Here is a 108,419-nt window from a genome sequence, read left to right as displayed (position 1 = left end):
CTGAAATGAAGGAGTTATGAGTATGTGTGTGTGACAAACCTGTAGCTCCTCGGTTGCTAAGCAACATGCCTATGTTTTGTTCCTATTATGCCTGTTTCCATAGTAACCACAAAGGGAGCTCTGTGGATGGGCCCTCTGCCAGGGGATTCCCCTTCCCCTCCCTTCTTGCCACAGTCCCTTTTTCTGAAATCAGTACATTAAAGAAAAAAAAGCCAACAGCTTTTCAAGTGTGGTCCCAGAAAGGAAGCAAAAGTATGCTGTCGGTTTGCAGTCTCTTTAGAAACATAACACACACACACACACACACACACACACACACACACACACACACACTGAAGGTCCCTTTGGATGGCACACTTAGACACAGAAAAACAACGGCCAACTCTTCTGAGGGCCATGGGGTTCTCCCAGAGCCTACCTCCACCCACCCAGCCCAGGACTGGTGGACCCTGTTAAACAGGCCCTTCTCCATTCACTCTGAGCTCTTCCTAATCTATCGTCTCTTCCAGCCAACCAATTGGGTAGTTCTGGAAACTAAACATTTCCTAAGCAATTCTCAAACTCTGAACTCTTCCCTCTTAACCAAATTAAGATCGCTCTTCCCCCGTTCAGTGCAAATCTCAGCCTGTAACTAACCTCAAACTTCAAGTAAGGACTTCCTGAATTGCTCAAATGTAGGGAAACCTTCCATGGCACTGGGTCCTAATGAAATCTTTAGGCCCAAGTGGAGTCCAAGTTAAAGTTGGTTAAGGATGATGGGGCTGACTCAGAGACAGAAGCCTGGAAGGAAGTGTTAGAAAGACTATCCCAGAGAAAGGAAAAGAGCTGAACAGAGGGAAGGGTGAGTACCCACACCAGCAACAGGCAAACTTCAGGCATGGGGATGCTGTGGGAGATCAGGGAAGAGAAAATCAAGGCAAAGCATGATTGCTCGGGAGAGGGGAGGGAAGGCGGGAGGCAGAACAGGCAGGTAGAGCTGTAAACAGGAGCAGAGGCAGGGGGTTGGAGTGATCAGAACTGTCCCAGCCTGCTGTCCTCCCCAAAGGGACAGGGAGGAACAGAGAGATTGGGGAACACCAGCCCTGACTCTTCCCCGGAACCCAGCTTTCCAACTTCCTCTGCCTTCCTGGGGAAAGGAATGCCAGCCCGGGTTTCCTCCCTCTTCTGTTCACACTTCCCCAAGCCCAGCTTAAGGAGATCAGGCCGAGGAGAGAAGGAAGGGCCTAGGCTGCCCAGAGCCTGAGTCACCGCATAGTTGAGGTTCCTGTCACTCAGTCTTGCCTCTGCTACACCCTGTGCCCTCTGCCCACTCCAGACTTATTGCTGTAGCTGACCCTGCCCTGGGACTTGCTTCACTTCTAGGCTTCTTAGCACAGAGCATGGAGCTGCTGGAACCTTTGGAAGCCACCCCCTCTCTGTCCTCCAAAAGTTACATTCTGTGTCCACTGTAATTACCATCAGCTTCAGTGAAGTGTTCTCCTACTTAGGAGTAAAGGTGACTCAGATTCGGCTCTGAGAACTGAGACTGGGAAGTATGTGTGATAAGTCACTTCCCCTCTCTGGGCTCCAGTTCATTCACATGTGAAATAGAGGATGACTTGAGATGGTTTTTCTGACAGTCCCTGAGTGAGGTACATTCTGTAAGGCTGAGTCAAAGAAATGGATAGTTACTATTTGAAGAGAGTGGGATGAAAGGGGTGTGTTTACTAACCCCTGTCCTAACAGCAGAAATGAATGGGAATGGGTGGGACAGGGCGGGGCCAGGCAGAGGCTCTGCCACCATAAGGCAGCCAACACCCTAGGTAACCGGGTGACTCAAGCACCACATGGTAAAGGACTATAGCTCTGCAGTGAGTCAGGGGAAATGAGGATCTCCCTGACTGGCTAGGGTCCCGCTAGAAAACTCTCCCTTGCATCTACAAAGCTGTCCTCCCATCTCAATGCCCCACTTCCTATGCCGGAAGCCTTTCTGTCTCCCTTTCCTGCTCAGCTGCTCTCTGCTCCTCCCACTTGACCAGGACAACCCTTCCTCAGCCCTCAGAGCCGGTTCTCCTTAGCTCCACCAGCTCCCTCCTGCCCTGCCATGCTCCCAACTACCATGAGCTCTGCCCATCCTCACTGTCCACCCCCAGTCCTGGCAGAACCAGCCAGATAATTGCAAAAGGGCTGAGCCAGCTCCACGCTTTCACATGACAGCTGCTGCTTCTGCACGGGGATGGGACAGCTGGAAATAGAGGCACATTCCATGGGAGATCCTATCAGAAAATAGTGCCACAGTCTGGCCACCCAGCTCCTGATCTGTACAGTCAGGGGTGGGGATGTAGCTCAATTGGTAGAGAACTTTCTGAACATGCACAAAGCCATGGGTTCCCCAGCATTATATAATCCAGTCACAGTATCACACACCTGGGATCCTAGCACTAAGGTGAAGGGAGAATAGAACAAGGTCATTCCCTGCTGTATGAGTTCAAGGCTAGCCCAAGTTACCTAAGACCCTCTTTCAAAAAAAAAAAAAAAATCTACAGGCTTCCTGTGGAAATCAGGGAAATAAAGGGGGGTTTGGACTACTGGAGGGGGACGCAGAAAATGAGATATCCAAATGAACCACTACTACAATACCCAAAGTATTTTTCCTCTTATAATTAAAGTGAACAGTAATACTCTACAGCCATCCCCTGGAGAAGGGTCTCTACCCAAGCCCCAGGCACTGGAGCACAGGACATCCCAGAATTTCACTGGAGTAAGAAACGGTCTACTCTGGGAGCCATGCCAGCCTGATTAGAGCACACAGACAGGAGCAGGTGGCAGCATCTCTAACTTTCAGGAGCATCAATATTTCAGCTGCACAGCATTAGGGAAGCAAACAGGGTGGGTACCCTTAATTATATCTAAACACAGAGGACCAGAACAAATGACGACGTTACACTATACTGTTAGTCTCCCACTGCAAGAGTCTGGGCAAGCTATAGCCACCTACCACAATCCATCTGATATGTACGGAGGGACATTCTGAGTTCTGAGAAGTGCTGGTTGCCATGGAAACTTAATTTCAGAAATGCCTGGGTGGGGCACTCAAGGCACTTCATTCCTCTTCAACACTCGAGTATGCACCCCCCTCATCTTTCAAAGGGGGAAGTGGCACATTTGGGGCATGTGGGCAGCTGGTGGGATGGGTCCAACCCAGTGAGAAGCAGCTGTCCAGATCTGGCTCAGAGCAAGATATGAATTTAAAAAAAAAAAGACAATCTAGGTCCATCTTGGAAGAACTTTAAAAAATTTTAATTGTAATAAGTGACTTATGCAGAATTGCCAGCAAAGCTAAAATAGCTGCTTATGACCAGTATCTACTGGCTTATCTACAAACTAAGCCAAGGCTCTGCCTTCCCATTCACACTCCAGGCTCTGCAAAGATTGTATCTGAGTCAACTGCAACTTTAGGCCTTGACCCCTCTTTTTTTCAACCTCCCTCCGAGCTCTGAGTCTGCCCATTAAGTGGGGATACAATGGCCTCCTTCCCTCATTCCACTAGTTTTCCAAGATCCTATTGTGTTCTCAGGTGACCCATTCCCAACACCCCGTCCCCTTCTGCCCTTGACCCCCAACTCTGCCAGCTTGTGTGCATAGTGCTGCCAACTCTAGACAGTGGCTGGTGGCATGGAGCCCCTGGCACACAGGGAAAACTACCTAGCACCCAGAAACATTCACAGGCTCACACTTGTATTGGTGGCTGATGGCAGAGGCAGACTAGGCTCTAACACAATACCTCCAGCCCAAGCTGAGATGGGGGAAGGCCAGGCTGGCACTGTGGTGACTCAGGCCTCCCCAGGGCAGGGCGGGACAGAACTAAGCCCAGATGTGCTCCCCGGCTGCACCCCCCCACACACACACTAGAAACTCCTGTTAACCCTTCCCAGGGGCCCATCCCAGCAGCCTTCCTTATCCTCTCCTCGGCTGTGTGTACTGGTCTCCAGGTACAGGCTTTACCTAACAACCTGGCCACACTGCACCCTGCACCAAACCACCAGTATCAGAAGCATGAAGCAGGACATGCAGATGAGTCACCCTTCCTGCAGAGAGGGAGCCTCAGAGAGGGAGGATGAAGGTGAGGGTCCCTGCACACCTCCAGTCCAGACCAAGAAGGCTACCAGGCAGCCTGCTGCCCAAACCCTGGCCCACCCCAAGGAAGCCCACCCTTCTACAGCCAGGCCTTCCTCCTAGGAAGAGGCCACCCCTGAAGAGGCACACAGGTGGCCTTCTTGCCTCAGCTGTTGGGAAGTTGAAGCGGACACAGAGTGAAGGCTGCACAAGCAGAGGGGTGGGGTGGGAAATGGAATTTAGGAGTCTGACAGGTTCAGTGAGGCCCCAGCAACAAAGACACAGACACACCCCACACCAGCATCCAGTACTGTGAGAATATCCAGGAGGCCAAACTGCACAGGAGACAAGTTTGGATCCAACTCAAGATGTGCTGCCTGGGAGCAGCGTTGGAGCAAGAACCAACCCATCCTCAGCCATGCAGATTCCAAACTAGAGTTCTCACTAGCCACCCACTCCTTTACAAAACCCCAGCTGCAGGCCCAAACACCCAGATCCGAAATAGTCCTGTCCCTGGTAAGGTTATCCTCATCCCTCCAAGATCCTTCTCCTATGCCTGGACTAAGGATGGGATAAGAGAACCCAAACACAAAATCCTGTACCAGAGATGATCGAAGGCAACTTTCTGCACTTACTAGTCTCTGATCCCTTTGCTTTTTGACATAGGTTGTCAGGTAGTCCAGGCTGGCCTCTTCTTCCAGAAGGGTGGGTGACACCAAACCTGCCCTTCTGCCCTCTAATTACAAACAGTTTCACTATGTAGCACTGAGTGATCTGGCAATACTTAAAATGGCCTCAAACTTGCAACAGTTTTGCCTCTGCCCTCTGGATGCTGAGATTACAGGCATATGGCACCACATCCAATGTATGCAGTACAGGACTGACCACAGGGCATCATAGATACTAGACGAGCACTCTCATACCACACTGAGGTATGGACCCAGCCTAGTTTCTGGGTTTTTTTTTCCAAATTTATCGCGACAGGGTTTCTGTGTAGCTTTGCGCCTTTCCTGGAACTCACTCTGTAGCCCAGGCTGGCCTCGAACTCACAGAAATCCGCCTGCCTCTGCCTCACAAGTGCTGGGATTAAAGGCATGCACCGCCGCCACCACCACCACCCCAGCTGTTTCTAATTTCTAATGTGAGCTATTAAACTTAGGGAAACATCTGGATATGGTAGCTCATTCCTGTAACTCCAGCACTTGGAAAGCCGAAAGGATCACTGCTAGTCCAGGCTACAGTGAGACCCTATCTTTAAAAAAAAAAAAAAAAAAATTAAAAAAAAATCCTTAAAATGTATTAAAATCAAGTTCCAAGTGGGGGTTAATAGTAGCTATTGGCCTCAGTAGAATATGAGGTAAAAATGACAATGACTTGGTATTCCAGGCTTCAGAGTGACACCTACTGGATGTGACACCTCAGTGTTTATCTGGAGTTCCTGTGAACCACCCCTGAACTTCCCTTATTAGAAAGCAGACACCAATCCCTGGGTGGTAGCACCCACCGACACCTTTAATTCTAAACTTGGGAGGCTGAGGCAGGGTTTTAAGTTTGAAGCCAGCCTGGACTACATAGCAAGAACTGTTTCAGAGACAAACCGGAAGCTAAAAGATGGCTCAGCAGTTAAGAGCGCTTTCTCTTCCAGATGACCTGAGTTTAGTTCCCAGAACCTACATTGGGCAAATCACAATTACCTATAACTCCAGCTCTGGGGGCTCAAACGCCCTCTTCTGGCCTCCTGGGGTAGCTTCATATTCATGCATTGTGTACACACACACACACACCATTAAAACAAAGAATATGGGGCTGGAGAAATAGCTCAGCGATTAAGAGTACTGACTGCTCTTCCAAAGGTCCTGAGTTCAATACCCAGCAACCACATGGTGGCTCACAACCATCTGTAATGAGATCTGGTGCCCTCTTCTGGCCTGCAGGCATATATGCAGACAGAATACTGTATACATAATGAATAAATTAAAAAAAAAAATTTAAAAAAAAAAAAAAAAGGATATGACCAGAGCTGATCCACAGCCAAGAAACAAGTGTCTATCCCAAATAGCTAGTCTTCTAGTATATTTGTAGCATTTAAACAGCAGGCTTGGATAGTGCCACCCACCCACTCACCCCACCCCGTGAGGAAATAAGCCTTTCCAACACTTGGGAACTGGGGAGCTAGTATGCTTAAGGCCCTGGGTTTGACCACAGTGCATGTGCACACCCACATCCAACAAAACTACCTACACCCTGAGCAGGTCTTTTCTCACCATTATTTTCTGTAGAGCACTTAACTGCACTGGATATGTGTAGGTCCTATGAAAGCATCTGCACCATTTACATAAAGTGTCTGAGCATGAGGACAAGGACGTGAGGTGACTCCAGGAACCCAATCCCTACAGATGCAGAAGACAACAGCTATGACAAAAACCTCCTCTGCATACCGTGAGCCACTCCATGGCTCAGCGTCCTCAGCAGACACTCTCTCCAACACAATTCCTAAGAATCTGGTGTAACCGAGCCCCATGTCATCACCCAGGCTGTTCCCCATCTTCCCAGCTACAAGAGCATCAGTGTGGGGAAGCAGGGCAGGAAAGGCAAAACCGAGGCCAGGCCTCTACTCCTTCTCTTCTGAAAACTTCTGACTGCCAGTGATGCCTCAGGCACAGGCTACAACTTTGAAGAAGCCACCACTCACAAAGGAGGCAGGACAGGACAGGGTTCAATGTTCAGTTTCCTTTAATGACCCCCATCTCCCTTGAAGGGTAGGTGCAGGCAGCTAGGTGACGGCAAGGCATGTTCACTTGAAGATCTTGCCTTGATTGACGGCTTTGCCCACATGCTGGAAGGCCCCCTCCCAGGCAAAGTACTCTCGAACCAGGGTCTTGGTCTCCTCACTACCAGGATCCAGTTTCCGCCATGTATATGACTCGTAGTCCACCTGCCAATCTGGACTCAGCTGGAGATTTAAAAAAAACAAAAAACAGTACAAAGGTATGTGGTTAGACACTGGACATGGCTCCACATCCCTGCAATTTCCAGCTCAGACATCAGATGCTAGGACTCACACAGATATGAACATACTTCCTATGTACAATCCAGAAGATTTCCCCATACCCACTGGCGAAGGCCCAAGACCCCCAGTTTTCTTTTTTTTTTTTTTTTTTTTTTTTGGTTTTTCGAGACAGGGTTTCTCTTGTGTAGCTTTGCGCCTTTCCTGGAACTCACTTGGTAGCCCAGGCTGGCCTCGAACTCACAGAGATCCGCCTGCCTCTGCCTCCCGAGTCTTGGGATTAAAGGCGTGCGCCACCACCGCCCGGCCTCTCCCAGTTTTCTATACTCTTGCTCATTTGAAGAGACTACCCCCCCAGCACCTTCCTCACCGGAAAAGCAAGCTCTTGGCCTCGGAAGACCCAAACGCCAGAAATGGAGCTGCTGTTGTTGGTTCCAAAGAGGATGACACTAGCAAAGGCATTCTTCCTCAGTTTGTCCAATCGCTGGAACATTCCTGGAGGGAAAAAGGGAGACTATTCAGCCTCTGGAATCATGTCCCCACTACCTTGATCTCCCTACTCCCAAACCCACTCCTCTTCTCACCAGTGATGAGGTTGCAACTCATAAAGGTCTGGGTGAGCTCTTCAGGGAAGCGGTACTCGGCATACCAGAGGGACCAGCCATCCTTATCAAAGTGCTCCCAAAAATATGGCAGTGCCACAGAGAGGGTGTCCTCATTGGAGTACTTCCGCTTAAACTCATCCAACACAAAGGTACTAGAGAGAAGAGAAAACACAAGGAGGCCAATAAGGAGAAAGTCCTGCTGCGACTACAAAGTATCTCTGGGCCACTGGCGTTTTCACTTGGTATTTACTGCTTTGAAGGGAGTGGTCCCTGTAATGTAGTGAAAGACACTAATAGCATTATAAGCGAAGAAAGCTAGAGGGGCAAGAACAAGAGCTAAGACATTTCTGGACCTGAGAGTGCTAGACATGCATGAGGAAGCCAGGACCCAGAGCATCTGCTGGGTCCAGCAAGGACAACACAGCTGGCTGCTGCCCCCAGGTGGTGACTAAAAGCAAGGTAGTATGTGTTTCCCTCTCTAGCCCCTCCTGGACATTCCCCAGAACCTACATTGGGCTACAATGTAGGTAGTCCCCAGGAACTACAAGTCAGTGCTCAAGTCAAACTCACCTAAGTCTCCCTCCCTACCACAGACCTTCTCAGGTTACAGGCTGGAACCAGAATACAAGCAGAGGATAGCTACCTCAATCTTTATGCCCATTTCCTCTAGTCCCTGGTGGCACACGCCTTTAATCCCAGCACTTGGGAGGCAGAGGCAGGTGGATTTCTGTGAGTTCAAGGCCAGCCTGGTCTACAGAGTGAGTTCCAGGACAAGCTCCAAAGCTACACAGAGAAACCCTGTCTCAAAAAAAAAAAAAAACCAAAAGAAAAAGTTACCAAAGTAACCTGATACTCAAGAGTCAGATATCCAGATGCCAAGAAAGCTAGCACAGGCACAGGAGGTATTATTTCCCCCATGGCTCAGGTTCCTTTTTTTCTTTTCCTTTCCAATTATAAATGTTTCTCAACCATCTTTAACTCCAGTTCCAGGGGATCTGATACCCTCTTCTGACCGCCTCAGGCCTTACGCGAGCACATGGTGCAGACAAACATGCAGGCAAACACTCCTACACATAAAATAACTTCTATAGAAACTTTGAAAAATAATAAATGGCCAGGCAGTGGTGGCCCACGCCTGTAATCTCAGCACTTAGAAGGCAGAGGCAGGAGGATCTGAGTTCAAGGCCAGCCTGGTCTCAGAATAAATTCCAGGACTGCCAGGGCTACAAAGAGAAACCCTGTCTCAAATACACACTCAAACACACACACCAGCAAGGCATAAATATTACTTCAAGTACTTTCAGTGCTTGAGGTAGAGGCAGGAGGATCAGTAGTCCAAGGTCATCCTCAGACATAACAAGCTCCAAGGCCAGCCTGAGCTCCACAAGACCCTGTCAAAAGCTACAGTCTAAGTATCACATTATTTCTGCTCAATCCTTACAATACCTAAATTACACTGCTACCTTTCTTTCATTTTACAGATGAGGTTAAATGATGAGTCTGATCCAAGGTTATACTGTAGCAAAGCCAGAAATCGGCCCTTTAACCACAGGTCCAGATTGGTCTCCAAATGTCCACCAGACAACCCTTATGAGGGGCCTGAAAACCTCAAAACTTCCTCTTCCAGCCAAAAGGTAGGACTGAAGACTTTTTCACACTCCATCTGTTTTTTGCCCAAATAATAAACATCAGCTTTGGTCTGCATCTGTAATCTCAGCATAGGAATATAACAAGATCCTGCCTCAAAAAACTAGGACTGGCGGTCCAGCTAGGTGGTACAGCAAATGCCTAAGCATGGGTGAAGCCCCAAATTCAATACCCAGTACCCTCAAATGTATGTGGGTATATATGTACATACAAAACAATAAACATACGCTCCTGAAACTCATCCAGCTGGAGATCTTAAAGGGACCAGAAGGAAACCTTGAACAAATGAAAGTTAAGCCACTGACTTCAATTTTATGATATCAAAAAGCCTAAGGGGCCTTAATCCCAGCATTTAGGGAGCTGGCAGATCTGAGTTTGAGGCCAGTCTGGTCTACAGAGTCAAGGCTACAAAGAAACCATCTCAAAAAACCAAAAAAGGCTGAGGGATGTGGGACATGGTGAGACACTCCTTTAATCCCAGCACTCAGGAGGCAGAAAGCAAGTCGATCTCTCTGTGAGTTCCAGGACAGCCAGAGCTGCCCTAAGAGAAGCGAGATGTGGTGGCTCGTGTCAGCAATCCAGCATTTGGGACTGAGACAAGGGAGGACCAGGAGTAAAGGTCACGCTTAGCTACACAGTCTGAGAATCTGTCTAAAAAACAGAACCAGCCACCAACCAACAGCAAATAATACAGTCCCGAGGGAAAATACTTTTGGCATCCCAGAAGGGCATCAATGGTAACACAACAAATAGGCATTAAATTAACATTCTCAAAGGTACATAAGGGCCAGCAGGAAGGCTCAGCGGGTAAAGGCGCTTGCTCCCTTGCTCCGTGAGCCGGTGAGCTGACTTGATTCCCAAGACCCACATAGTAGAAAAAGAACTGACTATCCACATCAGTGCACTCTCTATGGCTGGCAAGAGCAGGCCCAACTCACACAAAATAAATTAATTTTAAAAATACTTTTAAAGAGAAAAGGCAGAAGAAGCAAAGCTTTTCAAGTACTTTGTTTGTTACTTGATTTATTTTCTGTCCATAATACAGACCTACCACATTTAAGTGTCTATAGTACAACAGAATATATAATAGGTTTTAAATCAAAATCTTGCTCGTTAGATCTATACTAGTGCAAGGCTGGAGTCAATCCCTTGATTCAGACTTGATGCGTTGTTCTGTGAGCAGGGTTGTCTTAAATGAACCTAATCCAGCCCTAGCACCTTCCAATCCTACACACACACACACACACACACACACACACACACACACACACACACACACACACACACACAACTTAAGCAGCTAATGCTGAAGTTTTCTTGGTCTCATACAAAAACAAAAAAACAAACCTAGAAATTAAGGCTCTTAGCTAGAAATCCCTGCCCGTTAGTGTCCATGCCCGCCATGTACAACTCTCCAGCCACCACCCACAGCTGTCCCCAGAGTGCTTCCACATGCTGGTTCACAGGGTAATCACGTTAAAACATCACAAAATGCAGGCAGGTCAAAACTGAACCTGGATGGCTCTTCTCAGTCAACTTGACTGGGTTTATCACCTGGGAGACCACTTCTGGACACGCCTAGGGATGTTTCCAAGGAAATCTAACAGACTGGATGACACAGTCTCACTGAGCAATACTACCCTAAGGACTGGGGTCACAGGCTGAATAAAAAGGGACAGTGAGTCACAACGTTTATCTGTCTCTGTTCCCTGACTACCAGTAAAATGACATTCCTGGTTGCCATCAAACCATGAAACAAAACAATTCTCCCTCCTTTTAACTGCTTTTCCCCAGTGGTCCCGGCAAGGAGAAAACTAGTATGAAGCCTCAGCAGACCAGCAAAGTGCAAAGAAAATGGTTTGGGGAAGGGCAGAAAATGTGGTGAGAAAAGTAAAGATGCTAGACTTTGGGGACACTCCCATAATGGGAGTACTTGGAGCACAAGGGGAGGAGGTCCTGTTAATTCAGGCAGCTTTGTCTGCACAGAATGGCCCTGCTTCAAAACAATACAAACCCAAAGAAGACAGGCATGGTGGCATACACCATACTTGGGAGGCACAGGCGAGCCCATCAGACTGCCTTTGAGACAGTGAGACCCTATCTCAAAAAAAAAAAAAAAAAAACAAAAAAAAAAAAGGCAAACCTCTGCTTTTGTCCATCTATTAGAGAATTCTAGCAGACTGAGGACACGGCTCAGCAGGGAGACCGCCTGCTATGCAAGCATGAGCAACTTAATTCAGATCCCCAGCATTTGTACTTTTAAAAGCTGCACATGGTGGCTAGCATTTGTACCCCGGGGCGAGGGTAGAGGGCTAGAGGTATCTTCAGGGTGAGAAGCTAGGCGAGCAAAAACGTCAAGCTTCAGGTTTAGTGGGAGATTTCAAAAGGGAAAAAAAAAAAAAAAAAAAAAGGTGGGGAGCCAAACAGGAAGACATCTGTTGACCTCTAGCCTCTAGCCTTTACACATGCACACCCAGGGGCACAAAGTCATACATCACAAATAAAAGGGATTTCAGGCATGGTAGTGCACCCCAGAATTTAGGAGGCAGAGGCAGGTGACCTCTGTGATTTTGAGACCAGTTTGGTCTATGCAAAGAGTTCCAGGTCAACCAGGGCTACATATCGATACTCTGTCTTAGAAAAAGAAAAGCAGAAGGAAGCCAGGCAGTGGTGGTGTATACCATTAATCCCAGCACTGGGAAGGCAGAGGCAGGCAGATCTCTGTGTTCAAGACCAGCCTAGTCTACAGAGTGAGTTCCAGGACAGCCAGAGCTGCAGAGAAATCCTGTCTCGAAAAACCATAAACAACAAAAACAAACAAACAAAACACAGGACTTCCATATTGGTGACATCCCAGGTGGAGGCAGGAAGATCAGTCAGAAATTCAAGGGCATCCTCTGCCACACAGCCTCCTCATAAGCCAGCCTGAACTACAATGAGACCTGACTACACTTACATCCATCAGTATTTACACAAACAACCTAAAATTGCAGCCCCAGATATGTCAGAGGAACAAAGGTTAAGAACGCCTCCCAACATGCTTACCTCTTGGGCAGATGAGCGAAGGGGTCCTTGGCCTTGGGCTCAGCAGCCAGTGCCTGCTCACACTCATCCATCTCCTCTTCAGGAGCTGGGGCAGCAGCCTTTTTTTCCTCTTTCCGCTCAGCCTGGGGGGGCTTCTGTTTCTCTTCTCGTGAGCCCTTTTCTTTCCTTGGAGTATCTTTTTTAGGCTGGCTCTCTGCAAACTTCTTAGCTGGTAAAGGAAAGAAGAAAGTAAATATTCTGCCTCTTTCCATTTTCTTCCAAACCAGGCAGCAAGCAGGGAAAAATGCTGGTGAGGCATTTGGTTGTCCAAACAAGCCTCAAGGAACAAACACACATTATCACACACACTGCATTCCAATATGTCAGTTACTATTTGATACCCTATGTTCTATAGGTCACCAAAAGTCAAAGGCTATACAAATCAAGGGCTTGACAGGAACAAACTGGACCCTGACCCTGATCACATGCTATCTCTTCAGACTTACCATCAAACCCTGACCCTGATCACATGCTGTCTCTTCAGACTTACCATCAAACTGGGCCATCTTCTCACACAGCTTCACTTCCCCCAAGACTGCCCTGAACTGGGGCTGGTTAATGCAGGTGAGGAACCATCGGTTGGTATTGGGGAAGGCCTGGCGAAAAGAAGGCTCTAAGACCTGCCAGGATGAAAGGACAGAAACAGTCAACACTGGAAAGGCTGTGAACAGATTTCAGACCAGAACATAAGACCCTTACCTCTGTCTCCACTTTCCTCCCCATCCCTACACAGCAGAACCTTAAATTACTACATCTCCTCAAGGACTTCTTTTTTAAAGGGTGCATTTTTTTAAATGTATATGAATATTTTGCCTACATGTATCTGTGAACCACCTATGTGCAGTGTTCCTTGAGGCCAGAAAACAGCATCAGATTCCCTGAACTGGAGTTACAGTTGATTGTGAGCCACCATATGGGTGCTGGGAACTAAACCCCAGTCCTCCGGCAGAGTAGCCAGTGCCCTTAACTATTGAGCTATCTCTCCAGTCTCCTTTTTTTGTTTTTTAGTCAGTTTTATTGCATAACCCAAGTGGGCTTCCACAACATGATCCTCCTGCCTCAGTGCTGGAATGCTGGGATTATAAGTGCTTCTTTCTCTTCTGCTTTTACAGTTCAATCTAGAAGGATGATTGTTGCTATTCCTTCATATGCTATTACTCTATATAATACTGATTGTTTTGCTCTTTTACACAAGCATTTCATGTCTACTCTTAATCTTTTAAATTCCATGTCAATGAAATTTTCTTAAGTTAGATCAACAAAAGTCTGTAACAGAGCCTATCTAAGAGTACAAGGCGAGTGACGTAGTGACGGAGCTCAGTGGTACATGTAACCCAGTATGCACAGGTACTGAGTTCCAACCTAGCATCCAAGGGGGTGAACGGGGGTGGTTACTGACCCCAAAATAAAGACCCTTCATGTGTGAAGCTGGGAATGGGACCTAGAGCATCCCAGGTACACATGTCACCACCCCACTCCAGCTCCACACGCCAACCACAACCTACACTGACGACACAACCAAACCCAAGAGACCAGAGTGTACACAGCACAACCCCAGCACGGGACAGACAGTCCTGACTCCTCAAGAGAAAAATTCATATCCTCTTTAAAAAGTTAAGACTGATTTCATTTTTATGTGTATGAGTGTTTTCCTTCCGTTTATATCTGTGCACCATGTGCATGCCTGATGCCCACTGAAACCAGAAGGTATTGGATTCTTCTTGAGCTGGAGTCAGTTATAAGCTGCTATGTGTACTGGGATTGAACCTGAATCCTCAGCAGAGAGCTCTTAACTTCTGAGCCATCTCTTCAGCCCTTTAGGTTATTGGTTTTATTTTTTAAACAATGTTGTACTCCAGACCCATTCTGGTCCAGAATTGCAGTACAGTGGGAACCAAAGCTCCTACTGTGTTCCAGACCATCTGCCTCACAGGCGTTTGTAATGCTTCCATGTCCACAGCACACAGCTAGTAAGTGCTCAAGTATTACTTGAACCCAAGCACTTCAGAACTGGCAGTTCTTGACTTCTGTGATCTGTCTCCATGACAAGATTCAGCTCTCCCCCCCTCCTATTTTGGCAAACTTGAAAATGACAGGGGCTGGAGAGAGGGGTCAACAGTTAAGAACACTTGCTCCAGAGGACTCCCAGCACCAATATAGTGCCTTACATCTGTAACTCCACTTCTAGGAGATGTGATCCCTCTTCTGGCTTCTGTGAGCACTAGCAATGCATGTGGTGCACAGATATGCCTGCAGGCACCCATAGACATAAAAATAAAAATTAAGAATTTCTTTTTTTTAATAATTTATTTACGGCCGGGCGGTGGTGGCGCACGCCTTTAATCCCAGCACTCGGGAGGCAGAGCCAGGTGGATCTCTGTGAGTTCGAGGCCAGCCTGGACTACCAAGTGAGTCCCAGGAAAGGCGCAAAGCTACACAGAGAAACCCTGTCTCGAAAAACCAAAAAAAAAAAAAAATAATTTATTTACTTGTATTTTGTGTACATTGGTGTTTTGCCCACGTGAATATCTATGTGAGGGTGCCAGATCCCCTGGAATAAGAGTTACAGACAGTTATGAGCTGCCATGTGGGTGCTGGGAACTGAACCCAGGTCCTCTGGAAGAGCAGCCAGTGCTCTTAACCGCTGAGCCATCCCTCTAGCCCCAAAACTAAGAATTTCTTAAGACAGTAGTATGGGGCTGCTCTCCCAGGGAACCCAGGTTCGATTGCCAGCACCCACATGGCATCTCACAACTGTAACTCCAGTTCCCGAGGATCTGGTACCCTCACAGACATACATGCAGATAAAGCACCAATGCACATAAATAATAAATCAAAATAAATTAATTAAATTAAAAAATGGTTGTTCTAGATTATCCTGGTTTGATTCCCAGCACCCACATGGTAGCTCACAACTCCTTGGGATCTGCACAAATACATACATACATACATACATACATACATACATACATACATACATACATGCAAATACACAAATGAAAAAATTTTCTGAATGTTTTAAGAAACATAGTAACCCAAATAGTGATTACTATCACCTTGAATTTATCACAGATAAATAAAGTAAAATAAAATAAAGAACCGTGAGAATTCTTAGACCCCTCTATCTGTACCAGTGAATAATGAAGCCAAGATGGGGACTTGGATCTGCCTCCAAAAGCCCTTGATGCTGCAGTAACCATCCTTGCCTCTTACTCATCTTTAATTTTTGCTTTTTATTTTTGATGTCACTATATAGCCCAGGTTGGCCTCATACCAGAGTGATCTTCCTGCCTCAGTACCTCAAGCAGTGAGATTAGAAGTGTAAGTCACCGCACCCAGACTTACCCATTTTTAAATTAAACCCAGATCCCCAAGAAACTAAGCAACATCACCTAAAATGAAACAGCCACAGTACTCAATCCTGGGATTCCTACAGCCATTAACAGGTCTGAGTCCTAAGCAGAACCCAGGGTACCTATCAAATGGCTTCTTTACAAACCTTACCTGTTTGTAGAGCCACAGAAGGGTGCAGACGACTGTGATATCAGCCAGCGTCACTCGCTCACCCACCAAGAAAGTCCTTGTCTTCAGATGAGTGTCCAGCAGCCCCAGGATCCGCCTCACCTCCTCTTTTGCATTTTCGGTGGCCTGTTTTGAATGCTCAAGTTCAGTGGGTACCAAGTCCCTTTCCTTGTGGCCCCACCACCAACTAACAGAACTAAAGAGCCATTTAATCAGCACTGGCTCAACTCCCACCCTCTATCATTAGAATCTAGGACCACTTGGAATTTACTAGAAATAAAGCACTTTTGTTAAATTTCTTCAGTTAAATTTCTTCATGATCAACATGACTGTCTCCCACTGCACACTGATGGTAATCACTACTTTGCACTGCCACACATCCCTGGCATCTTCTCCCCTGTCTATTTATTTCCTATTCCCAAAATGCAGGAGCTGACCCCACCTCTGTCTCTGGCTTCTCGCCGAGTTCCAAAGCATACCTGTTTGTTGTGGTGCATGATGCCCAAGGTGGGGAACACCCAGGTGCTGGCTGGAGGAACAATGTCACTGTCGGCAAAGCTCACCCACTGCACCACCTGAGCTGCTGCCTCCGGAGTACTTCCCCGCAGGTCCTCGTTGCTTACTGCAAAAGCAGGACGTAAAGCTTGGAACTTACACGTCATGCCAAAACCAACCCAGGTCTCTGAGATTCCACCTTGTCCACAGCAATCACTCCCAGCCACCTCTACAGCCTCATCCCCAGAACCTCTCGATCCTGTATCCCCACAAATTACCGTAATAGGCGATGGCATTGCTCTCAAACACACAGAATCCGTCATCACCCTCAAATGCTGGAACCTGGGGCAAAGCAATGAAAAGACATACGTTCTCAGGGATGAACTGTTCCAAACAAGAATGTTAGGACAACCCTTGCTATGCAAACTCGACATTATCTGAAACTCAGAAATGAAAAATATTCAGTAACTCTTATAATCTGCATTCAGTATCTGGACTAAGAATTCAAACATGGCTAAAATGTGAAATTAAGGCCCCATGCCCTTTATCCCAGCATTCTCTGAGTCTGAATCCAGGCAGGCTTAGTGAGACCCTATCTCAAAATAAATAATATATTCAGGTATGGATGTCATCAGTCTAAATCTACAACTCCACTACCCAAAGCATTAGGTGCACCCACATTCGGCATTTGCCCCCCTCTATACTCAGCTTGATATTTAGCTCTACTCAAACCCTTTGGGATAAGTATCCAACTCACAAGAAACTTATTATATGTGTACAGATAACACTTGGCCAAAATACATTTCAGCCCACAAATAAAGCAGGTCTGTAACTGAGAGTCACTGACCAGCTCCGAATTTCCCTTCAGAACTATACATACCTCCAACCGTTTTCCTTTATAAACAGGATCTTACTGGACTATGTAAGCTGCCCTCACACAATCCTGCCTCATCTCCAGAATGCTGGGATTACCAGAAACCTTCAAAATGATTTTTTTTTTCCTTTCAGGTGCCTGGACAGTCAAACTTGGGGCCTTTCATCCCTGGCCCCATGAATTTTTTTTAAATTCACTTCAATGCTAAAGAACATAGCATGGAGGCCATCTCCAGAATAACAGGATTCTAGGGCTCCTTGGGGTCTCCGCTTCCCTACTCACCTTGCCAGCTGGGAATTTTCTGAGAAATTCAGGGGTGCGGTTGGTTTGGCCAAAGTGGAAGTGGGGTGGTGCGGAGAGCACGCGGACCTGGGCCCCACTGTACTGAGCAGCAATGAGAGCCTTGAAGGCTCTCCAGTTTTCGGGGTATGTGTACAGGGTCTATGAGAGAAAGGGCGGAGAACGGACATGAGTGAAAGAATCCTAAAGATACTCCCCACACTTCCACGCAAGTCCAATGTGTTCGACTAATTTTTAGTCCTCCTGGTGAACCAAATTAACTGAGTATGCCCTATGTAATCGGAGTCCTCTGAAATACCAAGAACAGAACTACATACCAGCTGCTAAATAAAGCCTGCCGGCAGATGTGACCTCCCTTAAGGACATCTCTAGCAGCATTCTTCCCTTCCAAACTTCCCGGTCCCCCAGACTCCCATCTGCCCAAATACACACACACCCATGCCTCCCAGAGTCCTTATTTCATTCATTCGTGGTGACCCAGCGTATGAGTAGAGCCACGCTGGTAACGCTTCAAAAGTACACACGTCCACCCATAGATTTCAAAGTTCCCCTCAGAAGAGCCACGTTGATTTCTAATGGCACGCTCTGCTCATCGACTCCTCTTCCTAAGAGCGAGGCGCACTCACATCTCTCTGGCCCCGTCCTGCAGCGTTTGTTTCCCAGCTGTGTCCCTGTTACAACCTGACCAGAGAGGTACAAACGGTCTGACCTCACTGCTCGCCGATTCCTCTGGCTCCCAAACCTCCCCGAAAGACAACTCTGAGTGTGCCGGTCGCCTCTGCCCACAAAGACCCTCTCCGTTTCCACTGTCCCCGCTGCTGACCCACAAAACGGTCGCAAAAGTTCCACCAGCCTGCCCAGGCGCCACACCTTGACACGGCAGTGCAGCTGGGCCACTTTCTAAAGACCCGGGCGGTGGAGACCCGTCACCTCCTTTCTCCTCCACCCCAGAACACCCCACCGCTGGCCTCCGAGCCCCAGCCTCAGTTCCCCTCCAGGCCCTAGGAACCCTGCTCCCCGGCGGCACGGCCTGCGGACCCCAGATCGGCTCTCCGTTTGGGTCTGGAACTCTCCCGGCGCCGACCGACCCGATTCAGTCAAAGGATGGCAGCGGATGGGGTGACCTGGATCACCGGCGCCGGCAAACTTACCCCAGCCGCCATGGTGATTCCGCAGAGAAAGGGGGTGGGGCTGTCGGTGCTGCCGCAAAGTAAGCCGCCAGGGAGACGAGGGAGGGAGGAAGGGGACAGCGTGCGGAAACAGCGGCCGGAAAGCGAGGACGGCATAAAAGGCATACGCACGACAGTTCCGTCTCCAGCCGCGCTGAGTTGGAAAGAGCAAGGGGTGGGGCCCACGGCCTGGAGCGCGCAGAGCTGGCGCCTGCGTAGTAAGGCTCTGCACAGGCCCGCCCCGGCCGCGTGGCCGACCAATCGGGAGCCTAACAGGAGGCAGAGCTCTCCGAGGGCGGGAAGAGTGTGAGAACCCGGCGGAAGCACCGCCCCTCGACCGCTCGTAGCTGAATCCTGCAGTTTCGAACTACAGCGGCAAGGAAGCGGGGCAGTTTACGAAATTCCTTTTGTTCCTTTTCGGGTTTCTCTATTTAGGGATATGTCTGTCCAGCCGGGGCCCATGGCCGGAAACATCTGGAAGCAGGTCTGCTCTGATTAAACAATCTTGCTGTTAACTTCTACAACAAAGGGGCCCGGACCAATTTGCCATGTCACCTGCACCTCTCAGGCCGGGCTGCGCCCCAGAGGATCGGGTAAGGCAGGCCAGATCTGATACAATAATTTACACACATCCAAGTCTGAAAATCTCGTATCCAACTTAAGGGCAATTTGAACCCACTCTAATGTTTAGGGATAGAAGAGACAAACCCTAAACCAGATTTGTGGTGGTTGCCATGAACTGGGGCGGCAGAAATCAGTGTCTTTGCCTTGTGGTGGTGACACTCCCTATGAATGCGGTATAAGGTGGGAAGGAGACGGCTGAAGTGGACATAACAACCTTTTTAGGGTGGTCAGGCCAAGCAGGGCAGAGGTGTCACCAGGTAGAAATCAAAGTTGTCCAGTGTCTGTATTAAATAAACTAGCAGCTTTATTATCTTTGAGGCCTGGCTCATCACTTAAGGAGATTTTTAAGTGCTTGAGGGAGAAACACCTGTAGGAAATGATGAAGACCAGGGAATAGGCCTTGGGAATCTTGAACTGGCACCACAGTGAGTGTCTGGTCAGCTTGGGAGACAGATGTCACAAAAGTGAGGAGAGGCTCCCCCTGTAGCCTCTGTTGCTCACTGTTGAGTCCTTTCAGTTCCTGGGTTACACGGGCCTCCATTGCCAGCCACTCTGCTCCAGTGGTGGGACCTCCTCTGCCTTCCTCTTTGGTTTGTTGCTGTAATCGTCTCCGGGCACGCCGCCTCCCCTGCCACACTTGGTGCCACAAGGCACAGCGCCAGCTCACTGACGACAGGTGTAACGTCTCCTTCCCTGTCTCACCCTGAGACCCTCCTCCAGCCACGTCAGGCTCCGTGGGCTTCTGCTCAGCCAGCTTCTCCAGACACTTTGCAGTCACCAGGGGCGGCTCCCCTGGTGGCCCAGAGCTCAAGGCCCTGTCCTGAGGTGTCTCTGTTACCATTTCTTCCACCCCATTTTCACTGTGGTCCCCTGCACATCCCTGCGGCTCCTCCTTCCCCTCCTCACAGCTCTCTTCTTGCCCATCTAGTCTCCGTCTTTTGTTTGTCCCTCCCAGGGGAGAGTCTTTGGTTCTGGCCCCTTCCGGCCGCGGTCTCTTGGTTCCCTGTTCTATATGGCACCCAAGCGCTTCCTTTAACACACGCACCAGAGCCACGGTGATCTGAGGAAAGGGGGCGGGGGGCAGGGGGATGAGCTTGGCAGACAGCAGGGAGCTAGTGGAGCTGGGCTGCAAGAGTGGGAGCAGTCCCCAGTCGCGGCCCCGGGAGGAGCGCTGCCGGTACTGGAGACTTCGGCAGTAACTGGCCGCCGCCCCGCAACAGCTCTGCAGCCGCCTCGCCACCCGACTGGTTACATTAGCGGCAACATTGTGACTCAGGTCAAAGGGGTCCTGGAGATTCATGGGGCCAAGGCGCAGCCCCTCCCAAAGATCAGAAGGCAGGCCCCCTGCTACCAGCAACGCCTGACCTTCCCGCAGGGACAGCAGGGAGCCGGAAAGATCCCAGCCAGAAACACAGGAGAAGAACTGGGCCAGCAGGGAACCTGGAGGAGGCAGATTAGGAAAAGGGGGTCACTTAGAAGCCATAACTGGGATGTCCCTGCAGCTACTTCAGTAGGACTTTCTTCCCTTCTTAGGGCTTCAGAAGTGTCCAGAGAAACCCAGCTCCTTAGCCACGTCCTGCCCAGATGCTGCTGCTTACCCTGGAGAGCAGTATAACTATGGAATACACCTCTTACTTGCCCAAGATATGGTTTTTTCATCCTTAAAACAGCAGCCATGGGCTACTGTGAAGACCGTGCCTTGCCCTTGAGTATGATAAATATTTCCTATTCTAGAGCTTAGTATCACTGTCAGTTCTCTCTAGATACCCCACACTCACTGAGAGGCTCAGCGTTGGTACTGGGCTCCAGTCGTGAGGCATCCTTTGGGAAACTACAGTCCCAGCCATCAACTTCTACCTGCTCCCCTTCACCTGTGACAGTAAGAAGACAGGGTCAGGCTGGAAGGAGGAAGACGGGGGAGGAACGGGTGGAAAATGCGGTGATAAATGAGATCTCATTCCAGGGGTTCTGAAGTGTGAGGGGGTGAGAAGAAGCTGAGGTAGTAGCGTTAAGTAGAGGTTGTTCTGCAGTACCTGACTTCTGGGTGAGCTGGGCCACAGTAGGAAGCACTGGAGGGTCTCTGGTCTGAAGGAAGTAGATCACTAGCAACGTCAAGGCGTAGTTATTGAGAAGGGGGCCACCCCCTGGATAAAAACCAAGAATTCCGATTAGGAAGAAGTATGTCTAAGCCCTGGTTCCTGGGCCCACTTCTTCTTCTCTGTCCCCATCCTCACCTGACAGCCCATTATGCTGAGCCCAGCAGCGTACAGTATACACAAGGGGCCGGACTCGACCATCCATCTCAGAGCAGAGATTCAGGAAACGGGAGTTATAAAGGGCTAGCCTGGGACAATGGAGAAACAAAGTTGTTACGGTGTAGGAACTCTTGAGACCTAATATCCCACCATCCTTCATTACAGACTTAAGACCAGCTAAAATAAGATCCAAAGAGTCTTCCCCAAACACTGGTCTCACGAAGGGATATACAAAAGAACATTAAACAGATCTAGGGATGTGGCCAAGTGGGACATTTGCCCAGCACTGGTGAAGCCTTGTGCTGGATCGGGGCGTGGAGTATGTATCAACAGAACCTGAGGCAACACGACATTCCATATGTTCATCCTATACAGTCACCATTCGTAAAACATGCTGTTTATATGGGACTGCTCACCAGCTAGGTAAGCATTTCCTGTAATCCCAGCACTCAAGAGGTTAAATAGGGTTAAATGGAGAGCCTGTCTCAAAAGAGACAAGACCAGTGAGATGGCTCAAGTAGGTAAGAGTCTGCCACCAAGACTGACACCCTCGCCGGGCAGCAGTGACACACACCTTTAATCCCAGCACTCGGGAGGCAGAGCCAGGCAGATCTCTGTGAGTTCAAGGCCAGCCTGGTCTACAGAGTGAGATCCAGGACAGGCACCAAAACTACACAGAGAAACCCTGCCTCAGAGGAAAAAAAAAAAAAAAGACTGACACCCTCAGTTCAATGCCTAGCACTCATGTGTTACAAGGAGAGAACTGACTCCCACAAGTTGTTATCTGACTACAGAGATGAGATATGCACAAACACATAATTTTAAATTTTTTTGAAACAAAAAACACTGTTCAGAGCCTTTTGGGGGAGAAGCAAAGTATCAAGAAAACTTGACTCCCTGCAAAGTGACAGTAGAGATCAAAAAGAGATATGCGGACCACGTGAGAGAGTCCTCAGGGACCCGTTGTTATTTGGGGCTTCCTTTTAAGGTTCAAGAGAAGGCATCAGGTTGTGTAGAGCTTAATATACAAAGAAACAAACTATGGACTAGGAGAGAAAGAGGGGGAGAAACCTGTTTACTTTTAACCTAACAGTTCCCAAATTTTTGTAGCTACAGAACTCTTTCCTATGCCTTTAACCCCAACAGAGGAGGCAAAGGCAGGCGGGCCTCTGAGCTCAAGGTCAGCCGTGTCTACATAGTAAGACTATCTTAAACAAAACCAACAACAAAAGAGCACTACGCAGAGTCAGGCATAGTAACGCACGCCTGTCACCCCAGGAGTCAGGAGGCTGGGGCAGGAGAACCCACCGCTGGGGGCCAGTATGGATAACAGGGCAAGACCCTGAGACACACAAAGTATTCCAAAGAAAACGACATTGAGATGGAAGCTAGACAGGAGGTGACATAATTGGAAGGAAGGAGGACTGAACCAAAGAAGAAAAACCTCAATTCCAAGTCAGGACTCCTCCTCATATATCCCAGAACTTAAGAGCAGCCATCCTCAACCCCACCATGAAAGTACCGGTTACTGAGGGAGATGTCTCCATGAAGACCTGAAGGCCGATGGCAGAACTTGACCACAGGGCGCCGGGCCGAGGGCACAGTCTGGACTCTGTAAACTCCGGGGACACAGCCCCGGAGAATAGAGCCCACCATCTCTAGCACTGCTGCCGCCTCCTCCTTCTCGTCCTTTGAAGCTTCTGCTAACTCTAGGGCCTTCCCCAGTTTCTCCTCTCCCCTCTCGTCCTGTAGTGGCGAAACTGGAGGCAGGGACTGGGGAGAAGTGACGGTGTCAGAGCCCAAAGCAGAATCTGGTGTCTGTGGTGCCAGAGAAGATGTGGTTTCCAAGTCCAGGACCTCAGAATCTTGGAGAGAAGTTGGAGACGGTGAGTCCAGAGGAGAAGCTGGGGTACAGGCCAGCGCTTGATGATCCAGGGAAAAAGCAAGTGCTGAGTCCACGGATGGAGGTGATGGAGCCTTGAGAGTCTGTGGGGCTGGCTGTAGATGGAGAGGAAAAGGAGTGAATACCCCTCCTCTTCCACTGCCCTCTATGTACAGGCTTTACTCTGCAGCTTTACATAACTCATTCTCAACAGAAGCCAGGCAATGATCCCAGCACTCAGGAGGCAGAGGCAGTGGATCTCCAGCCTGGTAGATACAGTGAGTTCCAGGACAGCCAGGGCTGTTATACAGAGAAACATTGTCTCAAACAAAAAAAAAAAAAAAGACAAGGTATCTACTGTGTAGCTCAGGCTGACCTTAAACTTTCTTCTTTTTATTTTATGTGTTGTGTGTTTTACCTGAATGTATGTCTGCACCACATGGATGCAATGTCTGGAACTGGAATTACAGACAGTATGAGCTACCATGTTTGTGCTGGAACTCCAGTCCTGGTCCTCTGGAAGAGCAGCCGGTGCTCTTAACCATTGAGGCTTCTTTCCAGCCCCATGGCCTTTAACTTTTCACAACCCTCCTGTCTCAACCTCCCAAGTGCTGGGATTTAGAGTCATACTTTAACCTGACAACCAGAGCTGTCCAAAAGATTCCCAAAACATATAGCCTACTGCTGTTGCCCTTGGTTGCCCTCCACCCCCAGACGCAGAAGGTAAGTGCCTACTGCAGAAGATACCATGCACTTAATAAACAAGGTCCGGGGCTGAAGAGATGGCTGAGAGGTTAAGAGCACTGGCTGCTCTTCCAAAGGTTCTAAGTTCAATTCCCAGCAACCACATGGTGGCTCACTACCATCTGTAGTGAGATCTGGTGCCCTCTTCTGGCCTGCAGGGATGCGTGCAGGCAGAACACTGTATACATAATAAATAAATAAATCTTTAAAAAAAATAAATAAAAGAAAGAAAGAAACAAGGCCCAGTGACCCCTGAGCTGGAACTGACCTGAAAGCCTCCTCCCTGAAGACTAGCTTTCATGGCACCAGAAGGCACCATGCAAGCTTCCAAAGGAGGGAGGCTACCAACAGCCCTACCCAGCTATGACACCTCTGAACCATAACGACCAGCACGGCACGATAACCCTAAGGGTGCTGTAGTGGCACACACCCCTTGGCAGTAACCAGCAGCTTTTGAACTGGACTTAAGACCTGCTCGCCAAGAGGGTGACCACGGTGGGGAATGGAAACCTATGAACTACTTGGTGCTGGTGAAGTCATGGATATTGGAGGAGAGTCTACAACCATACAATCCCTAACAATAATCTAAACATCTGTCCTTACACCCACAGATAAGTGTCATCTTCACCCCTCATCAGAGAAACTTCTCTTTGCAGTAGACACTATTTACAGAAACCACAGCTATGTTCCACAAAATGTTCCACAAAATGCAGAGTTGTGGAACCCAGTCCCAGTGGATACATCTACAAAACACTCCTGCATCTAAGGCCCAGAACATTGTGAATGAAGGAATGGAAGGTTATAAGAGTCAGAAGAACGGAGTTTGCATCAGAAGCCACACCTCCAAGTCTCACCAACATGACTGCCCAAATGTGAGCTAAACAAAACACTAATGAACACGCCAAAGTGGACAGGAAAAAGCCCACGCCCAGAGTTGTTCTCTGACTTCCACATGCCACCCCACCCCAAACACAAAATAAACTTTGTGTGTGTGTGTGTGTGTGTGTGTGTGTGTATGTGTGTGTGTGTGTGTGTGTCATTTTTTGAGACAGGGTTTCTCTATGTAGTCCTGGCTGTCCCAGAACTCATTCTGTAGACCGGGCTGGCCTCGAACTCAGTGATCTGCCTCCCGAGTGCTGGGATTAAAGGCGTGTACCACCACCATCAGCTATAAACTTTTTTAAAAAAGAGTATGGGGCCATATCCAATGCAGGTCCCACCCAGGCCACACAGCCTTTGCTCCAGTCCAGGCCTGGGAGGTGCAGCTCTCACCCTCAACAGAGAAACTTCTTCTTCTTCTTGCAGCAGACAGAGACCATTACAGAAGGCCACGACTCGTCAAAATGCAGAGAACAATTGACCAAGGGGTGCCTAGCCCTGATAAACATATAACACAACTTCTACACCTAAGGCTCAGGGAACATTGAAAAAGAAAGGGAAGAAAGACTATAAAAGTCATAAGACCAGGACGATTGTGTCTTCCATATATGACAGAGAACTACACCCACGAAATGTCAACAATATGGCTGCACAAATGAATTCAGCAGGTTGTATTTATATAATTATCCATTTACACGTATGTAACAATAATTTAAAAGAGGCTATGAATTTGAGGGGAAAATAGGAACAGTTGGAGGGAGAACTCTGTGAGTTCGAAGCCAGCCTGGTCTACAAAGCAAGTTCCAGGACAGTTTGGACTGTTACACAGAGAAACACTATCTCAAAAAACAAAGCAAAAATAGTAACAATTTTATTTAAAAGTATGGACCTATAGTCCAGTGTGGTAGAACAGGTTTCTAACCACCAATCCTAACTAGAAGTGGTGCCACACGCCTACAATCCTAGTACTTGGTAGGGTAAGGCAGGAAGATCTACAGTTGAGGCCAACCTGAGCTACAAAGTAAGTACCAGGACAATCAGGACTACATCATTAAAACCCTGTCTCAAAAATAAGACAGCTTGCCGGGCGGTGGTGGCGCACGCCTTTAGTCCCAGCACTCGGAAGGCAGAGGCAGGCGGATCTCTGTGAGTTCGAGGCCAGCCTGGTCTACCAAGTAAGTTCCAGGAAAGGCGCAAAACTGCACAGAGAAAAACCAAAAAAAAAAATAAATAAAAAAATAAGACAGCTCAGCAGTAACAGTGCTGTTCTTGCAGAGGAACCAGCTTCAGTCCCTAGCACCCAGAAGGTGGCTAACATCCCCTGTAACTCAAGGGGGATCTGTTGCCCTCTTGTGACTTCCCGAAGTATCAAGCATACATGTAGACAAAATACTCATAATGTGCATGTGCAAAGGCCCTGGGTTCAACCCCAACACAACAAAGAACACACCCTCTTTAGAGGAAGGTCTACAGGAATTCTATTTCTACACAACTTTTCTAAGAATCTAGAACTTGCTGGGCGGTGGGAATTCTATTTCTACACAACTTTTCTAAGAATCTAGAACTTGCTGGGCGGTGGTGGTGCACGCCTTTAGTCCCAGCACTCGGGAGGCAGAGCCAGGTGGATCTCTGTGAGTTCGAGGCCAGCCTGGGCTACCAAGTGAGCTCCAGGAAAGGCGCAAAGCTACACAGAGAAACCCTGTCTCGAAAAAAAACAAAACAAAAAAAAAAGAACCTAGAACTGCTCTAAAAAAGAACTGTGCATAAGAAAAAAGAATAAAACAAACAATAAAAGAACAACTTTCCTATTGCAGAAACAATCTGTAAGTTACATATTACGAAACACAAGAGCTGGCATAGTGGTGCACACCTGCAACCCCAGCATGTCTGCAGAGGCAGAAAGGACAGTACGGTCTGCATAGCAAGTTCCAGGCCAGGAAGGGATACACAGTCTCAACTACCCCTCTATACAGATAAGCAAAAAGATAATCCCCAAATTACCTTACTGTGTATCTTTTTATATATTCTCTCCAAGTAAGATCACACACAAGGGTGAACACAGTGTTGAATGCCTTTAATCCCAGCACTTGGAAGGCAGAGGAAGGTGGATCTCTGTGAGTTCCAGGCCAGCCTGGTTTACATAGCAAGTTCCAAGCCAGCCAGGGCTACATAGTGAGACCTTGTCTCAAAAAACCCACAATAAACAAAATCCAGTAACATAGAATTTTGAAATGTTTTATCTTCCTGTCACAACTGTTATCTATCCCATGCCAACTCACTTTCATTCCATCTAATGCACATCCATATCCACATTTCCACAATTACAGTAATATTCTGGATTAGTACTATTATGAATGTTTTATCATCGTAAAACTAAAAACCATGCAAGTTTGGGTAAAGCATTTGCCCAAGTCACATGACTGCATGCTCTCCTGCTCACTCACCTGCGGCTCTTCCGTATCACCCAGATCCAAGAAGAGGTCCAGATCACAGCCATGAACATCAAAGCTGTTCACAGAAGAGCCAAAAGGATGGACCACACAGCCTAGGTGCCAAAGAATAAAGATCAGAAGACAGCAGAGGGCCAGCGCGGTGGCGCAGAAAGTAAAGGCACTTGCCACCAGGTCTGACAACCCGAGTTCGATCCCCAGGACCCATGGAGTGGAAGAAGAGCACCAACTCCTGAAAGTTACCCTTTGACCTCTATAAGCATGTGTGTCTCTTGTGCGCACACATGAAGAGGGGTCAAAAAGACGGGGAGGTGCGGGAGGTTCAAGAGCAAACATACTGGGGGACAGAGGCGGAAGAGCCAGCACATGAAACACCTTCAGCTGCGGGGACTGGGGGTTCAAACGGAGGGGCAGGTAGACCAACAGACTTAGAGCAGGGGACTCACCGGGGAAGAACTCTGTGAAGACCTCCTGCATCAGCGCCACAACAAGATTCCGAAGCTGCCGCTCAGCCTCAGACAACTCCCTCAGTTCCACAAGCTTTACCATCTGTGCCTCCACATCTGGGGCCTCGGCCAGTGCTTGGGCCAGCTGTCGGCTATCTGAGTCCACTCCTTTGGGAGACTTGGAGGCTGGGCTCTGGAACTCCTTCTGCTCCCTCGGCCGAACACGCAGTCCATGTTCCCCCAGCCTGTGCTTGGGCTGTGATAAGACAGCCTCCCGAGCACTTACATCACCCATCTCCACGATGGCAAACACCCCCTGGCAAACCACACAAGAGCAAGGATCACGGTTTGGCAATCAAGAATTCAAGCATGTTTTAACAGTAGAGGAGAATCTTTGACATGGGAACCAACCCATACACTGGGAATATTTACTTGCTGTTTTTGTAAAAGGGAACATATTTAGTTAGATGAGTAATCGTCACTCTTATCCCAGACATTTTCATTCCTGGTTGCCAATTAAAACCTCATCTACTGTCTTCTATATTTCACAACGACTGGATTTCAGAGGTTAAAATAAGACCCACCTAGCCATGCTTGGTGGTACATGCCTGTCATCCCAGACCCAGGAGGTAGAGGCAAGGCCTGGGGAGATGGCTCAGGCAATAAAGGCACGTGCCACCTAATCCAATGATGTGAATTTGAGCCGCCGGCTCCCACATGGCAGAAGAAGAAAACTGACGACTGGAAGTTGTTCTCTGACTTCCATGTCTGTTGCACACGTTGCCCCACTCCCTACCACACAGACACACTAAATACATAAAATGGAGTTAAGGGGTTGGAGTGATGGCTCAGAGGTTAAGAGCACGGAATGCTTTTTCAAAGGACCTGAATTTGGCTCCCAGCACCTCCACAGCAGGTCACAACTATCAGTTACTCCAGCTCTAGGGAATACAATGCCTTCTGTCCTCCAAGGGCACCAGGCACAAACATGCAGGTAAAAATTCATACACATAGTAAGTCTTTTAAAAAATTAAAATGCAATCAAAAAATTTAAAGGGGTTGGAAAGATGGCTCAGTCGTTAGGAGTTTGGTTCACAGTTGCCTGTGACTCCAGGTCTAGGGGATCAGATGCCTTCCTAGAGTCAAAGGCACTTGTGCACAAATCCACACACAGATAAACATATACAGACATTAACTTAAAACAAAAGAGTCTTAGCCAGGCAGTGGCACACACCTGCTGTGGGATGTTCTGTATGTCAAGTTGTTCTGATTGATCAATAAATAAAACCTGATCGGCTGTGGCTAGGCAGGAAGGATAGGCGGGACTAACAGAGAGGAGAAATAAAAGGACAGGAAGGCAGAAGGACTGACTGCAGCCGCCGCCATGACCAGCAGCATGTGAAGATGCCGGTGGGCCACCAGCCACGTGGCAAGGTATAGATTTATGGAAATGGACTAATTTAAGCTATAAGCACAGTTAGCAAGAAGCCTGCCACGGCCATACAGTTTGTAACCAATATAAGTCTCTGTGTTTACTTGGTTGGGTCTGAGCGGCTGTGGGACTGCCGGGTGACAAAGATTTGTCCTGACTGTGGGCAAAGCAGGAAAACTCTAGCAACACACACCTTTAATCCCAGCACTTGAGAGGCTAGAGTAGGCAGGTTTCTGTGAGTTTGAGGCCAGCCTGGTCTACCTATCAAGTTCCAGGACAGACAGCCAGGGCTATAGAGAGAGACCCTGCCTCAAAAAAATAAAAAATAAAAACTTTTTAAATGGAGAGGAGTGGGCAGGAAGATCAGGAGTTCAAGCTCAGCTACATAGCATGTTTGAGGTCAGCCTGCATGATGTGAGATTCAGTCTCAAAAAACCAAAAACCACGGCCGGGCAGTGGTGGCTCACGCCTTTAATCCCAGCACTCAGAGAGGCAGAGGCCGGTGGATCTCTGTGAGTTCAAGGCCAGCCTGGTCTACAAATTGAGTTCTAAGACAGCCAGGACTGTTACACAGAGAGACTCTGTCTCAAAAAAAAAAAAAAAACCACACACACAAAAAGTCTTGTTCCTAGTTAACTCTTTTAACAATAAGAATCCATGGCAGGGAGTCTGTATGTGGAATTCTGGAGAAATGGCTCAGTAGTTAAGAGCACTTGCTGCTCTTGCAGAGGACTGGAATTCAGTTCCCAAATCCCACATTAGACAACTAGAAACCAACCACCTGTAACTCCAGCTCTATACAATCATGCCCTCTTCTGGCCTCAGAGCACCTGTACTCACATACACATAACTACATAGACACCCAGATATAAACCTTAAAAAAAAAATCCATGTTGGCGTAAAGTGCTCGCCACCAAACCTGACCTCCTGAGTTCAATCCCCTGAATACATAGTAGGACAAACTCCTAAAAGTTGTCCTCTGACCCCACATTTGCGCCATGGACCATGCATGTGCACACATAATAAAAGTTTTAAAAGAATCCATGTTGGGTTCAGAATGCAGCTCACTGGGAGAGAAGTTGTCTAGTGTGCATGAAGTCTTGGATTCAAGCCTCAGCACCAAACTATAACAAATTTTGTAAAAATTCTGCTACTGCTAGTATAAATACATAAACTCTAAAAAAATCCTGTCTTCAAGGAACTTACCAACTAGGATTAGCAGTAATATGACAGCTAGGCTGCTATGATCTGGGTGAGCTGAACAGAGCTGAATAGTAATGACTGAGATTTTTTTTTAAGGTAAAAAACATTTGCGGAATCGAGGCAAACATGACTGCTTGTGGATAAAAGTGCATGTTCTTTTATGTCATCTATTCCTATAAAGAGGCACTCTGTGTAGTAATAAAGACTGCAGTGCCAGCATAAAGATATATTTAGATGAAGAGAAAAGAACTGATACCAACAAATAAACCACTACACCTAGTCAACAGGATAATAAGATCAGTGGGGAAGGAATGGGCTTATAGAGACATGCTGCTGGGACAACTGGACAGTCAGAAGCAAGAGAATGTTGGACCCTTACTTCGTATCACATATAAACAATTACAGACGTCTCACCAGTTCAAGGCATGAATCAAAGATAGGAGGTGATTGATAAAGGATATGGGGATGGTTTGGAGATAGACAGAGGCCACTTTCCTAACATTCAGAAGTCCCCATGTTCAATCCCTAGAACTGGAAGAAAAACCAAAAAGGGAGGGGGCGGCAGGTAAGAGGGAATAGGGCAAAAGGCTTGGCCACGCCTTTAATCCCAGCACTAAGTAAGCAGAGGCAGGTGGATCTCTGTGAGTTCAAGGCCAGCCTGGTCTACATAACAAGCTCCCAGCCAGCCAGAGTTACATGGTAAAACCTAGGATTACATGATGAGATCCTGTCTCAAAACAAACAAAATGATGCAATGTTTGATAAGTAAGTCCCCCATAGTTAACTCTGTGGAATGGATTAAATCCAGGGAGTGTAGGAGGTGGCAGAAGCTCCCAAAACTAAGCTATTCCGAGTTCTGAAATGTCTACCAAGGACAGGCCACATTAGGAGGCTGCAAAAACAGGCTGCTAGTTTCTCTCTTTTCATATGAAGCACACCCATCTGATCCATTAATCCCAAAGCCACTCACTCTACCTTGTCCTTGTCCATGACAATGTTGGCCACAGGGCCAAATGTCTGGAAATACTCAGAAAGCTGAGCAGAACCCACATCCCTGGGAAAGCCACTGACGAACACACTTCGAAGTCCCTGGGCCTTTCTGGTAGCTCGTAGTTGTACAAGATCCCGGTGCTTCCGGCCTTTCAAGTGGGCATCGAGGCTGGGTCCTGCAGAGGCAAGTGTGAGAGACATAAGCATACAAAGGAGGTCTGTCCCGGTGTTCTGCTCTCTGCACATGGAGATACTTCTCCTTTAAAGACAGACAAAGGGTGACATGTGGACGGAGCAGTGGCTCCTTCCACATTTGATATTCTTTGGTTTTTTTTTTTTCTACACAGTGCATTCTCTAAGTGATTTCCTCGAGAAAGGACCACAGGGCAGGTAGTGCCTGAGCCAATGATATGCATTAAGTTGAGCAACAGCTGCGCACCCAAGAGGAATTAACAAGTAATCTGTCCAAGGCCAAAATGTAGAACTAAATAAATCAGGTTCCTGACTAATTCTCAAGAGATAAATAGTAGGCATTCCAAATGTATCAGTTTCTCATATATGATGGAAATGATAGTGCCTACCACATAGGCATCATTCACACACAGCTCTGGCCATCTGGTATGTGGTAATGTGTGGGAAATTAGCCATTAGTATTATCATCAGTCAGCTGCTTGATGCCATTGGAAGCCAAGGGTCTTCTGGTGGACAAGGCAAGACCACCAGAAGACCCTGTTTAGGGGAAATCACATTTCAGATATCAAAAGTAGGATGTGAGATGTCACCGAACCCCTTTCGGTGTCACAGAATGACGCAGTCCACCTTTCCAAGCCCTCTTCCTCACTGGCACCTTCTGCTCTCACTCAGGCCAGGCTCTTTCACTCATCCTCCACTGGGGAGTCTCCAATTGAATTACCGCCTTCTCTGTGATGCCTCAGCTCTGTAAACATATCCATGGCGGACTGAAACCGTCTCAGTCCAGACTATGAGTTCCTGAATCCTTTTCCCGACTCCAGAGACCATCAAAGTGCCAGGCACAGAACAGAGGTGTCCAGTAAACGTTTGAAAAGGAATAATGAACCTTTCACTATGGATATTTTGCATCGTCCTTAGAACGGGTGGGACTTTCCCCACTCTGCAATGCCCTGGGACGTACTGAGTGAAAATAGAAGTGGATGACCCCAGCGCCAGCAAACACTATAACCTAGATAACCCTAACTTTCACTAACACCTAAAAAGGAGCGCCTGCAACCTCCCCCTTCCCTCACTAGCCACCGCTTACGGTTGGCTGTAGTAATGTCGCAAAGGCAGCAGCGAAAGCGGCCACGAGGCAGCGATACGACATCCGAATCCACCGCCGCCATAGCGACTCTCCGGTATGGACCGCCTACAACCTCTTCCGCCACCAGCCACCACCAGAATTCACAGCTAAAAATCACACTGTGCGGGGAAGCCACTTCCGCCAGTGCTGTAGGAAGTGACGTTTGTGTCCGGCGCTAGCGTATTCCTCCAGAAAACTTGTCCCTAGGTTGAGGGTTCCTGTTCTAAGTCAGTTCTAGGGAAAGCCGCCTATCGACAACGCTCATTGGCCCGAAGAATCGTGAATATTCATTGAGCAGCCACAAAAGCGGGCTTGTTTCTTAACAGCACAGCCCCTTCTTCGCCAAGCGGTGGCAGGTGATCTGTGCCTTCACTTCACCATACAACTGCACCCTCAATCTTTTATTTCACCGTGAGAATAGCAGAGGGTGGGTGTTTCCAATCCTTCTGGAGCTCAAGGACTCCGACTCCCACATCCTCAGGGCAGTTCTTTTCTCTACACCCGGATCCTTCTGCAGGACAAGTGTTTTCAGCGCTCTTGGTCCCTGTCCCCGCTACTCCCTTTCACCTGGACTCAGTGAGGCAACGGCAGATAGCTACTATCCCAGGTCAGTTTCTTCCGCAGTTGTAGCCTGAATGAAGTATATTAACGAGGCCCATTACAAGGTAGTAAGACGAAGAAAAGACTACCAGTGGTAAGAGATAAACTCATTTATTCAAGGAAGTGGGATGGGAAGTGCTGCAGATCCCGTCAGGCACAGGAATCAGTCTTGTAGGTTCAGGGAACAGGAAAGAAGATGTGAGCTGAGCACAGGGACCATAATGAAATGGAAAGGCTATCAGGTGGACTCAGCAGCTTGTCCTGTGATTATCAGAGCAGTAGACCTTGGGCAGAAAACCAGTCTGTGGCCTTGGCTGAGTCATGGGGCCCTTCTGTCACTAAAGTGTTTAAGAATTGGAGGCCGGGTGGTGGTGGCGCACGCCTTTAATCCCAGCACTCGGGAGGCAGAGCCAGGCAGATCTCTGTGAGTTCGAGGCCAGCCTGGACTACCAAGTGAGTTCCAGGAAAGGTACAAAGCTACACAGAGAAACCCTGTCTCAAAAAACCAAAAAAAAGTGTTTAAGAATTGGTTGAACTTACCAGCTGTCCCCCATTGGACCCTGCTCAGGTATCTGATCCTTAGTGCCAAACCAAGAAAGCAGACCGAACAAAAAACAGTATACTGCACACTCAACAGTGGAGGCAGGTGCTGACACTGTACAAATCCTGGGCAGCAGTCTGGATATGTACACCACTGAACCTGAACTGTAAAGTCCTGCAGTACCACACCCATAACCACTAAGGTAGAGTGCATTTTTTTGTTTTCAAGACAGGGCTTCTCGGTGTAGCCCTAGCTATTCCGGAAGTCCCTCTGTAGACCAGATTGGCCTCGAACTTAAGAGATCTGCTTGCCTCTGCCTCCCAAGTGCTAGAATTAAAGGCATGTGTTAACACCACCCAGCTGGTGAGATGCATCTGACCCTGGCTGCTAGTGTTCCCTAGAATGCCTAAATGAAAGTGAAGGAAGGGCTGAGGATAGGTAGCTAATAGTAGAGCCCTTGAGTAGCATGCACCAGGAGTAAAAGTGGGTAACAGGAAAACATTCTCACAGTCTTCTGTGGAGACTCAGAGCCATTACAGAACTTTGAATGAATCTACACCAAGATGCTGCTTATACTCCAGCCCCAATAGACGCTTGAGTCCCACAAGGAGAGCTGGCACAGACCTCCTCGCAGTCCGGCTGCATGTCTCATAAAGCTGTTGCTAGAACAAGTGCCATCTGTATCTTTCTTTGTCCTTTGTTCTCTATTTTCCCTCTCAAAGACACCCCAACACACACACACACACACACACACACACACACACACACACACACACACACACACACACACACACACACACACACCAGTGGCAGAGAACAGCTGAGCCTGAGGAGCTGAAGAAAACAGCTTTTTATTCATCACTATAAGAACCAATTACAGAATCCGAGGTTAAAAAACGGACAAAAGATCTTTATTTCTGAGAATTGGCATATAAAAGGCAGAGGGGGAAAGGGAGGGAAGAAAGAGTGAGCATGGGCTGGGGTTGATGCCAGCTTAGGGCCCTCAAAGTCTAATTAGGAAAGTCCGGACACCGGACAGTAAGAGAAACCCCCAATTAGAAAATAAAGACAAAAGAGAGACATGGCAGTGCACTCCCCTTCCCCTGCCAGGTACCACCACCTGATATCTGATACTCTTCCCCGCCTCCATCCCTTTTACAAAGGGAGGTAAAATTTTTAAAAAATTAAAAAACCCTCCTCCCCCCGAGCTGTCCAAACCAAGTGTGGGTCCCAGCCCCCAAATAGGGTAGGTACCCACATAGGCAAGTTCCTGTAGGCTGTCCTCTATCACAGGCATGGAGAAGCCCAAAGAAGGGGAGTTAGTGGCAGCCACACCAGAGGGTGTCCAACCCTCCAAGGTCACACACACCAGCTTCAACCCTCCCTCACTCCTTGAGGTTTGAATGCCCTGAGCACCCACCCTCTACCTCTCATCCCACCTCCCTCCCCGTAAGATGCTCAATCCTCCAGAACAATGGGCTCATTGGTGCTGGCAGGATGTGCGGGTGCTGGCAGAGAAACTGGGGGCCGAACTCCCAGCAGTGCTGGCTTCACCTTCAAGGGCAGGTTGGGCCTCCGGGCAGCTCGGCGCATTTCCAGGTGAGTTAGAGCCTTCCTTAAAGCCCTGGTCAAAAAGAGCAAGACAGAAACGAGGGGGGGGGGGCGGCTTTATGAGCAGCGACACAGCAAAGACTCCACAATGAACTCCACTATTCTGGCACCCACATTCTTCTCTGCACCTCTTTCTCAGACACCCCTACTTCCAATGCCCCCCAACCTGGATTGCTGGTCTCGGTCCCTCCCGGGGTGGACTCCCTCCCTACCTGGTATCTTTTGTGGCCACAAATACCACAGGATTGGGAGCATCAGCAGGGTTTAGTTTCTGACGCTTGGCTGCTGGCTGTGAGCTTGAACGAATCCCGGAGGCCAGAGGCCTTCCATTGGCAGAGAAGGGGACCCCCGCCCCTGCCATCTGGAAAAGGACAGACAGGGCGACATAATGAAAGCGCTGCCTCCCTCAGCCTCCTATCAGAAACAAAAGCCCACCCATTCAGCTTTCCCCACCGAGTGTCAACTCACAGTCTCATAGGAACGCTTCACCATAATGCCCCCCAGGCCTCGGTTCTGTGTCAGCTGGTTTCTGTTGATTGGTGTCTTGGTGCCCCGAGGTGTTTTTGGTTTCAGAGGTGCCTGGGCCACTACCCGTGGGGGCAGGGGAGATGAAACAAAACGTTCATACCTTCTCTTGCTCATGTAGTTTCCTTACATTCTTTCTTCCCTCTCTACCCTGGCCTAGCAGTTTACCTTGGACCCATGAAGAGCAGTAACGGAGGAAAAGGCCTATCAAGCTACCTACCCATATTTCAAAAATGACACTGAGTATGTTTTCAGATCACAAAATACTTATGAAAAGGCCTTACTGTGCCAGAAATGGAGCTCAATGGTAAACCACTTGCCCAGAATACATAAGGTTCTGGGTTTTGATCTAGCACCACCACTACCACCAAGACCAAAAAAAAAAGAAAAAAAAAAAAATACACACACATACTCATGGTTTGTTCTCAGTGGGAAAGGAAAACTCAGGGGAAGAAAAGGTTCTTGGACAGTCAAGCGGCTGGCGGCCTGACACCACCCACACTGTTTCTCCCACCTTCTACCCACCCTAAATCGAGTGTGGTTCCCATTCCATACCCAGATCTTTGACGATAGTTGCCAAGGGCAGCCGCACCAGAGGGTGAATTTTCAGTGGCGTCTTGGCAGCCTTAGGAAGTCGAATAGAACCTGGAGAAGAAGAAAGCTTCTGGACATTCTGCAGTTTTGTTCTTGCTTTGTGAAATGGTCTTGCTATGTAGCCCTGACTGGCCTAGACCTTGCCATCATCCTCTTAGCTCTGCTTCTCCAGTGCTTGGGTTACAGGCATGCATCACAATACCTAGCCTACGTGAAACAGGGTCCTACTATGTAATCCAGGCTGGAGCTCATTACATAGACCAGTCTGATAGGAACTAGGTAGTTAGATCCTGTCTCAGTCTCCCAGCGCTTATATTCTAGGTATGCACTACCAGACATAGCAGATCAAAATTTCTGAAGGCACTTTTCACTACCCTAGGGTCAAGAGTTAAACCAAACACCCTGTGGCCTACTATCCCTACCGTCATTAAACAACAGAATCTGGCCAGAGCAACTCTGAACTCATTAGCCATGTGGCTAGTATTACCACTCCAGTCCTTACACTCAGCTTTGATGGCATTGGCATTGATCGGTGCATAGGGTCTTCGGGCAGCCCTCCTTGGCTGTAACAGGTCTCTGCACATCCGTCTGGCAAGACGAGTCAGCTTTGTGGTCTGGAGCAAGAAAGTTTGCCTGTTCTTAGCCAGCAACTTGGCCCGGTTAGCGCTGGTTGTATAGGGGGAGAGACTCTGGGCTTCGGGTCTGGATAAATGACCTCTTGAGTGTGGCTCCTGGAGGGACGACATGGGACAAAGGGAATTGCAAGTCAGCACTGCAGTTCTTGCCTCCATTTCCCGCAGACAGCAAACCGTTTCTGCCTGATCTCTTTACTGACACACTCCACCCAACCTTCCTGGCTCCCCAACCCTTAGCAAGTGCCCTGTCCATCTGACTGTCTCCATGTAAGGAGTCAGGTTTTCTGACCTTTGCACGCCCACTACTCTCTCCGTTCCCTACCTGGTCTTGCAGTGGTTCTGTTCTATTTGTTTGTTGAGACAGCTCACCTGGAGCTTACTATACATACTAGGCTGGCCTCAAACTCAGAGACCCACCTGCCTCAGCCACCACACCCAGCTCCCACCCAGTGATTCTTACTGTGGTGCCCCGAGCAGCCCCTTCAAGCTGGGTTGGGGTCTTCAGTCCCCCATACTTCTTCCAGTAAATCCAGCAGGAAGCACAAAGGCGGCACTGCATGTTAGGTGGGCCCCAGGCATACCACTGGGCAGACTGTGTGGCTAGAGGAGCATAGAGAGAGGGTTAATGTGCCGGCAGGAAACATGGCACCTGAGCTCCTCAAATTCCTATGCCAGAGAAATAGGCCACCCAAACTCAGCATCCCTGCCCCTCCTTGAAACTCACTGTGGCAGCTCTCACAAGTCAGGCCTTTCTGGAATCCGGCCCCATTCATGCCAGGTTTTGAACCCACGGAAATGATCTGGTTAGGGTTTGGCTTAGTACTAAAGAAGGAAACAAGAGAACACAGAAGTTAGTTAAGGAAATAACTCACTTCTATCTGTCCCTCTTTCTACTCCCTCCCCTCACTCTCTCTGGAATGCTGGGGATTGAACCGAGGGCCTTGTGCATACTAAGCCCATGCTTATCACTGAGCTACAGCTTCTACCATTTGCTTCGGCCTTCTGCTCACCCCCAATCACTAAGGAAGACATCAACTGGGAGAGAAAGGTAAACATTCTCCCCTCCCTGCCACACTTACTAGGTGGGGATGTAGACCTGTTTCAGTTTGCTGTCTGCTTCAGCAGCTTTCAATCTTTTCTGTTAAAAGGAAAAAAAAAAAAAAAACAAAACAAAACAGAAATTCAGACCATCTCAGTCCAGATGAAACCAAACAAACCAAAAGGCAGAGAGGTAACCAGGTGACTTCTGTTCCAGCCTCCCAGCCCTAACCCATACCTGCTGAATATACCGATCTGTGGTTTTCCACATGTAATAAAACTGGACTATGCTTGCAAGTGATTTCCAGGGTAGCTAAGAAGAACAACAAACAAAGGATGAGGTGGCACCTGGCCCTAGGTCCCGACTCCCTCTTCTCACCTCTTTTTCTAGTTCTATTCACTTACAAAGTCCTGGCGGATATCATTGAAATCTTTCCCGTACTTCTCTAGGGCCTCTTCAAATAGCATGGCTTCAGAAGCAGACCACTCCTCCATCTCATCTCGACAGAGCACTGGGCCCCCCTGTGGCACCAGGGTTGACATGGCCTTGGCCAAGTCATAGCCATTCTTTTGTAATGTGTCCATGGCATGGAACTACCAAAAACAGAAAACGAAGCTGAGGACTCGCTGATCTTTAAGTACTCCTACTCTCTCCACGACTCGCTCCTCTCCTGCCCCGATGCGCCCACCTGCCCAGCAACTTGTGCTTACCAGGGTTATATCTCGGGACGCAGCGGCTGCACTCATGTGCAAGCTCGGCTGCCGAATGGAGCTGCTGCAGTCTAGGGCTCTTGCAAAGGTTCCCACAGCTCTACGGAGAGATTGAGAAGTCAAGAAGGGAAGGAAAAAGTTCAAACAGGCTCAGCAACTAAGGAGAAAAAAGAAAAAGCACCCAGGCCTAAAACAAAGCCCACATATGAAAATGGATGGGAGGCAGAACTGGGTTCATTCCTCCCCAGCCCATCTTCCTGATCCACCCACCCTCACCGGGCCACCACGAGAAACTGATCAATTTGCCGGTCTGTGAGAGGGTTGTCTGGGTCCCAGACTTTCATCTCCATCTTCTGTTGGTTTCGATTATCCGATTCGCCTGAGGCACCAAAGCAACAGCATCACCAGGGAGGGAGAGAGAGGGAAATAACTTAGTCACTCACAGTAACTCTTCCTCCTCTTCTCTGCTTGGATTCTTTTTTCTTTTTTGTTGTTGTTTTCCCAAAAAAGGGTTTCTCTGTGTAGCCCTGGCTGTCCTGGAACTCGCGCTGCAGACCAGGCTGGCCTTGAACTCACAGAGACCCATCAGATTCTATCAGCCACATCAAGCCTCAGAATCCCCTCCCAACTGTGCCCATTTGTCTCTTTCGGGTTCCTAAGTCCCATTCTGTCAGGGTCACAACAGAAAACCTAGCAGATTTTGCAGATCCCCCAGGTCATGTGATTCACAGGAAGTTATGCTCAGGCACTTCCATTCTGTGGCTTACCCTCTGCCAAGCGATCTGGAATCTCAGCTTGGAATTTGCAACCAACTCTGATCTCCCCTTGATCAGCTAGAAGTGTCTTCTGCACAGGATCAAACACCAGTGAGTAAAAAAAGCAGTCCTAAAAAATGAGGAGAGAGAAAGTTAGTGGGCAGAATCCACATGGGCAGTGAGGTACATCCAGACTCCCCAGCTGGGAGGTCCATCAACCCTTTACCTCTTTGCTTGTCCTGAGTTTAGGGGGCAACACCCCCTCCCCTCCCTCTCCTCACAATACCTCCTTACCTCTTTTTCCAGATACTGGTTCAAGATATCTGTCTCATTCAAGAGAGTTACACTGCACTTCCCCCTAAGACAGGCCAGAAAGTACTGAATGAGCAACACATACCCTCTTATCTACCACCTCCAACACACCACTCCCTTCTCTCCATCTTCTAAATAAGGACACAGAGGCCACAGGGACCCTGATCCTCCTATACCTTATGTGGGTGGCTGGTAACGATTCAAACTGCCGAGAAAGAAAAAGCTCTCGGTGCTTCAACTGATGTCTCTGCTGCTCCGAGACCCCTGGCTGCTTTGATTCCTCCTCAAATTCCCCTAGAATATTAAGGAGGAAGACACAAACTCAGGAGCTAATTTGGAAAGAGGGTACTTTGGGATGGCAGAAGTCCAGGTAAAGGACATCCTACCTCAGCTGTTGTATCTCACTTTCCTCAGACATCTCACCCTTACCTACCAGCTTTCCCTTTTGGCCTTATGCCTGTTGTGGATGCTCAGTCCTCTCTTTAATTCCATCACGGGGAGAACTGTATAAGGATGCCACAGAAATGCACCCCAAATCCAGCTGCCAATACTGATACTACGCATAAAGTACAAATACAGTCATAATACAGTATGTCACATTCTTGCTCAACTAGCCTGAGGTCCTAGAATCCAGTTCCGGTGTGGGAGCAGCACCCAGGGTTTATTTACCAGCTCTTCATACTTCAGGACTCTTTGCTGTGTCTGAAACATTACATGCAACCTAACTCTCCTTCTCTTTCTACTTGGTTAATAATCGTTTGTGGGGCTTTCAAGAAAAGTACCTCTCAAACCAGTGCCAAGACCTTCCTCCTCAAGAGGCAGCAGCTTGCACTGAAATCTTGGTGGACACAGTTAAACCTGGCTAAATGCCAAACAAAGTGGGCGGAGATAGAAAACTTAAGCACTTGTTCATTGGTGCATTGTTCCCCGGAAGAACTGGGTGTAAGATGGGGGGGGGGGGGTTGTGTCTCTATGTAGAGGGCTCCACCTCTCAGGAGTGTGCTCTAGGAAACCCAGGGCTAGGAGGGCCACACCCCCCACCCCTTTTGATTGGACAAAGCCAAGGTCAGCCCCTGCAAGATGGAACTGGAAACCCCAAAGGGCCAGGAAACTTGGTAGGCCCAGCTCCATTAACCCTTTCGTGACTGTGGCCCGAAAAAATAAATTTAGGAAAAAAGGGAAAAGTAGTTAAATCTAAATGAAAAAAAATCAGAAAATGAAAAGCATAAAGAGAATGCAGACAAAGCAAAAAGTATGGCAGATGCTAAATGGAACAGAGAGAGAAACAGGAGAAGAGAGAAGTTCAAGAGAACTTCCTGACTTCTAGCTTCCTATCGTCTCCATCAATGTTCTGGCATCACCTCTGGACTACAACATAAACCTCTCCCACTATTATGCAGGCATCTCAAAACACTATCTTTCTCTTCACCTTGACCATCATTCACTAACCACTACCCCAAAGTACCCAAAATGTCCCCACGTACTTCAATCCGCTAAAGCCCTTTTCATTCCCTATCTAAGTCTCTCTCCTCTAACACACACAAGCCACATTCTGACTTCCCTTATCACGGCCTCCCCACCCCGCTTCCAGCCCCAACTTGTAACAACAGGCCTCCCTCTGCAAACCAGGCACTTCCCACCCCCAAACTCAGGCCCTGCCTTGGGCATGTTACCAGGGGAAACACCTGCAGGAACACGTCCCGTCCTGAGATCCCGAGGAGGGGGAGAGGAGGAAGAAATGAAGACACTCACTAGCATTACTGTCAGCCAGGCTGTTGAGGCTACTGGAAATATCCCTCCGCCGGAAAAGACAGACAACCTTTGCTTCCACATTTCCATTTGCAGTCTAACGGAGAAAGAAAAACAGGGCAATGAAAACTGGCCATTTGAAAGTGGAAGTGCACTATCTCTCTAAGGACCTAAGTCGAAGAGACCAAAAACTTAGCAATAAAGATTTATATTCAAAGATAATTCCAGGACCAATGAGAACGTCTCCACGGAGTTTAAGGTCAGCCTGGTCTTCACAGCAAGTTCCAGGCAGCCAAGGCTACATAATAGAGAGATTCTGTATATATAAAAAATAAAATAAAATACAAAGAGAATTTCTTTGACCCCAAATATGAGAATAATATAAAGCTGCCACTAAGTTCTCAGCAGCCTTCCTCCATACATCCCATGAATGAATGTTCACCTGGATAAGCTCTAAGCTAGGTAAGATTCTCCCTGCCACTTGTAGTTAAAAAAGACTCCAAACGCAAGAGACCGCCTTAGTGGGAGGAGCTTCTGCTCCACTCACCTTGTTTAGCTCCTCAATCCGTCTAACCAGGTAAGGATTGCTGGAGGAGTTCTCAAAATAGACGTAATCTGTAGAAGGGGGTGGGGAAGAAACGCGATCAGAGAAGACAACCAGAGCACCCGGAAGAGAAAGTAGATCTGTGTGGGCCAAAAACAAACAAAATGCTAGGTAGAGATAATGTGGAAATGTGGAAAAGGAAAGACTTAAGAAAATTATGCCGGGCGGTGGTGGCGGCGCACGCCTTTAATCCTAGCACTCGGGAGGCAGAGCCAGGAGGATCTCTGTGAGTTCAAGGACAACCTGGTCTACAGAGCGAGATCCAGGGCAGGCACCAAAACTACACAGAGAAACCCTGTCTCAGGAAAAAACAAAAAGATTAGCTGGACAGTGGTGGCCAACAGCACTCAGGAGGCAGAGCCAGGCAGAGCTCTTCGAGTTCGAGGCCAGCCTGATCTACAGAGTGAATTCCAGGACAGCCAGGCTAGACAGAGAAACCATGTCTCAGGGAGAAAAAAAAAAAGGAAAATAACTATCAACCGTCCCAAAAATCCAAGAGAGAGAGAGAGAAGAGAGATGAGAACAGGATTTCCCTGGAGTCCATCCACACAACTCTGCACTGGAGTTGCACCCCTGTGTCTGAGAATTGAGTAAATTGTTCACTCCACCTCAGGCCCCACCTTCGTGAACGCACAAGCCGCCAAAGAAAAGAAATCCCCTGCGCGACTGGCTCCCCCGCAGCTGGTCCCGCCGACACTCGGGCCCCTTCCAAGCCAAGCCCACTTCCCGCCCGGGGTACAGTCGCAGGTCTCAGCACTGTTCCGGCTGTAAGCAAGCCTCTGCGGGAGACTAGACTCCCGGTAACGTCGCCGCCGCGGAACCATAGGTCTCGGTTCCGGTTCCGGTCGGCGCTGCGGCCCGTACGACCCCAGATGTGGCTCCCCCGCGCCTGCGGACACCGAGTCTCCCTGATCCCGGCCCCAACCTCTTCCGCCCGGAGTACTCACCTCCCACCCGGTACATGTTAGCCGCCATGGCCGTTCCCGCCGCCGCCTCCGGCCGCACAAAGAGGTCCGGGAGGCTCGCGGGGGCAAAGCTTGGCTCCAGACGATGCCCCCAGCGCGGGGCTGACGCTTCGCGGAAGTGTCGATGGGGCCCGCGCAGCCGGCACCTCTGCTCGCTCAGCCGTCGCGGTTCATCACGGTTCGCACGACGACGACTCTGCTATAGCCTCACGCCCGGGACACCCAGGCCGGCGCCGGTCTGCTCGGCTTCTTCCGGAACGAGCTCGGTTCCTGCCTGACCTTAGCCAAATTCCGGCTCCTAGCGTGCTCACCGAGTCCCAGCAGACGTCGTGTAGTGCCAGCCGCTGGGAAGGTTTGCCCTGCCCGCGTCCGGGTTCGCCTCCTTCCGGAACACCTTCGGCCGATACGGAGAACAAGGCCCAGCGCTCGGCTCAGGTCGGAGAGCAAGACCCCGCAGATCGGCCACTTCCGGAAGGAACTCGGCTCCTTTCGCTCAGCCGCGGCCCCGCGCTCGGTTATTTCCGTTGCAGCTCGACCCCGCCCCCGAGGGCGGTAGGGAGCCGGATTTAACTCTTTGCACTATGGGTCCCTGCTGCTCCGACAGTGGCCTCGAAAGGCGCGCGCGCGCGCCCTCGCGCTTCTAGGGGTTATTTGCAAGCCGTTTTGCGTGTTATTTGCATATTTGGTCCGAGCTCTCTTTTTTCCCTTCCCGCCCTGCACTTTTTTCTTTCATCCTAATCCCACTGGGCCCCTGAGGCACCCGCCGCACTCCACAAAAGCATCAGGCATTGACTTTTTTTTTTCCATTTTATTGCCCCTCACCAGGCAAAGAGAGTCAGAGCTGGGGTTGCCCGGCTCAGCCAGCGAGTCGTTATCGCGTGTGCAATGGGGCGCTTCGCCCCTATGGGAAAATGCGCAATTGTGAATGTACTGAAGTCAAAGAAAAAGCCAACCCAGAAAAAGGGCTGCCCTTGGTCCTAGGGGTTTTGGCCAAGGCGGGGCAAGGCCACAGTTCCAGAGAGACAAGACCATCCAGCATTGATCACACGTCCAGGGAGGAGGCTGGGGACAGAGAGGGAGTTCTAGAAGGCGTGGCAGGAGCCGGCCCAGAGCCCCCAGCGCCCAACACTCGCCACTGAAAGATGCTGGCATCCTTGCCACCTAGGGAGACGAGGTATGAGTCGTCGTGCGTGAACCGGACGCTAGTCACATGGCTGCCGTGGCCTGAATACATACGACTTGGCGCCTGGATCAGAAAAAAAAAAAGTACAGTGGCAGCAGTGGCACGGTCGCATGCCTACCCACCTGGGCCCAGTGGTCCCCCTAAGACCTCACCTTGGCTCGAGCGCACGGATACTGAAAAAGGTGTACTTTGCAGAAGTCGTCCGCTACAGCCACCACACGTTCATTGTGGGAGCGGCAAAGGGAGTTGATGTCTGTCCCGTCAGAGCCATCAGGCCACACACCTAACAAAACAGGTAGCCTCAGCCAAGTCGCTTCCCCACAACCTAGAGCTGCAGTGTACAGTGTTTCCAGGCTGCCACTGAACTCTAGACAATCCTTCCCAGTCCCAAGGTCCAAAGGGATCTCTTGGCCTGGATTTGCCGCTCTGATGCCCACCCTGCCACACATGACACACACCCAGCATTCTGATCCCAGAACTGGTTCCACCTTGTTTTCCCCAGCCCTCCTAAAGGGTTCTGCATGCTGGCTTCACTGCTCACCATAGACGTGGAAGCCAAGCACACAGGTGTAGGTAGCCCACTCCCGGTCTCTGCTCTCATAGCGATTCCTTAGTAGTTTGCAGCCTCCAGCCACGTCCCCTAGGTAGAAATTTCCCCAGCCAGCTCAGTTGGGAACGGACCTGATCACAGGTGTGGCCAACCATCCATTATGAACCTCACTATGTGCTTCCTAAGTTCCCACTGAAGTTGTTTGATTTGGTTTGGCTTTAAGACAGTCTAAGCCCAGCCAGGTGGTGGTGGTGCACACCTTTAATTCCAGCACTCAGGAGCAGAGGCAGTGGATCTCTGTGAGTTCGAGCCTGGTTTACAGAGCTAGTTCTAGGATAGCCAAGTGCCAAGGCCACACACACACACAAACCTGTCTCAAAAGAAAAGAAATCTCTTTGAGTTCAAGGCCAGGACAGGCTCCAAAGCTACACGGAAACCCTGTCTCAAAAAACAAGAAAGTAAAAAAGAAAAGAAAAAGAAAGATTGTCTAAGTCTGGCATGGTGGCACATGCCTTTAATCCCAGCACTCGAGAGGCAGACTGATCTCTGAGTTCCAGACCACTCTGGTCTACAAAGCAAGTTCTAGGACAGCCAGGGAAATGTAGAGGAAACCTTGTCTTGAAAAGAGAGTCTAGCCTAGACAAACCTGGAACTCTCCACCCTCCTGCCTCATCCTCTGGATAAAGTTCTAACAGCTTCCCATCAGTTTTTCCTTCCTAAATAAGTGAGCCCCACCACACTTGCTGGGGAATCTGTACTAAGACAACCTTTTCTTACTGCATCGTTCCTTTCCCTTTGTTTTTTTTTTGGGGGGGGGGTATTTTGGGGGAGGGTGTTGTTTTGTTTTTTGGTTTTTTGAGTCAGGGTTTCTCTTTGTAGCCTTGGCTGTCCTGGAACTCACACTGTAGACCAGGCTAGCCTCAAACTCAGAGATCTGCCTGCTAGTGCTGGGATTAAAGGTACGTGCCCCCACAGCCAGGGCTTTTTGGTTTGGTTTGGGTTTTTTTTGGTTTTTTGAGGCAGGGTCTCTCTGTGTAGCTTTGGTGCCTGTCCTGTAGCTCGCTCTGTGGACCATGCTGGCCTCAAACTGACAGAGATCCACCTGGCTCTGCCTCCTGAGTTAAAGGCGTGCGCCATCACTGCCTGGCTTGTTTTGTTGTTGTTGCTGCTGTTTTTTGTTTTGTTTTGTTTTTTTGAGACAGTCTTGCTAAGTCACCTTGGCTAGCCTGGAACTCACTATGTAGATCAGGCTGGCCTTGAACTCATTGAGATCCATCTGCCTGCCTCTGCCTCCCAAGTTCAGGGATTAAAGGCGTGTGCCACCAAACCTGGCCCATTTTTTTTTCAACCCCCCCTTAAGTTCTTGTGGAAAGAAGACATTGTGTGAAACTGTACTTTACCTAGTCACAGGATCTCTCCTATGTGTATAATTCCAACTCCATCGCACCTTCATATCAGCCCCTCTGCTAGATGCTCCTCTAATTCCATCATCCCCCCTGACTAGAAGCCTCCTATCAGCACCCACATCTGTAGTCACTTAGGAGACATAACTAGGAGGGTGACAAATTAAAGGCAGCATGGGCCACATAGAGAATTCCAGGCCAGCCTGATACAAACAAAACACATTTCAATTATCCCCATCACCCCGCCACTCACAGTAAAGAATCTCATAGTCCCCAGAATTGGACATGATGAAATTCCCATCCTTGGACCAGTCAAGGTGAGTGATAAAACTGGAGTGCCCCTGGGGAACAAGAGTCAAGAATTTGACAAGACAGCTACCATTTCCCATCCCCAGACTAGCCCTTAATGCGTCAGACCCCCATCTCTGGGCACAATTAACACATCCCACCTTCTACTCTAGCATCCTTACCATACATCTGCCAAAGCGGCTGGACTTAGTACCACAACTGGAAACGCTATAGATGTAGATCATGTTGTCATGGGAACCAATAGCCAGGTACAACCCATCTACAAAGAGAGTTATTCAGACACAGAAGAGCCAGAGCAGGACCCAAGTCCAGGGTGGGGGTGGCTCCCACCTGGGCTATACCGGACAACTGAGAGCTGTTCATTGCCATCAGTGACATCAGACACAATCTCTTTGGTCTCTGTGTCCAAAACCAACCACCTGAAAGGGAAGAAAGGAGGGAAGTGAGAGGGCAGGATGTGAGCCCACCCGCAGGGAGACCTGAGCAGGGAGTTAGGGTACTCCATGAGACAGAGAACCTCAGAAAGGCTGTCATGTCTCGAGAGAGGCCACCATTGCACTCTTAAACTGGGGAATGGGAAGAGGCTAAGGGCAGACAGGAGCTGAGGGAGGGTTTCTGAGGCCTCCTGGAAAAGAAGTCGGAAACTGCAGGCCAGGCCTACCGCAAAAACTCTGTGGAGTTGGTGAGCCTGTCACTTCCCTGTTTGCCCCCCCACATCCACTCCTCCCGGCCCCACTGCTTCCCCATCCCGGATGACAGACTCAAGAGCCTAGCTGAGGAAGGCCTGGGCGACAGAGAAGCCCAAACACAAAAGGTGGGGTTCAACACTTAAGTGCGTCTTGGTCACCTCTTCCTCCCCTGTTACCAAGAGCCCTTCCCCGACCCCCTGCCTTTCTTCCTAGGAGATGTGGTGTCCTCTCACCTCCCTGTGTTCAGTCCTACAACCACCACTGCCCCACTTGGGTGGAAGTCAGCACACAGACCTGTCTCCTGAGGAGAGAGAAGGGAAATTCAGGAAAATGCCTTTTTAAGGGGCCCATGAGGCAGGGGACAGGCTTCAAGGGACAGGGATGGGAGGGCAGTAGAACACACAGGATGGAGGTGCAAGGGGAAATACAGAGGCGTGAGCATGTAGAGGACAGGGGCCCGGGAGTGGGGGAGGAAAAGGTCTGGATCACACCCAAAATATGTATTAAATATGTATTAAAACTAAAATTTAAATAGCCAAATGAATGGAAACACATGAACTATGAACCAAAGGCTGAGGGGCCCCCAACTGGATCAGGCCCTCTGAATAGGTGAGACAGTTGATTGGCTTGATCTGTTTGGGAGGCATCCAGGCAGTGGTACCAGGTCCTGGGCTCGTTGCATGAGTTGGCTGTTTGAAACCTGGAGCTTATGCAGGAACGCTTGGCTCAATCTGGGAGGAGGGGACTGGACCTGCCTAGACTGAGTCTATCAGGTCAATCTCAGTCCTGGGGGGAGGCTTTGCCCTGCAGGAGGTGGGAATGGGGGGTATACTCGGGGGAAGGGGAGGGGGCAGGAAGGGGGAGGACAAGGGAATCTGTGGCTGTTATGTAGAACTGAATGGTATTGTAAAATAAAATAAAATAAAAACCTAAAATTTAGACCAGGCAGTGGTGGTGCACGCCTTTAATCCCAGCACTCAGGAGGCAGAGCCAGGTGGATCTCTGTGAGTTCGAGGCCAGCCTGGGCTACAGAGTGAGATCCAGGACAGGCTCTAAAGCTATACAGAGAGAAACACTGTTTCAAAAGAGAAAAAAAATTAAATAAATAAAAAATAAAGTGTAGGGGGGCTGGAGAGATGGCTCAGAGGTTAAGAGCACTGGCTCCTCTTCCAGAGGTCCTGAGTTCAATTCCCAGCAAACACATGGTGGCTCACAACCATCTGTAATGAGATCTGGTGCCCTCTTCTGGCATGCAAGCAGAACACTGTATACATAATAAATAAATAAATCTTTTTTGTTTTTGTTTGTTTGTTTGTTTTGAGACAGGGTTTCTCTGTGTAGCTTTGGAGCCTTTCCTGGATCTCACTCTGTAGACCAGGCTGGCCTCAAACTCACAAAGATCCTCCTGCCTCTGCCTCCCAAGTGCTGGGATTAAAGGCGTGTGCCACCACCGCCTGGCAAATAAATCTTAAATAAATAAATAAAGTTTAGGGGCTGGAGAGATGACTCAGAGGTTAAGAGCACTGGCTCCTCTTTCAGAGGTCCTGAGTTTAATTCCCAGCAACCACATGGTGGCTAACAACCATCTGTAATGAGATCTGGTGCCCTCTTCTGGCATGTGGCATATATGCTGGCAAAACACTGTACATAATAAGTAAATAAATCTTTTAAAAAATTAAGTTCAATAAAAAAGAGATGGCTTTCTAGTTAGGGAAGTTGGGTGGACACCTTGTCATCTTAGTAACTTCAAAGGGTCCTTCCAAGGCAGCCAGAGAAGATGAGGTGTGGGAGACCTGGGCTAGACAGGTCTCTTGGACCCTAGTAAGGGAAAGACACTCAAGCCACTTAGCTGTGCTACAGACGAACTATTTAGCTGCTGAACCAAGATGAGGCCTGGGGCAACAGCAGTGCCCAGCTAGCACAGCCTCACTCTCACCAGTCTGTCCAGCGTTTGTATTTGAATAGCCGATAACCACAACACAACTGGGTGTTCCAGATGTGGAAGGGAAGGCAATGTCAGGGAATAAGGACAGCGGTAGCACGGTGGGCCAAGGGCAGCTGACTCTACCTTTAAGTCCATGCTCCAGGCCAGTGCATGGCCTTCCCCATCCCACAGGCAGAGCTGCCGGTCATGGCCACAGGTGAGGAAGCGGTTCTGGGAGGGATGTGTACACAGTCCCCACAGCTCATCAGTGTGGCCCTGCAGCAGAACACAGTTTGTCCCCACTGCTCTGCCCCAGCTCCCTTCCCTACTGCTTCCCCTGGCTTTCGGTTCCCCAACCTGAATAACAGGGGAGAAGCCCTGAGCCAGATCTCCCCTCAGTAGCGCGTTCTTCGTGGTCCCCACCAGCAGCTCGGAACCAAGTCCTTCTGCGATGGCCCTCACAGCTCCGAAGTGTTCTGGGATCTACAGAGTAACAGCAGAATGTCAAAAGCCCCCTGACCATTCTCCTCCCCGCCCCCTTCCCTGCCCCAGCCCAGCTCTCACCTCAGCCTCCTGGAGGGCCACCAACCCAGGCCCCCACTGCACCAGCCGTCGGTCCCGCCCACCGCCACTAAGCACTGTCCCATCCCGTCGGAGACACAGGGCAAAGATGGACCCTTCATGGGCGTGGGCCTGGGCCACAATTGTGTAGGTCTCTGTTGGTAAAGCCTTAGGTCAGTCATGCTCTTAAGAGTTTGGAGAAGTAGGGAGGGGGGCAGCTCAGACCATCACAACCCAGGGTAACTTCCAGTTACTGAGCACCTACAGAAGACTCCAAGCTTAGTGACTGCCAAGTCAGCTCACAGTAATATTGGCGAAACGGAACTTTGCACCTGAGATCTGACAAACCCAAATCCCCAGCCTTTTCTCCTTTATCGTCTGGCTCCCCACCCTTCTAGACTAGGCCCCACCGAGAGAGTTCATCAGTCTGCAAAGTGAAAATAGGGGAAACTTTCTGCTCTGTTCCCTCCCACAGAATTTCTGAGATACAAACATCCTCGATGCTGTCCCCAGCCACATACCTTTGGCCCCACCCCTGCCTGGGGTCTTGGAATCAGAGACACTTCGCCCCCAAGTGAGAATGTTCCCCTCGGAGTCTCCAGTAAGAATGTTCCCATCAGGGAGGAACACAAAGCAAGGGATAAACTTGGGTTTCTTGTATTTCTGGAGTGGGCAGAGGTCAGAGGTCAAAGTGAAAGGCAAAGACCAGATGTCACAGGACAGTTGGGGGTGCTGGGGCACATTAGAGCCTACAGTACTCAGTCCCACCCCCTCCCCACCACCTCACCCATCCACACCTCACCCCAAAAACACCCTGTTTCCGGGCGAGGGTCCCATTCCCAGGAACCCCTGCTCCACCACTCCAGTTCCAAAAGTGAACATGAGATTTTCCACTGGTAACAATACAGCTGCTGTCACGAGGGCTGAAGCCAACAGCCAGGACTGAGTCATTTGTACTCTGAAGAAAGGAAGACACTTGGTTCAGCCACCCCAAGCCCCCAGCACCTTTACTGTCTTTGATGCTTCAGTTTATTATTATTATTATTATTATTATTATTATTATTTGTTGTTGTTGTTGTTTTGTTTTTGGTGGTAGCGGTTGCTGCTTTGTTCTTAAGAGACAGGGTTCCTCAGTGTAGCCCTGGATGTCCTGGATCTCGCTCTGTAGACCAGGCTGGCCTCAAATTCAGAGATCTGCCTGCCTCTGCCTCCCAAGTACTGGGATTAAAGGTGTGCGCCACCACAGCTGCCCAGCATTTTGTTTTGTTTCTTGTGACAGTCTCATGTACCTCTGGCAGTCCTGGAACTGCCAATGTAGACGGCTGAGGATAAACCCTAAACTCCTGATCCTCCTATCTCCAAGTGCTAAGTTTACAGGTATGCACCACCACAAGTGGCTTTTTTTTTTTTTTTTTTTTAATTTGTCTTTGTTTGTTGAGACAACTTCTTACTCTATAGACCAGCCTGGCCTAGAACTCTCAGTGAACCTACTTCAGCTTTTCAAGTGCTGGAATTACAGGCATGAACCACTACACCCAGCTCTTGACTCTTCAATTTATTTGCAGTGCAGTACTGAGATGGATTGAACTTAGGGCCTTGTGTGTGCTAGGTAAACACTCGACTATTGGGCTATCTCCCCGGCCCGCTTTCCTCACGCTGTCTTCGGAGTAACTGATATTACAGGCTTGTGCCACCGAAGTCTACTCTAACTCAATCTGCATCCTGCCGGCTGGTCTGCAATAGCCCAGAGGCCCCAGGATAATTCTTCCTTCAAGACTCTGGTAGAAGGCTGGAGGTGTAGGGCAGTGGTAGAATGCTTGCCTGGAGGACTCAAGGCCCTGGTTTGACCCTCAACATTGCAAAGAAAGAAAACATGACCCCCTAAAAACTATATTCCCTGTTAGAACTTCTGTAGTTACCAACTCACAGATTAAGAAACAAAAGCTGAGAGAACTGAGAGCTTTACCCTTGTCAGAAAGGAAGTGTATGCATAAGTAAGTCTGGAACTGTCTGCATTCCACCATTCCTACCCTACCCAAGATTCGGAAACCATTAGGCCATCTAGGCTCCTCACCTTGATCTCAGCCAGCTTCACTCCCCGGTTGCAATCCCACACTGACAGCATGTGCTCATTGGAATCATCCACAACACAAAGAAAAGCGCCCTGATCCTGAGGATGGGGACACAACACTATGAGCTCTAGAGGCCTGGACATTCCCAACATTAGACAGAGGTTCTATCACAGCTGGGAAAGCAAAAGAAGTTGACAGGTATCTCTTTCTCAGGAGAACTAGCTGGATGATCCCAGGACACCAGAACTTCCCCCAGGCTTCCTGGTAAAATGAAAGAATGGTATCATAAGCAAGAAGAAGGATCTAGCCAGACATGGTGGCATATGCCTGTAACAGTTGGTGGGAAGAGGCTAGAGCCAAAAGGATCAAGAGTTCAAAGACACCCTCGCCTATACATTGAGTTAGAGGCCAGCCTAAGGTACATGAGACCCTGCCTAAAAAAACAAACAAACCAACAAGGGTCTAGAAGCTTTGTGCCCAGCTCACCACTGCTGAAAAGGCCAAGGCCCCCACACCACGTTCAAAGGCACCCAGTCCAATCTCCTGCAGCTTTAGAAGCGTCTCTGAGTCCCAGATGTGAACCACAGGCTGCAAGGGCTAGTGGAAGAGAAGGGATCAGAACTGTGAAGAAAGCTGGTTTGGAAGGTCCTCCTGGCCGCTTGATATTCGGACTTGACCTTACCTTCCCATCCTTGTCTACTCCAGCTGTCTGTCCTGAGGCTACACGAACACCATCAGGGTGCACAGCAAGGCTGAGTGGAGGGAGGAGAACGCGAGGAAAGGGGGTCTCTCGAGACCACCCAAGACACCTTCACCTTGCTTAAGCAGCAGCGGGGCAATTGTCCTTTCTGCCCTCCCACCCCCAGCCAGACCCTCTTCCTGTCAAGCCCACCAGCCCCAAACCCCAAGACCCTCACCATCGAACGCAGTCTGTATGACCCCGGTAATGTCTCTGGCCGCCACCTCCAGGGCCCCCGGGGCCTCCCCCAGGCCGGTACAGCACCACTACACAGGCAATAAAGTAGACCACCTCCCCAGAGCGCAGCACAAACAGATTAGAGCGAGAGTCACGGCCCCTGTACCCATAACTGTGTTGGGGACCACGGTCAAGGAAAGGGCCAGACCAAAGACAGGAGGAGAAAGAGTGAAGCATGGCGAAGTTCTGCTCGGCATTACCATCCACAGCAGCGTGGCATGGAATGACTCGGAGGACTCCTTGACCCCACGGACACAGCAAGAAACTGTCAAGAAGGAAGGGGGACCCATAGTGGGAAGGGGTGGTTCCCAGGGAACTGGAGGGGTTAGGATACACCCAGTCAAGGCTGAGGGTCTCCGGGGGTGGGCCACTGGGCAGCTCCTCAAGACTTCGGATGCCAGATGGAATGTACATGGTGATGGGGCGGCCACGAAGGAACATCTTCACTGAAATGCCTTCTACAGAGACAAGCAGAGAAGTAAGCCTCCCTTCCGGAAGGCCACAGCAACATACCCACCATACCTGGCAGATCCCCCAAAGTGGCTCCTAGGGCTATAGCCCAAACCCTAATTCCATGGTCTAAGTTCCTCCTGTACATACCCAAATTATAATTGCTCCTCCGAGATCCAGGACCCCCAGGGCTGGAGAGGGGGTCTTTGCTCCCACGGCTATTGGGAAGAGGTAAAAGTGTAAAGACTAGGATCGAGTCCCAACACCTGAGATGGGAGGGGCAAGATACTGACAGCAGTCAGCCTGCTGGTGTGGGGTTGCTGTCAGAGCAAAGGGCACCAGAGAGACGGGGACTTTTAGTTCCAAAGAAAGAAAGAGAAGGAAATGAAGAAGTGAGAGGAGAGAGAAAAGAAGGAAAGAGATGGGGGAGAAAAGGGGAGAAGAAAGAGAAGGCAATGTAAAGATGAGAGAACAGGACCATGACACACATAGCCTGCGCCCTTTCTTCTAGGCCTCTAGCAACCCTTTTATTCCCATATTTGTAAAATGGGGCCAAAGTGAAACCAGAGTGTACACCAGTCCTGCCTTTCAGGAATCTGGGAGGTAGGCAAAATCTCCCAAAAGGAAAATGACGAGTGGATTCCAGAGGCCACTGTCACTGGATGATAAGCTGAGAATAGCTCTTCAGAGAACGAAGTAGACGCCGAGAAAGGACAAGGCTAGAGTGGACCTCCAGGTCCACTCAGACAACACTTCCTGGCTCTGGGATGTCCCCTTGTGGTCCAGGAGTGGCAGGACTTTGCAGGGAGAGGGGGATCGGCTGACACTCTGCCAACAGCCATCTGTGAAAATCACCAGGGCTGCCAGGTCTCCTCCCAGCACTCCAGAGGCCAAGAAAGGAGGACTACCATGCCTTTTAGGCCAACCTGGGCAACAAAGTGAATTCTAGGCCAACCTAGGCTACAGTGTGAGAACCTGTCTCAACCAAGTAAATAAAAAGAGCTCCTAGAATTTTGAAAGGTATGTTGTGATATGAAAAGGTTAGCAGAACTAGAATCAGGAAAAATTGGGTTCCGAGCTTGGCTGTGTGACCTCAGGCAACTGATTGCCCTCTCTGAGCCTGCTTCACCTGGTTAATGGAGAGCACAAGGGACCACCTACTCAGCAAATCTGTTACAGGGCCTAAATGCCATGGAGGAGAGTTTTAGCACAGTGCCCAGAACACTGCAGGAGTACCAAGGAATGCTTTGTTTCTTTCTTCCTGTTGGGTAATGAGGTCACCCACCCCACCCAGGAATGGAGAAAGTCAAGAAACCGAGCCTGGGGTACAGCAAGCTAAAGGGAGAAGGGAAGGCTGACCCACCTCTCTGTGCTCCCTGACCGCAAAAGCAGGTTGGCCGAGGAAGCTGCCTTCCTGGAGAGTTTCTGCCTGGGCCGCTCTGAGGGGGAGGAGGAGGAGGAGGAATTTCTTCGAGGCCTGGTGGGGCAGAATGAAAAAGTGAAAAGCCAAGCCCTATAGTCCCGCTGCCCGGACTTCCCGCCCCTCTCCGCTTCCAGCAGAGGGCACCCACGTGTCAGACCGCTGGAGGGGCTGCAGAGGCCTAAGGACCCCTGGGGGGCCCGGAGAGCCTGCACCGCTGCTGCTGCTGCATCCTCCTTCAGACTGGGTCCCACTAGGCTCTTCGCTGCCCCCCTGAAGAGCTGGAGGCCCATTGCTCAGGCCAGGGGGTTCAGAGGATGGCTCCATCTCCAACTGTCCCTCTGTCTGGGTGCCTCGGCTCACCAAGGAAGGGCTGCATGTAGGTGGCAGTCCCGGGGGAGCTGGAGTGCTGCAGGGCAGACAGCAGATCAAGGAGATGCCCCCAAGTTCCCAGGAAGGAGGACCGAGCCGAGCGTGCCGACATGCTTACCTGTCCCGGGTTGGAGCTGGTGTGCCAGAGCCCTGCAGGGAGGCGGAGGAGCCATGCAGGCGCAGCAGGCGAAGGGCTTCTGCCAGGGCTGCCTTGACCAGTTCCATCTCTTCTTCCTGCACCCGAAGCCTCTGGCTCAAGGTCTGCAGGGTCTCATGAGCAGGGCCCTCACCTGGAGAAGGGCAAAAACACTCAGAAAAGTGCCACTACCTGGGAGATTAAGGGAGTTCTGTCCTCCTGCCCAACTTTACAACCCAATAGGACTTCCCCCTTTCAAGCAGTCCAAAGATTGGAGGCTTATCCAGAGGGGGAAAGACGGATGGTAGAGGATCAAGGGCTTCCTCCCAGCAGGGCATGCAGTGAGCCTGGCAAAGCTGCCTTCCTGCTGCTACCCCAGCCTCCGGAAAGACAGGGAGTACCATGGAGTACCCGGGCGGAGTGGGGGGTGGGGCGGTATGGAATACTGCCGAGGTACGTGGGAGCCAGAGAGAGATGGCAAGCGCAAAACTGGTGAGGAACTACAGCCCTCTCATCCCACCAGCAAATGCAAGTCTCTACCAAATGCAAGCGCAGTCAACAAGCTAGAAAGTGAACAGGCCAGTCAAGTCAGACTGAGGGGCCAGGGTGTAAGAAACGAGATCTGGTGACGATACAGAGTATCCGCGGAGAGCAGTTACAGTGTACATCCCAATGTAACTGTGGCAGTCCGAAATAAAAAGAGCCGGAATTCCCGGGGAAGAGGCCCAGAGTGACACAGTGGTCAGGGAAACTTAAGAGAACCAAGGAGTAAAATGACATTAAGGAAGTCCGAAGTGACAGTAGGAGGTTATTAGGAACTAGAGTCGGACAACCTGAAGAACTGAGGAGGATGCTCAGAGCCCCTGGGGTGTAAGAGCACGCGAGCACGCCACTAGACAGCCGTCCAGCACTGGCAGCGCCCGTCGGGCTGGCGCTCCCGGAATCCGGGCCACGCCGCCCGCCCCGCCCCATACTCACCGGGCCCCGCAGCCCCGTCCATCCGGCCCCCGCGTTACTCCGAGCGGCGGCGGCGGCGACGGCGGCCGAGGCGTCTAAGCCGCGGGGGCCATGGCTGGGGAGAGGGGAAGGAAGCACCCCGGGCGCGCGCGCGGAGGGATGCCGTGCCACCCCCGGGGGGCGCTGTTGGGCGCGGGGGACAAGGCTTGGAGGGGGCGCTGTGGAACTGGGGCCTGCTACTCTCCCGGGGTGGGCTCCCCGGAGTGCAGTGACAGGGCCGACCCGAGCCCCAGCGCCGCAGCACAAACAGGCGCGGGACCGGGAGTCGCCAGCAAGCGCGGGAGGGGGGCGGGCCGGAGGGGGGGGGCGGGCCGCCAGGTAACCCTTCCCTGTCCGGGCCCCCCGAGGGTCTGGCCGGGGGCGGGGACACCCGGCTGACCTCTCACCCAGCTAGGCTCAAGCCGGGCTTCCGGGCCCCAGGCTCCCAGAGGACTTGGGAAGGGACCCAGGGCCTGAGGTCTGGGTCTCTACACCCGGAGCCGGGCGTACCAAACTCTCACTTCCGCGAAAGGCCAGGGCGGGGTCACGAAATGGGCCTTCTGCCTGGGGGCGGGGCCTTTCCTAAAGGGCACGACTAAGGCATCCTGAATTGGGGCTAGCAGAGGGTTATTAAGGCTGAAGTGGGAGGATGCCCAGGGTATTGGGGTCAGGATGGCATTAGCCCTGCTGAAGCCAGGCTGGGCTGAGTCAGCATCCTGCCTGCCCCAGCCAACCCCAAGCCCCGACGGCTCCTCACTCCCTTGGGCAGAGATGGGAGATGGCGCCGGTGCTGCCCGTGGTGCTGCCCCTCCAACCCCGTATCCGTCTGGCGCAGGGGCTCTGGCTCCTCTCCTGGCTGCTGGCACTGGCCGGTGGCCTCACCCTCCTCTGTAGTGGGCACCTCCTGGTACAGCTGTGGCACCTTGGCACCTTTCTGGCTCCCTCTTGTTCATTCCCTGCCCTGCCCCAGACTGCCCTGGCAGCAGGAGCCGTGGCTCTAGGCACAGGACTAGGGGGCGCAGGAGCCAGCCGGGCGAGTCTGGATGCAGCTCGATACCCTCCCTGGCGAGGGGTCCTGAGTCCGCTGCTGGCGGCTGGCACTGCTGCAGGCGGGGGATTGCTGGCCCTTGCCTTGGGGCTAACTCTCGTTTTGCCTCTAAGTCTGCACCAAGGATTGGAGGAGGGCCTGGAGGCTGCCTTGGTTCACTACAAGGACACAGAGGTGCCTGGACATTGTCAGGCCAAGCGACTGATGGATGAGTTGCAGCTGAGGTACCACTGCTGCGGACGCCATGGCTACAAGGATTGGTTTGGTGTCCAATGGGTCAGCAACCGTTACCTGGACCCCAGCGACCAAGATGTGGTTGAGTGAGTGATTGATTTGCTTTTCTCTTCCTTCTCCCTAGACTCCCTCCTTTGTCTTGAAATTCTCACTCAGACATGCAATAAATAGAGCAGAGTGGCTGAGAGAATGGATTACAACTCTTCTATTTATCATCTGTGCTGTCCAGGGCATGTTGCCAAACCACTCTGGACCCATTCCTCATCTGTAAAATGGAGATAACTATACCTGTCTTTATCTTCCAGATAAGCTCCTATCTTACAGAGTTGTGGAGATAAATTAAGCATGCTTGGATAGTAAAGCACTCAGTAGATGTTTTACAGTAATTTTTTTTCAACTGCCTCTGCCCTCAGCTGCTCCTCTAGGCCTCTGTCTGCAGCCATGTAACTATATTGCCTATGCCCTTACAGCCGGATTCAGAGCAATGTGGAAGGTCTATACCTGATTGATGGAGTCCCCTTCTCCTGCTGCAACCCCCACTCACCCAGGCCTTGCCTGCAAAGCCAACTCTCGGACCCCTATGCCCATCCACTCTTCGATCCTCGGCAGCCCAACCTAAACCTCTGGGCCCAAGGGTGCCATGAGGTGCTGCTAGGGCACCTGCAGGGTTTGTCGGGCACACTGGGAAGCATGCTGGCTGTCACCTTCCTGCTGCAGGTCAGTCCGTCAAGGGCCCCGCCTCCTTCCACTTTCAGCCCTGGGGTCCCAAGTCCACTGACCACCGTCTCTCCACTTGCTTCCTTCCCCTCAGGCTCTAGTGCTCCTTGGCTTGCGGTATCTGCAGACAGCGCTGGAGGGGCTTGGAGGAGTCATTGACGGGGAAGGAGAGGCCCAGGGATATCTTTTTCCCGGCGGGCTGAGAGACATACTGAAAACTGCATGGCTACAGGGAGGGGTCGCCCACAAGCCAGCGCCTGAGGAGGCCCCACCAGAAGAGGAACCTCCCAAGGAGGTTCTACCTGAGGCCTAGTAACCTGAAGTTGGGGGGCGGGGGGTTGGACAAATATGGAAAATGTACAATTCTTTACTCGGGCTGGGGAAGGAGAGGTCCTGGGATTACAGGAGCTAGAGCAGTCAGAGACAGACCGGAATGAGGAGGAGTCCAGGTGTCCTGGAGCCCAGCCTTTGCAGCCAAAACCACCAAGATTGAGACTAGATCAGAGTGACAGGAAAGAGACACCCAAGGACTGGAGACTGTTTCTAGTGTACAGATGCTACAATAAAGTTTTTGGATGGAAGCCACTGCTCTTTCTCTTGTCTAGGGGATGGGGCCTGGAGGACTATGTCTGTGCAGAGAAGGAGCCAGCCTGTGTAGGAACGGGCTGCCTGTCTCTCTTGGGATTAGAGAGCAGCAAGATTTGCCAAGTGAAGGGAGACACGAAGCCCTCCAGGTTGAGATTCTTTATTCTAGAGGTAGGAAGGGGATCGGCATGCTCAGGTGGGGAGGGTCCAGCCCAGCTCCTCTAGCCCCCAGTGCATGCTTGTCCCCAATAAGTTACCCAGTTCCCTCAGGCACCCTCCCTCCTGAGTCCATCTGTCCTGCTCCACCCCAGATGGGGCTGACCTGGCTCCATACAACAGCTGCTTGTCCCCAGCTTGTGGGCAGTGCCACAGGGCAGGCTGGGGGAGGGGAGGGAAGCAGCTGGGCCACACCCTGTGGTTGGAGGGGCTGCCTCTGGTTCTGAGGGGTCAGGTCTTTTAAAAAAACCACATCCTGGGCTGGCCTGGAGCCCAGTCCCACAAGGTATGTGCCTAAAATAAGGTAGAAGTCAGGGTGAGGCTGCCATCAATCACACCTCAATGGCTGGGTCTGAGCCCTGGCCCTGCCGCTGCAGCTGCTCCTCCTGCTTCATCTTAGGTTTCTCTGTCCGTGTGTGCCATACTAGTACCTGTGAAGGAAGGTTTAGGGTCAGGACCAGCCATGCCCAGGGCCCAGCCATGCCCAGGGCCCTGGAGTATGTGATCTAGAGTGGATTCCACCAGCCCCCGCCCTCTACATTCAGAGTTGGTATATAATCTATGACGTATGGGGGTGGGGGAATTTCACTGCCTCTAAAATGGGGCTTTGTTCCTTGACCTTCTGATATACACACGAGTTCGGGAAGTCTGTAAGATACAGTGGCAGGAGCCCTGCCTTGACTCAGTCGTCTTTTCAACAGAGGTCTGGAGGGTCTCTCCTGGTTCAAACGCCCGTCCCCACTTCTCCCGTTAACTGCTCATCCCGGAGCCAGTCTCTCCATCCTCTCACCTGAGTACAGTTGGCAGCCCGTGGCTCCAGGTCCTTGGGTTCCACAAGATGGCTCAGGAGACTACTCTCCAGGTGGCCCCGGGGTGCAGTAGCATCAAACTGGGCATTGGGCTTAGCCAACAGCAAGGGCAGGGCAACAGCAAATCCCGCCATATCCAGGGGAAAGGGCCTGTTGGGTTCCCATGCTGTGTGGAAACCCACAACCCGGCCATCCTGTACCTGAGGACCCTCAAATCGCAGGCCGCCCACCAGCCCCACAGGCCACACTGAGACACCACGAGTCCAACGCATCTAATGGAGATGAGAGAAGAAACAGAGTGGTGGCCCAGAGAAAGAAGCACTTGGTTCATTGACACCTCTCCCATACTGTCCCCCATCTTCACCCAGCAGCCTACACCACCACTGGTAAGCAAGGTAAAGAAGGGAGCTGGTGTTCTCGGCCTCTTTCCCTCTCTTATCCCAGGGCTCACCTCCTTAAAGAGCTCCCGGCTGTAGGTGTTGTCATCATCAGCAAAATACACGACTCCCTGGGTCCCTGGTGGTGGCGGGTCTTTCTCCCCCCCAACAGCACCCCCTCTGCCTCGGAGCCAGTCCAGGGCCTTGTTGCGCTGTTCTACGCCTCGGGGCCGAACCCATCCTGGCTCGCCTTCCCTAAGCCGCTGAGCCTTGGGGGTTAGGACAGCTAGGTGTGTGAAGAGAAGACCAGAGGCAGCCAGCAGCCCCGAGACCAGCGGGGTAGGGCTCTCAGCATCCTCCACCAGCAACCAGTGTAGACGGGGCACCAGGCTCAGGGTCTGGGACAGCCGCACCAGCTCTGCCTTCTGTACCAGCCTGCAGGGGGAGAGATGCAGGAAGGAAGGGGCCAGGCAACCTTGGTCCACAGCACTTAGGATGACCACTGCTCCTGGCCACTGTTAGCATCTCCCCTGGCTTTTCCTCCTCCACCAGTGCCCAAGCTCTGCATGTGTTATTTAGGACAGACCCAGGGCTTCATGTACTCAAAAAAGTATCAAGAGACTGCCAAGTTGTCTCCCTCTTCCTTGAGTGTCAATTTCATGCAGATGTTCACCTGCCCTGCCTTTCCAGACCATGTCAGCACCCACTTCAACCTCAGGACTCAGGCTGGGGCAAGACTATAGGGCACATGATTTGGAATCAAATGGACCTGGGTTTGAATAATGTACTTTGTTCTGGTTTTTGATACAGGGTCTTATGTTGTTAGGCTAGCCTCAAACTCCACATGCTGGTGAGGACAATCTTGAATTCCTGCTCCTCCTATCCCTGCCTCCCAGTACTGGGATGCCATACCCTGCATGCTCGGTTTTTATCAAGTGAAATACTTTGGGAAATGGCTTAATCTGAGCATCAAGTTAACTCAGGAATAAAACTGGATTAAGAAGATGGGCATAAGCCGGGCAGTGGTGGCACACACTTTTAATCCCAGCACTTGGGAGGCAGAGGCAGGCAGATCTCTGTGTAGGCAAGGCTACACAGAGAAACCTTGTCTTGAAAAGCCAAAAATAAAAAAATAAAATAAAATAAAAAAGAAGATGAGCATAGTGATGCATACCTTTAATCCCAGCACTTGGGAGGTAGAGGCAAGCAGATCTCTTTGGAGTCTAAGGCTAGCACATATTTGCCTAGCCTGTATGCAGTTCAATTACCAGTAACAAACTAATAAAAATAAAATTAGATGGATACTTTATAATGCTTTATAAGGTTTTTGTTTTGTTTTGTTTTTTCGAGACAGGGTTTCTCTGTGTAGCTTTTCGCCTTTCCTGGAACTCACTCTGTAGCCCAGGCTGGCCTCAAACTCACAGAGATCCGCCTGCCTCTGCCTCCTGAGTGCTGGGATTAAAGGCATGTGCCACCAACCACCTGGCCAACTTTTTTTTTTTTTTTAGATGTATTTATTTATTACATATACAGTGTTCTGCCTGCATGTGTCCCTGCAGGCCAGATAAGGGCACCAGATCTCATTACAGATGGTTGTGAGCCACCATGTGGTTGCTGGGAATTGAACTCAGGGCCTCTGGAAGAGCAGCCAGTGCTCTTAACCTCTGAGCCATCTCTCCAGCCCCCACCTGGCCAACTTTATAAGTTTTTTTGTTTGTTTGGGTTTTTTGTTTTTGTTTTGTTTGTTTGTTGTTGTTGTTTAAATTTTTTTTTGTAAGTCTTATAAATATTTTGGCTTTTAGACAGTCTCACAATGAAGCCCAAGTTAGCCTCAAAGGCAACAATTTTCTTGGCTCCATTTGAATTCTGAGGTTATAAGTATGTCATCATCCCTGGCAACAATATTATTTATTTATTTCAGGGTTAGGGATTAAACCCAAGGCCTTGCACATGCTAAGCAAGCACTCAGCCAAAGTTATACATCCCAGACAAAGGTATATTTTAGAAAAACAAGATAGGCTGGCTGTGGTGGCACACACTTTTAGTCCTAGCATTCAGGAGGCAGAAGCAGGCAGATCTCTGTGAGTATAGATAGGTTAGTCTACATAGTAAGCAGGCCAGTCAGTGTGAGACCCTATCTCAAAATTAAAAAAGAGAAAGGAAAAAAAGAGAGAGAGAGAGAGCTGGAGAAACAGTTAAGAGAACTTGATGGTCTTACAGAGAACCATTCCCAGCACCCACATCATCTCACAACTACCTGTAACTGCAGTTCCAGGGGACCTGCCGCCCTCTTCTGGCCTTTGTGGTACCTGCACACTCTCAGTGCACATACATATCCTCAGGCAGGAACATATACACATAAAATAAGAAGTAAGCCAGGCGGTGTGGCGCACACCTTTAATCCCAGCACTCTGGAGGCAGAGGCAGGCGGATCTCTGTGAGTTAGAGGCCAGCCTGGTCTACCAAGTGAGTTCCAGGAAAGGTGCAAAGCTACACAGAGAAACCCTGTCTTGAAAAACCAAAAACCAAAAAATAAATAAATAAAAAATATAAAAATAAAGAGTAAATAAGTAAACAAGGTAACAAACCCTAATTTATTTTAACCAATTGGATCGTGGAAGGCAAAGACATATATGTTCAAGAACCAGCCAGGTCTACATAGCAAGTTCCAGGCCAACCATGGCTACATAGTGAGACATTGTTTCCAAAAATAAAAATAAGGGCTGGGCAGTGGTACAGTGGTGCAGACCTTTAATCCCAGCAGTTGGGAGGCAGAGGCAGGCAGATCTCTGAGTTTGAGGCCAGCCTGGTCTACAAAGCAAGTTCCAGAACAGCCACAGCTATACAAGGAAACCCTGACTAAAAAAAAAAAAAAAAAAAAAAAAAAAGGAAATCCTGGTCATTTTTCTCCAGATAAGAAAATAATTTGTTTTTTCATTTTGAGACAGGATGTGGAGCCCTGGCTGACCTGGAAGTACCATAGATCCTCCAACCTCTGCCTTCCAAGTACTAGGATTAAAGATGCTCACCACCCCTGCCCAGCTATTCAGTTAATTTTGAAATGCCCAACAACCTGAAATTATTTTAAAGAAAGCACTAGGAATATGTGGTGTGGTTTGCCTCTTCTGGGTTTCCTTATTACTGGTTCAATGCTCAGGGAGTTGGTGGAATGTGTAAGTGTATGTGAAGGCGTCCACAGTTGCCTCACTAGGTAGGTCAGTCAGCTGAGTCCAGGAAAGCATGATAACAGGATTTGTTGGCTGCAGATCCCAAACTATACTCTTAAATTGGTTTAATCAATACTAAAACAAGATTTTGACTTAAAAAAAAAAAAGCATCAATCATCCAGCACAGTCCCTGGCTTAAAAAAAAAAAAAAAAAAAAAAGGCAGTTTCTACAACCTGCTGCTGGGGATCACTGCTGTCAGGGCCTAGTGAATGCTAAGCCAGTATTGTCCCCCTGGACCTGCTTAGCCCCGGGTTTTTAATCTACTCAGGAGTTCTTGTTTGTTTTTGTTGTTGGGTATTTTTTGTTTGTGGGCTTGTTTGTTCTGAGACAGAGTCTTACTCTGTAGTTCAGGATGGGTGCAAACCAGTAGTCATCAGTCTGTCAAGTGCTAGGATTACAGATGTCAACTACCACACCTGGATCTAATCAAAATGTTAGAACTTTCTAACCAAGAAGTTTCTTAGAGGAGTTAATTCATTGCCAAGCTCAAATATTCTTTCAAACTTTATTGTCCTATCTTAAAGTTTAGCAGTAACCCAGAGCTAGTGGTGGTGGAGGCTGCTCATGCCTTTAAACCCAGCACTCCGGGAGGCAGACACAGGCAGATCTCTATGAGTTAGAGGCCAGCCTGGTCTTCAGAGCTAGTTCCAGGACAGGCAGGGGCTACACTGAGAAACCCTGACTGACCTGGGGGTGGGTGGGGAGGTAGCAGTAAGGTAATCTACTTCCTATTTTTTTGTAGAAAAAAAATTCTCCCACAAATCTGAATAAAGCTAAACCATTTATCATAACATTTTGCAAACTCTAGTTTAAGGATCGCACCCCAGTTCAATGCCTCCCCAAATTCATCATTAACCCGTCTTCTCGGTAAATGCAGACCTCTTGGGTATACCAGAGCCGTACCTGGCATAGGTTGGGGTAATGACATAGATTGTAGGCAGAGCCTCAGGTTCAGGGGGCTGGGCTGGGACAGGGGGTGGGCGATGGAGATCAGCTTGCAACTGGGAAATCCTCAGGTCCTTCTGTCGAAGCTGCTCAGCGGCCGCTCTCAGTGGAGGGAGGCAGTCACATGGCTGGCCTGGTCCCAGAAAGCACCAACAGGGAGTGGGAATTGGGCAGAGAACCACAAGACAGTAAGCAGTTCAGTAACCCAGAGCCAAAATCTTTCTAACTCTTAGCCAGTACAGGGCTTCCCTTTTAACCTGTTTTTTTTTTTTTTTTTTTTTTTTTTTTTTTTTAGCATGGCACTCTATCTTTCTTATACTGTTGTTTGAAGATAGGGTCTTGCTATATGGCCCCAAGTTGGCCTCAGATCCTTAACCCATTGGCCTGTTTTCCAAATAGTGGGCCACTATATTCAACTCTTTCTTTGTTGTTTGAGACAGGTTTCTCTGTGTAGCCTTGGCTATCCTGGAACTAGCTCTGTAGACCAGGGTGGCCTCGAACTCACTGCTGGGATTAAAGGCATGCATCACTATCACTTGGTTCAACTCTTCCTTGTTAATCAAGTCTATCTGTCACTTTTTTTTTTCTCTCTGCTGAGGCTCCAACCCAGGGTCTCGAACCTGCTGGTGCTCTATTATTGCGCTACACCTTCAGACCTGCTACTATTTTAACTTAGACACTGGGTTAATTATCTGCCAGTCTTTCTACCTATGATACTAATTTTACCTTCTAGACCAATAGGAATAGAGAAGTCTGAACCGCTCGAGGCTCATGTAATAGCACTACCTAAAAAACATTTACCAAGTTCCCGGATAAAACGCTGGATTCAAACTGCTCTATGATCGTGTGACCACTGACTTGTCAGTAAATTCACTGATCCCACCACTGGATAAACATTTACTGAATACTCCTGGGAAACCCTGCTTTAAGATAAATCAAAGAACGGGGGGCGGGGGGGGGGGCACCAGCGCACACACGCCTTTAATCCCAGCACTCAGCACTCGGGAGGCAGAGGAAGGTAGATCTCCATAAGTTCGAGGCCAGCGTGGTCTACAGAGCGAGATCCAGGACAGCCAGGGAAACCCTGTCTCGATTTATTAAAAAAAAAAAAAAAAAAAAGATAAAGCAGAGAATAATAAAGTCATTACAAATTGCGATAATGAGCCACTTAGGAAATGAATTAAAAAGGAATTGGGACTAATAAGGGTTACTTGAGCTAAAGTGGTCAGAGAAGTCCTCTCTGCGGTGACATCTGGTCTAAAACCTGAAGGATGAGAAATAGATGATCTTGGGGGAAAAAAGCACCGGAGGTCAAGAGCTTGAGGGAGAACGATCATAGGATTCTCAAAAACCTGTCAGCCCGCGAGTCTGAGAGGCAGAGAGGGGAGGGTGCGGAGCGGGTTGCGCGGCGGCGGCGGCGGGGGGGTGACTCGCGGCCTGACTGGCACCCGTGGAGCTGCAGGCCACGGAGGGGTCCAGACCTGGACCACCGAGAGCTGTCCCGACGGCCGAGCGGGAAGCAGCCGTCTGCGGGGCTCACCCCTGTCTAGGGCCGGCCCTCCGCACCCCGCCCCGCCCCGCTCACCGAGCTGCACCAGCGCGTAGAGGAGGCCAGCGATCGACACCAGGAAGTAGGCAAGAAACACGTTCTTCAGCTTCAGCTTCATGGCCGCGCCGCCGGGGCAGGCGGGGTCCGCCGGGGCCCGGCAGGGACAGGTCCGCCCGCCCCTCGGCCCTCCCGCGGGCCCCGCCCCGCCCGCCTTCCCCGCCCTCCCCTTGTAGTTTTTCGAGAACCTGGGTCTCTGAGCGCCACCCGGGACCACTTCCGGCCAGTGGCGCCCCTCCCCAAGGTGACTTCCGGCCCCCCCTCCTGGTAGGCCAACCAGGGCGATGACGCCACGTCCGCTGCGTCTGGCGTTCATCGCCGGCTGTCAGCACCTTGATAGGAGCACGTGGGACCTAGCTCGAAATTGAGAACAAGTCCCGCCCCTTGCCTTGGGTTTTCTAGACACCCATTCATCCTTCAGCCTCGGCACCCGGAGCTGGATGTTCAAAGAAACAGCCATTCAATACTTGTTCAACCAATGAATGAAATCTGTGGCCTGCCAGGTGCCAGTCCAGTTCAGCTGGGTCTGTTCCAGTGGTTCTCAGTCTTCCTACCCTTTAACATAACAGCTCATGTGTTATGGTGCCTCCCAACCAAAAATTGTCTTCCTTGGGCTGGGCGTTGTGGCACACGCCTTTTTGTTGTTGTTTTTGTTTTTCGAGACAGTTTTCTCTGCGTAGCTTTGGAGCCTTTCCTAGAACTCAATCTGTAGCCCAGGCTGGCCTCGAACTCAGAGATCTGCCTGCCGCTGCCTCCCAAGGGCTGGGATTAAGGCGTGCACCACCACTGCCCGGCTAAGGCTGACCTTTTATAGTTAGTAAGTCTCCATGTTGTTTTTTGTGAACTGGCAGCCCAAAGAAAAAGCCACCTACAGTTTTGAGACATGTAGCCCAGACTAGCCTACAACATGCATAGTAGTCTTAGGACTCGAACTGCTACCTGCCTGCAAAGTCGTCGTCCGTTGTCCATCCCCCCTTCCCCCCTATATCTGAAAGGGTCTGTTGTCTAGGATGGTCTTGAACTTCTGACTCAGGTAATCTTTCTACCTGTCTCCAGAACAGATGAGTAGAAGCTCCTTCCTAGCAAGTTCAACTAACAGGAGGATATTTTAAATGCTGGTAGAGCATTTTCCATAGGTCAGGTCCCCAGCAATGCAAACCAGTTTTTAAAGGCTGAGTGTAGTGATGCATATCTGTAATCCCAGCACTTGGGAGGCTATGGGATAAAGGACCAGGTGCTCAAAGCCAGTGGGGTACATATCAAAATCCTGTCTTGGGTTGAGCATGGTGGCACACATCTTTATTTCCAGCACTTGGAAGAGGCAGGAGGATCTCTGTGAGACCCACACCAGGCCACTCTACAAAGTGAGTTCCAGGATGACTGGAAATATTACAGAGAAACTGTCTGGAAATGCTCCTCCCCCCAAAAAAAGGGTGTTGTATATTGGGTGTGTGTTCATTCGGGTCTGTGGAAGGAAGGCACAGAGCCTTTTCCAGCTTCAGAAGATCCGTCTCTCTGGACTGAACTACTGACATTTAGCAAAGAGCTCTTGTATTGTTTAGCAATTCCATATACCAAAACCTCTCATCTAAGCCCTCCAATGGGATAATGCCAAATGCAAATTCTCAGGAAAGGAACACCACAGCTTTCTGGGTTGTCCCTAAATCAGGTTTGCATGGGCTTTGAAACTCTCAGATAAGACTTCAAACAGAAGGTCCTGGAGACAGGAGGTAGCAATCACAAAAGGCAGATGCTAATACTAGGTGTATTATAATACTCTGGAATCAAACCGGCTGCAGCTCTGTAGGAATTCTCCCAACAACAACAAAAAAAAAAAGTAAGTTTAAAAGTGCTATTAGCTAAAAATAAATAGCCTTTTGATGAGAACATCTGGCCTTGTATTTTGGTTTCCATCCAAAGAGACACCATTAGCTCTGATCACCATTTATTAACCCACTTTAAAACATGACAACTGCATAACTGGATCTCAATATGTAAAAGATTACAAATAGATCCATATCTGTCACCATGCACAAAACTCAAGTCCAAGTGGATCAAAGACCTGAACATAAATCCGGTTACACTAAACTTAATAGAAAAGAAAGTAGGAAGCACTCTTGAACGCATTGGCACCGGAGACCATTTCCTAAATAAAACACCAACAGCACAGACCCTGAGCACAACAATTAATAAATGGGACCTCTCGAAATTGAGAAGCTTTTGCAGGGCAAAAGACACAGTCAATAAGACAAAAAGACAGCCAACAGAATGGGAAAAGATCTTCACCAACCCCACATCTGACAGAGGATTGATCTCCACAGTATATAAAGAACTCAGGAAACTAGACATCAAAATACTGAACAATCCAATTAAAAAATGGGCTAAAGAGCTAAACAGAGAATTCACAAAACAAGAATCACAAATGGCTGAAAGACATTTAAAGAAATGCTCAACATCCTTAATCATCAGAGAAATGCAAATCAAAACGACTCTGAGATACCACCTTACACCTGTCAGAATGGCAACGATCAAAAACACCAATGACAGTCAATGTTGGAGAGGATGTGGAGCAAAGGGAACTCTCCTCCACTGTTGGTGGGAATGTAAACTTGTACAACCACTGTGGAAATCAGTATGGCAGTTTCTCAGAAAATTAGGGATGGAACTACCTCAAGACCCAGCCATCCCACTCTTGGGCATATACCCAAGGAATGCTGATTCATACCATAAAGATACATGCTCAGCTATGTTCATAGCAGCACTATTTGTAATAGCCAGAACCTGGAAACAACCTAGATGCTCGTCAACGGAAGAATGGATGAAAAAAATGTGGTACATATACACAATGGAGTACTACTCAGCAGAGAAAAACAATGAAAGCATGAAATTTGCAGGCAAATGGATGGAACTAGAAAAAATCATCCTGAGTGAGGTAACCCAAACCCAGAAAGACAGTCATGGTATGTACTCACTCATAAGTGGATTCTAGATATAAAATAAAGAACAATCAGACCACAACCCATAGAACCATGGAGGCTATATATATAGCATGGAGGTTCCTAGGACGACTGTGGCTTATAATAAATTTCGGTTTTACTCAATTATTGAAAAAAAAATAGCCAAATGAATGGAAACACATGAACTATGAACCAAAGGCTGAGGGGCCCCCAGCTGGATCAGGTCCTCTAAATAGGTAAGACAGTTGATTGGCCTGATCAGTTTGGGAGTCAACTAGGCAGTGGGACCGAGTCCTGTGCTCATTGCATGAGTTGGCTGTTTGAAACCTGGAGCTTATGCAGGGACACTTGGCTCAGTCTGGGAGGAGGGGACTGGACCTGCCTGGACTGAGTCTACCAGGTTGATCGCAGTCCTCGGGGGAGTCTTTGCCCTGGAGAAGGTGGGAATGGGGGGTGGGTTGGGGGTAAGGGGAGGGGGTGGGAGAACAGGGGAACCCGTGGCTGATATGTAGAACTGAATGGTATTGTAAAATAAAATAAAAGGAAAAGAAAAAAACATGACAACTGAGGCCAGATGGTGGTAGTGCACACCTCTGATCCCAGTCCTCAGGAGGCAGAAGCAGGCAAATCTCTGTGAGTTCAAGGCCAGTCTGGTCTACAGAGATGGTTTCAGGACAGCCAAGGCTACACAGAGAAACCATGTAGGGGGGGTGGGGAGGAGCCGGGGACAAGACACAAAAATGTTAGAATTCCCACAGAGCTACAGCTGGTTTGACTCTAGAGTGTTAGCCTTTTCTGATTGCTACCTTTTGTCTCTGGGTGCCTTCTATGTGAATCTTGTCTGAGAGTTTCCAAAGGTGCAAAGCCTATGCCAATTTGATTGAGGATCAATCTGGAAAACTGTGATATTCCTTAACTGAGGGTTTGCGTTTGGCATTGTCCCTTTGGGGAGCTCAGATGAGAGATGCTGGGGTACAAATACTAACTTGCTAAAAGTGTAAATTGGAGAACAAAAGGACTCTTTGCTAAGCTACAGTGGACCAGTCTGTAGAGACGGATCCCCCCTGCAGCTGGGAAAGGCTAGAATCATCTGGGGTACCTCTGTGTCTTGATTCCGTGGACACGAGTGAACCTGAACCCACAACCAATATACAACAAAAAACAACTAACAAAAAATGACAACTGGTATGTGTGATATGTGTAGGCCAGAGGTTAACTAACTTTACATGTTCTTTGGGAACCATCCTTTCACTTATTTATTTGGTTGGTTGGTTGGTTGATTGGTTGGTTGGTTTTTCGAGACAGGGTTTCTCTGTGTAGTTTTGGTGCCTGTCCTGGATCTCACTCTGTAGACCAGACTGGCCTCAAACTCACAGAGATCCGCCTGGCTCTGAGTGCTGGGATTAAAGGTGTGCACCACCACCGCCCGGCCATCCTTCTTTTCTTTTTTTAAACTGGTCTGGGCTAGAATTTACCAAGTAGGCTTGGCAAGCTGGCCAGAGCCTTGACTGTCTGCACCCCCACCCCCTAAATGCCTGCCTGCTATACCACCACCACTCAGCTGATTTCACAAGGGGCTGTGGATCAAACTCAGGTCCTTATACTTAGAGAGGCAGAGCAATTTTCTGACTACTCTACCACCTAAGACCCCCTTGGTGGGTTGTTCTATAAAGTCCTGGCATCTACTAAGCTAAAGAAGCTTCATGCTTGCTCGGTTTGCTAGAATTAAGCAGCTTACTCAGATTAAAATGGAAGGCCACTATCTTCTGGAGTATTTCAGTTTACAACTATAATTCAGACACCTAATTGTTATCTATGGTTTATCTTTTTATTGTTTCTCCTTTTATCAAAACCTGTCACAGTTGGGAACCCAGAGAAAGTAAAAAAAAAAAAAAAAAATTCCCACAAATATTTCTCCTGGTTCCTGAGTCCTCCCTCAACCCCCTTCCCAGGGCTTGAAGCCGTCCCTGGATACACATGATCATCTGCTCCCACCCTCAGCCTTCTTCCCAGCAATAAATACAGGTGACCGTGATTCAGTGAAACCACAACTCATTTCTCTATCTTGAGTGTCCCAAGGGGACCAGAGGGGGCAAAAGAAGTTTAATGACCATCCCCTCTTAATTGTATGGAAGCTTCTCCCGCAAGGGACGGGAGAAATGCAGCAGCTCTGGAAAGAAACAGGGAAGAAAAGGTTGAGATGAGAAGGAAGAGGATATTCTCCAGCAACCTGAATCTTGATCCATTCGTCCCGCACCAGGTAAGGGATGGTCCCAGTGTATCAGTGGAACGGAGAAAGGTGAGGACTGGGAGGGCAGATCCAGGGAGGGAGGAATGGAAAGGGTGGGCAGTTGGGAAAGAAGAGAACAAGGAAGAAAAAAGGAACCCTAGCATTCACTGTCCTCATCTTCTTCCAAGGCATCCACAGAAGAGGCATGAATAGATAAGGTCTGAGGAAAAGTCAGGGACCTTACGGAAGGTGAAGAGAAAGACAAGGCCCCTCGAGTCTTCACAAATCAGTGTGCTCCAGTTATAGCAACAGGATACTTGGAATGAGGGGAGGGGCTTGGAAACACACAGAAGCAAAGACTAGTTCACATGTGGAATTCAGGGCCCTAGGACAGCCCTGTCACCCTGCCCAGATGTTGGCAGAATCTGAGTCTTGGGATTAGAAAGGTGAACTCTAAGTAGGGTCAAACTCCAAAAAGAAAAGGTAACTCAATACCACCACACCCCTCCTCCCAACTCAGAACAAGATCCTTGGGTTATCGAAGATGAATACTCCAGTCAGATGCCACATTGATGCCAGGTTTGCGCAGTATCAACACAGAGGTCTCAGGGTCATGTTGGAAGGACAGGCGACTTTCATGGGATCCTGTGGAAGGAAGGCAAGCACCACAGTCAGCAATGGGCTACTTCCCCACAGCAAGGTTCCAACCCTGTCGACCCTGTTCCTGCTGCCCTCCCCCCATCCCAAGGCCAGACCCATCACTAACCTTTGGTCTGGAGCACCACAGCTGCTGGTTTCCCAGCCCCCATTATGACCACTCGCTCAATCCAGACAGGTGTCTCAAGGTGGCCTTTGGGGTCTGCTGAACTGGAGGCAATAAAAGCAAATGCCCATCGGAGAAGTTGTCAGCAAGATTGTTCAAAGCAAAGTCAAAAGATGAGAAAAGCAGAGTGAACCCGAGCACCCCTGAAGCCCAGCCCATGTGGAGGGGACTCCCATTACCTAGAGACAAGTGTGTTGCCAGAGAATGAGAATCGACGAAGCAAGAACTCATGGCGAGTATGATAGTTAAATGTGTGTCCATCATCTAGGAAGAGCTCTCCTTGGGCTGTACTCTGAGCAAAAAGAGAGATGAGAAATTAAGCCAAGAGGGAGTGAAGGACACATCCCAGGGGACTGAGTTCTAGAACACAGGCAGACAGTTGAAGTAGCTCACCCACTGGAGACTCACCTGGGGACTGAGAGCAACAAAGAGAGTGATAGGATCATCTTTCATACAGTCTGAAGAACGCCGTATGCGCATCCATCGAGGCACTATTGTCCCACCACGTTGGAACACAGGGATCTAAGGCAAAAGGACTACAGTGAGGCACTACTTTAGGCCTTTCAGCATCTTTTGTTCTTGCTCTTTTGGGCACCCAAGGTTACTTGGACTTCAAATTACACACAGGGATGGCAGCTAGACAGGAATACTCACACTGCTCAAAGTTACCGGCAGGTACAGGGTCTGGGGACTGTGATACTTCTGATAGCTTTGAATGTCATACCACACCTGTGGATGATAAGATATTGGATCACTTAAAGCACAGGGGTTCCATCCTGTTTGCTTCTTTGTCTACAGCATTCTGTAACTTACCTCTCCTTGGCCAGGCAGATAGACTTGCACACCGTGGGCCCCAGCATCTGATACAGGGTGAACCAGGAGTGCATCCCCTAAAACATATAGGAATTAACATGGAACTGAGGGCATGAGCTGCCAGTCTAGAGAGCATTAAAGCATCATTGTTACAAGTCCAGCCACAGTTACTCCAACCTTCTTAGACCTTCACACATACATATCGCACAAGTTCTTTTTACGGGGAGGGTTTCTCTGTGTAGCCTTGGCTTGGCTGTCATAGAACTCACTCTGTAGACCAGGCTGGCCTTGAACTCAGAAACTCACCTACCTCTGCCTCTGGAGTGCTGAAATTAAACATGCACCGCTACCACGACCACCACCCAGTCACAAATTCTTCTTAAGCCTAAACCCAGCCCACTACCAACTGTCTTCCCATTTCTTACCAAGCAGGAACTGATCCTCTATACTGAAAGTAGTCACATCCTGAGGATACTGTACCCAGAGGGGCCTAGGAAGGAAGCAAGACAGGAGAGGAAGACATTATCTTCTCAGACAGAGGTCAAAGACAATCCTCCAAGAACTAGCAATAAGAACCACACCGGGAGGCTGGGCAGTGCTGGCAGCACTCAGGAGGGAAAAACAGGTGGATCTCTGAGTTCATGGCCAGCCTGGTCTACAGAGCAAGTTCTGGGACAGCCAAGACTACACCGGGAAACTCGGTCTCAAAAAAACAAAAACAAAAACAAAACAAAAACCCACAAAACAACAAAGAATCAAACTCGGGAGAACCCCAGGAGCTTCCAGCCAGCTGGCAGCTGCAGCCACACAACTCCACCTGTCTTCCTGTCTCACTCCCTAACTCCACTCTTCTCCAGTCGTTCTCTACCTGTCAGTGGTCTCCTCAAACACTTCAGTGACACCAAGCTGGCCAGGCCCTCTAGGATCAGAGAAGTGTCTTCTCCATTCACAATGCCAATCTCTCCTGCCAGTTTCTTCCCAAGGCCCACTGAATTTTTTTATTTCTGGTTTGTTTTACTTCAGAATTTTGGCACCTGCAGTGTCCTTTCCATGGAATGTTCTTCCTTGGGATGACAAACATCTGTCTCACTCATTGTACACGCTCATCTTTCCATGGCCGCTTTCTCAAGAAGGCCTTTGGTGACCAGCTAACCTATCACCCCACTTTACTTACTTTGTCAACCACGTCACTGCTGGCGTTTTCTCCCGACACTCACTTCCCACCATTCTCTTATACCCGTCAGTCTCCCTGACTCTTTAAGACAGGGTCTTGCTATGCAGCACGAGCTGGTGTTAAACTCCCCTTCTTCCTGCCTTAGTTTCCTACACCACAAGACCAGGCTTTGCTTTTTTTCCCCCAAGATAGGGTTTCTCTGTGTAGCTTTGGAGCCTATCCTGGATCTCACTCTGTAGACCAGGCTGGCCTTGGACTCACAGAAATCCACCTGCCTCTGCCTAACAAAACACCACCGCCCCTCCCCCCTTTTCCAATTACAACTTTTTTTGTTTTTGTTTTTGTTTTTGTTTTTGTTTTTCGCGCCTTTCCTGGAACTCACTTGGTAGCCCAGGCTGGCCTCGAACTCACAGAGATCCGCCTAGCTCTGCCTCCCGAGTGCTAGGATTAAAGGCGTGGGCCACCACCGCCCGGCTCCAATTACAACTTTTGATGGGATGGAGGGTCCCATGCCATGCATGTGGTGATCAGAGAACAGCTTACAACATGTAGGAGTCAGTTTTCTCCTTCTATCATATTCTGGCTACTGAATTCCATTCCCTATATTTGATGGCAAGTGCTTTTACCCACTGTGCCATTTCATTAGCCTATTAACCTGTTTCTTTTCTTTTCTTTTTTTGGTGGTACTGGGGACTGACTGAAAGCATGGCCTTGTGCATACCAGGCAAGTACTCTACCACTAAATTACATCCTCAAACCTCCCTTCCACATTTCATATTCAAAGCAGATTTTTGAAACAAGGCCCTGGAAAGGGAAAGAAAGAGGTGCAGACACAAAAACCAGATTTCATTAGCTCATAGCCACTTTACCTGACTCTACACAGACCCCACTGACTAATTTACCTCATGACAGGAAGCCCTTCTTGGTGAGCTTGATAGAAGAGGGTATACCAGAAGGGGAGCAAAGAGTATCGCTGGAACAAGGCATCTCGGATGGCATCTTGGTATTGAGATGTTAATAGCCATGGCTCTCGCCGCCCAGTGTCCAAGTGGGCATGAGCCCGAAAAAATGGCTGGTAGGCACCCATTTGGTACCAGCGCACAAGCAGCTCTGGTTCTGGGTTCTTGAAGAAGCCACCCACATCCGCTGGGAAAGGAGAAGGAGCAGGTTGCAAAAGGGCAAATACTATAAATATTCTAGTTCTTTGCTCATGCCCAAGTCCTGTGATTTTATGCCAATCAAACCTCCAAATTTCTCCTCCTCTTACCACCACAGAAGGAAAGTCCCACCAGTGCCAGGCTGAGACACATAGGGATAGAAATCTTCAAATGATCCCATTCTGCAGTGTTATCCCCTGTCCAAACAGCTCCTGGGGAAAAAGTGAAGAGGGAAGGAGCTTGACAAAGAGAAAGGGACTCAGCCTTAGACAGGTGTCCTCGGACAGCAGCCAGGATGCTCTGAAGATATTAAACACTACTCCTTTTTCTGGTTCTAGGGTACTCTCCCTCCAGCCCTGTCAGAACTCTTAAATGAGGGTTAGACATCCCATTCACTCTCTGGTTCCCCTCAGAGTACACAGCTGGAGGATGTAATATACAGCTTTCCAGAGATACCATGGCTCCTCTGGTCTGGCCTTTGTATTTCTTGTGTTACAGCTCTATTTTTGCTTATTGTTTCCTTGAGACAGAGTCATACCAAGTAGCTCCAAGGGGCCTGGACTATCTAGGGAGCCCTACAACTAAAGCACTCCTGAGTCAACACTCTTCAGGGCTGGGGTTACAAGCCTTCACTCCCATGCACAGCTGCCACAACTCTCTTCTCCAAGTCTTACCAAAGCGCTGGGAACCTGCGAAGAAAGCCCTACTCAGGACAAAGGGACGTTCTATGCCACCAGAGCGCTGTATTAGCCCATCAGCAGTCGCCATGTGCTGGGTAGAAAGGGGGGAGAGGGGGAGGGAGAGAGAGAGAGAATGGTGAACAACGGCCACCTGGCATCTGGTGAAAACTACAAAGTCCTCATGCTTAAGCGCTTTCTCCCTTTGCCTCCCAACTTTCCTCTCAGTCCCTTACCACATATAAGCCATAGATGTTATGGATGTCCCGGTGCTCCCAGCCACCATAATGCACGGCATCCTTCAGCATGGTGACCTCAGGACCATTGAACACAGATGGTTCATTCATGTCATTCCACACGTAAAGGTTAGGAGCTGAACCCTGAGAACACAGGCACCAAGTATGTTTAGAAAAGGAGAGGAAAAAGACGAACACTGTTAGACAGAAAGCTTCCAGAAATCTAGAACCATGCATTTTTCAGAATCCTCCAAGATCTTCAAGTCCCCATGAAATGTATAGGCCCAACAAAAGCTATGGTATCAAGCACAGAGGCTCAGTCATGGAGAAAAGGTAGAAAAGACAGAAGGCACAGGGACTGTCTTTCCTACCTCATAACTGTCAAAGCTGAACATGTTAGCCCACCAGGCCCTCATTTTTGGATTAGTGAAGTCAGGATAACTAGCTGAGCCTGAAAGAAGAAACAGCAACTGTCAATCCCCAAAGAGGCAAAAAAAAAACAAACCCCCAAACGAAACAATTCTACCTCCTTGGCCTCCCAACAGTCTCCTCTTCAATTCTTGGCCTGCTTACCTGGCCAGCACCAGCCCTCATAATCAGAGCCATCTCGGGTCTTAACATACAGATCATGGTTTCGAATTTCTTCGTGAACTCTGTAGCCAGAATCTACCTTGATGTGGGGGTCCACAATGGCCACCAGCTAGGGGCAAAGAATAGAAGTAGAAATGGTTGGGACTCGCATGTTTCAGTCTTACTGTGAGAAGACCAAACATAGCTGCAGGCCACCCTTACCTTCCTTCTCTTGGAAGCCAAGTGCTCAAGCATATTAAGGGGCTGAGGAAAGCGGGTAGGGTCCCAAGTGAAGTATCGCTTGCCATCAGCATGTTCAATGTCCAACCATATGACATCACAGGGCATGTTGTGATCATCAAAACCCTGATCCACTTCTAAAACATCAGCCTCATCCCGGTAGTTCCAGCGGCTCTGGTGGTAGCCGAGGGAGAAGAGAGGGGGGAATGCCTGGGTCCCTGCAGGTTCATCAAAGGATGGTTTGTTTGTTTGTTTGTTTTTTAGTTTTTCGAGACAGGGTTTCTCTGTATAACAGAGTCCTGGCTGTCCTGGAACTTGCTTTGTAGGCCATGCTGGCCTCAAACTCAGAGATCCTCCTGCCTCTGCCTCCTGAATGCTGGGATTAAATGCATGCGCCACCATGCCTGGTTCTTCAAAGGATGGTTACAGGGGCTAAGGAAGTGGGTCGAGGATTAAGAGCACTTGCCGCTCTTCCAAAAGACCCAAGTTTGGGCTCAGAGCACCAACATCAAGAAGCTCACAATCACCTCTAACTTCAGCTCACAAACACACATGGCATGCATGCACACACATACACAAAGAGAGGAGGAAGAAAAGGATAGAGTCACAAAGGGGATATCAAACCTGATTATAAAGTAGAGGGAGACTAACAGGAAGGTAGGGTAGGAAAACAGGCTGAGAGAGAATTTCTGAAAATGCACAAACCTAACTTCTCAAAAACAGAAAAAGGAGGCTCCTGGCTGGCCGAGTGGAAGCATCACCTACCTGTGAGACTAGCATACTGCCGGAAGACATCAAAAACTGAAGGCCCAAGCATCAGGAAAACATCAATAATGCCACTCTCTGACATCCAACGAATGTCTGTCTGTGGAGTCTCCCCAGATCCCTGCAGGTAATCCAGCATCTTCCCAAACAGGGTCTATGGAGGAGAAAAAGCAAAGTCAACCTTTGATTGCCAACTTGAAACAAAAGCAGCTATTTTCTCTTGAGCGCTCATACAGCTGGCTCCTAACTCTTTCTGTGTGGTCAGCGTAAATGATCGTCTCTTCTGGGGGCTTTCAGGGACCACTCTCTCTGAAGCAGCACCATCCCTTCCACCACAGACTGCCTTGCTGTTGCCATTTACCACGCCTGAAGTCCTCGCCTTATAACCCACTGATACCCGTTGTCTTCCCTGAGATCGGGGACCTTTTCCATCTCAGTGAGCAACGTAACCCCTACACCCAGAGTGTCCCTACAGAATGGACAGTGAATCTTCTCGGGCTGAGAGGGCAATGACTTCACTCACCATGAGTACTATCTGGCAATGACTAAGGACATCTCCCAAATAAGCTGGGCCACTAGCATTTTCACACTCACATTCCAGCATCCCTGTCTTAAGACCTGGCAGACTTTGACCACATCTCTGCCCATACTATGCTCTTACCTTCCCAGCAGTGTTGGAGGATATATCAACCCATGTCTCAGCAGCATTATGCCAGAAGATGCCCAAGTCTCGATGAGGGTTGTGTGCCAGGAGCACAGGTACAGACCCATAGAGAGCCATAGGGTTGTTCAGCTCATACTGGAACACATCCAAGTTGTACAGGCGGTATGGCTCACCACCCCTGGTGGTAGACAGACAGACTTAGACTAATGACTGGCCAGGCTGTGACATATGCAAATTCCACCCCACAGACATAGTTGAAAGAAGAACAGACTTGTTCCTTAAAAGAACTTTATAATCCAGGAAGGTAACCCAGATACAGGAAGGGAGTAATGCTTGTCTAGAATATGCAACTGAATGAATGAGCAAATTCCCAAGCCCTGGCTGCCTCCTTTTCAACCATCCCAGTGTTACTACTGGACTCACTCAGTGACCTTCAGTCTCAGGCTGTCTGCATGCTCGGGGATCCCGTACACATGTTCCATTCCTGGCAGAGAGAAGTCCAAACCTACAGATGTAGGTCCTGGAAGAAAAGCAAAGGCTGATTTACAGAGCTTCTGCTTGGCAAGATGTCCCTGAGCCCTTACCCAGGGCTTTCCCGGCCCCTCACCATAAGGCTTGCTGTCAGTATGAGTTTTGAATGTCTCCTCCCAGGCTCCTGGCTCATCTTTCTCAGCCTTCTCCTGGGTCTCCTCTGGCTGTTTAAAAAAAAAAAAAAATGTGGACTGATAGCCAATCATGCACCAGTAGTCTTTTCCCACTCTCGTGTTCTAAATCTCATCCTTCAGGACAGGACTAGGCTCCATGTTCTTGTGGGCCTTTACTCAGCAGCCTCCCAGTCAGTCGCCCTCCACTCCACTCCACCCACCCACCACTTCAACTTGCCTTGTCACCATCCCCAGGTGTTGCCTCAGGCTGGGCTCCATTGCCTTCAGCTGGGTCTTTTGATTCTTGCCTGGAAGGTAGGAGAGCTGTCTGCTCCAATCCAGAGCGGGCAGGGATGAGGGGCTAATGGAAGGAGGGGTGAGGGAATAGAGAGCCAAGGGTCCAAAGGAATGAAAGCACTGGAGGAAGGGACTGAATGTTAAAGCTTGGGAAGGGACCCCAGTGAGCAGAATGGGGAAAGAACTGGCAGGAAAACGTGAAGCAGATGCCAGCAGGAAGTGCCTCCTATACACAGGCCCACATCAGCAGCCTCTGCTGGTATCTACAAGAGACAGGCAGGGTGGTTCAGCCTAGGTTCTAAATGCCTGTCCTGGCTCTGCTGCCGTCACAGAAAAAATCTAACCTTTCCTCATTAGGCTTTACACAAAGGCAAGTTGGTCAAACCATAAAAAAGCCTCTCCAGATACACTCTGGGACTCCAAAAGGTTTTGCCAAAGAGAGCTTTTCAAGGTGGCACACGCCTTTAATCCCAGAACTCAGGAGCTACAGCAAGTGGATCTGGGAGTTCGAGGCCAGCCTGATCTAAAGTGAGTTCCAGGACAACCAGGGCTACACAGAGAAACCCTGTCTCAAAACAAACAAAAAAATGAACAACAACAATAAATGCTTTTCAAGGGCAGCTGGCAAACAGTTCTCTCCAGGATCTCAAATGTATTCCGAGTTAGAACCTGGAACCCCAGCAAAACAGAAAACCCCACCCCCCCTGGCAAAGCAATAAGCTTCCCGCATTCCTTAAGGACTTCCAGCACTCATCTTCCTCCCAGCCGGGGAGACAGCAAACAAGAGCCCAAAGACCAAGAGTGGGGAAAGAGCAGATGGTGAAGGGAAGGGGAGGGAAGGGTCTGGGACAACTTCCCCAGAGGGCCAGAGTGAGGGGCGGGTAAGGAAGAGGAACAGATACAGTACCAGTGCCGTGGATTTACCTAGAGAAAAGGTTCTTGATCTTATCCCACATGCTACCGAGCGTGAGACTAACTTTATCCGAGAAACTGGGGCAGGAGGAGATGAGTAGGGAAGGGGAAGGAGGCACAAAACCAACACAAAAACAGAAACATAAAAGTGAGTTTCAGTAGACAAACTTCTGGAGATGGGGGAAAAGAAACCAAAAATAAATAAATAAATGAATAAATAAATAAGCAAGCAAATAAATAAATAGGAAGAAAATAAACTAGGGGAATGTGATGATGTGAGAAGGGAAAGAAAGAGCAGATCCAGGCAAACCTCCCAGAGGAGGTGCCCAGTGTACAGCTCAGGGACAAAAATAACTGCCTCCTGATATGTACAGGAAAAGAGAAAACTGCAACCCAGGTCTGGTTTTTACCTCTCTGACAGATGGTGTCTCCCACCCTCTTGCCCCTATTTGGCCGTCCTGCTCCCAATCTCTTCCCAAGATTACAAAACCAGACCCTGTAACATTTCTAGGCACTACCACAAGTTCCCTGAGTCCCCACCCTGTACTCACGGGACCCTGGGGGCCCTCTGGTGCTCAAAAGCCATAAGTCCTCTGGCATTGACACTGAGCAGAAGGCTGCGATCCTCTAGCAGGTCAAGACGGAATGGCCGTGCTGTCAAAATGATTTTGTAGGGTCCCTCAGCCACCGTTAGCTCTACACTGTTGTCATCATGGCCAGAAACTGAAAGCCTGGAAAAGAGATCAAAGGGGATAGATGACTAGGCAAAAGGCTAAGAGGCTTGCTACAGGCATCAAGTTCAGGGAGAAACAAACTCATTAGAGCCTTTTTCTCTTTGAACATTTTTGGGGATTGGCAAGATGAACCAGCAGGAGAAGATGCATGCTACCAAGCCTGATGCCCTGAGATCAGGTTCCAAAGACCTACACGACAGAGAGAACCAATCTCCCAGCTTGTCCTCTGGCCATTACACGCATGCTCCAGTGCATACCCATCCACACACACACATGCAGATATACACACAACCATAATAAAATCTTTTTTTTTGTATGTTTCCATTTATACTGTGGGGACAGGTTAGCATGCGCCACTGTGAGCATGTAGAGACCAAAGTAAGACATTCTGGAGTCTGTTCTCTACTTCTTTCATGTTGAATCCAGAAGATTCAGCTTGGGTCCTTAGGCTAGGCCACAAGTGTCTTTACCTACTGAGCCATCCCACTGGGCCCAAAATAAGTAAACCTTAAGACTGGGTATGGTGGCACATATCTGTAACCCAGCACTTGGAAGGTAGAGATAAGACTGCCTCAAGTCTAAAGCCACCTTGGTCTAAAGCATGTTCCATGTCAACCAGAGCACAGTAAGATCCTTTCAAAGAAATTTTAGTAAAGACTAAAGAGACAGGTTAAGTAAAATGCTTGCAAAAAAAAACAAAACAAAACAAAAAAAAACAACTAACTTCAATCCTCAGAACCTAAGTAAAAAAGCTGGACATGGTAGGGCATGCTTGGAATCTCCCTGTTAGAAAAGGAGAGACAGGTGATCCTTTTTAGGTTAGCTAGCCAGCCTAAGTTACTAGTTAAATCCTAAGCCAATGTGAAACTTTATCCCAAAAACAATTTAAAAGGGGAAAAAATTTAAAAAGGGGACATCTGGTTGGTGAAGGCGCACACCTTTAATCCCAGTGCTCGGAAGGCAGAGGCAGGTGGATCTCTGAGTTCTAGGCCAGCCTGGTCTACAGAGCAAGTTTCAGGATATCCAGGGCTACACAAAGAAACCCTGTCTCCAAAAATAAAGAGGGAACACTATCTGAAGAACAACACCGAAGTTTGTCCTCTCCCCATTGCATGCATGCTCCATGTGCATCTACACACACACACACACACACACACACACACTGGAGCTAGAAGAAGGGCTCATCAGTTAGTGCATACTGACTGCTTTTGCAGAGGACTCATACTGACTGTTCAATTCCCAGCACCCATGTCAGACAGCTCACAAGCTCATCTGACTCCAGCTCCAGGAATCCTCTGGCCTGCAAGGGCACATACACTGACATGCACATACCCACACATAGACATATATAAATACAATAAATAAGTAAATATTTAGGGACCTAGTAGAAGAGGCACACACATCTGCTCAGTAGGCCATGGGGACATTGGGATCAGGGAAGAGGATTTAAAATAAAAAATATATTAGTATACATTAAGTGTAGAAAGGGGCTCCATTATGACATTTCCATACAGACATATGCATTCTTTGTCAGTGGTAGTGGTGAACTCTTTTAATTCCAGCAGAATGAATCAAGTTAGTTAATTAATTAATTAATTAGGGGACAGAGCTCTGAATTTGAAGCCAGCCTGGTTTATGTAGTGGGTGCCAGGACAGCCAGAGCTACATAGTGAGACCTTGCCTCAAAACAAACAAACAAACAAACAAACAAACAAAATAAAACCTTAGACGAAAACTTAAAAAATATTTGTCTCCAAGTGGTAAACAAAACTTTTTTTTCTTGTCCTTCTTGGTTCATGTTTATGTCTTTGTCTGTTTAGTTTATAAGAAAGGGTTTCACGTTATAGCCTAGGCTGGCCTCTAATATTTATGTTAACGAGATTCTCCTGCCTCAGCTTCTCGAGTAGTCAGGATTATAGATGCCAACCACCAGGCCTGGAAGAAACAGTTGTTGTTTTTGTAATGCTAGGGACTGAACCAGGGCCTCGTGCATACTCCACAAGAGCTCTCCCCGAGCCACATCCACAGCCCAAGAGAGATTATTTAAACAAAGCAGTATGTGCTAACACCACAAGGAAGAACACTGACTGACACAGTAACCTGAACACTAACACTAAAAATGTGTATTTATCAAAAGATACCTTCAGGGTCATCAAGAACATTCAAAATCTGAGAAACTGTCTCAGTCCAGAGGAATCTATAGAAATATGACAACTGAATGCTGAATGGTATCTTGGCTTCAGAGCAGAAAAAGCATACTAGGTAAAACCTAACGAAATCTAAATAAACATAAACTGGGGTTAATAGTGCAGTGCTACCAATTCACTCAGGAAGACAAATAACAGCTAAAAGCTCCCCAGCCCAAGTATTTTGATTTGCTTTTCTGGAATAACTTAAGCACAGGGCCTAGCAAAGCACTCTATAATCAAGTCACATCCTTAATCTCAAACTGTTTCCTTTCAGTAAATTAAAAGGTTACAACCTGGGAAAAGGTACTCACAAGATATAAATGGTAAAGACTCAAGATTAACAAATTCTCTAAGCCAATAAGGACAAACCACAAAAAAGATGAATGGGTATAGCTATCAGCTATTATCTCACAGAATAGTAAACCCAAAGGCAACATATAAATAGAGCCTGAGGAAAGAGCTCAGTTGGCAAAGTACTTGTCTCACAACCTTGAAGAGCAGAGTCTAATCCCCAGAATCCACATATAAATGCAGTGTGGTGGCTTCAGATTATAATCCCAATACCAGAGAAGCAGAGACAAGTGGATGCCTGGGGATCGCTGGCCAGCCAGCCTAGCCTAATTAGTGAGTTCCAGGCCAATGAGAGATAAATTCTGTTCCAGAGGTTGTTCTCTGGACACACATCCACTTGTACACACACTCACATAAAAGAAAACCAAACATACAAAGATATTCTGTCTCATTAATTAACTGGGAAAGAGCAAGGTATTGTGTGGTAGGTAGCTCATGCCTTACAAAACCAGTCCTCGAAAGACTGAGGCCACTAAGTAGGATTAAGTGAGTCCAAAGCTAAGTATGATCTACAAACTGCATTCCAGGCAAACCTGAGTTACAGAATGAGATCCTGTCTCAATTAAAAGAGAAAGAGAGAGAGAGAGAAACAGATGCAGCAGAGACCTGTAATTTAAACATATGAATAAATATAAAGTAAATATTTGAGCAATTGTATTCTAACAACTGGGAAAAAAGAGGGGAGGGGAGCCTGGCAAACAAAGATGTGTGATCTGTGGCTTGCTTACTTCCTTTTAACACCAGGACTTAGTCTGAGAGGAAGAGAAACACCACCTGTTTGCTGAGTGAGCAGAAGAGTGAAAGAACTGAAACAAAGAAGGAAAAGAAGCTGGAGAGACCAGAGACGGGGAGGTGCTGGTCAACTATTTCTCTGATGCAACAAAGTTACCAAAGGCTCACCAGGAAGGATAAAGGGTACCCAGACAGATAGCCTTCTCAGGAAAAATTTACCGAGATGTGGGAGGATCAGCCACCAAAACATCTTGCACTCGGTATCGGGGCCGCCGAGGCTCTAGCTCATCGATCCTGATCCGAGTCATGTTCTTCTGAAGGCCCTGGAGCTCCAGCACAAGCAACGCCTGCACAACAGAAAACCCAAATTTGGAGAACAAAACAGACTGCGCCATGCAGACCGTCTGCAAACCCTCTGAACACAGAATCTGAGACGTCTGTTCTCAGCCTTTTGCCTACCACTCTGACTTAAAACTGAAATATATATATTTTTAGATTTATTTATTTTTATATGTATGAGTGGTTTGCCTGAATGTATATGCACCATGTGCGTGCCTGGTGCCCACAGAGGTCAGAAGAAGGCAATGGTCCCTGGAACTGCAGCTGTAGATATTTTGTAAGCCACCATGTGGGTACTGGAATTCAAATCTGGGTCCTTCTTAAGAGGAACAGTTGAAAGCCAGGACTAGTGGCACGCACTTTTAATCCCAGCACTTGGAAGGCAGAGACAGGTGGATCTCTGAGTTCAAGGCCAGATTGGTCTACAGAGTGAGTTCCAGGATAGCCAGGACTGTTACACAGAGAAACTCAGTCTCAAAAAACTAAGATAGGCCAGGAGGTGGTGGCACACGCCTTTAATCCCAGCACTCGGCAGATCTTTGTGAGTTCGAGGCCAGCCTGGTCTACCGAGCGAGATCCAGGAAAGGCGCAAAGCTACACAGAAAAAACCCTGTCTTGCAAAACCAAAAAAAAAAAAAAAAGTAATGTCCAGGACAGCCAGGGCTACATAATGAAACCCTGTCTCGAAAAACCAAAAACAAACAAACAAAAAAAAGGAATGAATTTTGGCTTGGGATTAGGACAATTTCCAACAATTTCTGAAGTATGGCTCTAGTCATACATCTGCCATTTTATACTAAGTAGTATTTATATGAAGTGGAATTCTCAACTCTGAAAAGCCCTGAAGATGCTCTGAATACCTCAGGACCATGTATTTCAGACATGACTAAGTCTTCATATAAAGACAAACAAGCACATCATCTCATTAGAATATAACTTTGCTTTCATCCTTAAGAAACTGTAATAGTGGCCAGGCGATGGTAGGACACACCTTTAATCCCAGCACTCCAGAGGCAGAGACAGGCCAATCTCTCTGAGTTTGAGGCCAGCCTGATCTACACAGTGAGTCTTGAAACCCTGTCTGGAAACATACACACACACACACACACACACACACATACACACACACACACACACACACACACACACAAAAAAAAAAAAAAAATGTGTGTGCCAAATAACTGTTGTAAAATAAATTTATGGCTTATTTAAATGTTTGACTTGCACACACACCCCACTCATACACAACACTCTCTCTCCCTTCTATAAAAATTTCTTACAAATGTAAAAAGTTTATGAAGCTTTGGCCTAAGGAACCAGAAATCAGATTTCTTCAAAATCAAAAGTCTCAGGGCCAGAGAGACGGCTCAGCTGTTAAGAGAGCTAGCTGAGCTACACAGAGAAACCCTGTCTCGAAAAACCAAAAAAAAAAAAAAAAAAAAAAAAAAAAAGAGAGCTAGCTGCTCTTCCAAAGGACTTGGGTTTGATCCCAGAGCGCACATGCTGGCTCACAATGATCAATTCTCCAGTCCCAGTAGATCTAACACACTCTTCTGGCCTCCATAGGACCTAGAGACACATTGTACACAGACATGAAGGCAAAACACTAATACACAGAAAAAAATAAAAAGTAAAATTCTCAAGATCAGCCTGACATAAAACATTGGTTACAAGTTTCAATTTCCCAAGTTCCCACCCATTTTCCCATCCCTACTACCTTATTTGTCTTGCCTGACCTTGGTGACTTCATGGATCAGATGGACTGTGAGAGCGTCAGGACCAAGCTGAAGTGTGTCCAGCAAGGCACGGTAAGGAGAAAGGCCTGGCCGAATGCTTCGCTGCCGTCTGCCAAGTGTAACAGTTGGGAAGTAAGGTTAGAGGGCATCTCAATATCCTTAGGTGCCTCTACTGATCATCTCCTTTCTTAGACTACCCACCTGCCACACATACTTCCCCACATACCCACTTTTCATTCACCTCTTCCAGAAACATACTTGCAAAAGGAACTTTCATCACAGGTCTTAAAGTTGCTTCTATCCACAGCAAGGGTAATCCCCAGACAGACCCCTAAACATGTCAGTACCAAACTTAACCAAGACCTATAGGAAAAAAAGACAAGGAGAGAACAGTTAACACCTCAGTCAGGAAGGGCCTCACCTTTTTGCCATAACCCTAAAAGACAGCTCATGAAAGGCAATCACACTAAATAGGGACAAACAGCAGAGTGGACGAAGGATGAAGTCAGTCCTGAGTCTGGCATGGTGGCACATGTCTTTAATACTAGCACTCAGAAGGCAGAGTGTAGATCTCTGTGATTTCGAGGTCAGCGTGGTCTACATAGCAAATCCCCGGCAGCCAGGACTATGTAATAAGATCCCATCTCAAAAGAACTTTTTTTTTTAAAGAAGAAGAAAAGTTGCTGGGCAGTGGTGGCCCATGCCTTTAATCCCAGGATTCTGGAGGCAGAGGCAAGAGAATCTCTAAGTTCGAGGCCAGCCTGGTCCACCGACCTAGTCCCTGGACAGCCAGGGATACACGGAGAAACCCTGTCTTGGAAAGAGAGAGACAGAGACAGAGACAGAATCGGACAGACAGAGAACGAGCAAGTCCTGAAGGGATGGCTCATTTACACCATCCCTTCAAAGGGCAGAGAGTAGACAAAGCACCTCTGGACTTCAAAGGCCCGAGTGCTAACTGTAGTTACATCAGCCTCTCAGAGGAAGCAGCAGCAACAGTCAATCCCAGAGGAAATGGTCATACCATGTGTGTACATCAGAGCAACAAAGCAAATGATACCTTTCGGGGTAAGGCATCAGATGGAGCTAGAGCTAGAACATCAAAAGCTATGCCCTCAGTTAGTCTGCTGGTCACAATTCCTAAGGTCCTAGCTTCCCTGGAACACTAGGCATCCACCTCCTTTGATGTTCAGTTCTGCATCTTCAAAACAGATAGCCATCACTATTTAAGGCTAAAAAGAGTAACAACTGAAAAACATACTGAGCCCTAACGAACCCAAAGGGCCTAGTTAACTGTGTATCCCGAGCTTTCAAATGACTGAAATTTTTAAAGAATCAGTACCTTACTATCACCTTCAAAGACTGATTTAATTGACCTAAAAGAGGGTCTGTTTAAGCTCTCTATGGCATTATATGCTTGTAGCCCACAGCTCCATGGGAGGCTAGGGCAGGGTTAGGATTTTTTTTTTCTTTTTTTTTTTTTGCATAGGAGACTAATCTGAGCAACAGAGTGAGAACTTATCTCAAAAATTATAATTCGATGGACAGTGGTGGCACACAACTTGAATCCCAGCACTCAGGAGGCAGAGGCAGGCAGACTTCTATGAGTTTAAGGCCAGCCTGGTCTACAAAGCAAGTTCCAAAGACAGGGCTGTTACACAGAGAAAACCCTGTCTTGAAAAGAAACAAACAAACAAAACATAACTCATAAATAAATATCCTCTAACTCTAATGAGTAACCAGGGCTCAAAACTACTTCTTTATGCCAGGCAGTGGTGGCACACCCCTTTTATCCTAGCACTCGGGAGGCAGAGCCAGGTGGATCTCTGTGAGTTCAAGGCCAGCCTGGTCTATAGAGTGAGATCCAGGATAGGCACCAAAGCTATACAGAGAAACCCTGTCTCGAGAAAAAAATAAAAAAAGAAAGAAAGAAAGAAAGTTAGTTTGGGGCTGGAGAGGCAGCTCTGTGGTTAAGAGATCTGGCTGCTCTTCTAGAGGACCTGAGTTTGACTCCCAGCACCTACAAGGCAGTTTAAAACCTTCAGAAATTTATTTTGGGAGATTCCCCAACACCCTCTTCTGGCATCAAGCACAGACACACAGGCAGGCAAAAAACAAAACAAAACAAAACAAAACAACCATACATAAAAAATGGCAATAAAATTTAAGTTAGCTTGAAGAATATATATTCACCAACTAAATGAATCCTATATAGGGACTCTCATATTTTAGTGTCCATTTATATGTAAGCCAGGCAGTGGTGGTGTACACCATTAGTCCCAGCACATGGTAGGCAGAGGCAGGAGGAGCTCTGTGAGTTCAAGGCCAGCCTGGTTTACAGAGCAAGTTCCAGGATTGCCAGGGCTACACAGAGAAACCCTTTCTATGAAAAAAGAAAAAAATAACTAGCCAAGTATGGTGGTATAGACCTGTAATCCCAATTTTTGGGAGGTAGAAGCAGGAAGACTTACGTCTGAGGGCTTGTCTGAGCTATGTAAAATCCTGTCTTGAAAATAAGACAAGAAACATTTGCTATGTTTATTAAACAAACACTACCAAACCTTGGACCAGAGATTTATTTTCTTTACTTTTTTTTAAGTGTTGAAGACTGAATCCAGGGTCTCACTCATGCCAGGCAAACATTCTGGTCTATCCCAACCTCTAACATCAGCCTTTTAAACAAGTTCTTTCAGTGACTATGATGTAAGCAATACAGGAACATACTTAGAAGTGTTCCATGGAGATGGTAGAGGGACTCATAAGATGGTTTGGCAGGTAAGGCATTTGCTGCCAAGTGTAATGACCTAAGCTTGATTATCCAAGTCCCACATGGTGGAAGGAGAGAACCAACTCATTACATACATGTGCATAGGCACACACACAGGCAAAATAAATGTAAAAAAAAAAAAAAAACTTAAGAAAGAGGGAAGCCAAGCACAGTGGTGCACATCACTTTTTTTTTTTTTTTAAATAATACATTTTATTTTACTTTTTTGCCTGCAAGTATGTCTGTATGCGGTAATCAGATCCCCTGGAACAGGAGTTACAGACAGCTGTGAGCTGTCATGTGGGTGCTGGGCATTGAACCGGCATTGAACTCAGGTCCTCTGGAAGAGCAGCCAGTGCTCTTAACCACTGAGCTATGGTTCCAGCCCCCAGTGATGCACATCTTTAATCCCAGCACCCGGGAGGCAGAGGGAGGCAAATCTTTTCAGAGTTCAAGGCCAGCCTGCTCTACATAGTGAGTTCCAGACCAGCCAAGGGTAGACTGGCAATACAGAAGACATGGTTCTTCTAAGCAATGAAACCAACACAGGGCCTACCATACTCAGTTTTCCAGCTTCCATACCTACTTGGAAGAAAGTTACCACAAAGCAAGGTGAATGCTTTGCATTCATCAAGCCCTGTTTGATCCCCAAAACCACCAAAAGAAAATTTTGAAAAGGATCAGTTAACAAAGGAAGCCCTCCAGAAACCGAAAATTTTGGAAGGCTGTCTGGGAGGCACCAGTAGTGAAAAAAGCCAGCTAGAAAAGTGAGGAAACACTAGGAATCGGTACACTAGGCTGAGCAGGAGTAAGTAACAGTGAAACAAGCAGAAGAAATGCTACTAGAAAAACCTAAGCACAAGGCATATATACAGCCCTGGTCCTGAGGAGTGGCTGCTACAGGAAACTGGGCGACTGTCCCTGTGCCCACCTGCCCCAAATAGCAGTAGTGAGCAGTTGGGCAGTTAAATACTCCCTGGAGCCCTATCTTCCGGTCTATAAAATAGGTTTGGGGAGATGTCCACAAGGACATGATTTCTAAAGGGTATTTCCAGCTCAGACTTGTTGGCTCTAGGAATTCAGGGATGCCTTAGGCGCCCCAAACAAGAGGTGTTCACGAGCTAAAAGTCAGGAATGAGCTTTAAAGTAAGTCCACTTGTTTATTGGAGAGCTAAGTTTATGATTCACCCTCTTTACACTGCTGACAGTGCACGCCTCTTCCCAACCCAGTACTACGTCCGTTAGGTGTACCGCGCTTTGCGGTGCTGATGTGTTCCTAAGCTTTTCTCGGTTCCAGGAAAACTCCAGAGCGCAGACCAAACCATTCGATTACATGTCGTGTTTGAGCAACATTATCCATGCAGACTGTGAACTTACTCCTGCCCCAGCCCGTGCCCACCAAACGAGCATTAAGGAAACTGGTCAGGGCTGGTGAGGAGAGCAAGAAAGTAATACAGGACGACCTGGCCACCGCAGTGCTTCCAGCCCGAAAGAGGAGCAGTGTGGCAACAGGCTGCTTCATCACAGGCTGGGATGCACTTCGTCCCTCCACCTGCCTCGACGGCCCTGGGCACTGCAGGAAGGCGGCGGAAGCATTGACCACCGCGAGCCGCCAAGGGAGAGGGGGCGGCTGGGAGCGGCCAAGGCGGAAAAGAGCACCCAGCTTCAGCCTTTCTAAGTCACCCGGCGAGATCCAGGAGCCCCACAGACAAGGGCCGCAGCGACTCGCGAATCTGCCGCTGGAGGCTGAAGCCTGAGGCCACCACCACGGGGACAAAGAGCCCTGCGAGGCCAGGAGTAGCGGGGTGACGGGAAGGCATAGAGAAAGGAGCAAATGGGGCTCGGGGGATCTAAGGGCGTCCGGGCGCGCCCCCGGGTTCCGGGCTCCTCACCGCCTCCTACGCGCCGCCACTGCCGCTACCGCCGCCATCTTGTACCGGGTTTGCTCCTTGACCCGAACCTACCCGCCCCTGCGCACGTTGGGCCACGTATCCTAATCCCCGCCCCTTCCGGCCTCTCGATTGGCCCGGCCAGAGCGCGGCCGGACGTCTATGCCATTGGCCGAGCGCGTTCTAAATTATGGATGGGGCGTGGCCTGACGTCCCCGCCTCTGCATTCTCAGGCTTCGGCAGCTTTCTGAGTCAGATAGAAACACTGGACTGTTTGTCTCAACTCCGCAAATTTTATTTAGAAAAAAATGATGGGGTTTGAAAAAAGTGACACCGCTCACTACGTACGGACCTAGAAGCCTCCACCCTTCTGTAGCTCCTTAGTCTCTTCTTTCACTGTCCAACCTCCCTCGATTTCTGGAGCAGAGAAAAGGTCAAGTGCCTTGACGAAGCAGAGTGGACGGTGAAGGTGCCTGAAAACGGCCAGAGAAGAGCCCCAGGCGATCGATGTTGCGGTGGAGAACACTGTGCAGCACAGCCAAATGGGGTCCTCCTTCCCCTCCGCCCTCCCTGGAAAAGTCCCGGATGAAGCGGCCCCGCTCAGACTGGAAGATGAACTTCTGGGGCAAGGGCCCATGCTCCCGGAGGAAACCCCAGACACTAAGCAGCAACAGACGCACTTCAAAAGGTGCCAGTTGGCTAAATACCTCGTGCATATTACCCAGGGCTGGTGGCAAGAGGCTTCCCTCAGCCATGACAGCCACCAGGGTGCAGGATGCCTCCAGGTGCCAGGGGGAGTGGGCTGTATCAGGGTGTCGAGAGGCTTCCCAGTGGCTCAAGAGGGCAGCCAGCAGCCCCCGCAGCAGCACAGAGCAGTAGCACAGGGCTGGGGGAGCAGCTGCTACCAGCTTCAAAAGCTCAAACAGAAGGGGTTGTTCCCGGAAGCGCCGACCAATGCGGAGATCCCGCTCCACAGTGGCCCGTGCATGATCCTCTGGGGGCCAGGCCAGTTCAGCACCAGCTGCATCAGGACACACGCTCTCCACTAAGGTCACTGCAACTGCTTTGGCTGCCTCTGGGCTCAGGGTGGGAGCCCCCCAGCACCCCTCGCACTCACTGCCCCCAGGAGCACTGCAGCAGTGTACTAGAAGGCTAAGGAGGCTCTGGGTGTTATAGATAACTTCCTGATGGTTTCGAGACTGAACAAGCTTAGGTGGCTTTAAGCCACGGCCGATGACTCCAGCGTGGAAAACTGACCAGATCCCTCCAGGGCCTGGCACAGCTGCAGTATGCCTCCGGTTAATGTCCAACAAAGAGGCAGAAGCCAAAGGGGTGGAGACAGCCGAGAGAATCTCATTGTCCCCATCCATTTCCCCTCCAAACAGTTCTGTGTTGCCCCGATGTAAGGCTCCCTCAACTAGCAGCTGCAGGACAGCCTTGAGCCCAGCTGGGGACGTCTGAGAAAGGCGGGTAAGAAGCTGGGAGGCTGAGGCCACGCCAGGAGGGCCATGCAGCCTTAGAGAGGCAAAGAAGCGATGCACCCCAGCTCTCACTAATCCCAAAAGCTGGGAAGGGGACAGGGATTCTGAAGGAAAGGGACATATTGCCAGGAGGGAGGCAGCAGCTTCAGCTACTTCCTCCTCTGGATGTAGCAGAAGAGGAGCCAGATCAGACAGGTGGGCTGAGGCTGACTCCCCAAACCGGGCCCCTAAAGCTGAAGGGCCCTCACCACCCTGCTGTTCCCAGCCCACCAACAAGGCCAAATTGCGCAGGAACCGGGCTGTGAAAGGAGGCTGTAAAGTCCCTGCGTGCACTCTAGCCAGGCAGCTCCGGAAGGCCAGCGGAAGAAGGCCAGAGAGGCTGACCACTAGCCCTGCGTATAGCTGTGTTGCCAAACTCAGCTCTTCAGGGCTCCGGGCTCTGCTCAGTAAATGGCCCAACGCCTCAGGTCCACAGCTAGGTCGAGTATAGACAGACAGCAGGCCCAGGAGCTGGTGCTGCCAGAGGAAGCGCTTCCGTTCCAGCCGTAATGTCTCTCCACACAGCTCTCCAACATGGTTTCTTAATGCATCAAGAAAGGGCACTGGGCGAGGAGGTGGGGGCGGGCCCAGCACCCCTTCTCCAGGAGACCCTCCCCGATGATGAACCAGTTTTTGTAGATGTAGCAATAGCAGCTGGATTAGCCGGTCGCAGGCCTCTCTCACAGTGTCTGGCACAGCCAGGCCCTGGGTAGTAATGACTGAAGCAGGCATGGCTGTATCCACTAAGAACTGCAGCAGGCGGTAGGCACCAGCCCCAGAGGCCTGGCTTACCAGATGCACAGCCAGGTTTAGCATGTTGTCCAGCTCCTCTCTGGGGAACCCCTGGAGGTGTTGCTGCAGCTGGCTTAGCACAGCTGGGGGCTTGAGGCAGTCTACCAGTTCTCCAGAGACTGTGCCGAGCAAAGCTGGTGACATGACTGCCAGCTGCAGGAGGAAAGGAACTGTGGCCTGAAGGGAGGGCTCCCCATTGCGGCTCCCAGTACCTCCTGCCAAGCTCTCATGAAACATGCGCAGGAGTTCCCGTCGGATGCTGTCTCCGTGGCGAGAGGCCAGATGCCCTAGGATGCCTACAACTGAGGCAATCTTGGGCACCCGTTTTTCCCCAGGGATGACAGGAGATCCAGGGAAGGGGTCTGTAGATGGGGTTTGAGAAGAGCTTCCACCACAAGCACCAGCTCCTCCTCCAGCCCCACTATGGACACAGAAGTCCTTAAGGCCACAGGAGAGGACTCGGGAGATGATGGTGCCAGGAAAAGAGGAGCCAATATGGGCCACAACCCAGTCAAAGTGTGGAGAATGCTGGACAGAAGTGTCCAGCAAGGCATCCACACATGCATCTGGGCAGCTACCAATGAGAGCTGAGAGGCACTGCACATAGATGTCCATTAATGTGCGGGTGGCCCTACAGCCCATCCAGAGCTGCAACAGTTCATTGAGAGAGCCAGTGGCATGGGGAACACGCTGATGCTGACCCGAATATGTACTGCTCAGTTGTCCCATAAGGTCAATGGACCATGCACTAATCACAGGTGCCCAGGCCTTTGGGTTGGCCCGGATAAACTCACATAGCACCTGCTGTACTTCATGCACCACATCCTCTAAGCCAGGTCCACCAGCAGGGACATGGGAGGGTGGAGGTGGACGGAGGTGAGGTGGACCAGCCACAGGACTTTCCTCTAGGGCAGCTAGGTGTGCCCGGACACTCTCATCAAAAACACCTCTCAAGTGGTCCAGTACAGCAGCCCGAGCAGGTGGCAGAGAACGCAGCAGGAGAAGACCACATCGAGCATGTTCACGAGCCGAGAGCTGGTGGCCCAGAATGGGGTCTACACCCGTCAGAAAAGCCTTGATTTCTTGGGACAGCTCCTGGGCACTATAAGGAAGCAAAAGAATTGACTCAGAACATTGGGAGATATTAGGAGAGTCACATTCCTTCCAAGAGCTTTGGTTTGTTTTATGTATAATAGGGTAAAACATCCCTCATAAGCATTTATAAAGGTTCAGAAGCATACCCACTCCTGGTTCACCTTAGTCATTCCGTAAATGCTGTTCTTCTTGCAACAACGAGCATAGCACATTACCTTTCAAATATCCAGGTATCTTTTTTTCTTTTTCAGTGCTAGGTATCAAACTCAGGGCTTTAGGCATTCTAGGCTAGAGCTCTCTCACTGAGCTACATCCCCCACCCCACTTTTAAGTACTTTACCAGTATTTTTTCAGTCAGTCCTGACAACAATATGGTTAGACTATTATGATCACATTTTACAGATAAAGAAATGAAAGAAATCAGGCTGAATGCTCCAAAAGGGCAGGGATTACTTGTTTGCTCTTAAAATACAAGAATTCCTGGGCTGGAGTAGTGGCCAATGCCTTTAATCCCAGCACTTGAGAGGCAGAGGCAGGTGGATCCAAGTGAGTTTGAGGCCAGCCTGGTCTACATAGTACATTACAGGACAGCCAGAGCTACAAAGTGAGACCCTGTCTTGAAAATAAATAAACAAATAAACTCACAGAATTCTATTTTATCGAGGTGCTAGTATATGGAAAATGCTCAATGAAGATTTGATAAATTAAGTAAATATATTCTGGAGTTCTATACCTCCTTTAACATCTTCCAGCCCCCTCTACAGCACAAGCACCCTGAAATCTCTTAAGAGCCAGAAAACTGTAAACCCTTTTCTAAAGCTCTCCCTCCCAAATGAGTGCCTTCTCATATTGTACAAAAATTCTGCCACACTTGGTGGTACAGGCCTTTAATTCCAACACAGATCTCTGTAAGTTCAAGGCCAACCTAGTTTACATAATGAGTTCCAGGACAACTAGATCTCTCTATAGAGACCCTGTCTCAAAAAATGAGAGTCCTAAGCGCAGACTAACAATTAACCACCTTCAGTGTGCTGAGAATCATGAGGAGGGGTGTCACAGGGCACAGATGAGCAAGCCTTTCAATCCTTCCCCTCCCCACATATATAAGCTCTGTCTTAGAGGTTCAGAAAGCTAGGTTGAAAGAGGAAGTGAAACCCCCTGCCTCTTACTGTCTTTTCTGTCAAAGACAACAGCATTCTCTGGGCTAATAGGGTTCTGTGCCACCCCTCTGGTTCAGAAACAAAAAGGCACCTCAAAATGAGGGAAGTGTGCAAAGGGAAGGCTAGCACAAATACTGAGGCTCCGAGCCTTGGTTCCCAAGACACACTCCATGGAGTCTGAGCCTCCTCGAAGCAAAAGGGGCAGAGGGAGGCTAGGTTCTCAGGAGTCCTGATGTCCCCAAGTGCTGGCAGAGCAAGGCCGGCATAAGAAGCCATTGAGGTCTAGGGAGAGGCAGAACCAAGGGCAGGGCAAGGCAGGCAGGCAGTGCAGCCCAGAGTTTTTAGTGAGGCGGTCCCTGAGTTCCGGGAGGACGCGACCAGAATCTCTGAGAACCCTGACGCGAGTTCTCCAGGTAGGATCCGGCTTTCTGTAGAGAAGGCTGGGCATCGGCGCGGGGTCGCGCGATGAGGGGGTGGGGTACCAGGGGCTCTGACTACCTGAGAGGCGCGGGACCGTGGGTGGCGGGGGCAGGCCCGGGTGGCCCTGGGGCCCCGGGAGGGTCGCACAACGCGGACATCCCGGAGCCCTACCCGGAGCCTGAGGCGGGAGCGGCGAAGCACAGGCGACGCATGCGCGCTGACTGGAAACGCGACAGAAACCAGCGACCCCGCCTCTCAGGAAAATCAGTCCGGCCAAGTCCGAAGCCCTAGTACTTTGGTTCCGTGTCGCATCGGTCACAGCAGGTAACAGGCTTGCCCTCCTCGCAACCTTCTTCCCCACCCCCACCCCCGAATGGCCTCTTGACACTTGAAAGCTGCCGGGGACCTTGCATTCGCAGTGCGACCTAATTAATTTTCCTAACAGCAATAGTATTAACGTGCAACTCATGAGCATTTAAAAACGGAAGCACGGATCCGGCCCTTCCAACTCAACGCCTGTGATCCCAGCACTGGAGGTCAACCTGGTCTACAAACTAAGACTTAGGCAAGCCAGGGCTTCATGATGAGACACTGTCTCTCAGATTTTTCCCCCTTTTCTTTCTTTCTTTCTTTCTTTCTTTCTTTCTTTCTTTCTTTCTTTCTTTCTTTCTTTCTTTCTTTCATTCATTCTTTCTTTCTTTTTTCCTTCCTTCCTTCCTTCCTTCCTTCCTTCCTTCCTTCCTTCCTTCCTTTCTTTCTTTTTTTTCGAGACAGGATTTCTCTGTGTAGTTTTGGTGCCTGTTCTGGAGCTCGCTCTGTAGACCAGGGAGATCACAGAAATCCTCCTGACTCTGCCTCCCGAGTGCTCGGATTAAAGGCGTACGCCACCACCGTCCAGCTCAGATTTCAAAACAAAACAAAATTTAATAGTGTAGCGTGTTTCTCTTTTGTCAGCCTGCTTGTTACTTGCTTGTAGAGATGGAGTCTCATGAATTTAAACTCCTGATCCTCATGCCTCTCTCCCAGGATTTCAGGCATGCTACCATACCTAGCTTTTGCTTTTGTTTTAGAATAAAACTGCTCAGGCTGTTCTGTAATTCTTTGCTCTAGTGCTCTTCCTCCCTGAGCCTCCAGAGTAGCTGAGACTAGACGGTTACCACTGCCCCGGCTTACTATGGAGCTTCTCACCCTTAAAGAGTTTACGATCTAAGGGAGTTTGGGTTTGGATTTATGTGTCATTGTTGGCAATATAACCATGAACAAGTGGCCTAGCTACCTGGAACCTATTTCCTCATCTATAAGATGAACATGACTTCTCTGCCTCACATAGTATGTAATAAGTCACTTATGCAAAATTCTTGTTTGGTATTTTGTTTTTCGAGACAAGGTTTCTCTGTGTGATCCTGGCTGTCCTGGAACTCACTCTAGACCAGTCTAGCCTCAAACTCAGATCCACCTGCCTTTGCCTCCTGAATGCTGGGACTAAGTGTGGGTGCCACCACACCCAGTCTAAAGTTCTTGATATAATGCTGGATACAGAAACCCTTCTGAATAACAAGAGTCAGTTTGAAAGGACTAGAGAGATGGCTCAGTGACTGCTCTTCTGAAGGACCCAGGTTCAATAACCACCCCCACATGGTGGCTCACAACCAAGTCTTAACTACAGTTCCAGGGATTAGATTCTATTCCTAAAGATAGCCCCCAAGGTCCATTCCCTTATTTGGCCTCTGACTCATTCCTGAGACAAAACACCAAGGTTCAACAATCAAAATTCATTATTTGGCTAACATGTCCCAATCAGAAGTTACCAACTCACCCTCGTCCAGATGCCCCCATTTTCTCCTTAAAATCCACTCCAGCAAAAAGAAAAAAACAAAAAAACAAAAAAACCTGCTGCTACTGCTGCTTGCTTTCTGCCTTTGCCCAATCCAGAGGCAGCTTCCCCTACTGATTGCCCCTCTGGGGTACTCAATCTCCTTTTTGCTGAGAATTTGGTGTCTGGGTGTGTCCTATAAAAGGCTGCCCTCCCTTACAGGCTTATCCTCTTCTGGCCTCCAAAGCATTAGGCACAAAAGTAGTGCACATATATACATGCAGTCAAAACACCTGAACATACTAAAAAAAAAAAAAAATTAAGTTTTTCTAGATCTTGAATCCTCACCTGTCAAATAGGTATACTGTAGTGGAACTGATATGATCATTGCCGTCATGAATCAGAACAGCTACCCACATGAGACCCTATCAATATTTCCTTATAGGAGGTGTGTGCTGGTCATTGGCCCCTCAAATGAGTCTATCCACCATTCCCACTACCACCTCCAACCACAGCAGTGTATAATCTTGTCCCAGCTCCATGTAGTCTTGGGAACTGCTGGAACGTACAAGTGAAAAGTTGACTGGCGTTAACTGGAAAGATTCAGCTTTCCTGACCTGCCACTTGAGCCAGGGTGCAGCTTTTTGGTGATGCAACTGCCCAAGAGTCACTCACACCCCTGTTACACAGACAAATAAAAACAATAAATACAGCCTGGTGGTGGGAGTGCACACCTTTAATCCCAACACTCAGGATGCAGAGGCAGGAGGATCTCTGTGACTTCAAGGCAGGACAACCAGAGTTTCACAGAAACCCTGTCTTGGGGGTTGGGAGGAGGTCAGAACAAAAAACAAATTCTTGATTCACCAAACTGGACTTTGGACTTAGATAGAATCATTTTGATTTGTCAGTCCAGGCATTTCTGTGTCTCTCTTGGATATATTTATATTTTAAGGGTATTGTTGTATGGTTAATGAAGTAAAAATATAAGAAACATCTGGTAACTATTAAACATTTTTTAAAGATTTGTTACTAATTTTTTAAATTTTTTTGAGACAGGGTTTCCCTATGTAGCCCTGGCTGGTCCTGGAACTCACTCTGTAGACCAGGCTGGTCTCGAACTCAGAGATCTGCCTGGCTCTGCCTCCCAAGTGCTGGGATTAAAGGCATGTGCCTTTGCTGACCATCTTGTTTTTATTATTTTCAAATTATATGTATATGAACATGCCTGTGTGTGTACATATATACACAAATGCAGGTGTCCTCAGAGTCTAGAAGAGAACCTCTGACACCCTGAAGTTGGAATTACAGGTAGTTGTGAGACACGTGACATTTGGGCTGGGGAGATGACTCAGCGGTTAAGAGAGCTCTTGCCACTCTTCCAAAGGACCCGGGTTCAATTCCCAGGACCCACATGGCAGTTAACAAATGTCTGTTACTCCAATTCCAGGGTATGTGACATCCTCACACAGACATATATATAGGCAAAAAACTCCAATGTCAGCCTGGCAGATGGTTGTGTACACCTTTAATCCCACTACTTGGGAGGCAGAGGCAGAGGGATCTCTGTGAGTTTGAGGCCAGCCTGGTCTACATAGTTTCACGATAGGCTCCAAAAGCTGCACAGAGAAACCCTGTCTCAAAAAAAAAAAAAAAAAAAAAAAAGAAAAAGAAATAGAAAAAAGAAAAAAAGCCAATGTACATTTAAAGAGAGGTGCATGACATTTATATACAAGTTCTTTGGGGGTAGAGTTGGCTCAGTGGTTAAAAGCACTCACTACTCTTGGAGAGGACTAGGGTTCAATTCCATCCACACATGGCAGCTCCCAATTTAATTCCAGTTCCAGGGGACCTTATGCCCACTTCAGGCCTCCTTGGGCAGAAAACAAAGCAACAATAAAATGTTGTCTGGAGTAATGATTCAGTGATTAAGAACACTTGGTGCTCTTTCAGAAACCCATGTTCAGTTCCTAGCACCTACATGGCAGCTCACAATGTCTAACTCCAGTTCCAGCCTCTTCTGGTCTCTGCAGACACCAGGCATGCACAGTGCACATGGTGTACAAACATTCATGCAAGCACAAGACTCAAACACATAAAATAGAATCTGTTATTGGCATTTAGTGGAGAAGGAATGGAACATTAGAGGATTGCTGCAAGCCATGTCTCATTTTTTAAAAATGTTTTGCTTTGTTGTTACATTTACTATGTGAATGGGGGAACATGCTTGACACAATGCAAGTGTGGAAGCCAGAGGACAACTTTGGAGAGCTGGCTCTCCTTCCATCCCTGAGACTGAGACCCTAACAGGGATGGAACTCAGGTTGTTGATGTCAAGCGCTATTATCATTAGCCTCCATCTATTTAGATGTTTGCAATGGTAAAAGTCTGGAAAGGGGGCTGGGCATGTCTCATACCCATAATCCCAGCAGTGTGGAGGCAGAAGAATCACATTTCAAAACAATCCTGCCCACATCCTCCACCAAAAAACAAAAACAAAACAAAACAAAACAATCCTGGAACATATAAAGCTTCAAACACAAAGTCCTCAGAACTGGCTTCCTACAGCAAAAGTGCTGACAGATATACAGGCCCTCAGGATGTAGATGGCACAATGGCTGCCTAGAATGAATGAGGCCATGGGTTTGACTCCTAGAACCACCACCATCACCAGCAAAAAAAAGAAAAAAAACTGTTTGTTACTATAATCCCAGGCCACACAGGTATAGTGTCAAAACTACTCTCAGGATTATTACCTCCCTACCTACCATCCTGTATTTTTCAGAAATGGAAAGATGGGGACCACTGAAGAAGCCACCTAGTTTCTTTTATAGATCGGGTTTTACTATGCAGCCCTGGAACTCATAGGTAGACCAAGCTGGCCTAGAACAGAGATCCGTCTGCCTTTGCCTCCAAAGTGCTGGAATTAAAGGCGTGTACCACTATGCCCTGCACCATCTAGTTTCTTAATGCATTGCTCAAGTACACTGTGTACCTTGCTTCTGAAATAGCACTCAAAGACCTTTTTATATGGCCCATTCCCATTCTTGCACTTATTCACACATGACAGTCCAAGCTCCAGGGCTTTATTACAAAAGGAGCTGCGGCTAGAGACAGCCCTCTCCAGTCTTTTTCTGTGTCCTCTTCCCTCCCAATATATAGCTCCAGGGGAGGTCAGTGGGTCATTAAGGAAGGGGTGTCTGAGAGAGTGAAATATGGTAGTTATTTTCTCCAAAGTCCTCCAAATTCTGGCTGCTGGCTGAATTCTTCTTCTGGCTGCTGTTGAGAATCTTCTAATAAAAGAAGTAGAGACTTTAGCTCTCATCCCCAAGATCCTCCATGTCTACATCCTGGGGAGCTTTTATCTTCTTTTGTCGTTTGGGCTGTGGCTCACTCGTCCTGGTTGACTTGGAAGGGGCTTCCACTGAACAAAGGGAAAGAAAAGAAGCAGCGTTGTAAGAACCCAGGTAAAATCCAGACTCCCTTCATGGAACCTTTGTGCCCTAGACATACCTTCCATGGCTGCTTTTTCTTTCTGGGCAAGGCGAATTTGCTGCAGGAGTTTCCTGCGCTTCTTCCCAGATAGCGTGATGTTGGCACGTGCACTGGACCTGAATGACGGATAGGAACAAAGATACCCAGGTTAATCGGAACAAACCTAAGCCACAAAAGTGATCCTATCGGCCGGGCGGTGGTGGCCCACGCCTTTAATCCCAGCACTCGGGAGAGAGCCAGGCGGATCTCTGTGAGTTCGAGGCCAGCCTGGGCTACAGAGTGAGTTCCAGGACAGGCTCCAAAGCTACACAAAGAAACCCTGTCTCGATAAACCAAAAAGTAATAATAATAATAATAATAAAATAAAATAAAAGTGATCCTACCTTCATAGAACTTGAATTTGTATCCAAAATTCTTTGTGTACCTTTGAGAAAATTATACTAATTGTTCGCACTTATGTGTGCACTTTTATTTCAAAAATCTAAGTTCATGTAGATAACCATTGGAAGGGTGGAAGAGTCGACAATCTTCCTTAGTAGAATTGAAACCAAAAACCCCTGTGAGCAACAGTATTGTGAGAGGCTGGTGGTTTGCGAACTACCATAACTGTCAACTAGTTCCTGCTTAAACATGAGAGAAAAGAGAGCAGGAAAATCGGAAAAGTCTGAGCTGCTCTGAAGCTTTGTAGGAAGGAAGTAGGAATGACCGCTCGGAAGGGGCTAGTACCGTACTCACGCCCGCTTCTTGAGATGGTGCCTCGTAGTCAGCCCTTCGTCTATAACGGCCCCGACCACCTGGCGCTTCCGTCGCCGATCCCTGCTCAGCACCCTCCGGCGCTTGAACAACTTCTTCTTCAGCTCCTGAAGGAGAAAAAGACACGCATCAGAGTAAGGTTATGCACGCCCACTCGGGATCCCCGCACCCGGCTGCCCCAGACACCACTGATCCTGTCCCGGGAGAGGAAAACGCTCCCGGGAAGCCTGGGGCAGCAAAAGCGCAGCTCCCAGAATCACCGTCCGTGGACGATTGATCTTTCCTCCGGGAGGTCCCATAGCCGAACTCGGAGGTTCACACGTGGAACCGCACTTCCGCTCCGATCTCAGGTTCGGCCAAGAGCAAAAGGCTCCGCCCCCGGCACCCGCGGACCAATCGCTGCTCGGCGGAAGGCTCCAGACCTATATAAACGAGTTACGCGCTTCTACGGGTCTTTCGAAGGATCGTTTTCGCGTAAGTCTCTTTAGATTGTGGGTATTTGGGTGCCGCTGGGGTCTAGGCCTGACCTTGTAGACCCTCCATTTCTTGGCGGGGATCGGGCGTACCATCCTGCTCCCCGTTATGTACGGAGGCAGAAGGAAAGGGCTCCGGCCCTCTCGGCGTTATGTCTTCGGTGCCTGCGGCTTCCCGTTCGCCGGTTCTATCCTCAGACGCCGGGACACCACTCCCTACGCAGAAATGTAGCCAGACCCTGCGGTCCCCTCTGTGCGATAGTCACGCTCTTTTATTTTGATTTCAGGTCTGTGGACGTGACGCCCCGGGAGTGATAGCTCATGTTTTCCTTCGCGGTTTATTGTTGAACCAATAAAGTCAGTGAACCCTAAGAGCCCTGTGTGCGCTTCCTTTCTTTCCCGAGACTCGGAACTTGTCTATGTTGGGAGTGCGCGTGACAGTTCACTGAAGATCCGCTGGTCGATCTTGTGGGGACCTCGGATGTGAGTCTTTCGCGGGGTGGGGGGCGGGGGGATCTTAAACCTGCAGTTCATCCTATGGTAAAAGGCCCATCGTAATCATAGAACCAACCTGGGTAGCACGTCCTTCCACCCCTGGCCAGTAGTCTGGCCGACTGAAGGCTCTGAGACTGACTTCACTCACAGCAGTGCTTAGGCAGTGACCCCACCTTCTGCTTCTTTGCAAGGCAATCCAGGGACACTTTTTAAACTGCTGTAGGGGCAGACTGTCCACTGTGGGTATTGGATGTGAGCTATGAGGTCTCAAGCCTGCACAGGCCTCCGCTTAACCCTGCCGAGGTCCTAGGGCTGGACTTGGTTCCTGTGGCGGGGCCCATATGAATAGCTTTATGCAAGGAGGCCATGGCCAAACATGCTGCCTCCTGCCTTCGCTTTTTTCTCTGCTGGGGTGGGGAGTGGATCCAGACAATGGTTTCTCTGAAATCCAGGCTGGCCTTCAACTCAGAGATCTGCCTGTCCCTACCTCCCAAGTGCTGGGATTAAAGACAGAATGTGGGAGCCCTAGCATCCTCGGGTTTCCCAGGTGTTCGGGAATACTGTTGTCAAGGATTGTCTAGATTACCCTGATGTTGAACTAATCTGCTTGGAGTGAAAATTCAATGGCTGGACTGAGTGTAGGAGTTAGGCCTTTTAAGAGCATTATCTACTGTGCTTATTAAGTTTTCTCAAAGACGTTTTCTTAACCCTACCATTTTCTGTTGGGAAAGGAGAGTTTTGCGATATGAATAGCTGGTAGTTGAGAATGGAATAACAGGGTTATGCAATTTGTGCCCTACTTAATAAATCTGGAGCGTGAGGGTGATACTGGTTTGTACATGTGTTGGGGCAGATACATTATCCAACTGCTGCACTAAATTGTGTGTCCTATGGCAAAATGGCTTTGAAAACAGTAACAAATGAAATGGAGAAAGAACAATACTCACCCTCAAAAGTACTGGGAGGTGGGAAATGGGAATATTCCACAAATCTGGTTCTGTAGATGCAGGACCCTGTTGGGTCCCAAAGAGGACAGGAGTTGGGAGTCTCTTGACCCTCTGTATCCTCAGGAATCCAGGAGGCATCCTCTTCTTGTTCGTGCCCCCAGCCAAGTCCAGGGTTAAATGTTCTTAAAGGAGATGTGGGGTCCTGTGGGATCCAAGCCCAACCTGGGAAAAGAGTTAACCTATGACATCTTGATATTTTAAGGATTTAGCATGTGCATGAGGTCAGAAGAGGAAATTCAAGCCTTAGAACTAGAGTTACATATGGTTATGAACTACCACATGAGTTCTGGGAACCAAACCTAGGTCCTCCGCTAAAGTGGAACTACTGAGCCAATTCTCCAGCCTCATTATTTTTCTGAGTATGAGACAGTTTTTCTCTACCTTTAACCCTAGTACTGAGGTGGTGGAAGTAGTCAGATATCTATAAGATCCAGGCCCAGCTTGCTTGTGGGGATAGGGGTCAGGGTGGTAATTTGTGTGTCTGTATTTGTATTCAATTGTGAGTACAGGTGTGGAGGCCAGCGATCAATATCAGGCATCTATCTTCCTCAATGGCTTTTCACTTTATAGTCAGGGTGTCTCTGAACCGAGAGCTTTTCAGCTAGTCTAACTAGGTAGCTTGCTTCAGGGATCTCAGCTTCTAGAGTGCACTGTGACTGCAGGTGGGCTACTGTGCCCAGCTGGTGTTTGTATGAATATTGGGGATCTGAACTCAAGTCCTCATGCAGAGCAACCACTACCCACCCACAGAGCCACTCTCCAGCCCCTTTTCCTCATGTATAGAGGGAAATTATCTCCCTATTGAGTTCTAAGAAATCATAAGGTAAAAATACTTAACACAGTGATTTGTGCATAATGCTCAAAAAAAAAAAAACCCAAAATGTTACAACAACATACAGTCTTCCATCTAAAATGCTAATTACCTCTAGATAGTTAGATATGGGGTAATAGCATCATCTACCCTCCCCAGTAACGAATTGTGTATTTTAAAATATTAAAAGTCCAGGTTACCACTAGACAAGTAAGCAAAGCCCAGGCCAAACAAGATAAATAATGACTCCTGTAGTCAGAAAGCAAAAGAACAAAACAAAAAGTGCAGATCAAGGCTAGGGCACAGCTCAGTGACAGATCAACTACCTAACATACAAAAGGCCTTGGCTTTGGGAGCCGGTGAGATAGCTGACCAGCAAAAGGCCAACTGGGGCAAGTTTAACAGTGTTTAGTCTCTAAGACCCACATAGTTGTCTTCTGACCTCCACAGGTAAGCAGGGAACACGTGCATACACTACCCATGAAATACACCTTCACACGCATGTTTTGTTTGTTTGTTTGTTTTGGTTTTTTGAGACGGTTTCTCTGTGTAACCTTGGCTGTCCTGAAACTGTCTCTGTAGCCCAGGCTGGCCTCTAAATCACAGAGATCCTTCTGCCTCCTGAGTGCTGGGATGAAAGGTGTACACAGGGTCTCAATGTGTTGTTCTGGCTGTTCTGGAACTGTGTGGATGGGGCTGGCCTCACAGAGATCTGCCTCCCTCTGCCTCTTCAATGCCAGAATTAAAGATGTATGCCACCACTGCCCAGCAACACACACACATTTTTAAAAAATGCCCTGGGTTCTATCCCAACAGCACAAACAAAGGAAATCAAAATCAAGCAAACAAACAGTAGAAAGAGTGGCACTCTGCTTGTAAGAAAACTGGCTGTTGGCCTGGCGGTGGTGGTGCACGCCTTTAATCCCAGCACTCGGGAGGCAGAGCCAGGCGGATCTCTGTGAGTTTGAGGCCAGCCTGGTCTACAGAGCGAGATCCAGGACAGGCTCCAAAGCTACACAGAGAAACCCTGTCTCAAACACCCCCCCCCAAAAAAAAAAAAAAGAGAGAGAGAAAACTGACTGTCGCACTGGCAACTTGAGTTTAGTCTCTATAACCCACAAGGTGAAATGAGAGAACTGGCCTGTAACTCACAGAAATCTGACTGCCTCCGCCTCTGCCTCCAAGTGCCTGAATTAAAGGCAGGAGCCACCACACACAGCTATGCCTTATTTATTTATTTATTTATTTATTTATTTATTTATTTATTTTTTGGTTTTTCGAGATAGGGTTTCTCTGTGCAGCCCTGGATCTGTGCTGGATCTGGCTCTGTAGACCAGGCTGGCCTTGAACTCACAGAGATCCGCCTGGCTGTGCCTCCCGAGTGCTGGGATTAAAGGTGTACGCCACCACCGCCCGGCTGCCTAAATTTTTTTTAAAGACATCACTCATTACAAGATCAGAACAGCCCTCTAAACCAGGCAGGGTACAATGCCTGGGGCTCAGGCTTTTAATAATCTCAGGTACTCAGAGGCTGAAGCAAAAGGATTACCATGAGTTCAAGGCCAGCCTGGGTTACACAGTGAACTCCAGGTCAGTCTGAGTTGCAAAGTGAGACTGTCTCAAATAAATTAATTGAAAATAAAAAGGACAGCAGTAGAGTACCTCTTTAGGTTCATTCTTCAGTGTCTAAATAAAGGAACAAACAAACAAGCCAGGCATGGTGCTACAGGCTTGTAATCCCCCAATTTGGGAGGCTGAAGCCGGAAGATCTTCAGTTGGAGGTCAGTTTGAACTATAGAGTGAGACTTCTTTGAAAAACAAAAACACAAAACACCAAAGCTGTCCTCTAATGTTCATCAATGGCATCAACTGTCTAGACTCTCACCTACTTACCATATTGTGTGTGTGTGTGTGTGTGTGTGTGTGTGTGTGTGTGTGTGTGTGTGTGTTACTGGGGGTGGAACCCAGGGTCCTGTGCATGCTATTATACACTTTAGCCCTAAGCTGCACCACACCACACCTCCTATTTCTAATATTCCTGGACACCTACTGGGGGTCTGGAATGTCTAGTTGACAATGACCTGAATGAAGAAGCCACCACCCTCACCTGGCTCTTCACTTTGGTCCTGGAAGAAAGCTTCTGCTTCCTCTTCTTCACCATCAGTGAGCAGCAGCAACTCCTCGTGTGGCCACTGGTTGTCCTCCTGGTCTTCCTCATTCCCCTCTGAGGCCTCTACCACAATAGAGGGCAGGCGGGGCTTCTGAGACACCTGCATTAAGTACAGCAGGGGTGTCGGGCCCAGTTCGAGGATGAGCCAGTCCCAGGACCAGTAGTACTCACCTGAGCATCCTGGTGACCTTCGCATCTGCCAATCTCTTCTCTGTTCTTTGAGAGAGGATTCATCAACCGGGGACTTTCTGGATGCCACGAAGAGTCTTGGCTATCTCCAGACCGAGGTCCATCCTTGCTACTCCCTGGCACAAGGGCCATGATAGTGACTCTAAGAGTGCAGAGCGGTTGGATTCCAGGTCGAGCACCCCTGCGCAGTGCCCCACACAGACTAGGCTTTAATCTTCTTTGGAGAAGGCTCCTTAATCACTGCTGAGGAAAGAACGCTGACATGCTGGGAGATTATGGGCCTTCCAAGGGAGGGGAGAAGCCAAAGAGGAGAGACAGGAGCTTTATTCTGTTTACTACCTGAGACACTGGGGATAGCAGTCAAGGTAGGAAACAAGGGCATCTGGATTAAAGCCCTATAAATAAAGAGCTGTGATGGTAGATTTCCTAACTCCTTGTTTACTGGTTTTCTCAAGTGGGCTTATTTATTTGTATGTTTTTTAATGAATGTTTATGGGGCTTTTGCTATTTGACAGGAACCCTTTTTATTTATTTACCTTAAATGTATTTATTTTATAGGTATGGGTGTTTTGCCTGCAGGTATGTCTACTGCCAGAAGAGGGCATTGGATCTCTTAGGACAGGAGTTCCAGGACATGCTCCCACAGAGAAACACTGTCTCCGAGAAACAAAAACAAAAAAAAGCACAGGCAGGCAAAACTCTGGGACCTCAAGGCCAGCCTGGTCTACCCAGCAAGTTCCAGGCCAATCAGGACTACAAAGTGAAATCCTAGAAGCCCTTTCTTTTTTTCTTAAATTTTATATGCATTGGTATTTTGTCCACATTCAGGCCTGTGTGAGGGTGTTGGATCCCCAGGAACTGTA

General features: G+C 48.8%; 9 protein-coding genes and 1 non-coding gene across 21 annotated transcripts; 2 read left to right on the top strand and 8 right to left on the bottom strand.

The window, feature by feature from the left end:
- Nucleotides 1–6,810: 6,810 nt before the first annotated feature.
- On the bottom strand, nt 6,811–19,090 carry Eef1g (eukaryotic translation elongation factor 1 gamma). The gene is made up of 10 exons (XM_076559195.1): nt 18,781–19,090; nt 17,612–17,770; nt 16,734–16,797; nt 16,440–16,582; nt 15,943–16,086; nt 12,929–13,058; nt 12,400–12,607; nt 7,687–7,859; nt 7,473–7,597; nt 6,811–7,048 (listed from the first exon to the last, which is right to left on the bottom strand). The coding sequence occupies exons 1-10, from the start codon at nt 18,922–18,924 to the stop codon at nt 6,890–6,892; spliced, it is 1,449 nt and encodes a 482-aa protein (XP_076415310.1). The 5' UTR covers nt 18,925–19,090; the 3' UTR covers nt 6,811–6,889.
- Nucleotides 19,091–19,704: 614 nt separating this feature from the next.
- On the bottom strand, nt 19,705–33,186 carry Tut1 (terminal uridylyl transferase 1, U6 snRNA-specific). 2 transcript variants are annotated; one of them, XM_006995201.4, is made up of 9 exons: nt 32,983–33,186; nt 31,689–31,879; nt 28,079–28,394; nt 27,627–27,727; nt 23,200–23,675; nt 21,657–21,766; nt 21,456–21,566; nt 21,201–21,293; nt 19,705–20,862 (listed from the first exon to the last, which is right to left on the bottom strand). In XM_006995201.4, the coding sequence occupies exons 1-9, from the start codon at nt 33,062–33,064 to the stop codon at nt 19,751–19,753; spliced, it is 2,592 nt and encodes an 863-aa protein (XP_006995263.1). In that variant the 5' UTR covers nt 33,065–33,186; the 3' UTR covers nt 19,705–19,750. The 2 variants fall into 2 exon arrangements, with proteins under 2 accessions (XP_006995263.1, XP_042116435.1); XM_042260501.2 differs by having other exon boundaries at nt 32,617–32,992.
- Nucleotides 33,187–34,997: 1,811 nt separating this feature from the next.
- On the bottom strand, nt 34,998–44,283 carry Mta2 (metastasis associated 1 family member 2). 2 transcript variants are annotated; one of them, XM_006995199.4, is made up of 18 exons: nt 43,644–44,283; nt 42,640–42,707; nt 42,096–42,189; nt 40,520–40,637; nt 40,326–40,389; nt 40,044–40,161; nt 39,553–39,655; nt 39,277–39,376; nt 38,971–39,159; nt 38,804–38,878; nt 38,607–38,665; nt 38,252–38,349; nt 37,988–38,127; nt 37,395–37,623; nt 36,854–36,943; nt 36,242–36,360; nt 35,986–36,134; nt 34,998–35,786 (listed from the first exon to the last, which is right to left on the bottom strand). In XM_006995199.4, the coding sequence occupies exons 1-18, from the start codon at nt 43,669–43,671 to the stop codon at nt 35,621–35,623; spliced, it is 2,007 nt and encodes a 668-aa protein (XP_006995261.1). In that variant the 5' UTR covers nt 43,672–44,283; the 3' UTR covers nt 34,998–35,620. The 2 variants fall into 2 exon arrangements, with proteins under 2 accessions (XP_006995261.1, XP_076415305.1); XM_076559190.1 differs by lacking the exon at nt 43,644–44,283 and adding an exon at nt 43,317–43,543.
- Nucleotides 44,284–44,464: 181 nt separating this feature from the next.
- Nucleotides 44,465–57,229, bottom strand: Eml3 (EMAP like 3). Of its 4 annotated transcripts, none has more exons than XM_006995198.4 (22): nt 56,685–57,229; nt 55,689–55,860; nt 55,350–55,607; nt 55,142–55,255; nt 53,929–53,996; nt 53,663–53,786; nt 53,270–53,440; nt 53,035–53,104; nt 52,839–52,949; nt 52,355–52,450; nt 51,083–51,238; nt 50,802–50,943; nt 50,284–50,435; nt 50,077–50,202; nt 49,864–49,995; nt 48,029–48,096; nt 47,437–47,525; nt 47,268–47,365; nt 47,051–47,138; nt 45,386–45,484; nt 44,997–45,127; nt 44,465–44,907 (listed from the first exon to the last, which is right to left on the bottom strand). In XM_006995198.4, exons 1-22 carry the CDS (start codon nt 56,704–56,706, stop codon nt 44,704–44,706), a joined length of 2,691 nt encoding a protein of 896 aa, XP_006995260.1. In that variant the 5' UTR covers nt 56,707–57,229; the 3' UTR covers nt 44,465–44,703. The 4 variants fall into 4 exon arrangements, 3 of the variants coding, with proteins under 3 accessions (XP_006995260.1, XP_076415230.1, XP_076415222.1); XM_076559115.1 differs by having other exon boundaries at nt 57,103–57,229; XR_013047168.1 differs by having other exon boundaries at nt 47,448–47,525; nt 53,270–53,786; nt 56,685–57,225.
- Nucleotides 57,230–57,334: 105 nt separating this feature from the next.
- Rom1 (retinal outer segment membrane protein 1) lies at nt 57,335–59,136 on the top strand. Its single transcript, XM_006995197.4, has 3 exons — nt 57,335–58,070; nt 58,455–58,701; nt 58,796–59,136. Exons 1-3 carry the CDS (start codon nt 57,481–57,483, stop codon nt 59,012–59,014), a joined length of 1,056 nt encoding a protein of 351 aa, XP_006995259.1. The 5' UTR covers nt 57,335–57,480; the 3' UTR covers nt 59,015–59,136.
- A 294-nt stretch (nt 59,137–59,430) lies between these two features.
- B3gat3 (beta-1,3-glucuronyltransferase 3) lies at nt 59,431–66,676 on the bottom strand. The gene is made up of 5 exons (XM_006995196.3): nt 66,447–66,676; nt 64,820–64,994; nt 60,763–61,123; nt 60,293–60,583; nt 59,431–59,933 (listed from the first exon to the last, which is right to left on the bottom strand). The coding sequence occupies exons 1-5, from the start codon at nt 66,526–66,528 to the stop codon at nt 59,835–59,837; spliced, it is 1,008 nt and encodes a 335-aa protein (XP_006995258.1). The 5' UTR covers nt 66,529–66,676; the 3' UTR covers nt 59,431–59,834.
- Nucleotides 66,677–71,230: 4,554 nt separating this feature from the next.
- Nucleotides 71,231–91,494, bottom strand: Ganab (glucosidase II alpha subunit). 6 transcript variants are annotated; one of them, XR_013047177.1, is made up of 26 exons: nt 91,367–91,494; nt 86,966–87,070; nt 86,708–86,816; nt 84,852–84,979; nt 81,178–81,357; nt 80,639–80,704; nt 79,652–79,725; nt 79,381–79,464; nt 79,197–79,293; nt 78,771–78,951; nt 78,110–78,263; nt 77,327–77,562; nt 77,108–77,234; nt 76,906–76,985; nt 76,535–76,678; nt 76,296–76,392; nt 75,732–75,833; nt 75,367–75,610; nt 74,159–74,354; nt 73,716–73,780; nt 73,291–73,367; nt 73,132–73,206; nt 72,886–72,999; nt 72,657–72,769; nt 72,421–72,521; nt 71,231–72,299 (listed from the first exon to the last, which is right to left on the bottom strand). XR_013047177.1 is itself a non-coding variant. In XM_076559121.1 (25 exons), exons 1-25 carry the CDS (start codon nt 91,402–91,404, stop codon nt 72,190–72,192), a joined length of 2,901 nt encoding a protein of 966 aa, XP_076415236.1. In that variant the 5' UTR covers nt 91,405–91,494; the 3' UTR covers nt 71,231–72,189. The 6 variants fall into 6 exon arrangements, 4 of the variants coding, with proteins under 4 accessions (XP_076415236.1, XP_006995256.1, XP_076415251.1 ...); XR_013047179.1 differs by having other exon boundaries at nt 79,381–79,468; nt 79,656–79,725; XM_076559121.1 differs by lacking the exon at nt 74,159–74,354.
- A 140-nt stretch (nt 91,495–91,634) lies between these two features.
- On the bottom strand, nt 91,635–96,582 carry Ints5 (integrator complex subunit 5). Its single transcript, XM_006995193.3, has 2 exons — nt 96,429–96,582; nt 91,635–94,777 (listed from the first exon to the last, which is right to left on the bottom strand). The coding sequence occupies exons 1-2, from the start codon at nt 96,506–96,508 to the stop codon at nt 91,798–91,800; spliced, it is 3,060 nt and encodes a 1,019-aa protein (XP_006995255.1). The 5' UTR covers nt 96,509–96,582; the 3' UTR covers nt 91,635–91,797.
- Nucleotides 96,583–101,233: 4,651 nt separating this feature from the next.
- On the bottom strand, nt 101,234–107,775 carry Lbhd1 (LBH domain containing 1). Of its 2 annotated transcripts, none has more exons than XM_076559217.1 (6): nt 107,539–107,740; nt 107,305–107,467; nt 104,327–104,548; nt 102,394–102,518; nt 101,677–101,774; nt 101,234–101,587 (listed from the first exon to the last, which is right to left on the bottom strand). In XM_076559217.1, exons 1-6 carry the CDS (start codon nt 107,686–107,688, stop codon nt 101,554–101,556), a joined length of 792 nt encoding a protein of 263 aa, XP_076415332.1. In that variant the 5' UTR covers nt 107,689–107,740; the 3' UTR covers nt 101,234–101,553. The 2 variants fall into 2 exon arrangements, with proteins under 2 accessions (XP_076415332.1, XP_076415329.1); XM_076559214.1 differs by having other exon boundaries at nt 101,406–101,587; nt 102,385–102,518; nt 107,539–107,775.
- Nucleotides 102,948–103,096, top strand: LOC121826994 (small nucleolar RNA SNORA57). Its single transcript, XR_006069143.1, has one exon. It is a non-coding gene; the product is annotated as a small nucleolar RNA SNORA57 (small nucleolar RNA).
- Nucleotides 107,776–108,419: the final 644 nt, after the last annotated feature.

The sequence above is a fragment of the Peromyscus maniculatus genome, chromosome 1 (assembly GCF_049852395.1).
Source record: "Peromyscus maniculatus bairdii isolate BWxNUB_F1_BW_parent chromosome 1, HU_Pman_BW_mat_3.1, whole genome shotgun sequence".
NCBI classification, from domain to species: Eukaryota; Metazoa; Chordata; class Mammalia; order Rodentia; family Cricetidae; genus Peromyscus; species Peromyscus maniculatus.
Note: the sequence above shows the minus strand (reverse complement) of the source record. Positions and strands in the feature narration are given on the sequence as shown.

Coding starts and splice junctions, on each gene's coding strand:
- Ints5 (XM_006995193.3), bottom strand. CDS start 96,508: ATGTCCGCGTTGTGCGACCCTCCCGGGGCCCCAGGGCCACCCGGGCCT. Junction 94,778..96,428: donor CACGGTCCCGCGCCTCTCAG/GTAGTCAGAGCC, acceptor GCTTCCTTATAG/TGCCCAGGAGCTGTCCCAAG.
- Eef1g (XM_076559195.1), bottom strand. CDS start 18,924: ATGCCTTTTATGCCGTCCTCGCTTTCCGGCCGCTGTTTCCGCACGCTG. Junction 16,798..17,611: donor GAAAATTCCCAGCTGGCAAG/GTGAGTAGGGAA, acceptor GCTTTGCCCCAG/GTTCCAGCATTTGAGGGTGA. Junction 7,049..7,472: donor GCCAAGAGCTTGCTTTTCCG/GTGAGGAAGGTG, acceptor TTAAATCTCCAG/CTGAGTCCAGATTGGCAGGT.
- Eml3 (XM_076559107.1), bottom strand. CDS start 56,706: ATGGACGGGGCTGCGGGGCCCG. Junction 55,861..56,684: donor GGACGGGGCTGCGGGGCCCG/GTGAGTATGGGG, acceptor GCCCTTCTCCAG/GTGAGGGCCCTGCTCATGAG. Junction 53,105..53,269: donor CATACAGACTGCGTTCGATG/GTGAGGGTCTTG, acceptor CCCTCCACTCAG/CCTTGCTGTGCACCCTGATG.
- Tut1 (XM_006995201.4), bottom strand. CDS start 33,064: ATGGCGGCGGTGGATTCGGATGTCGTATCGCTGCCTCGTGGCCGCTTT. Junction 28,395..31,688: donor TTGTCATGGACAAGGACAAG/GTAGAGTGAGTG, acceptor GTGGTTTGCCAG/GGGGTGTTTGCCATCGTGGA. Junction 27,728..28,078: donor CTTCACAGAGTTCTTCCCCG/GTGAGTCCCCTG, acceptor TTTGGCACCTAG/GCTGTGTGGTCCATCCTTTT.
- Rom1 (XM_006995197.4), top strand. CDS start 57,481: ATGGCGCCGGTGCTGCCCGTGGTGCTGCCCCTCCAACCCCGTATCCGT. Junction 58,071..58,454: donor AGCGACCAAGATGTGGTTGA/GTGAGTGATTGA, acceptor ATGCCCTTACAG/CCGGATTCAGAGCAATGTGG. Junction 58,702..58,795: donor CTGTCACCTTCCTGCTGCAG/GTCAGTCCGTCA, acceptor CCTTCCCCTCAG/GCTCTAGTGCTCCTTGGCTT.
- Mta2 (XM_006995199.4), bottom strand. CDS start 43,671: ATGGCGGCTAACATGTACCGGGTGGGAG. Junction 38,879..38,970: donor ATGATATCCGCCAGGACTTT/GTAAGTGAATAG, acceptor TGTTCTTCTTAG/CTACCCTGGAAATCACTTGC. Junction 36,135..36,241: donor TGAAGCGTTCCTATGAGACT/GTGAGTTGACAC, acceptor GTCCTTTTCCAG/ATGGCAGGGGCGGGGGTCCC.
- Lbhd1 (XM_076559214.1), bottom strand. CDS start 107,688: ATGGCCCTTGTGCCAGGGAGTAGCAAGGATGGACCTCGGTCTGGAGAT. Junction 107,468..107,538: donor AAGGTCACCAGGATGCTCAG/GTGAGTACTACT, acceptor TACTTAATGCAG/GTGTCTCAGAAGCCCCGCCT. Junction 104,549..107,304: donor GGACCAAAGTGAAGAGCCAG/GTGAGGGTGGTG, acceptor CTCTTTTCCCAG/GTTGGGCTTGGATCCCACAG.
- Ganab (XM_076559121.1), bottom strand. CDS start 91,404: ATGGCGGCGGTAGCGGCAGTGGCGGCGCGTAGGAGGCG. Junction 80,705..81,177: donor CAGAGGGCCCCCAGGGTCCC/GTGAGTACAGGG, acceptor CTCCTGCCCCAG/TTTCTCGGATAAAGTTAGTC. Junction 73,781..75,366: donor GAAGGGCTTCCTGTCATGAG/GTAAATTAGTCA, acceptor CTTCCTTCCTAG/GCCCCTCTGGGTACAGTATC.
- B3gat3 (XM_006995196.3), bottom strand. CDS start 66,528: ATGAAGCTGAAGCTGAAGAACGTGTTTCTTGCCTACTTCCTGGTGTCG. Junction 64,995..66,446: donor CTACGCGCTGGTGCAGCTCG/GTGAGCGGGGCG, acceptor TTCTGGGACCAG/GCCAGCCATGTGACTGCCTC. Junction 59,934..60,292: donor GGGCTGCCAACTGTACTCAG/GTGAGAGGATGG, acceptor CTTCCTTCACAG/GTACTAGTATGGCACACACG.